Source organism: Bubalus kerabau, chromosome 5 (assembly GCF_029407905.1).
Source record: "Bubalus kerabau isolate K-KA32 ecotype Philippines breed swamp buffalo chromosome 5, PCC_UOA_SB_1v2, whole genome shotgun sequence".
Taxonomy (NCBI): domain Eukaryota; kingdom Metazoa; phylum Chordata; class Mammalia; order Artiodactyla; family Bovidae; genus Bubalus; species Bubalus kerabau.
Window position 1 is genome coordinate 2,750,843 of NC_073628.1, and position 141,070 is coordinate 2,891,912.

Consider the following 141,070-nt stretch of genomic DNA (forward strand, 5'->3'; position numbering starts at 1 on the left):
ACCCTACTCACTGCGACTAGAGAGAAGCCTTCCCAGCAATGAAGACCCAGCACAGCCAAAAATAAAGAAATAATTCAAGTGCTGCACTCAACATGGGCTTCCCTGGTAGCTCAGATGGTAAAGCATCTGACTACAATGCAGGAGACCCAGGTTCGATCCCTGGGTCAGGAAGATCCCCTGGAGAAGGAAATGGCAACACACTCCAGTATCCTGGCCTGGAAAATCCCATGGACAAGGAGCCTGGCAGACTGTACAGTCCATGGGGTCACAAAGAGCTGGACACAACTGAGCGACTAACACAGACACACACATACTCAACAAGCCAGCAAATTTGGAACACTCAGCAGTGGCCACTGGACTGGAAAAGCTGTTTTCATTCCAATCCCTAAAAAAGGCAATGCCAAAGAATGTTACAACTGCCGCAAAATTACACTCATCTCACACGCCAGCAAAGCAATGCCCAACATTCTCCAAGCCAGGCTTCAGCAGTGTGTGCACTGAGAACTTCCAGATGTTCATGCTGGACTTAGAAACAGCAGAGGAACCAGAGATCAAATTGACAACATCTGATGGATCATACAAAAAGCAAGAGAATTCCAGAAAAACATCTACTTCAGCTTCATTGACTATGCCACAGCATTTGACTTTCTGGATCACAACAAAATGTGAAAAAATTCTTAAAGAGATGGGAGTATCAAACCACCTTACCTGCCTCCTGAGAAATCTGTATTCAGGTCAAGAAGCAACAATTAGAACCGGACATGGAACAATGGACTGGTTCAAAATTGGAAAAGGAGTACATCAAGGCTGTATATTGTCACCCTTCTTATTCAACTTATATGCAGAGTACATCATGTGAAATGCTGGACTGGATGAAGTACGATCTGGAATCAAGATTGCTGGGAGAAATATCAATAACTCAGATATGCAGATGACACCACCCTTATGGCAGAAAGTGAAGAGGAACTAAAGAGCCTCTTGATGAAAGTGAAAGAAGAGCATGAAAAAGCTGGCTTAAAACTCAACATTCAAAAAACGAAGATCATGGCATCTGGTCCCATCACTTCATGGGAAATAGATGGGGAAACAGTGGAAACAGTGTCAGACTTTATTTTTGGGGGCTCCAAAGTCACTGCAGATGGTGATTGCAGCCATGAAATTAAAAGACGCTTACTCCTTGGAAGGAAAGTTATGACCAACCTAGATAGCATATTCAAAAGCAGAGACATTACTTTGCCAACAAAGGTCCATCATAGTCAAGGCTATGGTTTTTCCAGTGGTCATGTATGGATGTGAGAGTTGGACTGTGAAGAAAGCTGAGCGCCGAAGAATTGATGCTTTTGAACTGTGATGTTGGAGAAGACTCTTGAGAGCCGCTTGGACTGCAAGGAGATCCAACCAGTCCATTCTGAAGGAGATCAGCCCTGGGATTTCTTTGGAAGGAATGATGCTAAAGCTGAAACTCCAGTACTTTGGCCACCTCATTCGAAGAGTTAACTCATTGGAAAAGACTCTGATGCTGGGAGGGATTGGGGGCAGGAGGAGAAGAGAACGACAGAGGATGAGATGGCTGGATGGCATCACTGACTCGATGGACGTGAGTCTGAGTGAACTCCGGGAGTTGGTGATGGACAGGGAGGCCTGGCGTGCTGCGATTCATGGGGTCGCAAAGAGTCGGAGACGACTGAGCAATTGAACTGAACTGAACTGACTCCAATACAAACTAAAAAGTTTTTTAAAAAATTTAAGAAAAGAAAGAAAAAGAAAAAAAAAGTACACTTTACCAAACTGCTGCAAGTTATAGACAGCTTAAAAGACAGGAGAAAATATATCCTCTAAATCTGGAGAACAAAACATTAAAGACTCAGCAATGCTTTAAACTGGTAAGAACAGATGCTTGATCTTAGCCAAAAGGCCAAGCTTCCCTGGTGGCCCAGATGGTAAAGAATCTGCCTGCAATGCAGCAGACCTGGGTTCAATTCCTAGGTTGGGAAGATCCCTTGGAGAAGGGAATGACGACCCACTTCCTGTATCCTTACCTGGAGAACTCTGTGGACAGAAGAGTCTGGTGGGCTACAGTCCATGGGGTCGCAAAGAGTCAGACATGACTGAGCGACCAACACTACTCTTTAAAAGCAGTCATAAAATTGCAATCATCGCCATCAGTTCGTTTAGTCCCTAGCAGTTAATTTTTGTTTGGCTTGATCTTGGGTTAGCAGGTTTGTGAATCAGTTTTCCATTAGAGTTTTAGAAATTCTTACCCAGTTCCATGTTATGATCCTAAAGTCATCAGAAACCTGCATTATGGAGTCCTTGTCAGGGTTTTTTCCATGAATCACTTGGAAGAGGAAGCATTTTTTCCTGTAGTTGAAGGTAAATTTTTTTCAGAGAAGGGTCAAGAGTAAAGCAGAAACTAACTTTTGTGATTTCTCTGAAGTTTGCAAGTAGATAACAAAACCTCAAAGTCAAGTATAAGACTGAGGTCTGATATTGTGTACACTGCAGTTTCTCCTGAAGAATAAGTTTTCAGAGCCATCCAATTCCAGCAAAGATATTTACAACATTTTCCTAACACGCAGACTCTTTCTTCTCCGGGCAGATGACATTAAAGGGAAAGAAAATCCTTTATCATGTTTTACCAAGAGTAAACTAATCACCTAAGAAATGTCCTGGCTTAAACAGAAAGAAAATTAAACCTTCATTTTGTATCAGGTCATTATTGAGCTCAGGAAAAAAAAAAAAAAAACCTTACAAACAAATCTGTACAATTTTAGCCAGCTTTGACCTCATAACATAAAATTCCTTTCCCATAAAACTTCTGAAGCTTTCTCTACTCAATTTAGACTTTGTCTTCTTTTCCCTTTCTTATTCTGGAGTGACCAGTCATTTTATTTTAGGACAAAATTACTCTCTTTTTTTCCCTTAAAACACATATTTATTGCATACTCTTTACAAAAAAAATCCCATTTTATTCTCATATTTTCTATAGAAAGCTGTTTCCCTTCCTTTTTGTTGTTCCTAACAGTGTTATCTTTACACTTGGATTATACATTTTAGCTATTAATAAACCTTAGTTTTCAGTGAAAACTAGGAAGCAGGCAACTGTCTATCATGTATTAGCAAATTTATGAATTTGTTTTTCATAGTACTATTTTTTCATGTAGCATAAGACATATATATTAATAGATCAAAATATCTTTTGTCTCTTTGTAATAAAAAGCCAGAAGTAGTCATAAAATGGGATAAAAAATTGACCCATGCTACGACATTATGCTAAGCCAGAGAAACCAGACACAGAAGGCCACGTATTGTACGGTTCCGTGGGTATGAAACGTCCAAGAGGTGAATGCATAGAAACGGAAAGCAGATGAGCAGTTGCCAGGGACTAGGGGAGGGGCCACTGGGACTGACCTTCAACGAGAATAGGGTTTCCTTTTGGGGTGATGGAGATGTTGTGGGATTGGATAGCACACGGTTGTACAGAAGAGTTGAAGGTACTAAAATCCTCTGAAGTGTATGATTTAAAATGGTGCATTTTTTGTGGTTTTGTGAATTGAATTATATAAAAAATCTAAAAACACTGTAGCTTCTATTTAATTTGTCTTACTTTTCATGTATGTATGTAAGAGTTGGGCAACAAAGAAGGTTGAGCACTGAAGAATTGATGCTTTCGAATTGTGGTGTTGGAGAACACTCTTGAGATTCCCTTGGACAGCAAGAAGATCAAACCGATTAATCCTAAAGGGAATCAACCCTGAATACTCATTGGAAGGATTACTGATGCTGAAGCTGACGTGGTAATACTTTGGCGACCTGATGCAACGAGCTGACTCATTGGAAAAGTCCTTGATGCTGGAAAAGATTGAGGGCAAAAGGAGAAGGGAGTGGCAGAGGATGAGGTGGTTGAATAGCATCGCTGACTCAGTGCACAGGAATTTGAGCAAACTCCGGGAGATAGTGAAGGACAGGGGAGACTGGCGGGCTCCAGTCCATGGGGTTGCAAAGAGTTGGACACAACTTAGTGACTGAACAGCAAAGGCAGCTGTGTTTCTACAATGTGAGCTCCTTGTGGGCAGGAGTGTTTCTTCTGCTTCTTTCTTCTGGCTGGACCTGGGAAGCAGCTATTGTCCCCACTGGCTCAGTGGAAGGCGCCTGAGCTGAGCAGAGGCTTCGGGCTCCTCTCCTGAATGAAGTGCAGTGTCCCTGCCCTGCCCAGCTGCTACCGCTGAGGGCTGGTGGACCTCGCTCTCGAGGATTTTTTCCTCCCGGGACCTTCTCTCCTCCCACTCCACGCTTGTTATAAAGACCTTAACACACCGCCTTTGTGAATGAGCGCAAAATAGACTCAAACCAAATCTCACCACGCAAACATGGATGGAATTACCTAGTTTGATTTATTCGAGATTTTATCAAGGAACCACTTGTACCACTGCAGAGGCTGAAGCTCCTGAGAGCCGTCTGTGGCCCCATGATCGTGGTCAGCCCGGCTGAGGGCCCCCAGGTAAAGTTGGGAGGACATGGTGTTGAGGGAGACGCAGGGGGTAAAGCTCAGACCCCAGAGTGAAGAGTTGGTCTCACCCTCCGTCTCCTCCAGGAGGTGAGTACTCTGGCTCAGAGGGACACTGACCACAGGCTCCAAAGAGCATTCACTGATCATCAGCCTGGGTCTGATGAACGTGTGGCCTCTTAGGACACACACACACACACACACACAGTTTCAGTAACCTGTGAAAACCAGTGTCCCTGAGATAGGGAGCCTCACCTTGCTGAAAACTTCAGCCTGAGGTCACCCAAGGAATTTATAAATGAGTTTGTCTTCTTCTGAGTGAGTGTGTTTATTCAGCCTGCTCTCCTGGTTGCCTCACGACCACTCAACTGCAGATGGGTCAGGGTGGACCGCAGGAAGCCAGGTGGGTGATTGTCACATGGACTGCATGTCCATCTCTGTGAGGCTGGGGCTGGGGTCCCTGGAGTCACCGTTGAGGTGTCTGCAGCTCTCAGCAGGACAGGCATGCGGACCCCACCTTGTGGGCTCCCACAGTCTTATCACAGGGTTTTGTTTTGTTTTGTTTCCATTTCACGCCTACGGGGAAGAACTCCCAGATTAGATTTTAGGAACTTCGATTAGGTTAGATTGAGGAACTCAAGTGAGATCTGCAGATACTGGCAGGCTTCCGCTTGCTGCTACGCAGTGTATGTGCTGCTGTTCAGCCGCTCAGTCGTGTCCGACCCCATGGACTGCAGCACGCCAGGCCTCCCTGTCCATCACCATCTCCTGGAGTCTGCTCGAACTCATGTCCATTGACTCGGCGATGCCATCCAGCCGTCTCCGTGTAGGTGTATAAGGTGTATACAACACGGTGTGTAAGATGTGGCTTTTCAAGGTCAAGCCTGGCCTAAGTGAGGCTTACAGGGGACTCAAGAGAAAATGCAATTTAGTGCTCCGTGAGGGTGTTCTCCAAATTGTGGGGGATGGCCATGAAATCAGTTAATTGGACCAAGAATAGAATTAAAAAATAATAGAGGGGATTTCCTTGGTGGTCCAGCAGTGAAGACTTTTAATCCTAAAGCAGAGGGCATGAGTTGATCCCTGCTCAGGGAGCTAAGATGCCACCTGCTGCAACTGAGGTCTGGCACAGCCAGACATGTAATGAATAAGCAAATATTTGTAAAAGTAGAAAGAAAAACAAATAAGCAAAGAGATGTAGATGGACAATAGTTAGAAAAAAACTATAATGGTGGCTTCTATAGATTCAAACCCAAGCATGCAAGGACTCCCTCTCTCTTCCAGGTTATGTCACATCGTCTGTGTGTTCCCCGGGTGAAACGTCCTGGGGGAGAGTCTCTTTTTCACTCACTGATGGCTTTAATTTCTACAGTTTTTGGTTTCAGAAATCGGAGAAGGAAAATGGCAACCCACTCCAGTTTTCTTGCCTAGAGAATTCCCTAGACAGAGGAGCCTGGCCCGCTGCAGTCCATAGGGTCGCAAAGAGCTGCACACGACTGAGCAACTCACATTTCACTGGTATCAGAAATAAGTGAGCATCTTAAAATGAGTTGATAAATCTTACATCCTTTTGATAGACTCGAGAAAAGCTTGTGACTATCGATATTATAAATGACAGTTCATTTTCCATCCTAATTTTTGTACCCTAACGTCAGGTTCTAGGTTCTGCATCAGTTGGGACATTGATCATGAGTAACAAAACCAGAGAAAACCCACAAACCAGCCAACGAAACAAACAAAAATCCTGAGAAAGATGAAGAGTGGTCTAGATTAAGAACTTACTTTGTCTGACAGGGCTACCCTTGTGGCTCGGCTGATAAAGAATCCACCTGCAGTGCGGGAGACCTGGGTTCGATCCCTGGGTTGGAAAGTCCCCCTGGAGAAGGGAAAGGCTACCCACTCCAGTATTCTGGCCTGGAGAATTCCATGGACTGTATAGTCCATGGGGTCACAAAGAATCGGACACGACTGAGCGGCTTTCACTGTAGTTTTCAGATTCCATGTATAAGTGAGATCATACAGTATTTGTCTTTCTCTGTCTGACTTATTGCACTTAGCATAATGCCCTCCAAGTCCACCCAGTTTGCAGTAAATTCCCTAACAATTTTATTGCCGTGGGTCCTGGCAGGAGCCAAGAGAGAAAGGGAGGAAGAAAGGAAATTGGCAGCCCCAGATCAGGAGACAGGCTTTTCTAGGTGCCCTGCATGGTCCCACACCTGCCTCACAGACAACTGTGGACATGCTGGCCTCAGGGGGATGGTGTGGGATTCCCTCCTCTCCTGTTGTGTTATCTGGAGCCCTTCTCCTTCAGTTGCTCATTTGTGTCTGACTCTGTGACCCATGGACTGCAGCACACCAGGCTTCCCTCTCCTTCACCATCTCCCTGAGTTTGCTCAAATTCCTGCCCATTGAGACGGTGATGCCATCCAACCACCTCATCCTCTGTCATCCCCTTCTCCTCCTGCCCTCAATCTTTCCCAGCCTCAGAGTCTTTTCCAATGAGTCAGCTCTTCCCATCAGGTGGCCAAAGTATTGGAGCTTCAGCTCCAGCATCAGTCTTTCCAATGAGTATTCAGGGTTGATTTCCTTTAGAACTGACTGGTTTGACTTCCAAGGGGCTGTCCAAGGAGCTCTTCAGGAGTCTTCTCTGGCACCACAGTTCAAAAAAATCAATTCTTCAGTACTCAGCCTCCTTCATGGTCCAACTCTCACTTCTGTACATGACTAGTGGAAATGTCAGGCATCTCATCTTCTAAACCCTTGCACAGCAGAATGAAGCATATGCCAGAATGACAGCCCCAGAGCTCCTGCCTTGCTCAGTCAGCAAGGAGTATGGCGGCCCTGCGTAGAAAGAAGTCGGATTTTGCAACATTGGGAAGGACGCGGGACTCTGAGCCAGGAAACCAGGCTTCCTGTCGGGCTCGGCCATGTATCCACTGTGGAACATTTGGAAGATCTTGGAAATCTCCTCCTCCTCCTCCACGATGCATCAGCCGTGTGACCCCAGTGGACCCAGTGCTGATTTCTATCGTTAGAAACCATAGCTTCTGGGGCTTCCCGGGTTGTCTAGTGGTTAAGACTCTTACTTGCAAAGGACCTGGTTCGATCCCTGATCAGGGAACTAAGACCCCCCTGCTACGGGGCAACTAAGCCCCTGCACCCCAGCTAGAGACCCTGAATGCTGCGGCTCAGGCCCGGCACAGCCAAATAAAGAAATGAGTATTTTAAAAAGAAGTAATAGCTGTTAACTTTATAATCGTGAATCTGAAAACACAAAGTACGAGTCTGCACACAGTACGTGCTAAAGAAATGCTCCTTTTTATCCGTCTCATTTAACACCTTCAGTAGTGATTTGGAAAAAAGATTATGACTTTTCAGTTCATGATAAACTTGATGGTGTTGCAAATTCAAGTAAGGACAGAGAAGCTAGGCAGACGGATCTAAAAGTGAAAAGAAATATGGGCAAGAAATAAAATTAGTGTCAGTTTAAAAAAATTAAACTTGATATTATACATTATCAGAAACGTAAATCATCAGCAGGAAATGTGAGGGAGAAACGTCAAGTTGAACCACTAGAATTATATAAAAATTTGAGATGATAGCAAGAGGTACCTAGTAAGAATCAAGTATAGTTTCGAATTCACAATCCTGAGTTTCTACAGAATATACTTTTTCAATAAAAATAATTTATTATGTGTGTACCAACTGCTGTTTGTCAAAATAAAGAAAGGACTGAAGTGATGAAATACCATTTTGAGGTCTGAGGTATCATAAAATTGAATTACACTTGTATACTTATATCCCCTGTATAAATTACTATATTAAAGTCTTTAAATGCTTTTTATCTCTGGGGGAAAAAAAAGAAATGCTCATTTTACTGGGCCCCAGTGCTCATATAAGAAAGTCTGACTTATAGTCAAAGCTATGGCTATATGCAGGTCAGGAAGCAACAGTTAGAACTGGACATGAAACAACAGACTGGTTCCAAATAGGAAAAGGAGTACATCAAGGCTGTATATTGTCACCTTGCTTATTTAACTTATATGCAGAGTACATCATGAGAAATGCTGGACTGGAAGAAACACAAGCTGGAATCAAGATTGCCAGGAGAAATATCAATCACCTCAGATATGCAGATGACACCACCCTTATGGCAGAAAGTGAAGAGGAACTAAAGAGCCTCTTGATGAAAGTGAAAGAGGAGAGTGAAAAAGTTGGCTTAAAGCTCAACATTCAGAAAACGAAGATCATGGCATCCGGTCCCATCACTTCATGGGAAATAGATGGGGAAACAGTGGAAACAGTGTCAGACTTTATTTTTTTGGGCTTCAAAATCACTGCAGATGGTGACTGCAGCCATGAAATTAAAAGACGATTACTCCTTGGAAGGAAAGTTATGACCAATCTAGATAGCATATTCAAAAGCAGAGACATTACTTTGCCAACAAAGGTCCGGCTAGTCAAGGCTATGGTTTTTCCTGTGGTCATGTATGGATGTGAGAGTTGGACTGTGAAGAAGGCTGAGCACCAAAGAATTGATGGTTTTCAACTGTGGTGTTGGAGAAGACTCTTGAGTCCCTTGGACTGCAAGGAGATCCAACCAGTCCATTCTGAAGGAGATCAGCCCTGGGATTTCTTTGGAAGGAATGATGCTGAAGCTGAAACTCCAGTACTTTGGCCACCTCATGCAAAGAGTTGACTCATTGGAAAAGACTGATGCTGGGAGGGATTGGGGGCAGGAGGAGAAGGGGATGGCAGAGGATGAGATGGCTGGATGGCATCACTGACTCGATGGACGTGAGTCTGAGTGAACTCCAGGAGTTGGCGATGGACAGGGAGGCCTGTGATTCATGGGGTGGCAAAGAGTCGGACACGACTGAGCGACTGAACTGAACTGAACTGAACTGATGGCTTTTCTAGTAGGCATGTACAGATGGGAGAGTTGGACCATAAAGAAGGCTGAGTGCTGAAAAATTGATGCCTTCAAGCTGTGGTACTGGAGGAGACTCTTGAGAGTCCCTTGGACTGCAAGGAGATCAAACCAGTCAGTCCTAAAGGAAATCAGTCCTGATTATTCATTGGAAGGACTGATGCTGGAGCTGAAGCTCCAATCCTTTGGCCACCTGATGCAAAGAGCTGACTCATTAGAAAAGCCCTTGATGCTGGGAAAGATTGAAGGCAGGAGGAGAAGGGGACCACAGAGGATGAGATGGTTGAATGCCATCACTGACTCAATGGACATGAGTTTGGGTAAACTCCCGGAGTTGGTGATGGACAGGGAGGCCTGGTGTGCTGCAGTCCATGGGGTCGCAAAGAGTCGGACACGACTGAGCCACTGAACTGATGCCGTTTTTACATCAGGACTACACAGCACAGGGAGACAAGTGCCTTAAACCATAGAAGTCTGCAATGGGACAGCTACTGAAGCCAGCAGTCACAGGGCTCCTGAAAGAGGAGTCTAGGACCAAAGACGAGCCCTCCACAGCGAAGACGGCCTCGTCCTGACCAGCCTTCAACCATCAAAGGCACTGCCCAGCCCAGGGGGGCAGGTTCCTTCCAAACACAGGGCCTCAGGAGATTTTGGTGAGCAAAGAAGAAGTCTTTCTTGATGACACTGATCTCCTAGTGATCAATCCTTTGTGTCATTAGAATATTGTTACTAGTGCATTACAGATCTACAGTCTAAAGCCATCTGACATATGGTAAACCCTGCCACCTGCTGATGTATTTCACTAGTTCAAACTTCCGGGACCTGCTGCTCTGCTGCCGGCCCCGTCTGCTTCTGAGCCCGGCTCTGAGCTGCCCAGCCCTCACTCCCTACTGTGTCTTCCTCCGCACTGTTCCCCAGCCCCGCCACTTTCCACCCTATGGCGTCCTCCCCTTCAGCAGCTTCAGCTCCCACTTACGATGTTTGTTAAATCTACACCTCCAGACCACAGCTCCCTTCCAAAATCTTGGCTATCCGGACGTCTTTATGTGGGTGTTCCACAAACAATCCCAAATCAACATAAGTAAAAAGGAATTATCTTCTACTTACTGACTTCCTTCTTCAAAGTCTGCTTTAAAACTTAAAAAAATTTTTTTAATTAAAGTATCATTGATTTACAATGTTGTGTTAATTTCTGATGTACAGCATAACGACTTTGTTATATGTATGCATATGTATTCTTTCTGTTTCTTTTCCATTATAGGCTATTACAAGATATTGAATACAGTTGCCTGTGCTCTACGGTAGGTCCTTGTTTATCTATTTTTTATGCAGTAGCTTGCATCTACTGTATATAGCACAACTTTTGAGCACATCATACAAGTGTTAATCGCTCAGTCGTGTCCGACTCTTTGCGACCCCACAGACTGTAGCCCGCCAGGCTCCTCCGTCCATGGGATTTTCCAGGCAAGAATACTGGAGTGGGTTGCATTTCCTCCTCCAGGGGATCTTTCCAACCCAGAGATTGAACCCGGGTCTCCTGCCTTGAGGGCAGACTTTACTGTCTAAGCCACAGGGGAAGCAAATGCACTAGTTAATTAGCGGGAGGGGTGGGAATCCAACCCAAACCCTCTGATCCCAAAGTCCCCCTGGGGCCCTCCAGTGAGCCCACATTTCAGATCTAGTGGACGGGGTCCTGCGTGGTGATGTAATTTGTAGCAATAAGAGCATGCATTGAAGAGCACACACTTGGGGGATAGTGTTAAACACGGCGTTATTCGTCAGCAATTGGATAAGCAAGTCTAGGGCTGGAGAGATGGAGGCTGACGATGTGTGTTTGGGAACTGAGTGACGAACAAGAGACCATGTGAGTGGATGAGATCAGATTCAAGGGTGTGTTTTAAAGAAAACAGGACAGAACGCTGGGGAACACAACCTGGAAAATATCAGCGTCTAGGGGATGAGGAAAGAAGAGGAGCTGAGTTAGGCCGAGTACAAAATAAGGAGAAGTTGGAAATAAGGGAGGGGAAAGGCAAGAAGCATGTAACCTGAAGGGTAGAGAGGACCTCTCAGAACCTGAGCTTGACCATGCAATGGGAGACCTCACGTAGGAGTTTCCTAAGAGCTGCCGCAGCAAATAACCACAGATTTATAACCTTACAGTTATGGAGGCCCAAGATCCAAAATATAGGTCTCACTGGGCTAAAATCGAGGTGTGAGCAGGGCTGCCTCCCTTCCAGAGGCCCCGGGGGAGAAGCTGTTCCCTGGTCTCTTTTTGTCTTCTGGAGGCACCTGCATCCTTGACTGGGGCCCTTTCCCTGCTCTTCAAAGTCAGCTATCACATCACCCCTAGCTTTGTTTCCCGCATCACAGCTCCTTCTCTGACTCTCCTACCCCACCTCCTTCTCATAAGGACCCTTGTGGTTACTTGAAGGGCCCACCTGGACGACTCAGGGTAATCTGGCTATCTTACAGTCAGCTGGTTGGCGGCCTTGATTCCATGTGTAACTTTTATCTTCTCTCTCCAAATCTAAGTCATCATGGGCCCTGGGGATTAGGACACTTCTGCGTGGCTGACCCTCTTCTCTGAGTCATTGGAATCAGGGTGGTATTGAAACAACTGGCGTTGACGAGATCCCCAGGGACCCAGGCACAGGTCTCCATATAGACCTCAGTGCATCTGAGCTGCTGAACACAGTGGACTCGGCACCTGGACCCAAGTAAGGAGCTAGACCAGATGCCTCCACCCACCTTTACATCATCCATCATGCTCTCCCTGTACCCCAAACTGCTCTTCATGGCCTAACTATACTAAGAGGCTACCCTTGGAGTAGACATGCTCCCTCAAGCCCCTGGCTCTTCCTCAAGTGGTTCCTTTGCACTGGGCACCATCCTTCTTGGTTCTTCCTCAAGTGGTTCCTTTGCATTGAGTATCATCTTTCTTGGCTCTTCCTCAAGTGGTTCCTTTGCACTGGGCACCATCCTTCTTGGTAACTCTACCACGTCTTCAAGGGCCAACTCCCACCTGGCACTAGAGCTCCTGTAGTAGTGCTACGGGACCGCCACACTGCCCTGTAAATGGTTGATCCCTTGGGTTTCTTGGGGTCAGAGACCAGATTTCCCCCGACTTCCCCCACCCTGCTTTCTGCTCAGAGCCTAAGCTGGAGGGGACACCCAGCAGATTACTTTGTTGAATGTAGAGATGAATGCCCAAGAGGCCCTGCTCATGAGAACAAAGCTGAGCTCCCCTCTCATCCTCTAGAGAGAGCCAAGGACCACAGGAAGGACCTGCACTCAGAGCATTTGTGTCCGGGCTTGGGAGGGAGCGAACAGAGGAGAGGGGGAGAGAAAAAGAGACAAGTGAGGGGAGGTGGGAGGCATGGAGGGAAAGAGTGGGGGAGAGGGAAGAGGAGACGGGGAGAGGGGGAGGAGCGAGAGCCCCCCTCACTTGCCTGAGGGTCCATACCTCCAACTCTGACTCCCCAGGAGTGCCAGGAGTCACAGGAGAGGGGGACCCAACAGTCCTGCTGAGCCCGGATCGCCTCACCATGGACAATTACTGCGAGACTCATCATTCCAACCCTGACGCTGCAGAGCAGGCTGAAGGGTCACACGATGTTGAGCATGTGGCCCTCCGGTCCCTCACTGTGGTTGTGGCCCTTTGCGGACTGGTGGGAAATGGAATCGTGATCTGGTTTGTCCATCTGTCTCACAAGAAGACCTCCTTCGTCATCTACAGCCTCAATCTGGCCATAGCGGATTTCATGAACCTTGGCTTCCAGGTCCTGTTCTCTGTCCGCCAAATCCTGAAGCCTTTCCTCAACCATTGCTTTGGTCTTCATGCCCTCTTTATGGTCCTGAGGTGGTTCTTCTACCTCACTGGTCTGGGCATCATGACTGCCATCAGCTTCCAGCGCTGTCTGTCCGCCCTCTTCCCTATCTGGTATCGGTCATTGCCCCAAGCACCTGTCGGCCATCGTGAGCACGCTCCCTTGGATTCTGACCTTTCTGTTAAATGTGCTGAGAGGTTATGCCTGTGGTCAGTTATTCACCAAAGAGGAAAAGTTCTGTGACGAATTTAAGACTGCCACCACCGTGTCGGTCTTCCTCCAGTTCTCCATCCTGGGCATTTCCAGTCTGCTGTTGCTCCAGCGAGTCCAGGCCAGCTCCCAGAAGCATCAGCCCAGAAAGTTCTATCTGGTCCTCCTGCTTTCATTCCTGGGCTTCCTCTTCGGCCTGCCCCTCAGTATCATCCGGTTCTGTACAACTGAGAAAATTCACATCTTCAATGACATCTGTGTCCTCTTGTCCTGCGTCAACAGCACGGCCAACCCTGCCATTTGCTTCTTCATCGGGGGCCTTCAGAGGCAGCGGTCGATGGAGACCCTCAAGGTGGTCCTTCAAAGAGCCCTGGGTGAGGAGACGGAGGATGCTGAGGACCAGAAAGTGACCCCAACTGGCAAGACGGAGAGCGGGGGCCTCTGATGGAATGGTGGGGGGCTCCCAGTGGGTCAGTGTCCCGACAGTCTCGTGGACGTACCCACACCTCACCACCAGCAGGAGAGAGAGCCCCAAGTCAGCACCCCCAAAGCGCTCCCTTCCCAGCCTCCCTTCTGTGTAAAAACCGAGAACAAATCACCAGAAGTAGGTGTTTATGTGTGTGTGAAACCAAATGCACACATCTGAGGCCTTTGCTTGTGCTCAGTCGCTCAGTCATGTCCAGCTCTGTGCGACCCCGTGGACTGTAGCCCGCCAGGCTCCTCTATGCATGGGATTTTCCAGGCGAGAATACTGGAGTGGGTTGCCATTCCTTTCTCCAGGGGATCTTCCTGACCCAGGGACCGAACTCAGGTCTCTTGTGTCTCCTGCACTGGCAGATGGATTCTTTACCACTGAGCCGCTGGGGAATCCCATTGAGCCTTTCAAAACCTGTCAAATTATCCTTCAGAAAGTTCATGAAGTCACACTAACCAACCTCAGAAGGTCGACTTCAACATCTGACTTATTGTGAAAGTTCTGCTTGTTTCCAGGTTGGGATGCAAAATTCCTCTCGGGTAAAGCCTGGGCGTTGGAGATGACGTGCCTTTGTCCTCTGCCCATTTTTCTGGCATGTTCTGGGGTCTGAATACAATGCTTTTGTTTTTTTCTTCCTTGACTTTAAGTGGATCTACTTTCTGGAACGTGTGTTCTCTCCCAAAGTCCTCTCCTTCTGTCTTTAGAATTCCAGCAAAATAAAGCTTTGTGACCAGTGCTATCCAGGGGACAACATCCAGGTGGGGCCGGTTTGGTTCCGCCAGTAAGTCATGCTACAGTGACTCCCGGCTGCCCATGGGGCCCCCAGCCTGCTTTGGTCATTTGAGGGAAGTGCTTCAGCCCAAGCTTGTAGGACCACCCCAGGGTGAGCAGAAGGTGCTGCTGGGTCTTACTTTTCAGGATCGACCCTGGGGACTCCAAGCTAGCTCTGGGTTTGACGTGAGGCTTGGCAGGAGATGGGGCATGGGGCTTGTCTGCGGGGCTCAGAAAAAAGGACCCTGTGTGACAGGCTGATGCTGCAGACAGGAACCCATCGCTTCTCATTAGCCAAGCTCTGGTAACTCTTATAACCGGGGACACTGCCCTAGAGCTGGGGGGACACTTCCTATAACTGGGGGACATTACCTTATAATTGGGGACACTGCCCTAGAGCTGGGGAACACTCTCTATAACTGGGGGACATTGAATTGTAACTGGGGAACACTGCCCTAGGCCTGGGGGGATACTTCCTATAACCGGGGGACACTGCCCTAGAGCTGGGGGACCCTACCTTATAAATGGGGAACACACCCTATACACCGATGACCAGTGGCCAGGGTCCTGGGGCCTTTGAGTGCAAGCGGCCCTGCAGGACAAGGCACAGGACACCGCCCCTGACCGCTGCCCCGGGGCTGACCGCCCTCCACCTCCCTGCCCCGGGGCAGAGGCCCCCACCCTGCTCCCAGCACACAGGGTGCAGGAGGTGTGGCCTCAAGGGGGCGTGCAGGGCTGCGGGGGCCAGGGCGGCAGACAGGAGGACTCTTCTCCCCGGGGAGTCAGCAAGGTGCCTGTCCTCTCAGGAACAGCGGGGGGTGTTGACACCTGCAGTGGGGGGCCTGCCCGTCACCCCCGTGACAGCCATCCCAGAAGCTGACAGCATGGTGTGAGCCGTCACCCCTCCACTGCTGAACCCCGTGGTCATGTTATCTTGAGTTTATCTGTGTCTCCACCAGCGAAGGCCCTAGGCTGGGATGAGACCCAGGTGGTCAGGGAGGACTGCCCGCATTGGACCCACCCATTGCTGGCTGGCCATGCCCCCCAAACCATCCTTGAATTAGGGGAACACTCATCAGCAGAACTGGGCCACATCACCTACCTTGGACCAGTTTTGTTTTCTTTCTAGAGTCTCCTGAAGGCGGACTGTGTTCACCTTTTACAAGGAGACTGTTGCTGTTTTAGGAAAAACGCCCTCACGGGGTCTTAGTGCACGTGGGCTGCTGTAACGCGTATCACTGACTTGGTGACTTGTGAACAAAACTTCGAGGTTCAGAGCTCTGGAGGCTGGGAGTCAAGATCAGGTCCAGCGGGGTACAGGGAGGGCCCTCCTCTGGGTCAGTCTGGTGACTTCTCACTGGAGCCGGGGCTCTCTGGGGCCTCTATAAGGACCCCGGTCTCCTTCATGGGGCTCCACACACAGGCTCTCATCACCTCCCAGAGGCCTCTCCTCCAACATCATCACATGCAGGGACAGGGTTTCCACACATGAGTTTCGGGGGGTGTGAACATTCAGCCTGTAGCCCTGGGATTTGGCTCCACAAGGCCAAGACTCTCCTAGAACAGGGGTTGAGGATGGTGGGCAGGACATGGCTTCTCATCGTTGCATAATATGCTGCCTTTATGTTGGGTGACTACATCCCAAACTTGTGGCCCTTGGTGGGGTGTGGGAGGAGTGGTCATTCTGCCCCCGTGCCTGCAGGAGGGGCTCTGGATCCCAGGGCGGGAGACACAGATGGAGGCGGCCTTCGAGGAAAGAGGGCAAGGTACCCTCTCCTCCCCTAGGCCCACACCTGCGGTGGAGACGTCTTAACACACCCCGGGTGTTGCCGTCACTGTGGGGAGGTGAGGAAAGGCCTGTGTGCCTGCTGTGCGGCCCAGGGCCTGCAGGAGCATCAGCAGGAAACGTCGACGTAGGTCCAGGGAGTCCAGAGCTGGGACCAGGCCAGGGCCTGAGGGTTCCTGTTCGGAGAACTCACCATCTATTTTTCCTAATTCTGTAACACCTCCTGGTCCTCTTTGGAGGACCCTGGGGTGGCAGCTAAATAGTTCAGAAATGGGCATATGGCCTAACTGAGCTCATCCAAGGCTTCTACTGAAGAAACCCTCGATGCACTTGCCAGTCTCCTGCTGGACTTGAACTTGGGAGTCTGTACAGCCAGAGTCAGTGTCGTGATGCAGAGAACGGAGGAAGCCCACGTTGAGAGACAGGCTGGGGGAGGAGAGAAACAAGTTCCCATGATGTGGCACAAACCCTGGGTCCAGCCAAACCTGAAGCTGTCACTCTCTGGACTCAGCACGTCAACCAAGAAATTTCTTTCTTTGTTCGCCAGGTTCTTTTCTTGGGTAGGTCTTTTGGTAACTCACGTGTAGAAACGTCATGCTGATGCAGTCTGCAAATATTCCTGGGGAGTCTCAGGAAGTCCTGGGGTTCCAGCAGAACGGGGGCTGAGCTGTATTGCTCACACCCAAGCTGGACCTTCCACAAGGCCAGCAACCAGAACCCAGCTCTCTGATCCCACCTACACCAGCCTCACCCCAGGACAGTGAGACCAAGATGGACAGAGGAGGCTGGCAAGGACAGTGGACAGCAGCTTCCCCAGAGGTCTCTCCCTAGGGCAGCATATGGCAGGGTCAGGGATGACGACCCCACAGCCTGGCCCGGGTATACGTGAAGCCTTCCCGGGTGGCACAGGACAAGCTGCAGGGGGATCTACGTCCCTGCAGGTTGAGGTCCTCAGAACGACAGTCACAACAACCAGGGCTAGTGGTAAAGAACCCCCTGCCAATGAAGGAGACATAAAAGACGCAGGGTCGGGAAGATCTCCAGGGGGAGGGCATGGCAACCCATTCCAGTATTCTTGCCCAGAGAATCCCCAAGGACAGAAGAGCCTGGCGGGCTACAGTCCATATCGTTGCAAAGAGTCAGACACGACTGAGCAACTGGGCATGCACGCAGGAAATAGAACTGAGGGAAACGGGCTGGTTTACAGTGAGAAGAACCATAAGCAAGACAGAAGAAAAGGAGAAAGGGCTGCTTTGCAAAACTATAAAGACTGCAAGGGCGGGTGACCGGTGGGCACAGTCACTCTAGAGCCACCCTCCACCCCCAGCACCTCCTCCATCCCCACCCGGAAAATTCTGCAGCTCAGGTGAGACTCAGGAGATGCCACACAAGGGCCAGAGGGGCTGGGAAGTGCTGGCTTCAAGAGGGTTTAAAACCACATCCACTGTGGGCTGCAGAGAAGGGAGCCCTCCTCCACTGTTGGTGGGAATGGAAATTGGTACAGCCACTCTGGAGGACAATATGGAGGTTCCTAAAAAAAAAGACAAAAACTAAAAATAGAGCTGCCATATGATCCAGCAATCCTACTCGTGGGCTGTTGTTCAGTCACTAAGTTGTGTCCAGCTCTTTGCAATCCCATGAACTGTAGCACACCAGGCTTCCTTGTCCTTCACATCGCCCAGAGTTTCCTCAAACTCATGTCCATTGAGTCAGTGACGCCATCCAACCATCTCACCCTCTGCTGCCTCCTTATCTGGAGGAAACGCTAATCCAAAAAGGCACGTGTACCCCACTGTTCTTTGCAGCACTATTCACAATAGCCAGGACATGGGAGCGACCCAGATATCCACCGGCAGATGAGTGGATGAAGAAGATGCAGTGCACACGCGGTGGGGTGCTACTCAGCCACAGAGAAGAACGGAATGACACCACGCGCAGCAGCGTGGACGGACCTAGAGATCGTCATGACGCCGAGTGCAGCAGCGTGGATGGACCTAGAGGTCGTCACACTAAGTGAAGTCAGACAGAGAAAGACAAACTTCACATGACGCCGCTTACACGTGGGATCTAAACCAGGACACAAAGGAGCCTCTCTGCGAAAACAGGAACAGACATAGAGAACAGACTTGCGGGAGCCAGCAGGGAGCGGCCGGGGAGGGTGCAGTGGGAGGCTGGGTCGGCAGGTGTAAACTTTCACACGTGTTCTCAGGACGGATAAACAACAAGGCCCTACGGCACAGCACAGAGAACTGTATTTGATATCCTACGACCTCCTCTAATAGAAAAGAATATTTATATAAAAAAAGATAAAAGTATGCATATATACATAAAACTGAATCACTTTGCTGTCCAGCAGTAATTAACACAACACTGTAAATCAACAGTATGTATTTCAATTAAAAATTCAAATAAAATCGCATCCTCTTTCCTTCAGCCTTTTTAAAAATGGAACTAGACCTCTCCTTGAAATACGTCAGACGGGGCTCCGCTCCCGCTCTTGGTTGCGGGCAGGCGGGGCGCCCTCCGCACAGGGTGCAGCCTCAGTCCACGCCGTCTAGCTCCTGCCGCTGTCTCCCCTCCAGCTGGAGGACCTAGAAGAGGAGATGCGGTGTCACCACGAGGGCCCGAACAGCCGCGCTGCTGAAACACACCCATCTACCCGAAAGAGCGAAACAGTCACAGGATCGAAAACGCAGGTCTGCAAACCGCACCTGCAGGGCAAGGAGACCTGGGGTTGGGGGTGGGGGGTGGGGGGCGGAGATCCCGAGTCTGGAAGGACCTGTGCTGGCCGGGGGTGGGGACAGGGGTCACTGCTGGGCTAGAAGGTCACAGCAAGCCCATCTTCACCGAGCTGTGTTTTCCTACATGTGCGGATCTTCCAGCTGCGGTCTCTGAACCCCATGCCTGAGCGCGTCTTGGCCGGAGCCAAGCCCCGCCCCTTACGAGTTCTTTGTGGGGAGGGGGCGTCCACGGCACTGTAGGGTGTTCAGCAGCATCTCTGGACTCTGTCTGCTAGATGTGGGGGTACAGACCTCACCCCGGGCGGGATAACCGTCTCTGGACATGGCCTGACGCGCCCTGGAGGAGGGTCGCGGCCGCGCAGGGTCGCTTGGCTCCCATCACCTCCTCATGGATGCTCCCTTCTGCCCCACCCCGAGGTCCTCCAGCTCAACGCGGCTCTTATTGTAAGAGGAAAGAACCTTTGGGATTTATTACAATTTATCACTAAAGCAGGGGTCCCCAACCCCCGGGCCATAGACGGGCACCAGTCCACGGCCTGTTGGGAACCAGGCTGCACAGCAGGAGCTGAGCGGTGGGTGGGCAAGCGAGCGAAGCTTCGTCTAATCCCCCTTACTCACGTTACAGCCTGAGCCATCTCCCCCGCCCCTCATCCCTGGGAAAACTGTCTTTCGTGAAACTGGTCCCTGGTGCTGAAAAGGTTGGGGACCACTGCCCTAAAGAGATGTTGCCCATTATACATAAGGGTCATCTCTGGGAACCCTGCCTCCCAGGTAAGGAGCACCAAGCTGAAATACCTTTGTTTAGTTCACAGGAAACACTGAGCAGACCCACCTGTGAGTGGCTGCAAGGGAGGAGGAAACAAGCTGTCCTCCCCCCACAAGCCGACGGGAGCCAGCAAGTGTTTGACTTTGCTCCCTCCTCTCTTAGTATAAAAGGAGCCTGGATTCTAACTCAGGCAAGATGGTTCTTTGGGACATGAGTCCTCCACCTTCTTGGTCTACTGGCTTTCCCAATAAAGTCGCTATTCCTTGTCTCAGCAACTCATCTCTCGATTTACTGTCATGCATCAAGCAGGACGAGCTTGGACTTGGCAACATTATCACCATTTATCACTTTCACGGATCCCGTGTTCACTCATCAGCCGTCTTTCTCCTCCCATCACCTTCACTGGGGAGGGGCTGCCTCGAACTTGCCTCCATCACAGAAAAGGGAAGGATCTAGACTTGCCTATTAAATTGATTTTTTTCTGCTTCCTTTATTCTACTATTAATCAATAAGGAAAAACAGATGGTTCAGACAATGCAAAGCCAGTTGGACGCCCCAGTAGTCTAGAAATCACAGTGGTTGGGCTCACACTGACCGTGGGATGGAGCCGCTAATTTTAGCATCCTCAGTATAGCCCAAAACAGCACATGCCAAGCTCTGATGGACCTGAAACATCCTGGACACTTGGCAGAAAGCAGGACAATAAAAAAAATGCCACCATATACATTAACCATGTACAGGGAAGCCTGGCGTGCTGCAGTCCATGGGGTCACAAAGAGTTGGACACGACGGAGTGACTGAACATTAAAAAGCTTTTCAGTCCTCCATGGAGACGAGCAGGTGGAGGAGACGAGCTGGTATTCCCTCGACAGATGTTTAAGAGGGAGAGAAAACATTCCCCCTGGCTCACCTGGTTTTCAATGCAGCGGAACTGCCAGGGCCAGCGGGTGTTGTACAGAAATGGCCGCAGGTCGAACCTGTTGTCGTCCGGGCTGTAGCTCTCGGCGTGGTATGCGGGGGTCAGTGTGGTCATCTTGTGTCGGTTCATGGAATACTTGGAGAAAAAGTGCTTCACTTTGTCAGCCACCTGGGAGGCGAGGGGTGCACAGGGCCTGGTGTTAGCAAAGCCGGGAAGCCCCAACACTGGCGTTCTCAGCAGCATCGTGCAGGCCAGTTAACAGCCTCCCCTCAGCAGCCGCAGAGCACTGCCTTGGGACTTCCTCAAAGCCAGGAGTGGACCGATGCTGCTGCCTGGGCTAGAGAAGCGAACTGGAGCTGTAAGGATGGGGGTTCCTGACTCTAGCATCCTGGTAACTGCATCAGGAGACCTGGGCAGGGGTCCCAGGAAGATGTATTCCTATTTCGTGAAGCTTCCAGATGGTTCTGCAGGGACCACCCTGTCTATGGGCTTCAGCCCTAATGCGCCTGACAACTAGGGGAAAAGAAGCCATATTCTGACCTCGGAGTTTGTCCTCTGCCCCCCAAAGAGGGGAGCAGCTTGCGTGTTGTGAGGGGGTCCAGCTCCACTCAGATAAGCTCAGCCAGAGCGGGGGAGGGCTGAGAACGGGGCTGTGGTTCCTTCCAGAGTGCTCTCCCCCTAAAGTCACACAGTGGCTACCTGCTCCAGAGCCAAACCCACCCGCAAGGTGACCTCACCTGCCAGCTCCCTGCGGACGCCAGGCGCCTCGCCTGCCAACTGCCCGTGGACGTCAGGTGCGCCTCACCCGCTGGGTCCCCGCAGACGCCGGGTGCCTCACCTGTCGCGGGGAGCAGGTATCCCTCCACATGTTGAGGAGTTTGCAGAACATGCTGTAGGGGCCCATCTTGGCGACCTTCCGGAGCCTCCCGTAGACGGACAGCTCCGCATATGTCATCCCCATGTCTTCCTGGGGACGAAAGAGATGCGCCTCATGAGTGACAGCAGGTCAGCGCTGGGGGGACAGCCTGAAACCTCTGCTGGAGACGGAACCAAACTCCCCGCCCCGCCTCCTCCCGGCCCCAACCTTGAGAGACCCGAATTGAACATCAGAGGTCAGCAACGGTGGCACTGAGCCCTGGACTCCCAGCCGGGGCCCCAGTGACGGAGCACGGTTGCTCGGGGGCAGACAGGAGGGCAGGCAGGAGCCCCGGAGCGTGGAGGTGGCGGAGGAAGTGCAGTGACAGAGCCACCACGGTTACCTCGTCGGTCTGGGACACCCGTCCGTGGGCCAAGGGCTCCAGCTCAGCTGTGGCCGGTGCTGCCAGGATGCTGCGGTCAGGGCACACAGAGGTCGGTTACAACAGCTGGGTGTTAGCGCAACAGACATCGCGCAAGTGCGGAGACGGGGAAGCGCCGACTTTCCAGCCTCTTGCGGGGCAGAGGGCGGCAGTGGCCGCCGGATCTGGCCACAGCCAGGGTGGCAGTGATGGGAAGGAAGCGGGTACCTGGTCTCGGGGCCCGAGTGCCCTTGGAGGCCCGACCGCTTCCATCAGGCGATGGGTGCTACGGAAGGTGGCTGAGAGGGGGCAGAGTGGCCGGGGCTGTGCTGAGAAGATGCGTACCCGGCGGCCCAGGGGCACAGCCATGGCCTCGCGGGCGCACACGCACCTCTGCAGGGCAGGAAGCTGGAAGCGCTCCGCGCAGAGCTGGACGAAGGCCCTCAGGTCCGTCTTGCTGATCCCGCCGACGGGGTTGATGTCCGCGCTGGAGCAGTCATACTTGGTCAGGTAGCCAAGGAGGCTGCAGCCGGACAAAGGACAGGGGCTTTCCAGGCAGCAGACCCGGGAGCTGCAGACTCCGAGAACCTGGGGGCCTGGCCATGCTGCCCCTGGGTGCCGGGACACGCCTTCTTCCGGGGCCCTGGAGCTAGAGCTTGGCAGACTCGAGGGTCTCGGAGAAGTCTGATGTGCTGGGGCAGACTGGGGAAGGGGCAGGTGCTGCGGATGGCCAAGGAGGGGTAGCCAGCAAGCCGGAGGGGACATAGTTTGAGGGATGACCAGTGCCAGCCCCGAGTGGGGCTGCTTCAACCAAGCCCGAGGTGGGTGTAAGGTCACTCTGTGTCCCGTTAAACAGACGGCTGATGGTACGAACAGGGTCCGGTCTGTGGGCAAGGGTCAGGATTTCCAGGCCAGAAGAGATGGCCATTTTCATCTGACCCCTGTGCCTCTTCCACTCCTTGACTGCTCCCAAAGGTGCACCCAGAGCAGCAGCAGAGTGAGGGGGGCACAGACCCACAGGAGTGGCCTCGGGTGGAGCGGGGTCTCCTCCAGGCTAGGGGCCGCACACACCTCTCATCCACATTGGCGGATCCGAGCACGAGAAGCCCGCCGGGGGCACCGCGAGACCAGAGGCTCAGCTGAGCGAAGAGGTAGGCGATGACCATCCTCACCCGCGCCTGGCCCACAGGAGGGGACGTCACCGTGCCGGCCGGGGCTGGGGGGACGCGTGCTAACACGACCTCCCCGCACCTCGGAGAGCAGGAATGCTTAAGTGATGCAGGAGCTTCTAGTCCCCAGAGAGTCCTGGAGCCCGTGGTCCATCCCCCGAGGGGCTCCTGCACTCAGCAGGGAGGGACCAGGCCCTGAGATGAGAGCTCGGCAGCGGAGAGACTGGGCTGCAAGGCCAGTGGGAGAGACCTTGACTGCTCCGGCCCGTCCCTGCACCCCTGGGGAAGGCCACCAGCAACCCCAGGAAGGGGATGGAGACAGGGTAGACCCCAGCAGAAGCAGCTCACGCCCCCTCTTTCCCTGCACGGACCACCCAGGGTCCAGCTCCCCTGTAGCCGATCCCTGAAGATGCAGAAGACACACACACTCAGACACACTCACACTTCATGCTCACAGACTCTCACGCTGATGCACACTCACACACACAGAGTCACGTGCTTGCACCCCCACATACGCACACTCTCAGATGCCCCACTCCCTTACTCTTGCACACTAACCTATTCCTGTGCACACACCTGTGCACACTCTCACCCTCGTACCCCTCCGCACCTCTCACACACACACACACACACGCAGAGCCCCATCTTCGTCCATGAGGCTGCACGCTCTGCGTCTCTAAGAGGCGGGCTGCTTGTGGACCCCCCGCCGGCCGCCCCTGGGTTTCCTGTGGTCCCTGTGTGCGGACAAGGTGTGCACCTGGACGTTCTGCAGAGCCAGGTTCTCCCGGTCGCTCCCTCCGTGAACCGCAAACCGAGGGCTCGCACCCGTCACCAGGCTGAAGAGGCCCACGAGGGCCTTGACCGCTGGGTCGATGTGGAGACCGATGTGGTGGCTGGAAGGCGAACGGGCGGGCGTGCAGACAGTGAAACAAACCCACGGGGCACGGAGCTCGCCGTCTTCGAGGGCCCCGTCCAGCGGCGCTGAGGACATTCACGACGCGCCACCACCACACCACCACCTCCAGCTCCAGAGCCTCCCATCAGCCCAGAAGGAGACCCTGTGCCCGCGAGCAGTCCCTCCCCAACCCCCTCCTCTTCCAGCCCCTGGCGACCACGGACACTCTTTCTGTGTGTATGTGTGCATGTGCACTCCGTCGTGTCTGACTCTTTGTGACCCCATGGACCGTAGCCTGGACAGGCTCCTCTGTCCACGGAATTTTCCAGGCAAAAATACTGGAGTGGGTTGCCGTTTCCTTCTCCAGGGAATCTTCCCAACCCAGGATCAAACCTGCATCCCTTTCGTCTCCCGCACTGGCAGGCGGGTTTGTCACCACTGAGCCATCAGGAAAGCCCTAAGATTGGCCTATTCTGGACATTTCGTAGAAATGGAATCACACGGTAACTGTCCTTTGGTGTCTGGCTTCTTTCACTGAATCTAAGGCTTTCAGGTTCATGCAGGCGGTAGCCTGTGTCAGCGCTTCCTTCCTTTTCAAGGCTGAGAAGCACCCCTGTGTGCGAACAGACCACATCTTTTCTCTACTCAACTGCTGATGCCATGTGAGCTGCGACTACGCTGCGTGGACACGAATGTGTGAATACTTGCTCATTTCTTTGCTTTCAATCCCTCTGGGCATCTCCCTGGGAGCAGGATTGTGGGGTGGGGGCAGCTTTTAGCTGAGCTCTGCTTACAGAATGGGCAGCTCCTTATTTTTTCTTTGGAGGCAGAACAGATGGAACGTTCTGAACGGAACCAAGTCTCCCTGAACAGAAAGACACACCCCCCCGCCTGCGTCTGGTACAGTGGCCCCCGAGGGAGGCAGAGGAGGGCGGGTGGCTGCACTCCTGGAGCGGCGAGGGGCTCTGTGCTCCCACCTGGAGTGCATCAGCCCGCTCCTGGGAAGGACTTAGGGGAAGGGGCGATCTCAGACATGGAGAAGATCTGGGGTAAAGCTGATGGGAAGCCACATCATCAGCAGTTGAGTAGAGAAACACCTCGCCTCTGGGGTGCTCAGTGACCCACAAATGGGGCCTCCGGGGGAGCTTCCCGTGGTCCCCGGCAGCCGGCCGGGCCCGACACCAGGGACCAGCTACCTTCCGATCTGCTGGGCCAGCTCTCGGGCCCTGTCGCAGGTCTCCTGGGAGGAGTTCTCGCTGGCCATGTAGCAGGTGGTCAGGACGCGGCCGCAGAGCTCCCGGGGGTCCTGGGGGGTGTAGCTGGGCTGGTTCACGATGGTTCGGACATCAGCCAGCACCTCCAGATCTGAAACCCGCGGGACAGAGGGCACGTGCTGTGTGCCAGGCGCCTGCACCACCCAGTCCCTCTCTACCGCCCGGCAGTCTCGCCAGATGGCACCACAGTGCCCGTTTCTCAGCTCCGGATGCTTTGGGAATGGCCGACGTCGCCCCTCATGGCGGCAGGGTGTGAACCCGGGCTGGCCTGACCCCAGGGCCCTGTTCTTTCATCCCGGTCAGGCTGCCGACATACAGCAGCAGCAGCAGGTACCCTGTGGGTTGACGGGCTGGGCCACGAGGGCCCGAGGCCCTGGAAGGGACCTCAGCGGCCTTGCTGTGCCCAGGCCCCAGGGCTTGGGGTGATGCTGGGACGCTGAGCATGCCCCCACCACAATGCTGGGTTAGCTGGGTTGGCCCCTCTGCTCCTCCCACAGGCTGAGCCCCCCTGGAACCTACTCGGGCCCCAGGCGTCACCTACTTCCACGCTTCACAGCCTCGCAGACCTGGCGGCACATGGAGTAGACCAGGCAGGCAGTGGCCGCGCTGTCCACCCCGCCGCTCAGGGGAAGGAAGAACCCCGCCTGGAACAGGCCAACCGGATGGTGGTATGAGCGGAGCCTCACGCCCAGCAGTGAGCCCGGCTCCCCCAGCAAAAACGAGCGCCCACAAAGTGCTGTCCCCCAGGGGAGGAGAAGGGAGCCCTGCACATTCCACAAGGTGAAGGGAGCGCCACCGTGGAGGGCCCAAGGCCGAGTCTCCACCGTGAATTACAGACGCACACAATCACACCACTAGGCAGGAAGTCTTGTAACTCGGGGTCATCAGACAGGACCCCAAAGACAGAGCCAAACCTCAGGGCGACCTTGGCCAGGGTAGCCGAGGCTCCTGACTGAGGCAGAGTCAGGAGATGTTTGCATTAAGAAACACCCATCAGGGCTTCCCGGGTGATCCAGTAGTTAAGAATCTGTCATGCAATGCAAGGGACCCTGGTTCGATTCCTGGTCTGGGCGGATTCCACCTGCCACAGAACAACTAAGCCCGTGTACCCCAACTACTGAGCTCCCACTCAAGAGCCCAAGAGCCGCTATGACCGCGGCCTGTGTGCCTCGAGAGCGGCTCCATGACAAGAGAAGCCACCACAGTGAGAAGCCCATGCTCTCAGCTGGAGAGTAGCCCCCACTCATGGCAACTAAAGAAAGCCTGTGTGCAGCAACAAAGACCCACCTCAGTCAAAAAGCAAATTAAATAAATAAATCTTAAAAAAAAAAAAAAGTCACCGGTATGCCACAGAGTCAAACGCAAACCCACTGTAGAAGGATTAAAGGGGGCTGGCTGGCCAGATTCCCCCCACATCTTACCTGTCGGCTGCGTCTTAAGAAGTCCCAGAGCCAGCACGCGGGTCCCAGGCTGGAGAATGGTGGAGAGCATGAGGTTGGCGAGCTGCTGCCCTGTTCGCAGCTCACCTGGGGGCAGGTGCCCAGGTGGACGCAGGGCCGGTGAGCAGCGCCAGCACGCTGCCCCCGGCTGCTTTCAGCCTTTCGAGGGAATGAATGCTTCTGAAGCCTCAGAGCAGCCCCAGGAGGTAGGTGGTCTCATTGGTCCCGTGGGGGAAATGGAGACAGAAAAGCAAGCACAGTGTCTCCATGCCCGAGGGCCCAGGGCAAGGCGGGCAGGGCTGGGCGTGGGGCCGGCAGTCTAGTTACAGACTGCAGACCCTGGAGACCAGGGTGCAAGGCCCCCAAGCGGCCACTTGGCGGTGCAGCAGGGGACGGAGGGAGTGTCCCGGGAAGGACAGTGTGTCGGTCGCTCAGTCGTGTCCGACTCTTTGCAACCCCGTGGACTGTAGCCCGCCAGGCTCCTCTGTCCATGAGATTCTCCAGGCAAGAAGGCATGGGTTGCCATGCCCTTCTCCAGGGGATCTTCCCGACCCCGGTCTCCCGCATTGCAGATGGATTCTTTACCATCTGCAGACCCTCCTCTACCCCCTCCCCTGCACACCAACAGCCCCACCTGATCTCCTCCGCGGGACTGTAGTATTTCCACTCGATGGGCTCAGACACAGGCTCCAGCAGGTCTTCGTGGCAGGAGAGGGCAAAATCCACCTTCACGCGGGGGTAGGGGCTCACCCTGCTGGCCTGCGAAGGACACTCCCTGAGGGCCTGAACCCATACAGGCCCCCGGGATGACTGTAGGGGGGATGCTACACAGCTCAGGGACCCTTCACAGCCACCAGCATGGCCAGGACACGGATGGATGTAGCAAACGCTGGTGGGATGTGGGGAAGTGCAGCCCTCGCACAGCGCTGGGGGGATGCAAGATGGAGCAGTGACTGAGGACGGTCTGGCAGGACATCCCACAATTAAACAGAGAATCGCCACAGGACCAGGGCAGTCCCAGGCAGATAACAGAAGACACACAAGCGTGTCCACACACACGCCTGGCACATGCCATAGCAGCACCGATCCTCACGGCCAGAGCAGAGATGGTCCAAATGTCCGCCGACAGGTGAATGGACGCACAGCGTGTGGGGTACCCGGGCAGTGAGGTATTACTCAGCCATACAGAGGGATGAAGAACTAACTCACTCCTCAGCACGGATGAACCAAAACACTATCCTCAGGGAAAGAAGGAAGTTGCAAAAGGGCACATATTACACGATCCCATTTATACAAAACGTCCAGAATTGGCAAATCCATAGAGTCAGCACAGACAGTGGTTGCCAGGGGTCCTGGGGCAGGTGGACGGGGAGTGACAACTCATGGGTCCAGGTTTCTTTCAGGTGAAAGGAACATTCTGACACTGATGCTGGTGATGCTGCTCAACTCCACAGATACAGTAGAGACCACTGCATCTCGTGCTGAGATCAGTGAATTACAGGGTATGGGAATGACATTTCAATGAAGCTATTGTTAAAAAAAATGTCTCCGTCTTTGATGAGCATCCTATGGGTGTGTTTATAATCGCTTACCGCCAGGTTTCGAGATGAAATCTCCGCCCTGTAGCTTCTGATGTCCTCCAAATCCAACGTGGCCGTGAGCACTTCCTAGAGAAGGGAGTTTCCAAGAAAAATCATGATTTCCTATTTTTTTCCCTCACGCACCTGTTTTCATAAGTATGCCACATTATATGCAATGAGTCCCGCCGTCTAAGGCAGGGACTAGGGGCCTGGGGAAAGGGGAGCACCCATGCTGTGGCCCACCCAAAGCCCTTCCCTCTTGTCATTGCCACCAGAACGTCTACTGAATTGACACACTTGCTGATAAGACACAACAAATGTCTGCTGGGAGCTTTTGAGCAAGTTTCTTAAAAAGACACAGGGAGAGCAAGGGCCCTGTTTCTGCCTTTGAATGTGGTTGTATGAAGATGGGATGGCTGGAGCTGCTGCAGCCATGCTGTGACCATGAGGCAACTGACTCTGACACCTACACAGAGGAAGGCCCAGCTGGAGAGCGAGAGAGGGATGCAGCCAGAGCCCCGGCAGCCACCACACACAGGTCCCAGCCCAGATGTGCCGCATGTGTCCTAGGACACGGCGCTTCATTGCCTTTGAGTCCAGATGAGATGGAGGTTCTGCCACATGCAACCAATAGCAGAAAATAGAAAACTTTTAATTCAGAGATACGACTCCTTTCTTTATGAAAAGAATCCTAACCAGATCATACTACGAGGCTATCGTCTCACACGTGCAGGTGCGGGACAGCAGGAACTACTTCTGAGGGGGACCCCGTGTGGCCGGGCGCCTGCTCCTGCTGCTGGCCATGGGCAGCCATCTATGCCAACACCGAGCCTAACCCAAGATAGAAACGTCTGTGAAGAGACAGAGAACAAAGAACTCCCACGTCCACTCGTTCTTCTGTCATTTCCCAAGTGCTGGTCAGCGAAGCCACCAGGCTGCTCCTGACAAAGCCACAGAAATTGGAAAGACCCCAGAGGAGTGAGTCCTTCCTGAGAGGAAGGCCCCAGTCCACTTTTCCTGGAAGTAGGTTAGCTTCACACAAAGGCAGGGTCGAGGCCATGAGAAGCATGTGCCCTCGAGAAGGTCCACAGACCAAAGAGGTGGCAGAACTGAAGGGCACTGCCCCACCCCAAGGCGGTGATGCCACCTCCATCAGGAACAGCCAAGTCAGAGAGCTCTGGCTCAAGGGCCCCCCGGGGGGTGTGGGGCAACGGCGCCCAGGTTATAGTGTGGCAAACAATCACCTGGGTGCTTGCTGAAATGGGGGCTCCTGGGGGGCCTGGAACCTGCAGCCACCTGCACACCTGCTCATCCAGGTACAGGTGGTCCCCGAAACTCACTGCCAGTCTCCTGGCACCAAGTGCCTGCGGCCCGGACGTCTGGCCGAGAGTCCTGGCCAAGCGGGCCTGCACTGAGGCATGTCCGGAGCAGATGAGCACTTGGCCGTCTGCATGGACTTTATCTTCGCCTCCAGAGGCCTTCTGTCTTAATCAAGGTTACTGCTGAACAGCAGGAGGCCTCTGGGACCCCGCCACCCGGAAGGCAAGGTCTGGGGACCATGCTCATTCGCACCGGGAAGGCAGGATCAGGGTCCCCATGGTCAGGGGACCATCTGCAGGGAGGTGGCTTCTTCCAGCTGCACACTGCCAAACCCTGGGCTTCGCTCTGAGCAAGAAATACCATGAATTCGTTCCAAGGTTCCTTTCCTCAGTCCATTCTGAAACCGAAGTTTGATTTCATAACCACCTCTTTGCCGACAACCCCAGTGAGACCGCACAAGTAGGTGAAACGGTGAAGCGACAGACATTGCATCAGAGGGCTCCGGAGAAGTTCTTATTCAGAGACACCCGCTTGTCTTGCTCTGGCAGAGAAAGCCCCAGAAACCCTTTTTTTCTCCTGCTACTACCTGCTTCTGTGAACAAGCATTTCCAACACTTGTTTCCAAAACCCCCGAAAAGACAAGATGAGAGATACCCTGAGAAGCCTGCACTGGCTGCCTGAGCCCAGTCACGGCGACTCTTTCTGGCAGAACTGAAAGTTACTTTGTGTTGCGTTTGCAGATTTGGAGTTGATTCCTATTTGGGGGCGATAGGAGTCGATTCCCATTTGGGGGCAATAACAGTCATTTTCTTTCTTGGAGGCTTAAAAAACTCTTGAGAGCCACACAATTCTCTTTGCTGTTGTTCAGTCACTAAGTTGTGTCCGACTCTTTGCGATCCCATGGACTGCAGCACGCCAGGCTTCCATGTCCTTCACCATCTCCCAGAATTTGCTCAAACTCAGGTCCATTGTGTCGGTGATGCTATCTAACCATATCATCTTCTGTAGTCCCCTTCTCCTCCTGCCCTCAATCTTTCTCAGCATCAGGGTCTTTTCCAATGAGTTGGCTCTTCACATCAGGTGGCCAAAATAGCTTCAGCTTCAGCTTCAGTCTTTCCAATGAATACTCAGGGTTGATTTCCTTTAGGATTGACTGGTTTAATCTCCTTGCTGTCCAAGGGACTCTCAAGAATCTTCTCCAGCACCACAATTTGAAAGTATCAATCCTTTGGCACTCAGCCTTCCTTATGGTCCAGCTCTCACTATGACCCATCTGTCTTGGGTGGCCCTGCATGGCATGGTTCATAGCTTCATTGAGTTATGGAAGCCCCTCCACCATGACAAGGCTGTGATCCATGAAGGGGACACAATTCTTTACAAGGACCTTTTCATCTTGTCTTATTCTCTCTGTGAAGGAAACTAACATCCGATCACATGGGAAGGCTCTACACCCAGGTTAATGTGTGTCTTTAGAAGCAGACGGCTGTGGTTTTCATACCTGTGGCCCCAGTGAAGTCATGATCCCATGGGGGGACGTGTCCCCCATCCCCCGGGCTGGTCATCAGTTCAGTGAGACCAGAGGAGCCCCCAGAATTGGGCCTCCCCACCGAGGAGGGCGGGGTAGGTCTCCAGTCCTGCTTCCAGAACCCGGGGTGGTCAGGGGAGGCAGGGCCCACAGGTAGCATGTGTTGCTTTTCGCTGCTGTTCAGTCGCTCAGTCATGTTTGACTCTTTGTGACCCCGTGGACTGCAGCACACCAGGCCTTCCTGTCCTTCACCATCTCCCAGAGCTTGCTAAAACTCATGTTCATTGAGTCAGTGATGCCATCCAACCATCTCATCCTCTGTCATCCCCTTCTCTACCTGCTTTCAATCTTTCCCAGCATCAGGGTCTTTTCTAATGAGTCGGCTCTTCACATCAGGTGGCCAAAGGATTGGAGCTTCAGCTTCAGTATCAGTCCTTCCAATGAATATTCAGGACTGATTTCCTTTAGGATAGACTGGTTGGATCTCCTTGCAGTCCAAGGGACTCTCAACAGTCTTCTCCAACACTACAGTTAGAAAGCATCGGTTCCTCGGCCCTCAACTTTCTTTATAGTCCAACTCTCACATCCATATACGACCACTGGAAAAACCATAGCTTTGACTAGATGGAACTTTGTTGGCAAAGTGATATCTCTGCTTTTTAATAAGCTGTCTAGGTTGGTCATAGCTTTTCTTCCAAGGAGCAAGCATCTTTTAATTTCATGGCTTCACTCACCATCTGCAGTGATTTTGAAGCCCCCCAAAATAAATTCTCTCACTGTTTCCATTTCTTCCCCTTCTATTTGTCATGAAGTGATGGGACCGGATGCCATGATCTTAGTTTTCTGAATATTGAGTTTTAAGCCAACCTTTTCACTCTCCTCTTTCACTTTCATCAACAGGCTCCTTAGTTCCTCTTTGTTTTCTGCCATAAGGGTGGTGTCATCTGCATATCTGAGGTTATTGATATTTCTCCCAGCAATCTTGATTCCAGGTTGTGTTGTCTTGACTTCTGGGGAAAACACTCCAAGGGCCTACCTGCAAGGCTCTTCCCTGCTCTGCTCCTCCCAAATGACCCCCTTATCGCTGGACGACGTGCAGTGTCTGCTTATTCCTGGGACCAGCTCCAGCTCCCCACGAGCCATGGGATTCTTCCCACAAGCTCATCCCATTCTCCCTGGAGCCAGGGGCCACCCACCCTTTGGTCACTACCAAGCCCCCTCCTTCCGCAGCTCCGGGCCTCTCCTTCAGCTCCTGCAGCCTCGCGGGGACCTCCAGGGCATGCAGGGGTGATAACCCGCAGTGAATCCATCCATCCGGTGCGCTGTGTGGGGGTGTCCCCATAACATTGGGGTAGGAAACCCTCACCCCACCAAGGAGGTGAAGAGGAAGCCATCAAAACCAGCAGGATCCCTCCCAGGGAAGGCACATCAGGGCTCGGGTTACGGGGAGAGCAGAGAACACAGGCTCTGAATGAGAGACCCTCCCGCCATTGCTCGGGCCGGCTCGTACCACATCATCCAGAGAGAACTGGGCGCCCTGGGCACGGATGCTGCCGTTCATGGCTATGAGGGCACAGCCGTCGTAGTGCAGCCGGTCCCCATCGCAGCCCTTCTGATTGGCCAGCAAGTAGATCCCGCCGTTCTGGAAAACACAGCGGACAGCAGTGGTCAGCTCTGATCCATCACCTACCTTCACCCTCTGCCGGCCCAAACATGAGAAGCTTCAGGCCTCCAGCCCTGCAACTCTGCTGTACTAATAATCAGTGCCCCAGCTCCAGCCAATAAAACACACGCCTCCAGGGAAGGCCCCGCAGCTATGACACCCTCGGCCTCGCGAGGCAGCAGGCGTCACACAGATCGTCTACTCTCACCCCCAACAACCACCCAAGGCAGGCGCTGCCACCTCCCCCAGAAGGGAGGAGAGACGGAACTTTGGAGAAGACAACTCCCTGGATTAGGAAGCTGAGATTCTGGCCCCCGGAAAGAGCAGACACGGCCCCTGGAGTCATGCTGCCCACAAGAGCGGCAGTCTCGTGGGCATTCCCCGTGCCCGGCTGTGGTGCCAACGGGGTCCTGATTCCCGGTCACTTGTCCCGAGACCACTGTGATGGTTGAGAGCCCCAGAGCCGCACGGCTGGGGTGTGAGGCCAGGGGCCACTTGACGGTCACATGCTGGGTGCTCTGCTCCAGAGAGCGGAGGTGGCAACAGCACCCGCCTCATAGGGTGCTTCCCACCATTAAATGAGGTCATGGACGTGGGGCCTGGGAGAGGGCACCACAGGGGCCGGTCAGCCATGGCCGGACCCAGGAGGAGCGCCAAGCAGCCTCATGCTCAGGCCTTGCCCTGCGCTGGGTGCCGGGGTCCCACGTGCATGAGACAGACACACACCAGCGTCCCCGCCGCCGCCTACCTTGGTGGTAGCCATGGTCACCAGGTCCACCCGGGCGTGGGCTTTGCGCAGCACGTGATGGCTACCCGAGGCATTGGTGAAGATCTCCACGCCGTCCAGGCCCATGTCCACGTGTGGGCTGTGGGCGGAGGGGTCGGAGAGAAGAGACTCGTGTCCCCAGCCCGTCCACCCAGCCCCACAGCTCCTGGGGTGTCTTCCCTGCCCTGGGCTGAGACGCCAGGGGGCCAAGAGAAGAGATCCGTGTCCCCAGCCCGCCCGCCCAGCCCCGCAGCTCCTGGGGTGTCTTCCCTGCACCGGGCTGAGACGCAAGATAGCTGCAAACCCCCAGCCCCCCAGGGCCCGCAAGGATGGGGATCAGGGGGCAGGGCTGACCTGTGGGGCGTCCAGAGCTCCTCACAGACCTCACTCCCGATACAGGTGTCCCATGTGGAGAGGACGGCATCCCCGAAGGGCACAGTTTCCTGGGGGGCAGTAACCAGAGCTCGTGAGGCCCCCTGGCTGTCCTGTCTGGGCCACGTGCTGAGCCAGGACTCCACAGGCCACACGCGGGACTCGCAGGAAGGCTGCCATTTTGTTTCAAGCCCTAATGAATACCCACCTCCCCCCGCCGGGAGCACTCCCAGCCCAGGGCCAGCGGGTGTCTCCTCTGCGGACCGAAGAGCCCCGGCCACACCCTTCACCCGCCCAAGAACCCAGCTCTGAGCTGCCATGACCTTGACTGTGGCTGTAACCAACTGTGCCTCAGCTCCTGAAGCTTCTGGGGCCCAGTGGGCCGCCAGCATCCGCCACATCGGCTCCCGGATGCTCTTCCGGCATCGTCTGTGCTCTGGGGGTCCCGTGCCCACGCCAGAAACGACCCAACTGAGCCTGACAAAGTTCCCTCCAGCTGACAGGTCACCCAGCTCCCGCGCGGCAGGCCTGGGGCAGGACGCAGGCTCCTGTTTCTCCAAGAGCCTCATTCATGGCCCCTTGAGGGGTGGGGCTGCTGGGAGGCGGGTGAGTGGAGATGGAGCTGCCCCCTGAGGGCGCTGCACGGGTCTGAGGTGTCTCCAGGTTGAACGTGTGCTGAGAGGGTCATGCGGGCATGGAACCCACCTTGGCCACGTCTCTCGGGGACCAAGTTTCAGCTGTGCTCCTATTTCACTTGCTCAAGAGAACTCAACCCTGGAGGCCTGGGATCTTGTTCAGATTCCCTGATGACTGTGTGTGTGAGCTCAACTCCTTTCATCTCCGAGGGCAGGAACCGGGGGAAGCCCGCCTTTTTCTGTTCTGAGGCCTCGGCTCATGAACACAGCGCTCACCCTGGACCCCGAGCCATTTGTCCATGGAGCACCACATGCCCGTGAAGCCCTGACCACGGGGGCAGGGCTAGAATCTTGACCCCATCCTCCTGGGACAAGACCAGGGCTCAGGGCAACAAACAAAACATCCAGGATGGCACCCAGGGACGGGCCCCCGACCTGCACTGTCCAGGCTACAGCTGTTACAGGGCTGGCTTTGCTCTGTCTCTTGAAAATGGCCGTGAATTTTAATCCATGTTTGCCCAGGGCCAATTCCTGCAACTTGTTCCCAATCAAAGACAGCAAGCAGCACCCTTCCACCTGCAGATGATCCCATGTGGGCTTAGGGGGTCACCTGGTGGGACGTTTAGGATGTGAAAGGGTCCTAGAAGAGTGAAACGGAATGAGTGTTGTGGCAGGAGGATGGCTGCTGAAATGACTGCTTCACACACACACATGTTCTGGATCACCGTGACTTTACATTGTTCTCGTTGCTGCAACTCAAGGTCAGAAAAGCCCCCAGGCCACTTGGGAGACGAGCAGACCTGACCGACAGTCCCCTCCCCCAGTCTCAGCCGCACCCACCCAGACTGCCACGGTGGCAGCGACCCAAGAGGGCTGGGGACACCGTGTCCCCGGAGTTCATATCCTGAAGCCCTGACTGCCAGCATCTCAGACATGACTGTGTTTGGAGCTGAGGTCTTCAAAGAGGTGATTAAGTAAAATGAGGGCATCAGGCTGGGCCCTAATCCCACAGGACTGGGGTCCTTCTAAGAAGAGGTCAGGACACAGACACTCACAGGGACGACCCTGTGGGGACACGGGGAGGAGACGGCCATCCACACACCCAGGAGAACGGCCTCAGGAGGACCAGTCCCGCCCACACTAGGGTCTGGGATTCCAGCCTCCAGGCCTGGAGAGAATGAAATTCTGCTGTCTGAATCCCTAGGCTGTGGAATTGGTTATGGAAGCCTGAACAAGTTAATGCACCTGGCAACCAGAATGGAAACTCAGGTAGGAGCCAGAGATACCAGGGGCCCCTCAAAACATTCCCTGTGAGCCCCTAGCTCCCAAGCCCCCACTGGAAGTAGATAGCACAGGGTTCCAGCAGGTTCCAGGATGAAGGGATGGACAAGGACCCCCTGGATAAGGCTGCAAGGTCAAAGCTCTTCACACCTGGACAGCCAGGTACCAAAGACAAGACAAGACAGATTCCTGATGCTGAGTTTTCACAGAATAAACAGGAGCCAAGTAAAGTCTTCCATGAGTTTTACAATCAGAAATCCCCCAAACTCGGCTTCTTGGGCAGTCCCGCGGCTGGAGCCCCAGCCCAGCAGGGAACAGCTGGCCAGGGTGGTGCAGGAAGCCCCACCCACTGAGCTCCACTGAGCCCATCCCATGGTGTGAGCCGGAAGAGAGGAAGGACATCATGTAGGGGCAAGGAGGCACCCACTCCCCCATGCTCCTGGGACCCTCCCTATTTGTGACAGAAATCACCCCCGTCTGTGTTTTCCTTACATGGGACACAGTGATGCCGTGACTCTGTCCCCAAGGGTCCTGCCCCCACGGCCCACTCCAGAGGAACAGTCTGACAGACGAGTTTTCTTCCCCAAGACTCACCTGCTTCGTCAGGTCCTGTAACATCCGGGGGAGAAAATACTCCTCTGTTTGCCTAGAAAGGAAACCACCACAGACCTGAGTAGGACCATCTCGGGGAAAATGCAAAATGGCATCCAGAGGCAGAGTAAAGCTCAGACTGAGAATGCAGAGCCTGTGAGCTGGCAAAGGAACTGTCCAGTTTTGACACACGCTGTTGCAACCACTTTAAGGCAAAAAGGGAAGAGCAAGGCGACTGCACGAGGCTTCCGGGACATGGAACACCGAGGCACCCGGGGGCTCCCTCACTGGCCCTGCTTGCCCCACGCTTTCATTACGCCCTCTGAGAGGCACGTCAAGGGAACTGTCCTAGAAGGAGACACATTTCCCCACAGAGAAATGCGGCTGGAATTTCTGATCAAAATTCTTCAACCAGAAAGATCACACTGCATGAAGCCAGCATGCAGAGACAAGCCTGTACCATCACTGAAGCAATCAGTAACGTTCCGAATTGTGAAAGATGGCCAGAGAGTGTTAACACACAACTTCTGTACAAGCCGTCCCAGAAAGTGAAAGTGTTAGTTGCTCAGTCCTGTCCAACTCTTAGCAATTCCATGGACTGTAGCCCACCAGGCTCCTGTGTCCATGGAATTCTCCAGGCATGAATACTGGAGTGGGTAGCCATTCCCTTCTCCAGGGGATCTTCCCAACCCAGGGATCAAACCCAGGTCTCCTGCATTGGCAGGTGGATTCTTTACCATCTGAGCCCCCAGGGAAGCCCAAGCCACCCCAAGGTCTACCTTAAAAGGCAGAATTTGAATACTAGATGGTTTCCAAAGCTGACCTCAAGTGGGCTGTTACCAGATGTACCATGAAGACACTGAATTAACTAGGTTTCTTTTTGCTTTCTCAGAATTCACAAGAACCTCCTGGGAGATTTCAGTGACTTTTATTTCAGTAAATTTTTTGATAAAGATTTTTTTTTTAATGTAGACCATTTTTAAAGTCTTTACTTAATTTGTTACAATATGGCTTCTGTTTTATGGTTTGATTTTTCAGCCCTGAGGTATGTGGGATCTTAGGTCCCCAACTAAGGATAGAACCCACGTCCCCTGCACTGGGAGATGCAGTCTTAACCATTGGGCCACCAGGGAAATCCCGTAACTAAAATTCAAAAGCAGAGACATTGAGGGCATGATGCCGTCAAGTCCTCAGTAATGAAGGGAGCAGACACTGCAGACACCCTCTGACCCCTGAGCTGCCTTGGCATCCCACGATGAGCACTCAGTTCACCATCGGTAGGTTTGATCACGGTGATGTTGCTGTATCACAATCCGTTTTCAAGGGACAGCCGCCCAAGGTTTCTCCCTTTGTCGTCACCTCCCCCTTCAAGTCACACATGAAGAAGAATGTATACAGGGCCTCCCTGGTGCCTCAGTGGTAAAGAATCTGTCTGCCAATGCAGAAGACACGGGTTTGATCCCTGATCCGGGAAGATCACACATGCTGTGGAGCAGCTAGGCCCGTGCTCCACAACCACAGAGCCTGTGCTCTGGAGCCCATGTGCCGCAACTACTGAGGCCCGTGTGCCCCAGAACCCACGCTCTGCAACAGGAGAACCCGGCACAGTGAGAAGCCCCCCCACATCGCAACTCAAGAGTAGCCCCTGCTCGCCACAAACAGAGAAGAGACCACATAGCAACAAAGACCCAAGAATAAATACACACAATTTTTGAAAAAGAATGTATCTAGACGCATAACTGAATCATTTGCTGCTCAGAAGAAATTAACACAACATTGTAAATCAACTGCATGTCAATAAAACGTTTAAAAATCACGTTAAAGATTCCATTGGCAACGGCAGCGACAGTGAAAAGAAACAGCGATGACTGTAAGAAGAACACAGGGCGGGCAAACAGGGACGATTCTGTCCCAGGGGACACCAGGCAACGTCTGGGGACATTGTAGACTGACAGGGGTGCAGACATATCCGCCAGCGGAGGCCAGGGATGCTACTGCACGCTCTTCCACGCACAGGACACCCCCACGACAAGACCGAGCTGGCCCCAAGGCAACAGGGCTGGAGTAGAGAAACCTGATCTGTAGGATCACGTGTAGAAAGACGGATGACGGGTGATTGATGACTGAGCGTTTGATGTGGTGTCTGATAAACTAGCTACAAATTAATCAGCAGCATCAGGCAGCCGTCACTAGACGACAGGCCCCGTGTGGGCAGGGACGCTGGCCCAAGTCTCTGTCTGTCTCCCCCACGCATCCTAGGAGCGGCCACCATTTGGGCTCCTGGACCACGGCGCGGGCGGTGACTCACCGGCTCCTGGACCACGGCGTGAACCAGCGCAGCTCGTGGTAGTTGCCCTCATTCGCCAAGGCCATCTTGGGTCTGATGAGCAGGATCTTCCTGCAGACAGGGGAACAAGGCCGCTCCTGAGATGAACATGCCCCACGTGACATGGAGCAGCCACCAGCCCGTCCACCCTGACTGTCGATGGGGACAAAGCAGCTAAGACCTGGAGGGTGGGCACTTGCCAGCAACTGATGCCCAGGGTCTGCGAGGGGACATTATTACAAGGTTGCCCTCCCAGGACTGACCTCCTGACCACAGAGTTGTGTGTCCCTAAACTGCACCCATAGTCCCTGTTCCTGATGTCTGAAGGTGTATGTGGTGACAGAGCCCAGGAGAAGCAGGGCCACCCAAGACACCTGCCTGCCTGGTACCCCACCGCCATGAAGGCAGTTCCAGAAGAAGCCATGGCCCCTGGGGACCAAGCCCCGAGCCTGGGGGAAAAGGGAGTCACGCTGCTCCCAGCGGTCACCCACCTGTTGAGGAATATCACCCTGCAGTTATAGCGGACGTTTCGGTGCATCACGGGCCTGCAGAGAGAGGGCACACACGTCTGCAAAGAGCAGAGCCCCATGTCTGCTTTAACATGAAGTTTCTCCGGGTCCTCTATGGGAATCAGAAGGCTCCTCTGTGGTTTCTCAAATGAAAGTGAACAACAAACCCGAGTGTTTCTGCCACGGCACAGACTCTAAATGGCAGAGTCTTCTAAATCCAGCAAAAGTCCCTCCCACTCAGGGCTTGTCCTCTCCTTCCAGAAGGTTCTCAGACCATTGAGTGGCCACCTCCCTCCCTCTGCTCCTATCTCTGCTGCCATGTCACCTGTCCATCCCCTGCTGGCCTCAAGGACTTACCCCTGCACGTCCCCAATTCTCTGCCACAGCATCTCTCCTGACTGAGCTCCCCCATCAAGAAGGCAGGGCAGGGGGACTGGCCCGGGGGGCCAGGGCAGGGGCAGGGGGTGGAGGGCGCTGGACAGATCTGGTCGCCTCTCTGTCTGGACACCTCAGGACAAACACCCTCCCCGATCACCTGGAACCTTCCTCCTCTGCAGCGGAGGGGCCAGTGCTCCAGAGGCCAGGGCACTCTGCTGGCCTCCGGCTGGGGCAGCACCAGGTGGGGATGGCAGAGTCCAGCTCGGGGCAAGAGTGCAGGAGCTCAGGGCAGAAGGCATCAGGCACCCGAGGAGGAGGGCCTTAAGGATTGATCATGAAATAAAAAACAATAAGGCCCAGGCCCAGGAACAAGAGTAAAGAGGGCCGGTGTGCGAGAGATGACCGCATCCGTAAGCAGTGCAGGCTGTCGAGTCAGGCGGCCGGGCTCCAATCCTGCTTCGCACTGGCTGAGCCGAGCGGCCCCGGTTCCTCCTCTCGGAGCATTTTAAGGGGCAGGATGCAGGCAGGCTGCCTGGGCCAGGGCTTGGCACACGGATGCCGCCAGCCAGCACTCCCACGTTACGGTTTCCATTCCTCCTGGGCCAAACCAAAACCTCACTGCCTTCACATTCATACAGAAACGTGTTCAGGGCAGGAGGTGAACATCTTTTAAACAAAAAAGAAACCTTCGGTGAATATCTGACTTCCAGCGGGAGTAAGCGTCTCAGACAAAAACAAACAAAAAGCATGACAAGAAAGATTTTAAGCTCAAAACGTAAAATTAAATAGCAAACAACAGACAAGGAAATGTATTTTTATCATATATGGGGACAGCTTGATATCTTTCATGTATAAAGAACTCTTAATAAATCAGACACAAACACTTCAATTGCTGGCAAAAGAACAAGCAAGAGTGTGTTACAGATGCCGAAAAAACAAATAGAAAAGTTCTATTTCATAAATCATGACAACAAAGAAATATGATAGCTTTGTTAAAAAAAGTTATTGCTCACTTTAAGATTTTCTCTATCTTGTTTTTTTAAGGTTTCTTGATTGTGAGCTGGCCCTCTGTGAGCAGTGCTAAGGGTAACAAGCCTCTAGCCACAGAAAGCTGGGAGGAGACGCAGCATCTTTCTCTTGAATAAGACAATTCTAGATGGTGAGTATCAGTGGCATCATGGTATAGCCATTATTTTGTTCAGTGGTACTTATGCTGCAACCCCAAGGACCGCAGCCCGCCAGGCTTCTCTGTCCATGCACTTCTCCAGGCAGGAATACTGGAGTGCGTTGTCATGCGAATTCTTAGTTTCAGTATGAGGGATCTAGTTTCCTCACCAGGAATGAAACTTGGCCCCCCCTGTATTGGGAGTGCAGAATCTTAGCCACTGGACCACTAGGAAAATCCCAGAAAAACATTTTAAAATATGATTGTTAATATTTTAAGGGCAAAAAAGTAAAAAAATTAAAGTCAGATTACAAATTCAAGGCCAGAAGAGGAAAATAGGCAAAGAGAACAAACAAAAAGACAAGGGGAAAACAAGAAAGAAAGAAAACACGGTGACCAGAGCACTTAATAAAGTGGCAGGAATCCGTCCACGTGGTGGGCTGAGTGAAGACCCCCACTGATGTCCCCGTCCTGATTCCCGGGACCCGAGGACATGTCACCTCACGTGGCAAAAGGGACCCTGCTGACATCATTAAGCTACAGATTCTGAGACAAGAGATCACCCCAGACTCCCCAGGGCCCTCGTCGGAACCACAGGGGTCCTTACACGAGGGAGAAGGGCGCTCGGAGGACATGTGACAACAGGGGCAGGGGCTGCAGTGACGTGACCTCTGGCTGTGAGGATGGAGGGAGCGGCCTGAGCTGAGGACCGCGCACGAGCCTGGATGCTGGACTTTAACAGGAAAACTGATTCTCCTCCAAGAGCCTCCAGAAGCAACCAGCCGCACTGAGCCATTTAGACTCGTGAGCTCCAGAACCACAGGGCAGCACAGTCGTGTGGTTCTGTGTTTTGCGTTTGTGGTAAGCTGCCACAACGACACAATAGGAAACAAACACGGCCCACATATCAGGAATTATCATAAATGTGAGCAAACTGGGCTAAAAGTCCCTCTATCCACTGCTTAAAAGAGATCCTGCTACACAGATGTCAGAGCAGGTGGGAGTGTGGAATACACGCAAGGCTGAGGAAAAAGAAGCAAACCCGCTACATTCACACCACATAACACAGAACAGAGACGCAAACAGAGGCAACAAGCCCGTCAGTGGCCTTGGTTACACAAAGCTGGTCACAGACACACTCTGGAGTAGGATACTCCTAGGCCAGAGTCCTACCCATGGGACCTGCGCTCACGGAATCTACACCACAGGGACCTACAGGCAGACCTCATTTTATTGCAGCTTGCTTTATTGTGCTTCGCAGATATTGTATTTTTTACAAATTGAAGGTCTGTGGCAACCCTGCGCTGAACATGTCTATTGACGCCATTTTCCCAACAGCTGTTGCTCACTTCCGGTTTCTCGGTCACATTTTGATAATTCTCATGATATTTCAAGCCCTCCACCAGCAAAAAGAGGATAGCTCATTGGAGGCTGAGAGGATAGGATTTGTTAGCAATAAAATTTTTTTAAAGTAAGGTATGTATGCATATTTTTAGATAGAACGGTAAAATGTAAACATAACTTTTATATGTACAGGAAACCTCCTCCCTCAAATTGGTGTGACTTGCTTTATTTCTATATTTGGCTTTGCTGCAGTGGTTTCTCAGAGGTCTGCCTGTAGGCCTTGGCCCTACATATGGAACCTGCAGCATATGGAGCTATACTGTATACACCTGCTGAGCCTGCACTCATGTATCCACACCCTCTGGAACCAGATGGCTTGCATGTCAATATGGAATGACAGGCGTGCATGCGTGCTCACTCACTCAGTCGTGTCCAACTCTTTGTGAACCCATGGACTGTAGCTCATAGGCTCCTCTGTCCATGGGGATTTTCCAGGCAGGAACGCTGGAATGGGTTGCCATGCCCTCCTCCAGGGGATCTTCCCAACCCAGGGATCGAACCCATGTCTCTTATGTCTCCTGCACTGGCAGCTGGTTCTTTCCCACGAGCGCCACCTGGGAAGCCCAGAGTGACAGGGAACCATCCCCAAACTTACTACTAAGTAAGGAAAATGCTATACATGAGGCTGGGGGACCCTGAGCTCCAACTTGTGCAAAGCGTGTTCCCACGTGCACAGTAGTGCTTGGAAAAACATAAAAAATCTCCCCAAAGCTGCCTTCACCTGGGGAGTTAGTGGTCTGCAGGGCCAGGCAGGGAGCAGACGCCACATCCCCGATGTAGGGATGGCTTCTGACACAGCAGGCCCTGGAACGGGCCCTTCTCCCACGCCCACGCCGCACTTACATCCCCACGTCGCAGATGATATCCTGAGTGACCGGAGACTCCAAAAGGGCCGCCAGGACCTGGAGTGAATGCAGGAGGGTGTCCGACTCGTAATAATGATCCCAACAGCCGTAGCCACTGCAGAGGGAGGGCGAGAACAGTGAGTGCCCGGGACACAGCAGGTGGGCGTGGGGTAGGGATGGGGCAGGGGCCTGGGGCCAGGCCAGGGTGACCGCGCGAGGGTGCACCTCTGGCACCCGTATCTTTATAAAGCCTCCTAGGAGTGTCTATTGTACAACCAGAGTTAGACTCACTGCTACAAAAAAGAAGAAAAGAGATGTATTGTATTGGAAATTAATGGACTGGGCCCTATCTGTCGCTCCTAGTTCTCAGTTACTATGAGAAATTCTCTGTCGTGTCAAAAACTGTCTGCTCTCGGATTCTTTTTAACCTTCAACATGGCCCAAATTACACTAATCTACAAGAAAAGGATGCAAAAGAAACAAAGCTGGATCCAGAGAAGAACATTCTTTGGGCAAAGGGGCCGTGAATAACCATTCAAATGCCACTTACACGGCTACATGACTTCCTTGCGATTTACTTGAGCTTACACCAGGCTGACTGGTGTCCCCAAAAGAGACGTGTCTATGTCGTAACCTCCAGAACTTATGGCGTGTGTGTGCATGCTTGGTCGTGTCAAACTCTTTGCAACCCCATGGACTGTCGCCCACCAGGCTCCTCTATCCATGGGATTCTCCAAGCAAGAATACTGGAACAGGTTGCAATTTCCTTCTCCAGGTGATCTTCCCGACCCAGGGACTGAACTTGCGTCTCCTGCACTGGCAGGCAGATTCTTTACCAATGAGCCACCTGGGAAGCCCTTAGAACCTGTGGATGTGACCTCATTTGGAAAAAGTGTCTTTAGAGATGTGAGTAAGTGAAAGATCTGGAGATGAGATGATCCTGGCCTATCTGAGTGGGACCTAAATCCAACGAGAAGCGTCCTTACATGAAGGAAAGCAGCGGAGAAGAGGGAGCGGTGGCTGGAGGGGTGCAGTCATGAGACGAGGAGTGGGGAGTCAGGAGCTGGAAGAGGCACGAAGGACCCTCCCCTGGAGCCTCGGAGGAAGCAGGATCCTACCCACACCTTGATTTTGGACTTCAGGCCTCCTGAACTGTGAGAGAATGAATTTCTGCTGTTTTAAATCATCCAGTTTGTGAAACCATAGTATAACAGCCCCTGAAAAAAACTAATACAATTCTCAGTGAGGTCCCAACATGGGCAGACTGGGTTGAGAGTAATTTTTCAGTGCAGGGGTCCCAGTAATGATATGTAGAGTATTTGTAAACTACTTTTTTTTTAAAAAATATTTATCTATTTATATATTTGACTGTGTAGGGTCTTAGTTGCGGTTATGTGCGATCTTTCTTTGCAGCTTGCAGGCTCTAGAGCAAGTGGGCTCAGTAGCTGTGCCACAGGCTTAGTTGCCCTGAGGTATGTGGGATCTTCGTTCCCCAACCAAGGATCGAACCCACATTCCCTGCCTTGGAGGGCAGATTCTTAACCACTGGACCACCAGGGAAGTCCCTGTAAACTACTTTTAAATCTTTAAAAAGTCCTTCGCACTCATTACATAGCAGAAGTGATGTTAAAATGCCAAGCAAACTTTGCTGCCACAAACACTAACCTTTGCCATTCTTAATGCCTAGAGGAGTATTCCTCTGGGCCTCTGGTTCTGATAAGGAAGAGAGCCTGGTTCTTAGATGAAAATGAGGTCAGGGAGATGCCCTGTGTGGGATCCAGACCTGGGATGTCCTTTCCTCTCCAAGGATAAACTCCTGCTCAGAGGTTGTCACTCCCTCAGCTCCTAGGCCACATGTGAGACCAAACACCAGTGCACTAGAAACCCAGCCAGCTTTGACATCGGCCTGGACTGGGAAAAATCAGCCTCTCACGAGCTCCCGTGTTACTCAGTGTAGGAATCCAGGGTCACCCAGGCCGGCTGGCCTGCCCTTGCTGAAGGGCATCAAGCAGCCCCACTCACGGGGCTTCTGTCTCCTAGGTGGGCCTGCGTGTCCAGTTCTCAACCCTGGCCTCTCCTTCCTTGCCCTTTCAGCTGAGGGGAGCTGAATTAGAGGCCTCTGCCTGCCCACCCTAGGGTGACTATGTGCTCTGCTCTCACCAGATTTCCAGTTCTGGTCCAAGCCTGTATCTTGCTCCTCTGTGTTTGGCAATTTCAATACCTACATGCACAGAGAGAGAGAGAAAGAGAGGCAATTTCAGCACCTACAGCTGGTCCAAAGGAGGCAGATTCAACCTTCTGCGGCCACTGGTGTCATAAAAAGCCAAAGGGCATCTCCCAGCCCCGCTGACACCCGCAGGAAATGAGACAGAGGCGGGGCCTGCAGGGTTGACCCTTAGCACCAAGGAGGGCAGGGGTGGGGCTGGGGGAGTCACACACTGGTAGCTCATTAACAATCAGACACAGAGGACCCTGTGCCCGGAGAAGGCAGGACCCGAAGGCACCGGTGACAGGTACCATCTGCCTCTGGCTTTGAGCAGCAGCTTCCAGATGCAGCCCGGGGAGGAGAGGCCAGCCGAGTGGACACACAATTCTGGCCACCCGAGATGACCTCTCATCAACTAGATTTGCTCTGAGCTCTGACGAGGTAAGAGCAGGTTGACAATGAAAAAAATAAAAGGAAGAAGGTCCGAGGCACATGGCTGATATGACGCCCTCACCTGAATCACCCTGTTTATACTGTGGTTGGTGGCCCTGCCGCAGGACGCGGCTGAGGACGGCCAGCCTGCAGACCGCCCAGGGCAGCCCACTGCAGCTGTAGAGGTCAACGGTGCAAACTTCCACTCTCAAAGGTGAGCTGGTGCAGGTGATACCTGTTCACGGACCCCGTCACACACACACAACGACCACACTGGTCTCTCAGCTGGTGGCCTCACCCCTGTTCCACTTCCCTCTCTGGACCGGGTTCAGCTCTATAAATGCCACACAGGACCCCAAAGGTACCTGAGGACCGGCTCACCAGCCTGCTCATCTCCACCTCCAGGGCCAGACTTCTCTTACCACGTGTACGTACCACATGCCCCAGGCACTGTAACCCACCCACACCCGACCTCACTCAGGATCCCTATATCCATGGCCGCAAGTTTCTCCAGAGCAAGGCTGCGTATGCGTCACAGCAAACCTGGGCGACCAGAGCTGACCTTCGCCTGTCCACCCCACGCCGACCCTAGACTCACTTTTTAAAATCCTTTGCAAATTGCCCTCAAAGTCCAGGGCCCACTGGTTGAGCGCACAGGTGGCCACAGTCACCTTCCGCCCCATCCTGGCTGCAGACGCCTGGGCAAAAAGGCCGGCCGGATAGTGGGGCTTTGTTGTCCTAGGGAGAGAGGTGGCCGCGGCTCGGGTCCTTCCGGGTTGTCCCGTTGCGTCAGTCCAGTCCCTACAGGGACAGGACCGCAAAGATGCAGCGTCTCGCCCCGCCCCCTGATGGCCCCGCCCCTCGGGGCTGGACTTCAGAGGCGACGGCGACAGGCCCCACCCCTTGATCGCCCCGCCCCGTCCTGAGTCGCCCGGCCCCGCTGGCGAAGCGAGGCGGGAACAGGACCTCCGAGCAGGGGACAACAGGCCACGCCCCCGATCGCCCCGGCCCCGCGGCGTCCCGCCCCGCCCGCGAAGCTCCTCGCCGCGCCTGCGCGGGTGGAGGCCCGCCGAGCGAGAGGATCCACCGGCGGTACCTTTGCTGGCGCTCCCGCGCCGACCCAGACCCAAGGTGGGACCGTCTCCGGGTTCTGGAGCGCAGGTGGAGGGGCCAGCCGGCCCGCGTGCCCCCATCCCTCCATTTAAATCCACACCTCCCCGCAAACTGCATCTTAACAGGCCTGTACGAGTCCCCCGCCCCACATCACGTTACGTTCCTTTCGTTATTGCTGCGCTCCGGCACTGCACAAGCACACTCTATCGGTTCATCACGACGGGCATTTAAGTCAACAGCCCCGTGCCAGAGCACACGCGCTTGTTTCCGTTCCTGTGCTCATCTCCTTGGATGGCACCTGTGGTTTCTTTGCACCTACGGTTGCCAGTTTCCCCTGGGGCTGAAGCTACCTGCTCTCCCCAGACGCCTGACCTGGGTTATGCATATGTGCAACTTTACTAAATGTTGCCCAATTTCCTCTCTGTGGCGTTTGAACCTGTTCACTTCTAGTAGTTTTTCAGGTTTTGTTTCCACATTTCACCCTTTAGTCCCCCTAGGGTAGGAGGAATTCATTTTCCCCCTGTATGGCTGGCCTTCTTTGATAGAACAGGCACCCTTTACTCCCGGTTTGCAATGCTGCCTCTCCTATACATACACATTTTTACATTTGAAACAAACTTGTTTCCTATTTATAAAGTAAGACTTGTTCATGATAGATAATTGGGAAATTTCAGAAAAGAACGAAAATGTTTATATGTTCATTCATTTAATTCTAACTTTGACCCTTTGGGGGATAGTTTTCTTTGCCAGAAACACCTCAATCCTTTTCAGTTAACTCAAGTCTCTCCTGCCAACCATGGCTGCAGATGGTGACTGCAGCCATGAAATGGAAAGACACTTACTCCTTGGAAGAAAAGCTATGACCAACCTAGACAGCATATTAAAAAGCAGAGACGTTACTTTGCCAACAAAGTTCCATCTAGTCAAATCTATGTTTTTTCCAGTAGTCAGGTATGGATGTGAGAGTTGGAGTATAAAGAAAACTGAGGGCTGAAGAACTGATGCTTTTGAACTGTGGTGTTGGAGAAGACTCTTTAGAGTCCCTTGGACTGCAAGATCAAACCAGTCGATCCTAAAGGAAATCAGTCCTGAATATTCATTGGAAGGACTGATGCTGAAATTGAAACTCCAATACTTTGGCCACCTGATGTGAAGAACTGACTCATTAGAAAAGACCCTGATGCTGGGAAAGATTGAAGGCAGGAGGAGAAGGGGATGATGGAGGATGAGATAGTTGGATGGCATCACCAAGTTCAGTGGACATGAGTTTGAGCAAGCTCTGAGAATTGGTGATGGACAGGGAAGCCTGACGTGCTACAGTCCATGAGGTCGCAAGGAGTTGGACATGACTGAGCAACTGAACTGAACCATGGCCGACCCTTTTGCATCAAAAAGTTTGATTCGGGCAAGAGTCATCATTAAATGCTAGATAATTGGACCGAAGGTTATTTGGGAGCAGTGTATTTACACAGTCTCAAAGTATCACTCCACAGCTTACTCATTAATCATGAAAGGAAAGTGGAGACTTTTGGCAGAAACCACATGAACCACAGGATCAAACTCACCATCGACAGAGGGACAAAGTGACATCATGTTGCCCCCTGCTATGATGTATGACATCTATGTAGTATATTATCCTGCCCCACAATGGACTTCCCTGGTGGTTCAGTGGTTCAGACCCTGCAGGGAGCACAGATTCCATTCCTAGTTGGGGAGCTAAGATCCCACATGCTACTCAACATGGCTGGGAAAAAAAAAAAAAAAAACAAGGACAAGGAAAACAGCCAAACCAAATCAAGAGACTTGCTGTGAAGAAAAGCCAGCCTTGACTCTTCAAAATGGTCAAGGACCAAGAAGATACAATAAAACAAGACAGAAAGCAGTGCTGGGGCAGAGGTCTAGATTAAGGGAGGCTGAGGAACCAAGAAAACTTAATGCACAGTGTGGTTCCCCAATTGGATCATGGATTTTTTAATGAGCTATAAAGGATATATGGGCTTCCCTGATAGCTCAGTTGGTGAAGAATCTGCCTGCAATACAGGAGACTCTGGTTTGATTCCTAGGTCAGGAAGATCCGCTGGAGAAGGGATAGGCTACCCACTCCAGTATTCTTTAGCTTCCCTTGTGGCTCAGCTGGTAAAGAATCTGCCTGCAATGTGGGAGACCTGGGTTCCATCTCTGGGTTGGGAAGATCCCCTGGAGAAGGGAAAGGCTACTCACTCCAGTATTCTGGCCTAAAGAATTCCATGCACTGTACAGTTCATGGGCTCGCAAAGAGTTGGACACGACTGAGCAACTTTCACTTTTTCATAAAGGATATGATTTGGACAATTGGAGGAAACTGAATGTGAGTAGTATATCAGACAATAGCATTGAATGAATGTGAAATTCCCAGAGTATGGCCACTTTATTTTGATAATGTGGGAGAATGTCCTTGTTATTAGGAGATAAAATATTCAGCAAAGAGGTATCATCTATAGCTAATTAGTGTTTCAGGAAAAATACACACAGCTACAGGAAGGCAGAGAGAAATTGAATGTGGCAAAGTGTTGACAGCTGCTGAATCTAGGTATGTGGATGTTCCCTTTACTATTCATTCAACGAGTTTGCATGTTTGACATCCTCAAAATAAAAAACTGCAGAGGGAACAAATGTTTCCATGAGGTGCACAGAAACGCCCATGCAGACCCCTCCGACAGAAAGGCTGATGCCTAGATGTTGCAAGTGGAGCTGCCCCTCGCCACCAGATGCTGCCTGGGTTCCACAGCCACCCAGGTCAAGGTCATGCCCTTGCAAAAGTAGCCTGTGTACCATGATTGAGGGAGGCAGCGGTATATGAGAGAGGGATGGCCATTCCCGCTGTCAACAGAAATAATAAACCAATCTATAATAGGAAAAGAAGAGTTTTATTTGAGCCAAACTGAGGATTATAGCCCAGGAGACTCTGATTCGAGAAGCAATTAAAACTACAAAGTGAGGGATGCTTAAAAAGGCAGAAACACACAAAATGATGAAAGTTTTTTGTCAAGAATTGTAATTGCAATTGGCAAGAGCTAAGTAAGTATGCTTGTTAAGCAAGGATTAGTTGGAGTCTAAAATGGTTGCCTAATAACCAGAGGAGACCTTGAGGCTTTGAAGGTTGCTGCTGGCAGCTAGCAGATTGTTGTTCTGGGACTAGCTGGTGGTCCTTGAGGGTGATAAAGTTCAGAAAACTCAAGTTCTCGGTGACGCAGGAACATGTCTGAAACCCTGTCCACAGTGGTCATCCAGATCCATTTCAAATGCCTGAATCGTAGTTCCCCCGTTTCGATTTTTTTAAACGGCCTTCTTTGTTTTGAATGGTTAAAGCAGATGTAGAACGCCCGGTGTAATAGGCCACAGACGGGTTGTTCTGGTGAGCCTACAGTTCGGGTTGACTCAGCCCTTGACATGTGAACCAGGGGACCACTCTGAGGGCCTCTCTTATTAGGGGGCTTCCCCACGTGGTTGACCTAAGCTGCAGCGCCCCCCCCCATCCCCCATTCAAATTCTCCCTCTGGCCAACTGTGCTACTTCCTGTCCTCGAGGTTCTGCACAGCTGATCGGTACCCTGAACTCCATCTCTGGCCCCCTTCCAGGCGAGCCCTCACCCGTGATGGCCTTCCAGCCGAGAGCTCTCCCTGACGCCCCGAATAAAACTGCAGCCTGCACCGTCCTGCTTCTGTCTCCACACCGGTTTTCACCATATTCCTCATTGACTGTTTACTGATCCCGCTTCCCCGGCACCGCCACCCCTCCCCCTCCACCCCCACCTCCGTGCACCCCAAGGGCAGCGATCTTGTCTGTTTCGTGGGTTGATGTGGATCCGGCAGTCTGTACACGATTGGCTCAGTGTGTGCTGAGCGTCTTTGAAGCCCCATTGGCAGAAGAGGAAACAGGTTGGGGAGCTCAGCGGCCCGCCCACGACCGCGGCTGGGGACGCGCCCCCCAGCCTGGGGCGCGCTCCCGGGGCCCCTGGGTGCCGCGCTCCCGGGGCACCTGGGTTCCGCCCCCGCCGGCAGGAGGCGCGCTGGGAAGGTCCTCCGCTGTCAGTCTCGCGCCCTGCGGCTGCCGAGTGGAGCGCGCGGTGGCCCGGAATCAGCCCACTGGGTGGGGCGAGGCGCCGCGGCCAATCGCCGGGCCCGAGGGGCGCCGGGTCGCACGGGGCCCGTCTGCAATTGGCCGCCTGTCTCTACACCTCATCATGGGGACTGGGAGGCGATCGGCTCAGACCGCGCAGGTCAGAGCTGGCGCGGAGCCGGGTTCGCAGGTGAGCAGGCCCGCGGCGCCGGTGTGGGCCGCGCGCAGGTGGGTCCGAGCAGGGGGCGGGTGGACAGATCCGGGGGCGCGCGCAGGCCGGGGGTGGGCTGGGCGTGGAGGGCGGCGGCTGCTCCGCGTAGGAGCAGACGCATGGGCAGGGGGGCGCGTGCGTGCGGGCGAGCAAAGTCTGGAAGTCCGGGGCCCCGGGTTGGCCACCCGAAGACTGCCCTTCCGGGATGCTCGTCCCTCGGCGGTGGTCGGGAGCTCCCTGGGCGAGCCGAGACGGGGCGAAGCCAGGTGAGTGCCTCTTGGGCCGGGGGGACCGCTTCCTTCCTCGGGTGCCCCGCGCGAGTGGGTGCAGTTTCCTGTTGAGGAAACATGGACCATCTGTCTGCTCACTGAGAAGGGGGGAGCCCGGAGCAGCGGACTCTGAATTGCTAGGAATAGACTAATTGCAGGGGGGCTGGGGGGTGGGGGTCGGGGCCCCGGCCGGCAGTGCAGGAAGTTGCTCACAAAAGACCAAACGCGCCCTCCTTCTCTTCCAGCGTTCCCCACTAACTTAACTGATGGAGTAGTATTGCCTCTTTCTTGAACATTTTATAATTTTACGGAAAAGGTTTTTAAGGGTAGGAATTGCTCTGGTGAGATTTCAGACAAGAAGAGAGAGGAGGGAGGAAAACTGAAAATGTGGAGATCGTGTTTATCAAAAGTGGTGTTTCCTGAATGTCCGGCGCTGTGCTGAATGTCCGTTGCTCTGAACTAAATTCTCTGAACACTCTGCTTTCTGGACATCACCCCATCTCACAGAGGAGAAGACTGAGGCTCCCCAGAGGTGCAGTGACATGTGGAGAGTCGTGTACTTAGCGACACAGCCAGGGTTCAAACCCAGAGATACTGGCGACAGACTGGTTTGGAGGGAGGAGTCCTCAGGGCAATGGCTACATTTACTGGCGGCGTGGGGGGTGGGTGGGCGGGCAGGTGAACAATCCCAGGTGCCTTGAAGGCCCCCAGGAAGACTGGCAGGAACAGGCCTGAGGGGGTGGAGTTACTCCACCAGCAGGACACTCTCCACTGAAAAACCAGGATGGTTTCCCAGGTGAAAACCCAGAAACAAACATGCAGTTACTTCTTATAATAATTTTCATAAAAATCCTTCTGTATACCTACTGCTTAAAAAAAAAGTTACGGATTAATGTAGTAGATTAAGAAAGTAGATTAAGACTAAGATTAGAAAAAGCCAAGAAGTGAAGTCGCAAAAGAATTTGGAGGCAAACTAATTTGGGGGGAAAAAAGGAGGGAGGTTGGGTGTGTATTTAGTGACAAGTAGCTTGGTGACAATCTGGAGAATAAGCAGCCAAGTTCAGGGACTCCTGGGGCTGGACTGAGGGGATTTGCACTTTTTTAAGAAATAGTTTTATTTGTTTCTGGCTCTGCTGGGTCTGTGCGGCTTTGAGGGCTCTCTCTGGTGGCAGCGAGCGGCGGCTGCTCTCTAGTTGCAGTGCGCAGTCTTCTCATCGCGGCAGCTTCTCGTGTGGTGGAGCATGGGCTTGAGGGTGCTTGGGCTCAGCAGATGCACACCATCAACATCCCGACACAGGCCTAGTTGCTCCGAGGCATGCAGGATCGTCCTGGATCGGGGACTGAACCCGCATCTCCTGCCATGGCTGGCAGAGTTTTTGTTTTTACCACTGAGCCACCAGGGAAGCCCCTGGACTTGGACGTTTGACTTCTAAACGTGATTGTGTTTAGGGAGCATGTTTTTCATTGAAAAACAGAAACCCTTGCATCTGCAGTCAAAGCTTCAGTTTACCCTTTAGAATTAGAGAGGTAGAATTAGGACTTGGTGTTTCTGGAATTTCCTTCCAGGGCTCTTGCCTATTTCTGGAGGACCCAGAAGGGCCTCAGGCTTGGGTTGCTCTGCCCCAACCAGGACCTCGACCCTCTACACGGCAGCTGGGCCAGAGCTCTCCAGGGCCAAGCTCTGGGAAGGGCCAAGAGCCATCTCTGCATTCGGCAACTGAGGCTTGTGAATTGCACGTGCAGGTGAGGGCATGACCACCCCACCCAAAGTGGGTGGGAGGATGTAAAACTGCAGGTAAACTCAAGTATCACCCCCCTACCCTTGAGGACCGATGACCTCCCTGCCCCCGGAGAGAGCCACAAATGTTCCCATAACTGTGGATTTAAGGACTCCCAAGAGCTATTTCAACAGCTCTTTTTATTGTTGTTAAATTATTTTATAATAGAGGTACATGTCTACTGGAAAAATTAGGAAAAGGGGCTGGGGGACCCCACGTGGAAGGCCCACACGGTTGAGGATTTTGGTGTGTGGCTTTAAAAAAATAAGATTTAATTTGCCTGCGCCCACTGTTAGTTGCGGCAGGTGGGATCTAGTTCCCTGACCGGGGGTTGAACCTGGGCCCCCTGCCTTGGGAGTACAGAGTCTTAGCCACTGGATCAGAGTGACTTTTGAATAGCTTTTTAGTGATAGACTGTCTTGCAGCTTGCCCTCATGCTGGTACCTACCAGGGAACCTTCTTCCGTGTTCACCTCATTCTTTGTAACAGCTGCTGAGTATTCCACTGTACCAGGGCACGTTGTTCATCTCCTATTGATAGACATTTTGTCAGTTCCAATATGTTGCAAGTGCTCCAGAATGGAAGTGCATGCATCTGCCTTTTCACACAGCCATCTCTTTATGTCCCGGGATAAATTCCGACAGGTAGCAACGGAGCCAACCCAGAAGTCTACCTGGCCTCTGGAACTGTCCTCCAGTTGAAGAGCAGCTGCCCAGCCCTCACTGGACCTGAATTCTATCATCCCTTTAAGTACAAGTTAGGGCACATCTGTGTTTTTATGTGTCTCCTACTCCTTAGACAGACACATTTCTAAACCAGAACCTCTGCTGCTCCAATAATGTTGAGCTGCTTCTCTATGTGTGTTAGGATAGTACCTAGCCCAGCACTCACAAAGTGGCTGTTGTCATTGCTGCTCTGAATTTTTGATTTTATTATTATTATTTTTGTTTTGGCTGTGCTGGGTCTTCGTTCTCAGCTTGTGGCAAGCGTGGCTGTGCTCGGTTGCGGTGCGTGAGCTTCTCGTTTCGGGGCTCCTTGTCACGGAGCATGGCTTCAGTGGTTGCGTTGCAGGGGCTGTGTTCCTCTGTGGCATGTGGGCTCCTCTGGGACCGGGAATCAAACCGGTATGCCTGCATTGCGAGGTGGACTCTTAACCGCTGGACCTCCAGGGAAGCCCCACTACTCTGAATTTTACTCCTCTGCCTCCCAAGTGCGTCACAGAGGTGGCGTGCCCGCAGACCCAGCTCCGTCCCCGTAGGTCTGTGCTAGCTACTTTCTCCACTTTCCTTGCCTCAACTTCCCCATCTGTAAAACTGGGCCCAATGACGGCAATCTCCAGAGTGGGCTGGGAATTCTGTGAGTTCACAGGTGCTGGCAGCTTGGTAGCTGCTCAGCGAATAGTGGCCCCTGTGACTGCCTGCGTCACCCAGGGATGGCCCCCACAGTATCTTGTGCTCCTCTAATACCTTGCTGCTCCCCCAGCAAGAATCAGAGCCTGCTTCCCCTCCCCTGGAAAGGTGGTGGGCTTCTGACTCAGTGTAGCCAACAGAACGCTCTGGGAGTGATGTCACATGCCTTCCCAGGAAAAAGAGGCAGCTTGGGCACCTCCTCCCTCCGCCCATGCCGGGAGGAAACCCAGGCTCACCCACACCATCACATCCCAGGCTGGAGCTAAGCTAGCCAGCCTCCCCAGGTCCCCGACCCACAGGAACACTGAAAGAGGGCAAAGGATGGTTTGGTTTGGTTTGGACCACACCGCTCATGGGATCTTAGTCCCCTAATCAGGGATGGAACCCAAGCCCTCAGCAGTGAAAGTGCAGAGTCCTAACCACTGGACGGCCAGGGAATTCCCGAAAGACTATTGTTTTCAGCCTCTGCGCTGAGAAGAGATGAGTTGTGTGGAAGGCAGCAGGATGGTTCAGAGTTGGGCATTGCAGGGGCATCCGCCTCAGACCTCTGCCAGGCTGAGCTTCACCCCGACACCCTGCGTGAGCCCACCTTCCTGAGGCCTGGGTGGTGCTGACGGCGGTCCTGGCCGTGGCTGCCTCTCTGGGAAGAAGTCCGATGTGGCTTGGGAGGGGCTCTGAGCACCTGGCCCCAGGACCTCGTTTACCCCACAGAGTGGGTTACTTTGTAGATGAGGAAACTGAGGCCAGTGAGTAGAAGTAGCTGCTCATGGTCACCCACTTGGAGTTCCAAGTGGGGACGTGTTGGCAGCAGACCTGATCCTGCAGGGAACTCGCAGCCTTGCCAGTGGCATCTGGGCCGCCTGGGCGTCACCGTGCCATCCCATCTCTGCCGTGCTTCTGCACCTCTGATGCTTCTCCAAACGCCAAATCCTCAAGATGCCAAAAGGGCTGGCACAGGACTTAAGTCATCTGTTGCATGGGTCCCGGGCTGTTGATGGTGGTGTTCTCAGCCAGGAACGCTGAAGGCACTCACCTGGCCTGCTTAACTGTGAGAAGCCCCATAGACACTGTTCCCAGTGGGACCACATGGTGGCCAGACCGGCCTTGCAGTTCTCATGATTGCAGGACACCATCAGCCAAAGCCATTAGGGAAGGTTGAGGAACAAGGTTGATTACTCACAGGTCCTGTGGGTACTTGCCTGCCTGCATCCACTCAGCCAGACTGTGGGTAGAAAGAGGATGAGTGTGTGGGCCTGGAGCCCTGCCTTTATCAGGGTGTGAGAGTGGAGTGTCTAGAGTTTCATGGGCTCACTCTTTTTAAAAAAATATTTGTCTATTTTTAAATGGAAGATAAGAGCTTTACAGTAGTGTTGATTTCTGCCGCATGTCAGTATGAATCAGCCATAGGCATACATATGTCTGCTACCTCCTACCTCCATGAACCTATTTGCAGGGCAGCAATGGAAACACTAGTCATGCATGGATGTGAGGGTTGGACCATAAAGAAGGCTGAGCACCAAAGAATTGATGCTTTTGAATTGTGATGCTGGAGAAGACTCTTGAGAGTTCCTTGGACTGCAGGGAGATCAAATCACTCAATCCTAAAGGAAATCAACCCTGAATATTCATTGGAAGGACTGACACTGAAGTTGAAGCTCCAATACTTTGGCTACCCAATGCCAAGAGCCGACTCATTGGAAAAGACCCTGATGTTGGGAAAGATTGAGGGCAAAAGGAAAGGGGGTGACAGAAGATGCGATGATTGGATGGCATCATTGATTCAATGGACATGAGTTTGGACAAACTCTGGGAGATGGGGAAGGACAGGGAAGCCCGGCGGGCTGCAGTCCATGGGGTCACCTGTGGAACTCAAAATGCGGCCCGGGGAGCTGACCAGGGTGCCGAAAAGCCCCATGCACTTCCTTGGCTCCTCCCTGAGTGTCTGTGGGGGCTTTGAAGCCCCAAGACATTCAGGAAGGTCACTGGGCCCAGTAAGTCTGCAGAGAACCAGGCTCCAAGCCCAGATCATTGTCTGTGATGCCCTGCATTCACGGCACTCACTTGTTCCAGGAATGCCTAGGGAGAAGATGCATGTTCGGGGAAGGGGTGGGCGTGGGGGTGGAGTGGGCAGCGTGGGACTTGATCCAGGTCGATGGTGCAGACATTCCAGGGGCCTGTGCACTGCCCAGTATGAGTCTGCAAAGAAGCCAACTTGGGCTGTTCATCAGTCCACCATGTTAAGGCTCGTCTCCAGGGCAACTCCAGGAAGCACCCTCCATCCAGCTCTACGCATTGTTTATAAGTGCTTCTTCTTTGGTAGACATCGTGTGTGCCAGGCAGAGAAGCTACAAGATAAGATTACCTTATCGTGGAGATCCCCACACAAGAGGCCTCTTGCACTTTCAAACCCTGGGTGCTGAGCCGCACCTTTCGCTTGGTTACCAGGTGGGACTTGAGAAAATTATCATTTTTGATCCTTATCTCCCTGAGTCTTTTCGTCACCTTTGTGTGCCCTGCAGGACTCTGTTCAGTGAGTTGAAAAGGATCTCGCAGGCCTGTGGAGCACAGGAGTCTAGAAAGTTGAAAGGGGGCAGTTCAAGAAGGAAAACCTACATTCTGCAGTGGAGCTGCTTGGAAAGAGGTTGGAGGTAAGCACCTCTCAGGGCTGCTGCTTGCTTTCAAAGGCAGCTGGTCCATCAGTGCTCAGTGTCCGCTCCTGCCTGATACTTAGGAAAAAAAGTTAGTTACTTCCTGGACACCACCCTCTCCCCTATTTTCAGCCGTCTACTGCTAAGGGTGTCCCTTCCACATTTATTAAAAATTCAGTGCTTCTGACAGAGGTGCATGGATGGTTCAGTGGTAGAATCCTCACCTGCCACGTGGGAGGGACACGTTCATTTCCCGGCCCATGCAGCCACAGCGTTCCCTTTTGGGGCTTCTCTGGTAGCTCAGGCGGTAAAGAACCCACTTACAGTGCAGGAGACACAGGAGACCTGGGTTTGACCCCTGGGTCAGGTGGATCCCTTGGAGAAGGGAATGGCTGTCCACTCCGGTATTCTTGCCTGGGAAATCTACGGTCCATGGGGTGGCAGAGAGTCAGACGTGACTGAGCAGCTCACACACATGTGACAGGTGAATGAAGGCCATTATAAGCTTAAAATAATTATGTGGGCTTGTTTTAATCCTTAGAAAACGTGCTTTTGTGTCCAAAGTTAGCTCCTAGCCTATACTTTTCTGGCCCTTTTGCAGTTTTCCAGCATGTTAATCAGAGCAACTGCCACGTACCAGGCTCAGTATTCTGTGTTTTGGGCTGTAAAGATGAGTGGCCCTCTGTCCATAAAGAACTCTTTGGTCTGCCTTGTGCGCCATAAATGCTCCATAAAATAACCTGTGGAAATAAAGCGATGTGCTGCAGGTTCCATCATTGAAACTTTAAGTGAATGTACAGTTGTATTAAAGCGATTCATCGCCACATTTAGAATAAAACCAGCATTAAAAGACTTACATATAAAAAATAAACAGCTCCCTATGTCATCTTAGAGTCTCACTTCCCAGAAGCAAGTACTTTTTCATTCTCTAAGCTACTTTTGTGTTGTTTTTTTACTTGCTTATTTCTAAATGATTTCCTTTTAGCACCCTCAACTTTACACATCTTTTTTGTTCTGTCTGGCAAAATTATTATTTACTGATAAGCCACGTAATGTACTATAATGATGGTTTGGTATTTCTCCCCTTATATGGCTTTTTACTTATTTATTTATTTGGAGTTAATGGTTGCCTCCCTTTTTCCATATGCTAAGGTTTCTATGTACCTGTCACTAATTGTTTTTCCTGCATGTTATAACAGAGCCATCATAGTTATCAGTCATTTTTATATACTCTCCAACACAACAAAATGTACTGTTTTCATTCCCTGCTCCCCCCGCCCCTGGCCCAAAGCCATTCATCTTCTGCCACAGTGGGCTGGTTACTGTCTGGTCCAGTGCCCAGCTATTATCTTGGGATTTCCTCTTGTCCTTTAACTGGCCTTTTCTTTAGCAGCTTACGTTTCCCTCCAGCTTTTTAAATTTTTCCATCTTGGCTTCTAGAACCAGCTTGCTACTAGCATGATTCTTAATCCTGGATTTTTTTCCTGAAAGCATTGAAGATCATCTTTTTTTTTTTTCATGCCTGATATTCTGAAACGTCACCATTGTGAATTCACTCTGGAAGTGGGGTGTCACTAGTTCCTTCATATTATGACCACGGGTTGGCTTGTCTCTTGGTACAAGATGAATGGCTCTGGGTGGGACGGAGGAATGGAAATATTGTGCTGGAATATGTAGAGCAGTTATTAATGTGTATGACAGCTCATTAGAGCATTCAGAAAAAAAAAGTAGTGATAGATGCATAGAAATCTTAGTGAATGGAAAAAGTGAGGCAACCATTAACTCCAGGAAAAATAGAAAGTCATACTGAGGAGGGAGCATTTTATGAGACCTGAATAAGGAGACCTGTAAAGCATGTTCTAAACAGAGAAGTAGCAGGTATGGTGAATAAGATAAATCACATTCATGGAGGGATAGAGACCTCTGTGTGCCTGCAGCCGCAGGTGTGATGGGAGCGTGCCAGTGAGGGGGGGCAGGAGCATGCGGTAGGAGGCTTCTGAGCCACAGGTGTTTGGGTTTCTGTAACAAGAAGGATGTTCTGCTGTTGTTGGAAAATGAACTGAGACGGGAGCAGAAGCAGGGCCGGGCAGGAGGCTATTGCAGGTTCTGGGAGTGGGAGTCCCTGCCTGGAATCATCCATCCACGACCAGGTGGAGAGTCGGTGAATGAAGGAGTCCAGCCCCATGGGGGCCTGAGAATGACGGCAGGGAGTTGCAGTGACCATTTGTCGGGGGATGATCTAAGCATGACGTCTCTTTCCCTCAGGGCCCAATGGCTACGAAGTCCCAGCCCAGCGCACCTAAAACCAAGAGCACCAGCGGCCTCACCAACGGCAAGGCTGCAGCCCAAGGGCAGTGGGGCCGAGCCTGGTAAGCATCTCGTCTGTCTTCCCAGCTGGAAAGTAAAGAGGGCTCTCGGATTTCAGGAACCTATGAAAGCGATTCTTTATCAGTAGGACTGTCATTAGTTGCTGTTTGCCAACTTAGAAAGTTAGGAACCCGAAGAAGAATCTGCTGTAACAGCTGACATCAGGGGCAGCGGGCATCCTGGTTTTGCCCTCAGTGTGTAAGACATGGGGTCTTCGATCTCAGGCCACAGAGTGATGGGGACTTGGTGAGTGTCCCAGATGGCCCAGAACCGGAAGCCTCCGGACCCGTGGGGTGTGGAAGGCCGTCTGTGCTTGTGTCCTGGGCCCTGGGCTTTCTGGGGTGTCCATGGGCTCGTCGGCCTTCAGACTGCTCAAAGCAGAGCAGGCAAGTGGGGTGTCTTGCCTCGGCAGTGGGGGCCTTGGCCCTGCGAGCTGACAGCCTTCTCTCGGGAGGCGCCGGCTGGGGTGCCCGTGGGGCTCGGCGCCCCGCGTGCGAGGTCAGGGGGCCAGGCAGCCCCCCGTGACCTGCTGCCATCCGTCGGCCCTGCAGGGAGGTGGACTGGTTCTCCCTGGCGAGTGTCATCTTCCTGCTGCTGTTCGCGCCCTTCATCGTGTACTACTTCATCATGGCCTGCGACCAGTACGGCTGCTCCCTGACGGCGCCCGTGGTGGACCTCGCCACTGGGCGGGCTCGGCTCGCCGACATCTGGGCCAGGACGCCGCCCGTGACCGCAAAGGCGGCCCAGATCTACGCAGCGTGGGTCACGCTCCAGGTGAGCCCTCCCGGCCCCCGCGGCGGGGGCTCCCCTCCTGGGGTGGGATGGCGTCCGGCTCACACGGACATCTTGTTCCTGGGACCCAGCCGGGCCTCACCCTCCGCCTTAGCTTTGTCTTCAGCTCAAGGGCCACCTGGTGGCATCTCGGTGTCCGGCTCACTTTCCATTAAGCCTCCGTGCTGAGCAGGGAGCAGTGGCCCCTTGGGAGGGCGTGAGGGCGTGGCTCCCCCCCGGGAAGCCCTGTGCACGATGGGAAGCGTGTCCTAGGGTTGCCCAGCTCCTAAGAGCTGCTCTTGGTCTTGGCAAAACCAAGGCCATGTCCCCAGAGATGGTCACACAGGCCTGGCCAGTGGTGGGGGGTGGGGTGGGCCTTGGCTCTGCTGTGACCTCACTAGCTTCCCAACCAGGAGTTCATCAGAAGGCTGTCTGCACCATGAACTCGGTGAACAGACAGTATTTAATATCTGAACAGTGTTTAATATCTGAATATTAATAATGATGTTATCATTATCCTGGGAAATGGTGCAGGGAGACGCCCCCTGCCCCCCACCCCCACCCCCCAGGGTTTCCTGCCCTGGACGAAGGCTCTGACCTCTGCTAGCTGTTTCTCCCCACGATCTCAGCTTTTGGGCTTCAGCTTCCCTCATTTCAGGCCTCTTGGTCCTTTTGAGTAAAAGGTGACTTGGAGCCGTGGGAGTCACAGTAGCCTAAAGGCAGAAACAGCCCACATGTGCGTCAACAGACGTGGACACGCATGTAGTGTGATCCAACAACAGGGCAGTGTTCTTGTGGAAAAGAGTGAGGGTCTGACACAGGCTGAAACCCGGGTGCCTTGAGAACTTGATATTCAGTGAGAGAAGTCGGCTACAAAGGGCATGTCCTGTCTGATTCTGTTTATATGCAAAGTCCAGGACAGGCCGATCCAAAGAGACAGAAAGTGCATGGGTGGTTGTCAGAAGCTGGCGGGGAGGGGCCACTGGGAGGGACTGCCAGGGGGGTGTGGGGCTCCTTTTCCGGATGATAAGAATGTTCTGGAATTAGCCACTGGGGATGGTGGCACAAGCTTGGGAATACGCTGAACACTTCTAGTGAATACTTTTCAAGGGTGAACTGTCTGGAATGTAAGCTAGTGGGCTCTCCCAAAGGGAGTGGCTGAGCCCTGTGGGAGACGGCGTGGGTGTTCTGAGTGGTGGTGACGAGTTTCCTGTTCAGGGCTCCCTTCAAAGCCCGCCGTCAGCCTGTGGTCGGTGTTCCCTGAACCGTAAGCTCCTCTGGAAGAAGTAACCAGCCACAGTCATGGCTTCTCCCATCCGTGCGGCGCCTGCCCATTCATCGTCTCAAGTGACATGTACGGCAGTGTCGAGGCACAGCCAGGCCCCGCAGCCCCTGGGGAAACCGGCTGAAACGTCTCTGCGTTGCAGGTGCTTCTGTACATGCTGCTTCCTGACTTCTGCCACAAGTTTCTTCCGGGCTACGTGGGGGGCGTTCAGGAGGGCGCCGTGACTCCCGCAGGTAACCGGGGGTCTGCCCCCGCTCGCCCACGTGCCGCCTTTCCCTGTCCGTTCCTCTTACGGGGCCTGACCCTCCACCCACCCCGCCAACACACATACACACACAGCTTCCAGGGATGGCCGCCGGAGGTGAGGTCAGAAATCACGTTCCCAATCAGGGAATGAAATAGCCCCCGCTCCCTGCTGGTTGTGTGGCTGGGCTTACAGAGCATCTCCCCGGCAGGGACACTTGGAGTCCCCCAGGGGCACCTCAGGGTCCTAAGCTTTGACTTACAGGGCCTCAGGGCCGCCTGGTCCATTCATTCCCCGCAGTCACTGAGACCCCGGCCCAACCCACAGAGAGCTCTTGGCTACCCTCCCCCCACCCCCAGCCCCACGAGGTGCCATAGGGGACCCTCGTCCCTTCTGCTGTGGCTCCAGCTTCCAGCAAACCGCAGGCTGGTGACTCAGCCTCGGGCCAGTTATAGACGTCCTGCGCCCTCTCTCCCCCTCTGAAGGATTCAGCCAGCGTGAGCGGTTAGTCCTCAGCTCACAGTGTGAGGTATGCTGCTGGCGTGTTGACCCTGAGGGCCTGAGTGAGTGGCAGGAGCCACTGACCGGCTCTGGGGGCTGGGGTCTGGGGGCCCCAGAAAGGAGCCAGGAGCAGTCACAGCGGGCACACGGCCCCGCTCTCGCGCCCCTCCCCAGGAGCTGTCAACAAGTACGAGATCAACGGGCTGCAGGCGTGGCTCATCACGCACCTGCTGTGGGTCGCCAACGCCCGCCTCCTCGCCTGGTTCTCCCCCACCATCATTTTTGACAACTGGATCCCGCTGCTCTGGTGCGCCAACATCCTGGGCTACACCGTCTCCACCTTCGCCATGGTCAAGGGCTACCTCTTCCCCACTGACGCCCGGGAATGGTACGTCCTCAGCGGTCGCCTGAGCCCTAGGTGGCAGGTCAGAGCCTTTTTCTAGTAAGTTGGGCTAGGACTTTGCAAAAGTCTGAGGATTGAGCATCCTTGAGGAGGAACTCAAGGGACCGTGGTAGACTCTGAGGAGCATCCGTATTGAATGGGTACCTTCTCCTACTTGGGGAGGATGCAGTTGAAGGTGGCCAAGTCTATCTTCGGTGGCTGAGTTATCTCCAGCAGGGCCATAGGGAAGAAGGAGGGCAGGAGAGGCAACTCCTTCTTGCAGGCAGGGGCAGCCCGTTCCCTCTTTCTGTGAAACGTCAGTGCGGCCTGAAGCAGTCTTAGTAAGAAGTCTTGTTATCTCAGTGGCTTTAATGTAATAGCTTCCCAGGGAGAGCCCTACTGATTGGTGTCCATTCTCATGGAGCCTTGAGTGAGATAGTTAGCAACCATCCAACTACCCATCTCTTCATACATCCATATATCCAGTTCTTCATCCATTCATCCACCACCCATCCATCCATTTATCCATCCGTCCATCCAACACATCCACTCATTCACCCGTCTACCCATCCAACCACCCATCCATTCATCCACTCTCTACCCATCCAATCACTCATCCATCTATCTATCCAGCACATCCATCCAACCATCCACTCATCCACCCATTTACCCATCTACCCATCCAACCACCCATCCATCTACCTATCCAACACATCCATCCAACCATCCTCCCATCCAGCCACCATCCATCTATCCATCTATCCCACATCCCCCTTTCCTCCCTCCCCATCTCCCTGTATCCATCCATTGACCCATGTCCCCACCCAGCCATCCATTCATCTATCCATGCATCTACTTATCCTCGCATCTCTCCCTCCCCGCCTCCTTCCATGGACGCATTCATCAAGAGATGTTTGTTGGGTCCCTCCGGTAGACAAGTGTAGGCAATGGGGCTTTAGGTGTGAACAAGATTCTAGTTCTCAGATTGCATTTTAGTTTTGGTTCCAGATGAAAGCAAAGTGCTTCCTTTAACTGTTAGCCCTAAGCTCTTAGGAAGTGTGTTTGGATTCTGGCACTTTGAGCTTGTGTGATGATCGAATAATGAGGCTGGCCTTCTATGCCTCGTGGAAATCATTTTCTCTGCTTTATAGTCACACTCCCTGTTTTAGACTTTGTATATTTTGCTTCTTTCTACTTATCCTAGTTGAGGGAAATGGACATGAAAATATGTTTCCCTAGCTAACACATAAATCCCTGTTTATGTGCAGCAGGCGGTAGTGTGAGTCCCCAGCTGGGTTATCCTGGCTGATTCTCTGTCACACCTGTGGTCAGGTGATGAGGGCAAACAAAACATTTAAAGTTTGCCCAGCAAGGCATGGGTGTGGGCTGTGGAGCCGGGCACCCGGCTCTGAGACTGGCATCGTTTATAACCTCACTTGCCCACGGAGGCCTGAATGCTCTATGAGTCCTTGAGAAGAAAATCTCTGTCCAGTCGAGCCTGTTGGGCAGCTCACCTCCGGGGAAGCTGGACGTGGGAGGAGGATCCTGGGCGCCTGCCCAGGTACAGTCTCCCCACCTTCGTTAGGACAGAGCGAGCATCTCAACTCAAGGCCGGGCTGAATGCCGAGTGAAGTATCACGGCTGTTGGGGAGAGGGCCGGAGGCTCCCGCGGTCTCTGCGTGCTGGGTCCTTGCGGCTCACGGCAGGCCTCCCCCGGGTCTTCTCTCTTGGGCCTGCAGTACCCAGGCTGGGCTGCGCACCTGTGTCCAAGCCAGCCAAGGAGGCTGCTTGTGAGAGGCACTCGTTGACAGCATGCATCTCTTGTTTGTTTTTTCAAGCAAATTCACGGGCAATTTCTTTTACAACTACATGATGGGCGTTGAGTTTAACCCCCGAATTGGGAAGTGGTTTGACTTCAAGCTCTTCTTCAATGGACGCCCCGGGATCGTCGCCTGGACCCTCATCAACCTGTCCTTTGCAGCCAAGCAGCAGGAGCTGTACGGCCACGTGACCAACTCCATGGTCTTGGTCAACGTCCTGCAGGTAGCCTGTCTGTGGCCCGGGTCAGGGGTTGTGAGCTCTGACACCGACTGGGTGCTGGGGAAACCCAAAAGCCATATTGCTTTTAAAAGACAGTAAGAAATATTAGTTGCTCAATCAGGTCTGACTCTTGGAGACCCCGTGGACTGTATAGCCCACCAAGGTCCTCTATCCATGGACTTCTCCAGACAAGAATACTGGACTGGGTAGACATGCCCTCCTGCAGGGGCTCTTCCCAACCCAGGGATTGAATGAACCCTGGTCTCCTGCACTGCAGGCAGCTTCTTTACCGTCTGAGCCACCAGGGAAGTCTCTTGAAAGACTGTAGAAGGGGGTCGGCACCCTTCGCACGTGTCTGGGAGGCTGGCTGCAGAGTGGGAGGCGAGGGAGTCATGTCCTCACCTGTCAGGCACCGCACTGGTCCTGGGGACTCGTGTGGCCCATGGCAAACCCCAGTTTGCCCCTCAGGCGTGTCAGTGGTCCTGGCAGCACAGCTCTGATGGCCGTGGAAGGACCCCGTCCCAGTCCCCCACCCCCAGAGCCGTCTCTCTGCTCCCAGCTCCATGGCTCTGGGCATCGGCGTCCAGGACGTTGCCGGGCACCCCTCTTCTGGGCCACGTGTCATCTCAGACTGCAGACAGGGACTCCCTCCCCCACTTATCCCCTGATGGCCCAGGCCCGGCAGGAAGCACAGCAGCTGCCCCACGGTGCCTGTCACCAGGGGAGCTCAGGGCCACCCAGGGACCCCGTCCCGTCCTGGAGTGTGGTCTGTGCCTGTGGTCAGTATACGACCCCTCCTGTGTTGCAGGCCATCTATGTGCTGGACTTCTTCTGGAACGAAACCTGGTACCTGAAAACCATCGACATCTGCCACGACCACTTTGGGTGGTACCTGGGCTGGGGGGACTGCGTCTGGCTGCCATACCTGTACACGCTGCAGGTGAGGAATGGGCCAGGGAGCCCCCCATGATGCTTGCCCCCCCTGCCCAGCAGGACCTTCGGTGGCCAGGTCCCCAGGCATGCGCAGCACTGCCCTCAGAGCAGACAAGCTGAGCACGTGCCAAGCCTTGTCCTTGTCCAAGTGTCTGGATTTTTCAGGTGGTATGGGGGGGCACCAGAACCTGGAGAAGGGAGGCTGGTGCCCTTTTAGGGAAAAGAGAAGGCTTAGTGTATGAGTCAGCACAGACTGCTGTAAAAAATATCTCAGACCCGGCAACTTGAACAACAGGATTCACTGGGATTCCTGGAGGGTGGACTCACAGGCCCGGGTGTGGGCAGGGCTGGTCCTCCTGAGGCCCCCTCCTGGGAGTGCAGACGGCCATCCCCTCCCCGTGTCCTCACAGGGTCATTCCTCTGTGTGTGTCTGTGTCCTGACCTCCCCTTCTTATAAGGACACCAGTCCTGTGGGTCTAGGGCCCCACCCTTGTGACCTCATTTTACCGTAATCACCTCTTTAAAGGCCCGGCTCTAAATACCGCCACCTGCTGAGGTCCTGGGCTCAGGACTGCAACATATGAATGTGGGGGACACAACTCAGCCCCTAAGACTCTGAGAAGAGGATGATTCAGGGTAGACTGTGGGTCTAAAAAAGATCAGGGTGGATGTGAGATCAGGGTGGATGAAGGTAGCTATTGATATTCATATTTATGCTGATCTTAACACTGAAAGGATAAGAGGCCTGCTCTCCTGTCATTTTTTCCCTTAAAGGCTCTGAGTGTTCACACACGTGAGTGGAGGACACGCTGCGGGGCCCTGCCCTCTCGGAGCTCATGGCTGGGCAGGGAAAGGTCCTGACGCAGGCAGCCCAGGGTGGGGAGGGGGTGCTTGACAGGAAGTGGGGTGCTGACAGCTGAGAGAGGGCCAAGGAGGCGCCCGCAGCCTGGGCATGGGGATCAGCGAGAGCGTCTTGGGGGAGCCACAGCCAAACCAAGAGCAGAATGAAGGAGTCTGGGGGTAAGAACGCTGCCAGACTAGAGGCTGTGGGTGACCAGTCTAGAGGCTGGGCTCTGATGAGTCCAGTGCCAGGCGGGAGTCCTGGAAGAGGGGAGCATTCCAGGGGTGAGGAGGGTGGAGGCCAGCCTGGACCACAGGCTCCGGGAGAGGTTCCCTCGCATGCATCACAAGAGTCAAGCATAGAAACCTGCCTGGGGAGCCAGAGGGACCTGGCTTTGCACCTCTGTTGGGCCACCAGCCAGGGGACAGGGCCTCGAGCATCTCTGGAAAATCAGGGCAGACTCACCTTGGTTAGGGCTGGGCAGCCCTGCCTGGTACCTGCCGTGTCCTCTGTGCCACAGGGGCCACCTTGCAGAGGAGGGTGGGTGGTTCTGAGGCTGTTGCGTGCCTGCTAAGTCACTTCAGTCATGTCTCTTTGTGACCTCACGGACTGTAGCCCACCAGGCTCCTCTGTCCGTGAGATTCTCCAGGCAAGAAGGCTGGAGTGGGTTGCCGTTTCCTTTTCCAGGGGATCTTCCCGACCCAGGGAATGACCTGCATCTTTTACGTTTCCTGCATTGGTAGGCGAGTTCACCACCACTGAGCCACCCGGGAAGCTCTCTGAGGCTGTTGGGGGATGTCCAGCCCTCCACACCATTCCCAGCTCACAGAGAGGAGCCCTCCTTTTCTCTGCATGGTGTGCAGGCTCCTGTGTAGGGAGGCTGTGTGAAGAGCCTGGCCACATGCCGCCTGCTCGTGGCGTGAGCCCAAGTGAGGAGGTGTTGGGTGGAAGAGAACAGGTTCCTGGGCATGTGCGTGGTTCGCGGCAGCCCAGATGGCCTGCTTTAACAGGCTGTGCGAGAGCAGAGGGAACCAAGGTGGACAGACCCTGTAGGCCGGCCAGGATGAGCACGTGCGAGGTGGTGGGCGGTCAGCGGGTCCTGCCATGACGGCGGGGCTGCTGTTACCTGGCTGACCCCCCTGCGGCATCCCGCAGCAAGAGCGGGGATGCAGGAATGTCCCAGCAGAACTGGCAGGGTGGAGGGGAAAGAGCCCTGGGCTGGAGGCTGGAAGTCCCAGCCTCCGGTGCCCACTCTGGGTCCTCTGCACAGACCCTCCACTTGGTGGTTGCAGGCTCTCTGGTTCCCTCTACTGTGAGCACCATTTTCCAGGGATGCAAACCGATAGCAGTAGATCATACACACACGCACACACACACACACGCACACATGCACACACATGCATGCACACACACACACGTATGTGTCTGTTAATTTGATTGTGATTGTGGTCCTGTCAAGTCCAAACTCTTCCGGGCAGCTGGCAGCAGCCTGGAGGTCCTGGGACGAGTTGGTACTGCAGCTGGGTCTGACAGCTGTCCGCTGGTGGAATTCACTCTCGTTCCTGAGTCTTTTAGTCTTAGTGTCTTCAGCTGATTAGATGAGGCCCACCTGCCTTGTGGAGGGTGATCAGCTTCATTCAGTCTAATTGGAAACGTTAATCACGTCTTAAAAATACCTTTGCAGCAATGAGACTACTGTTTGGCTAAGTATCTGGGTCCCATGGCCTAGCCAAGGGGACACAAAAAATTAACTATGCTATTCAAATGGTACTTTTAATATTATGCTGTGTGTGTTAATTGCTCAGTTGTGTCCAGCTCTTTGCAACCCCATAGACTGTAGTCCACCAGGCTCCTCTGTCCTAGGGATTCTCCAGGCAAGAAGAATGGAGTGGGTTGCCATTTCCTTCTCCAGAGGATCTTCCCGACCCAGGGATCAAACGTGGGTCACTTTGATTGCAGGCAGATTCTTTACCATCTGAGCCATGATTGGAAGTCCCATTATGCTATATATTTTACATTTATACTATATGTGATGTGTGTGTGTGTGTGTAGATAGAGAGGCAGATAACTAGCTAGGTGTGTGTATACCAACTCGCTTTAGTCATGTCTGACTCTTGGCGACCCCATGGACTGTACCCCGCCAGCCTCTGTCGGTGGGCTTCTCCAGGCAATACTGGAATGGTTGCCAGGCCCTCCTCCAGGAGAGCTTCCCGACCCGGGGGTGGAGCCTGCGTCATTTGCACGTGTACTGGTTTGATCCCCTCCGAGGCGGGTGCTTCTCTTCACAGGAGAGGAAACCCAGGTAGGGCCGGGTGGGCAGCTGGTCAGGGGCACAGCTGGGGTGTGAAGCCAGGCCGTGCTCCTGGGCCTGTGGTCTGCCCACCGCCCAGACAGCGCCACCCCTGACCTCTCGCCTCACCCCGCAGGGCCTGTACCTGGTGTACCACCCCGTGCAGCTGCCCACCCACTATGCGCTGGGCGTCCTGCTGCTGGGCCTGCTCGGCTACTACATCTTCCGGATGACCAACCACCAGAAGGATCTCTTCCGCCGCACGGACGGGCGCTGCCTGATCTGGGGCAGGAAGCCCAAGGCCATCGAGTGCTCCTACACGTCGGCCGACGGGCAGAAACACCACAGCAAGCTGCTGGTCTCGGGCTTCTGGGGCGTGGCCCGTCACTTCAACTACACGGGCGACCTGATGGGCAGCCTGGCATACTGCCTGGCCTGCGGCGGCAGCCACCTCCTGCCCTACTTCTACATCATCTTCATGGCCATCCTGCTGACCCACCGCTGCCTGCGGGACGAGCACCGCTGTGCCAACAAGTACGGCCGCGACTGGGAGCGCTACACGGCCGCCGTGCCGTACCGCCTGCTCCCCGGCATCTTCTAGAGGGGCCCCGTGCCAGGAGGAGCCCCCGCGGGGCGGTGAAGAGCGCGGGTCCCAGCCCCGCCCTCTAGGAGCCTCCGCATCCTCACCTGTTAAATGGAGATCTTGCCCCAAGCACAATCCCCAGGGTTCACACCAGCTGCCTTCTCACCAGCAGAAACACCTGTGTGCAGCGTTCCCAGGGCAAGAGGATGACCTGGTCTGCCCGCGGATGACTCGTCTGCTGTCTGTCTGCGGTCCAGACAGTGGGTGTCTGACATCGAAGGGGACGTCCTCCAGCCCCCTGGCCAGTCCTGCCCTTAGCCCTTGCTAAATACGGCAGCAGCGGCCCCGCCAGCTCTGCGGGTTTTCGCTGTGCCGCCTTCAGCTCCAGTGCTGCCTGCATCTCCTGCTCGGCGGTGGTGAGCTGCGGCCTCAGATTTTCTCCTTTGCGCCCGCACTGCGTTAACATTTTTCTGTAGAGGGCGCTGAGGGACGCTGCACAACAAAGTGCCAGCTTCTGGTTCTGGTTCTTTACAGACTCTGCTCAGGTGACCCAGAGACCTTGGCCACCACCAAGGGGGTCTTCACCCAAGCGTTCTCCAAGGAGACCTGAACCCTGGCCTCGGGAGGGGACCCCTTTCTTAGCATGGCCGGCTCCTCAACCCACAGGTATTCTTGACTTTTAGATGTTACTGGCCTGATAGAGTTAATAATCCTTTATTCAGGTGTACTTGGGAAATACCGTGAGTTCAGTTCCTGACCACCCCGATAAAGCAAACACAGTAAGTCCCTGACATAAGAACAAGTTCTCATCTGAGAAAGTGTTTGTAAAGTCCAATTTGTTCATTAAGTCTAACAGAGTAAGTGCAGGTACCCAGCTGGCACAGTTGGCTGTTTAGTACTGTGCTGTAATAGCTTTATAGTACTTTTCCTACAAATAAAACATTTTTAATCTGACAGGACATAACTTGAAAAGTAGAGTGGTACAGTATAACAGCTGGCATACCGGGGCTGGCATCGAGCGAACAGGCAAGAAGACTTACTGACTGGAGGAGGGGAGGGGAGGTGGGAGATGGCAGAGCTGAACGATGGCCAGCAGCAGCAGACGGAGGGCCAGCTGCAGGGCCACGCCTAACGTTGACGGGACACATGTTTGCGTCTTTGAAAGTTCGCAACTTAAAGGTTCCTGTGCAGAGGACTTCCTGTGTCACAATAAAGCAAGTCTCATGAGTTTTCTGGCTTTGCAGTGCATGTAATTTATGTTTATACGATTCTGTACTCTTTAAGTATGAAATAGCATTGTCCTAAAGGACAGTGTACGTGCCTTGATTAAAAAATTCTTTATTGCTAAAAAACGCTGAAATGATGACCATAGTCATATCAAAGGCCACTGATCACAGATCACCGTTAACAAATGCACCGGAAGTTTTGAAGTACGGCCGTAGATGCCAAAACGCGACACAGGGGCAGAGTGAGCAGAAGCTGTTGGAGCAATGGCAGCAGGAGGGTTGCTGGACGCAGGGTGCCAGACATCTTTGATTTGTACAAAAGCTCCGTATAAACCTCCCCTGTTCAGAGTTCTGCGTGGTTTGTCTCCCACTGGTACCTGGCTGTAGACAAGGGCCTGGGGCCAGCATCGTAGCTTTGGGTACCCACCCTGGGATTCAGGGGGAGGGACCCCCGCTTCCGCCACCATCGGCCCTCTGCTGGGGCTGTTCTTGTGCTGGGTGTGAGAATCCATTCCATTTGCCAAAGGGAGAAACTCCATTTGGACCGCCTGCCCCCAGCAAGAGAATGGAGAAACCAGAAAGATGGTGCTAGACTTGCTTCACGTCTGGAGGAACCGAGGACTGGGGTGAGCTGGGAGCCCCACGTTCTGAGCAGGGAGGGCAGGTGCAGGACAACGTGTCCCCTGCTCAAGTTAGAATTGGTTAAGCAAAGCCAGGCAGACTCTGAAATAGCCAGGAAGGATCAGAGCTTTTCTCCTACCTGGCCTGACTTCACTGTGGTTCAGTTGCTAAGTTGTGTCTGACTCTGTGACCCCATGGACTGCAGCATGCCAGGCTTCCCTGTCCTTCACTATCTCCTGGAGTTTGCTCAAACTCATGTCCGTTGACTCAGTGGTGCCATTCAACCATCTCATCCTGTGCTATCCCCTTTTCCTGCCCTCAATCTTTCTTAGCATCAGGGCCTTTTCCAGTGAGTCAGCTCTTCACATCTGGTGGCCAAAGAATTGCAGCTTTAGCTTCAGCATCAGTCCTTCCAATGAATATTTAGGATTGATTTCTTTTAGAACTGACCGGTTTGATCTCTTTGCTGTCCAAGAGACTCTCAAGAGCCTTCTCCAGCACTGCAGCTCAAAAGCATCGATTCATCAGTGCTCAGCCATCATCACGCGAGCCGTCCAGCTCTCACATCCGCAGACAACTGCTGGAAAAACCACAGCTTTGACTATACGGACCTTTTTTGCCAAAGTGACGTCTCTGCTTTTTAATCGCTGTCTAGGTTTGTCATAGCTTTTCTTCCAAGGACCAAGCATCTTTTAACTTCATGGCTTCTGTCACCATCTGCAGTGATTTTGGAGCCCCCAAAAATAAAATCTGCCACTGTTTCTATTGTTTCCCCATCTATTTGCCATGAAGTGATGGGAGTGGATGCCACGATCTTGGTTTTTTGAGTGTTGAGTTTTAAGCCAGCTTTTCCACTCTCCTCTTTCACCCTCATCAAGAGGCTGGGCCAATGCAGAGCCATGGTTTTCCTGTGCTGGTGCCCCACCCCTGCCCACTGGCGCTCAAGGGTCAAAGGGGGTCCTGGGCATCTCATGAGCCACACGAGGCACTCGAGGACCAGCCAGAACGCTGGGCCCCCACTGGGATGGCCCTGAGTACAGTGGACCCCGCCGTTTCCTCCCAGACCTCGGGCGAATTCATTTTAAGGAGGCTGGAGGGTGGTGTCTGAGCCAGATCCTGTCTTCCCCGTTCAACAACTGTGTGACCGCCAGCAGGCGACTTGCCTGTGTGTTCTTGCTTGAAAAATAAGGGTGATGATTCTTCTGCCTTCTGAGATGGATTTTGCAGGAGAGCTCTAGGTTCAAACCTTAGATCGGCCAATGTATCACTTGGCCAAGTCTCGTGTGTTTGTGTCAGCGTCTTGGAGCTGGGCTGCAGTTCGATCTGTTTTGCCCAGCACGCTCAGCCAACACAGTGAAGCCGGGCACCTTGTGCAACAGGGCAGGTGTGTCTGCCTTTGCTCACCTCTTCTGCATGTGGATGAAACCCAGCAGCCCTCTCTGGGCAAGGAACGAGGAGCCTGGAGTGCCACCCCTGTGCATGGTGAGGCTGGTGTGGGCAGTGGGGGAAAGGGTGGTTCCCACACCAGAGACACGCCACCCACGGCGATGGGCTTGGTTTCACTACTGTTTCTGGGGAGAGTTATTCCAGGAAGGTATTGCCCTAGGTCTTGGAACTCCCTTGTCTAGATGTGGTTGTTGTTTCATTGGTGAGAAGCCAGGCCAGGCAGTGACACAGCCACCTTCTCTGGGTGAGAGGCTGAGTTGAGTAGAATGTATGAAATCAAGACATAAGTTCACACCACATGCTTCTTTTCTAGAAAGAGCAGGTCATTCTCACCTCATGGGAGAGACCGCAGCGACTGAGGGGCCAGGAGGGGATGACATTGGTTTCCAGAAATTCAGTGCCCTGCATTGGCTCGTCATCAATGATCCATGGGCAGACCTGGTCATGCCACCCAGTTCCTTGTCCCAGAATATGGGCAGCAGTTGGAGGTTTGTGCAGGACCAGTATGATCACCTGGACAAACAGGGAGGCTCAAGAAATCCCTCAGTAACCTCATCTGTCATTACTGCCAAGTCGCTTTTAGTCGTGTCTGACCCTGTGCGAGCCCATGGACCAGTCCACCAGGCTCCTCTGCCCATGGAATTCTTCAGATAAGAATACTAGAGTGGGTTGCCATGCCATTCTCCGGGGATCTTCCCAACTCAGGGATTGACCCAGGTCTCTTGCATTGCAGGTAGATTCTTTACCATCTGAGCCACCAGGGAAGCCCACTGACATAACATAAATTACCGACTTATCTTGCTTACCTGTCTCCCCCGCTGGAATACAAGCCCAGTAGAGGGTAAATTTCTGATTATTTTGTGTCCTGATGTATCCCCAGCCCCAGAACACCATCTGCCACAAGTCAGAAGCTGACTCTTACAGCTCCTACTGAGCTCCAGCCACCGTCACGAAAACCTTACACCCTGTGACACTCACAACCCTGCTGCTGACTATTGTCATCCCCATTTTACAGCTAGTGAAACTGAGGCACAGATGGGCAGTGAGACCTGCCCAGGTTGCAGGCTGATGCACGGCAGAGCTGGGGTCCAAACGCCATCTGGCGCCAGTCTGTGCCCTTTACCACCTCCCTCTGGAGCTTTCTCTCATCTTGCTCCAGGTGTTAAATAACTAGACAAGCTGTGTCACGGAGCAGGGAAGGTCCAGAGGCAAAGCTTTCCACCAGCACTTTGCAGATTATGGGTTGCAAACCGCTCTTGGGTCATAAAATCATCGCTAGGAAGAGGCAAGGTTATGTATTATCCATAGCTGTGCTGTAAGGGACTCCTACACTTAATGGCTTAAACCAGCAGTAGACATCATCTCACCCAGTTTCTGAGGCTCATGAGTTCAGAAGGAGCTTAGCCGGGTGGTTCTGGGTCAAGGTTTCTCACAGGGTGGCAGGCAAGGTGTTGGCCAGGACGGCATCGCCAGAAAGCTCAGCTGGGGCTGGAGGACTTGCTTGCAAGGCAGCTCCAAGTGTGTTTGGCAATTGGTGCTGGCTTTGGGCTTCCCTGGTAGCTCAGCTGGTAAAGAATCTGCCCACAGTGCAGGAGACCCCAGTTCGATCCCTGGGTTGGGAAGATCACCTGGACAAGGGTGTGGCAACCCACTCCAGTATTCTTGGCTGGAGAATCCCCATGGACAGAGGAGCCTGGCCGGCTACAGTTCATAGGGTCGCAAAGAATCGGACATGACTGAGTGACTAATGTACGTGTATGTGTTGGCTGGGGGCCTCAGCTTGTCACCATGTGGGCTTCTCCACAGGCTGCTCAAAGGTCCTCCCAACATAGCGACCCCCATAGTGGGTGATCCCCTTCACACAACGTCCTTTACAGCGACCTCAGAAGCCCTGCACCCCCGCCCCGTGATCTCCCACTGGTGACACAGGCAGCGGAGGGGCCAACAGAGGTGTGCCCAGCAGCCAGAGGCATTGTCTTGGAGGCAGGCTGCTATAGGTTACTTGACAATAAAGAAACTTGCAGGGGTCCCTGGAGGTCACTGACGCTGGCAGGTCTGACGGTGGCAGAGCTGAGAGCATGTCACCCTCCACCGACTGCACCTCCCGCTGGGGTCCAGGGCTCTCTGTGGCCTATAGCTGCTGCCTGGCTCTGCCTTCTGGCTTGGCACCTGGATGGTTCTCAACACCTGGCACTCAACGAACAGCACCTGAGCAACCAAGGGACGTTGAGAACTCAGGTGACGAGGCATCTGACGATCAAGGGGGAAAGGAGGGGCTTTTCAATAAAAATGGTTTTATTTTATTTTTTAAAATTTATTAGTTTACTTTTGATTTTGCTGGGTCTTCCTTTTGTGTGAGGGCTTTCTCTAACTGCAGTGAGCGGGAGGCTCCTCTTTGTTATGGTGGGCAGGCTTCTCATCGCGCTGGCTCTCTTGTTGCCAAGCGTGGGCTCTAGGCCACGTGGGCTTCAGTAAGTCTCAGCCCGCAGGCTCCGTCGTGGCTCCCAGGCTCTAGACTGTGGTCTCAGTAATTGTGGTGCGTGAGCTTAGCTGCTCCATGGCATGTGGGATCTTTCTGGACCAGGGGCTGAACCCGTGTCCCCTGCACTGGCAGGCAGATCCCTCTCCACTGAGCCACCAATGAAGCTCCTAAAAGTTGTCTTAATTAAAAAATAATAAGTGCAAGCTTGGGTCAGGTGAATACCCAAATGGAGGAAAATGAATCTGGACTCGAGCTCACATCATATTGTTGGGGGACTGTGTAATTTCCCTGGTTCTGTCTTGCCACAGCAAAAATTTGAAGTGGCGGACCAGTGTTACAGCTCAGTTAAACATTAGACCAGTGTTGGGACTTCCCTTGTAGCTCAGTCGGTAAAGAATCTGCCTGCAAGTGCAGAAGGCCCGGGTTCGATCCCTGAGTTGGGAAGCTCCCCCGGAGAAGGAAATGGCAACCCACTCCAGTATCTTTGCCTGGAAAAATCTCATGGGCAGAGGAGCCTGGTGGGCTGCAGTCCATGGGGTTGCAAAGAGTTGGGCACAACTGAGCGACTAACACAGCTCGGTGACAACTCAGTTTTATTTGGCAAACAAAGGAAAATACATCCTGTCTTATAGTTGTTTGGAGGCCTGTTCCTCTGAAGGACCTTTCTAGTAATCTTTGGAGGGCCTTTTCTCCTAAATGAGTAGTGGCATGTAAGGAGTTAATGAACTTCCATTGGAGGCTTCCAGGCAGAAAAAGGAGTCCCTCCTTTTGGAACCACCCCATATGATCTTCTTGAAAGCCCTCGATCTTAGCTTTAAGAGTCTCTCCTTCAGTATATGAAGGAGTTTCTGGCAAATTAGTCTGTGGAACTAAGGTGGCAATCCCTATTAGGTCATGGTTCTGTAATGCTGCTCTCCTAGCTGCCTGATCAGCTGCTTGGTTCCCTCGTGCCACTTCTGTGCTCCCTTTTTGGTGTCCTTTACAGTGGGAGACTGAAACCTCAGCGGGCAGGTGGACTGCCTCCAATAGCCTAAGGATTTGATCACCATCCTTGACTGGGGACCCTCGAGTGGTCAAGTGGTCTTTCTTTCCAAATAGCAGCATGTGCATGTAGCACCAGAAAGATATACTGGGAGTCAGTGTGATGGCTACTCTTCTTCAACTTTTCCCATCTCTAAAGTTCAAGTCAGGGCTATGAGCTCAGCCAATTGGGATGAAGTACCTGGTATCAAAGGTTTAGCCTCTGTGGTCTCAAAATTGGAGACTAGTGCAAATCTTGCTGTTCTTTTTCCATCCAAGGCAAAGCTGCTTCCATCAGTGTACCAGATTTCCTCAGGATTGGTCAGAGGATCTTCTGACAATTCCTCTTGGGGTTTTGTCCCGTGTGTCCCAAGGTTTCTAGGCAAGAGTGAATGGGGAGAGAGCCCTTGTGGGCAGGCAGGAGGGTGGCTGGGTTAAGAATCTCACAAGGGGATATAGTCCGCATTTTCCATCAGCACTACTTGATATCTGAGGATCCTTTGATCAGACATCCATAAATGGTCTCTCCCATTCAGGAGTTGTTTCACTTGGTGGCTGGTAAAAATACTTTGCCCCAAAAGAGAGTTTTAATGCATCTTCTGTCAGGACTGCAATAGCTGCAAGATTTTGAAGGCAGGGAGGCCAGCCTTGGGCAGTGGGATCGAGCCTCTTGGATAAGTTAGCTACAGGCTGGGGCTCAGTTCCCAACCTTTGAGCTAACACTCCCAAGGCTATTCGTTCCTTTTTGTGGACATAAAGTTGGAATTTTTTGGGGGGAGGGGTCTGGCAACCTCAAGGCAGGTGCTTGAGTTAAGGCTTGTTTTAGTGCAGCCTCTGCCTCCTTTTGAGTTCTCCACATCCATGGAGTTGAATCATCCCGTCCCTTCAAACTTTCCTAAAAAGGAAAGGGCTTTTAAAGAAAGCCCTTTAAAAGGGCTGGGCAATTAGCCCATAGTTGGGTATCCAGATTCTACAATTCCCAGTTAGCCCCAGAAAAGCTTGCAATTGTTTTTGAGTCATGGGGGAGGGTAATTGGAGGACTCCTTGTACTCGATCAGAGGACAGCCTCCTGGACCCATGAGTATTCTGAACTCCCAGGTAAGTGACCTGTGTCTCGACCATCTCTGCTAAAAAGTTTAGAACCTGAATTGCATGTTGTTAGGCATTTTTCTCACTGGGAGAGTAGATTAGTAGGTCATCTACATATTGTAATATTTTCCCATTAGGTCCCAGGTCCAGATCTAGGAGATCCTGGCTAATAGCATGCCCAAACAGTGGGACTATCTCTGAACCCCTGAGGTAATACTGTCCAAGTCATCTGTTGGTGTTTTCCTCCTGGAGCCTCCCACTCAAAGGCAAAAAGATATTGGGATTCTTTAGCTAGTGGTATGCAAAAGAATGCATCTTTGAGATCCAGGACTATAAACCACTTGACACTGGGAGGGATTTCTCCCAAGATTACATAGGGATTGGGTACTGTGGGATGGAGGGGGACTACAGATTTATGACCCAGAGATCTTGAAACATTCACCAGGTCCTGTCCTTTTTCTTTACAAGGAGGATCAGTGTGTTACATAGCAAATTTGTGGGGACCAATAGCCCATAGGCAAGGAATTTATTTATTAGAAGCTGTAGTCCTTCCAAAAGCAGAGACATTACTTTGCCAACAAAGGTCCGGCTAGTCAAGGCTATGGTTTTTCCTGTGGTCATGTATGGATGTGAGAGTTGGACTGTGAAGAAGGCTGAGCGCCGAAGAATTGATGCTTTTGAACTGTGATGTTGGAGAAGACTCTTGAGAGTCCCTTGGACTGCAAGGAGATCCAACCAGTCCATTCTGAAAGAGATGAGCCCTGGGATTTCTTTGGAAGGAATGATGCTAAAGCTGAAACTCCAGTACTTTGGCCACCTCATTCGAAGAGTTGACTCATTGGAAAAGACTCTGATGCTGGGAAGGATTGGGGGCAGGAGGAGAAGGGGACGACAGAGGATGAGATGGCTGGATGGCATCACTGACTTGATGGATGTGAGTCTGGGTGAACTCCAGGAGTTGGTGATGGACAGGGAGGCCTGGCGTGCTGCGATTCATGGGGTCGCAAAGAGTCAGACACGACTGAGCGACTGAACTGAACTGAACTGAACTGATGCCTATGTCAGAAGCTTTCTCTATCCCCTTTATACTTTAATAAAACTGTATTACACAAAAGCTCTGAGCAATCAAGCCTTGTCTCTGGCCCCAGATTGAATTCTTCTCCTCCGGAGGCCAAGAATCCTGACGTCTTTTCGTGGTTCAGCAACAACCTTTCAGGGCTCTAGGGGCTGAAGAGCTTCCCATCACAAGGATGGTCCCCAGTTTAGTGAGTATATCTCTCCCCAATAAGGGAGTAGGACACTCAGGGACCACCATTTTCCAAATATGGGAAATATTTGTCCATCCCAGCAGCAAAAAAATTCTCAAGTGAATCTTTTTGTAATTGTTTTTCCTGTAGCACCCAAAATGGTACAGGTTTGGGAAGAGAAGGCTCTGGAGTAGGAAGTCAGGACAGAGTAGGTAGCCCCTGTGTCAACCAAGAAATTCTCAGACCTACCTGCCACATGCAGTTGCACCCTTGTCTCCAGCCCCGTGATGGTTATCTGTGACAGGCGGGCTGGCTGGAGCGGGCAGCTTCAGTCCTGTTGATGTGATGGTTATCTGTGACAGGCGGGCTGGCTGGAGCGGGCAGCTTCAGTCCTGTTGAACCATCGTGAGGGAAGGCTTGGTGCTTGATCTTGAGGCTCTTGGGTCCTAAGGCAGAGTGCCGCCCAATGTCCCAACTGATGGCATTTGTGGCAAGCCATTTTAGGAGACTTGCCACAGTTTGGACACTTGTCACGGTTTGGACACTCATCACGGTTTGGATACTCTTTGGTCCAATATCCCACTTGTCTACAGATTAGGCATTTGCTGCGGGCCTTGTCCTTTAAGGACTCGGAGTTTGCCATAGGCTTCCCTGGAGGGCAGCCAGCATCTGGGAATGCCTTGTCTCTTTCCTTCTCTTCCCTTTCTAGGCCTTGGCTTCCCTCTCCCATTCTCTGTAATTAAAGGTACTGGTGGCCGTCTGGACCATCTCATTTACAGAGGCAGCGGGGCCCTGCTGCTGTAGCTGCTATAACTTTATGCTGATGTCTAATGCACATTGGAACAGGAATTTGTCCTTTAAAATCACCTGTCCCTCATAAAAGTCCAAGTCCAAATTGGTAAACTTATGGAGGGCCTCTTTTAGACTTTCCAGAAAGGCAATGGGGTTCTCATTGGATTCCTGAGTTATTGCTGAGACTGGGCACAGTCCCAAAACGAATAGACTTCCTGCTATTTTCATGGGTGGACTTCCTTAGGGGTGAATATTTCTGAAGCTTATCCTACCCAGTACTGTTGCAACCTGAGAGCCAGGTGTTCCCAGGTCAGGGTGCAGATCCCCAGGCAGGTTGAGGCATGATAACCTCCTGGAGATCGAATCTCCAGGCAGATTGAGGCATGTTGGCCTCCTGAGAATTGGGTCCCTGGGCAGGTAAAGGCATGTTGACCTCCTGGAACCCCTGGACTGGTGGATCCCTAAGCAGGTTGAGGCATGACAACTTCATGGGGACCAGATCCCTAGGCAGGTCAAGGCAGGTCGACCACCTGGGACCCCAGGCTGGTGGATCCCCACGTAGGCTGAGGCATGACAACCTCCCGGGGACTGGATAACTAGGCAGGTCAAGGCGGGTTGACCTCCCGGGACACCCAGGCTGGAGTTGAGCATCCCCAAGGTCTCCAGTGTGACTAGTGCTGGGTAGGATTAGGGGTTGTAATTTTAAGTCATTGCTGATTTGTCCACTGTGGATGGGAATAGATACCATGATTTAAAGCAATCCAAGTCTGTGCCCTGAAACTGGGAACCTGGTGAAACAGCCACAAGCCTTATCCTCTTATTGCTCCGATGGAATGTAAGTCACTGATTTCTTCCCCTAGTCCTTCATAAGAGCAGTTTAGGGACAGAGGAGCCTGGTGGGCTGCAGTCCAAGAGGTCGCTGAGAGTCAGACATGACCAAGTGACTTCCTACTTTCACTTTTCACTTTCATGCATTGGAGAAGGAAATGGCAACCCACTCCAGTGTTTTTGCCTGGAGAATTCCAGGGATGGGGGAGCCTGGTGGGCTGCCGTCTAAGGGGTCGCACAGAGTCGGACACAACTCAAGCGACTTAGTAGCAGCAGCAGCAGCAGGGTGTTTTCAATGGTAAACATTTCATTGTCATAGACCCACTTTAGGTGATAACAGAAGGAATGACAAAGGAGTGGGTTATCTGGTCCTGTTAGGGACATTCAGTTCAGTTCAGTTACTCAGCCATGTCCAATTCTTTGTGACCCCATGGACTGCAGCATGCCAGGTCTCCCTGTCCATCATCAACTCCTGGAGTTTACTCAAGCTCATGTCCATTGAGTTGGTGATGCCATCCAGCCATCTCATCCTCTGTCGTCCCCTTCTCCTCCCGCCTTCAATCTTTCCCAGCATCAGGGTCTTTTCAAATGAGTCAGTTCTTCACAGTAGGTGGCCAAAGTATTGGAGTTTCAGCTTCTGCATCAGTCCTTCCAATGAATATTCAGGACTGATTACCTTTAGGATGGACTGGTTGGATCTCCTTGCAGTCCAAGGGAGTCTCAAGAGTCTTCTCCAACACCACAGTTCAAAAGCATCAATTCTTCTGCACTCAGCTTTCTTTATAGTCCAACTCTCACATCCATACTGGAAAAACCATTTAGAGTATTTTAATAGTACTGGGTGGAGTGATGTTGCCTACAAGGGAGCAGGGTCCTGGTTGTAGGAGTTAGTAAGTAGCTTAAGAACAAAAGGATAAGAGGCAACAGACCAGTTGCTCCATAAAAGTGGAGTGGAGATTTGATCCAGGGGTATGTTTGTAGCTTTAGGAGAAAGGTGGTAAGGGTTTGGAGCCAAACGGCCTGCAGGCCTAACTCCCAGTGGCAAACATTGTCCCTGGAAGCCCAGCTGCCCTTGAAGGGATGCCACCAACAAATGGACTTCTAGCAGGCATTATGTGCCTGTCACCTACCCTAGCGGGCCTGCTGAGAATTGCTATTGTTGCACATGTAGGAAACATGGAAGATGAAGGGGCCTGAATATCTAGTGGGATTGGATTTTCCTCCCAAGGGCCAGCTATTTTATGCTTGTCCCTCCAGAAGATTGTAAAGGCAACATTGTGGGCCTGGATGGGGCTCAGGAAAAGAGCGTGAAACAGGGGCCAAGAGGGCAGGGCACAACTTGTGAAAGAAAAATGGAGCCCAAGGGCATGATATAAACCATTTAAAATCAAATGGGTCCAAGATGGCAGACAAGTAAAATTCAACTAAACCTGGATCCTCAATCTGCAGCTAAATGACACACCCAGAGGTGCCGTGACAGTTCCAAGGCACCATCGAAAGACCAAGGAGTGGGTGGCTCCCCAATTGTTGTAATGATCCTCCAACTCATTAGCATATGAAATCACCCAGCCCATGAAAAACTAACCACACTACATTTCATGGCCACTGCGCTCGCCCTCTGCTGTGGCCCACACCCTGTGCCGTGTGCTGCTCTCTGAATCTAAACAAATCAACTTCCTGCCTACCACTGTGTCTCTCACTGAATTTTTTTGCAATGAGACATCAAGAACCTGAGCTTCATTAGGTCCTGAAGACAGGCACTATGGGTTTTGGCCAGCCTCAAGTCCCACTTGGATATGACTGAGTGACTAATCATAGCATAGAGTCACTGCCACATAGGTTTGAGTCCCAATCTTAGGTAAACAGTTTCAAACACAACTTTCAGACCTGCCCAATATTTTGTAAGCAGTGGCACAGATGGAGAGAGCAGTTGAAGGACAGAAGGAAAAAGCAGGGGAAGAATGTGCCAAGGAATCCCCTTCATAATCTGCTGGAAAATGTGCTAAATACCTGACCTGTGCTCACAGTTTTCATTGGCCTGATCCTTGGCACAAAGAAGATTAAGGCCAGAAGAACCCCCAGCTGCTTGGGCAACAGCAACAAGGGCACCGTGGATAGTGCAGCCTCCAGGCCACACTGGGGAGTAGCCCCTGCCAGACTCACCTAACTGTACCCACTGCCACCTGCCTGTTTGCAGGGGGTTCAGGAAGCAATAAATGAGAGAATGTAAAGGAATTAAGATTTTGTTAGCCATATGTCCTTCCAGCCATAGGTGCGAGGACCTCCTACCTTAACCAGAGGTCTTCTGGAATCTGAGACCGAGCTGCATGAGCTTTCTTCCGAGTTTGTTTTCGCTGTCCTGGTTTCCAGCACACTGGGCTTCTTGTCACTTCCACTGTGCTGGGTTTTCTTTGCGTTCAGCTTCCACTGAGCTTTCACCAAGTCGGGCTTCTGCTGTGCTTGGCCTCTGCCTCGCGGGGGCTGAGCCGAGGTTGTTTCAGCCGGGTTAAATCCGAGTCACGGCACCAGAGATGGCGGGGGAGTGTGTAATTTCCTCGGCTCTGTCTCGCCATGGCAAAAATTTGAAGCGGCGGACCAGTGTCACAGTTTGGTTACTGCTCAGTTTTATCTGGCGAGCAAAGGAAAAGACATCCTCGAAGTGTGACGGGAGGCCGGCCCAAAAGACAAAGGGAAGAGGGAGGCTCAATTTTGGCTCCTTTTTTTAAAATATGTTTTTTCTCCTCCCCGCTGAGCCTTCCCTATGCAAACTGGGCTAGCCAATAAGCGGGTGTGTTTATTTCACCTGAAGTTCTCACTCTGGTCCGTGGACTTTCTTTTGTTCCGTTTTCAGGGGATTTTCCCTTTCTTTGTCTTTTAGCCACCACCATTTGGGACTCCTTTTTTCCTATCCTAACTACCTAACAATATACAAAAAATTGAGATGTAAAAGGTAAATCAATAAAATCTTCTTTAAAAATAAAAGAGGTGGGGGGACATCCCTGCTGGTCAATGGCTAAAATTCTATGTTCCCAATGCAGGGGGCTTGGGTTCAAACTCTGGTCAGGAAACTAGATCCCACAAGCTGCAAGTCAAATACATCCTGTGTACTGCAACTAAGATTCGGGGCAGTCAAATGAATACATATTCTTTTAAAAATAAATTAAAAAATGAAAGAGAATAGTCTTGGTTAGGCAAAGATTTCTTTAAAAAGGACAGTGAAGCAGGAAAAAGAAAAGACTGCATTTCAATGAAATTAAATTAAATGTTCCCATTTCATCAAAAGGGGACATTCAGAGAGTGAAGGGGTAATTCACAAGGAGGGAAAGGTGATGCAGTGATGCTCCCTCCACTGGAGGACTCATGGACAGAAGGTGGTTAGATGGCATCACCAGCTCAATGGCCATGAATGTGAACAAACCAGGGGGTAGTGGAGGACAGAGAGACCTGGCATACTGCAGTCCATGGGGTCACAAAGAGGGAGACAGGACTTAGCGACTGAACAGCTGCAACAACAAGCCACTAAGATAGTGACTGGCAAGCTGATTTTTGTCAAGGAGGAAGAGACTTGAGAAAAGGACCAATAACCATATGAAAATGTGCTCAGCATCCTTATTGTCAGGAAGGTGCAGGTGAAACCACCACCCTGGGTGGGGGAGTGAAGATGAAACGGCCCAGAAGCCTGCCTGTTGGTAAGGATGCGCAGTCTCAGGCAGTCTGCCCCAGATGGGGGTGCAGACTGGGACGGCCCCTTCAGGGAGGAGTCTGGCAGCATCTCAAAGCCCAGCACCTGTGTCCACTCAGAGTAACTCCCCTCGCCAGGTTGGCCTCCAGGGACCAAGCGTCTGTGCTCACAGCAGTGCTCACAGTGGCACTGCTCATAAACAGGAAGGAACCTGAAAGCCTGTGGGCAGCAGAGTGAGTGACCCAGGTAACCCCCTCCCCCAGGCTACAGTGCACGGGACACTCGTGTGCATGGTGTGGAGCGAAGGAAGCCCGACCCAGGGGGAAACACTTCCAGCAATACCAAGGTCAGGCCGGCCGTGTCATCGCACCAGGACACAGGGTGGTCACCTCGAAGGCCGGCAGGGGTGTGGCCAAAGTGGAGGGCACAGGGCGGCCCTTCTAGGGACTAGAAACACCTGAGTCTCCATCCGGTTACACAGGGACAGCGAACATCAAGGTCATCCCGGTGTGCCCATAGATGCATGCGCTCCATTACCTGGACATCATGTCTTTCCACAAAGAAAGAAAGGAGTCAGGCAGCTCCTCTGCATGGACACACAGAGGAAGGGCTGGTGCAGAGTCCGAGTGTGGAGAGCGAGGCTGTCCAGAGGCCTCCAGGAGGAAAGCGCCAGGCGGGCAGGGGGCAGCTGTGCTGTAGATTTTGGCAGAGACCCTCTGAGTGCAGAGGGAGGTGGTAGAGGGGCAGACGCCCTGAGCGGACGGACAAGAGGGAGCCACAGAGCCCCCGCGCTGAACGGCGGCCAGCATTCATCACACACGTGAATTTAGAAGTCCATCCCTTGCAGCCACTCACTCGCCCCTCACTTGACCAGGTGGGTCTGTGCATCCTCCATGAGGTGTTCATGGAGACAGCGTTAGGAGCGGATCATGGACTCAGGAAAGCAGGGCTGTTACAGCTTACCGCAGTGGGCCCCCGCGTTTGCACCCCGCATGCCAGAGGCTGCGCCGTGATCCTCTGAGCAGACTGGTTCCAAGAGTCCCGTCACCCCTTGCTTGTGGAACCCCACCCGCTGGGATGGGAGGTCTGGAGCCACCCCGCTCTCTGCCTCACTGGATATGCGCCCTTTCAGTCAAGGTGCTGGGATGTCCTGCCCCCAGAGGGGACCGTACTGCTTCTGCCCCTGCCTCGTCCAGGCCAGGACACCTGCCTCCGCTAGCCCGTTGCCTTCCTGCCCAAGGCTGAAGGCAGCTCTGCCTAACAGTCATCTCTTCTCCAGTGCCCGGAGCTCACCTCCCAGGGGCAGGCCTTGGGGGTCTGGCAAGGGCCTGCATCTCCATTCTTCTGCAGCAGGCCCGGAGCTCACCTCCCAGGGGCAGGCCTCGGGGGTCTGGCAAGGGCCTGCATCTCCATTCTTCTCCAGTGCCCGGAGCTCACCTCCCAGGGGCAGGCCTCGGGGGTCTGGCAAGGGCCTGCATCTCCATTCTTCTGCAGCAGGCCCAGAGCTCACCTCCCAGGGGCAGGCCTTGGGGGTCTGGCAAGGGCCTGCATCTCCATTCTTCTGCAGCAGGGCTGGAGCTCACATCCCAGGGGCAGGCCTCGGGGGTCTGGCAAGGGCCTGCATCTCCATTCTTCTGCAGCAGGCCCAGAGCTCACCTCCCAGGGGCAGGCCTCGGGGGTCTGGCAAGGGCCTGCATCTCCATTCTTCTCCAGTGCCCGGAGCTCACCTCCCAGGGGCAGGCCTCGGGGGTCTGGCAAGGGCCTGCATCTCCATTCTTCTGCAGCAGGGCCGATTCCTGGAGGGCCCCACATGCCAGAACAACCACAAGAGTGGATACAGGAAAAGCAGGAAGGAGGTCGTAAACACTGGACGGCAAGCCGGGACCTGGCAGGCTGGAGCTGACGTCAGGGCAGGACCTGAGGTCACAGCTGTGTCACAGGACAGTGTGATTGTTCTGCATCATGGTGGCCCCAGGCCACCAAGACAAGGCCACCCCACGGCCAGCATCCTTGGTGAAGCAGGCAGAGAGGTTTGTCATCTCCTTTAGAGGCTTGTGTGTTTTCAAATGTCATGTTCACGAAGTTTCAGTTAACCAGATAACTCAGTTTTACGGAAGGTCTGTTCTTCAGTGGACGGGGCAGGGAGGTTGTTAGTGGGCTGCACTGTGTGTGAGGGTCATTCAGCTCTTTGTTTCAGTTCCTCTGGTTTGGCCTAGATGCTTTCACTGTTTAATTAGAGGACTTTGAAATCTTTTTTCTAACAGAAAGAGAAATGTTGCTGAACGAGACTGATGGTTCAGCACTCAATAAATGAGAACCCCTCCCCTGAGAACCAGGCCTGCACCTGCCACGTGTCTTCCCTGGGAACTTGGAGGTAAGAGGGGACTGGTTGCTTTCCAAGAAGCAAGATGTGCTTGGGAATTTCAAATTTCCTGCTGACTAAGGTGTGTCTAGTTAAGGCTATGGTCTTTCCAGTAGTCATGTACTGATCTGAGAGCTGGACCATAATGAAGGAAGAACACTGAAGAAATGATGCTTTCGAACTGTGGTGTTGGAGAAGACTCATAAGAGTCCCTTGGACTGCAAGGAGATCGAACCAATCAATCCTAAAGGAAATCTACCCTGAATACTCATTAGAAGGACTGATGCTGAAGCTGAAGCTCCAATCCTTTGGCCACCTGACACCAAGAGCCAACTCATTGGAAAAGACCCTGATGCTGGGAAAGACTGAGGGCAGGGGGAGAAGAGGGCAGCAGAGGATGAGATGGTTTGATGGACATGAACTTAGTTATGCAAGCTCTGGGAGATGAGGGACTGGGAGGCCTGGTGTGTGCAGTCCATGGGGTCACAAAGAGCTGGACACGACTTGGCAACTGAACAACAACAACAAAAATGAATGGTTTCATGTTTTCTCTTTTCCAAAAAAAAAATTTTTTTTTAATTTTGTTTTTGTCTACACTAGGTCTTTGTTGTGGCGGGTGGGCTTTTCACTGCAGTGGCTTCTCTTGCTATGGAGAGCACACGTTCGCGGGCAGGTGGGCACAGTGGTTGTGGTGTGAGGGCTTAGTTGCCCCACGGCCTGTGGCATCTTCCCAGACATGGGATCGAGCCCATGTCTCCTGCATTGGCAGGCAGATTCTTAACCAATAGTCCACCAGGGAATTCCTCATCAAGCTTTCTCTTGGTGCTTCTTTTAATCTTCTTCCTCCAGATATATATATGTATACACACACACACACACACACACACACACATATATATATATATGACTTCTAAGTAGGGATTTAACCAAATTATGTCTGAGATGGTCTGGAATTCAATTCTCAAAGTCTCAGGAATTCCCCAATTTTTGTGAGTCTGGGCACCGGAGCAGACTCCCAGGCCCCGGAGTCAGGGGCTCCTGGCAGAACACACAGCAAAGCAGCCTGGGTTCCTTTTCATGTATCCAAACAGCCCCACGCAGTCACGTTTAAATTAAGATTCTATTAAGGAGAAGGGTCCATTTGGGGCTGCTTATGGCCGCTGGTAAATGAAAATACGTCGGCATTTTCTTCCAAATGTGTATTTGAAATTCACAAGGATTTGCATTTCTCATCAGTGACACAAGCCAGGGTGACAGAGGTGAAGAACTCTTTAGTGGAGGCCTAAGGACTTCAGGGAGCAGAGCCTTGACTTAACAGCAGGTGCAAAACCAGAGGCAGACTTCCTCTCCCTTCCTGTGGGACCTGACCAGGTGAGGTGGACTCTTCATTGCTGTTGTTCTCTCTGGAGGATGAATTTGGCCTCCAACACTATCGGGATACAGGTGACTGAGGAGAGGGCGCCCATGATAAATTTCAGTCTAGCGGACAGGGAAGCTGTGTTGAATGGGTGAAACTTTGGTCCAGGTGGTGGGCTTGGTGTGGAAGCTGAAAAACAGTGAGATGCCATTTTGGGTGGAAAATTGCTGGTAACTGGCATGATTATTGTCCAAACTGAAAATACAGATGCTCTCCAAGATTGAAAACATCAAGCATCTTTTCTGACCAGAAATAATGCCTGGCACACGGTAGCTCTGCAATAATTTTTGGAACGAACTGATGAAAATTCAAATCTGCAGAAGAGACTTCTTTGCAAGCTAAATAACCGTAGTCCATTCTGCAGGTGCCGCCAGGAGCCGCTGCACCCAGGAGCAGGCACATGTTTTCCAGAAAAAGCCGACTAGGAAATCCTTTGGGCTTTGTGGGTCCGGCCTCTGTCACAACCGTTCAATGCTGCTGCTTTAGTAAGAAAGGACCAGAGACAGTATGCAGACAAATGGGTGTGGCCGTGTGCCAATAAAACTTTAAGAAACAGACGGAAGCTGGAAGTGGCCCATGGGCCATGCGTGTGACCCTCTGTACAAGATGGACTCATCACCTCTACAAGATAGAGACAGCGCCCGTGTATTCGTTCAGGACCCAGAACTGGATATTTAAGTGAAGTACAAATGTGTTAAAATTTCCCCTCCCAAAGGAAGCCCTCCTACACTGCTGGAGAGAAGGTAAGCTGGTGCAACCACTATGGAAAACAGCATGCAGGTTCCCCAGAAAATTGAAAAAAAAAAAAAGAGTCACCGTGTGATCCAGCAACACATTCCTGGGCATTTCTCCAGACAAAGCTCTAGTTTGAAAGGATACAAGGCTCCCAATGTCCACAGCAGCACTATTTACAATAGCTAAGACATGGAAGCAACCTAAGTGTCCATCGACATGTGAATGGGTGAAGAAGATGTGGTGCATATACACACAATGCAATATGACTCAGCCATGAAAAAGAGCGAAACAAGGCCATTTGCAGCTACAAGGCCATTTGCAGGATGGACCTGGAGATGACCAGACTAAGTGAAGTAAGTCAGACAGAGAAAGACAGCACCATGTGATATCACTTATATGTGGAATCTAAAACACGACACAAATGAACGAGTCTGTGAAACAGAGACAGACTCACAGACACAGAGAGCAGACTTGCGGCTGCCGAGGGGCAGGAGTGGGGAGGGCTGGGGTGGAGTTTGGGGCCCAGATGCAAAGTGTGGCACTTAGAGTGGATAAACAGCACCGTCCTGCTGGGCAGCCCAGGGAGCTACAGTCACTACCCTGTGATAAGCCGCAATGGGTAAGAATGCGTAACTGATTCACGTTGCTGCACAGCAGAAATAAAACATCGTAAATCAACTACAATTTTAAAAAAAGAGAAGAAAAACTGCCTCTCCCTTTCCTTCTTGTACTTAAAATTTTTTAAATGTTGTCAAATTATTCTGCATTGTGTTAGAGGTCAGTTGAAGGGCTGAAAGCCTTTCTTGGCTCCAGAAGGAAGAATGTGTGCAATCTTTCCTAACTTGGATCTGAGAGCTGTGGTCTAGGGAGCGGCCACCAGGGGGCAGCCAGGACACACAGGAGCCGACAGCTTTGCAGGAAGAAGCAGAGTAGAGCCCAGCATCTTGGAGGGCGGCACCCGTCCCAGGTCGCATTGTGTGCACTCTTGGGCTGCAAGACCTGGGATCCAGGATGGAAAACGCTGTGCCAGAAGCCTTCTTCTGATGCCACCCTCTGCAGACAGTTTGCTGATATGCATTAACATGCATGTGTGCTGCTGCTGCTAAGTCGTGTCTGACTCTGTGAGACCCCATAGACAGCAACCCACCAGGCTCCTCTGTCCACAGGATTCTCCAGGCAAGAATACTGGAGTGGGCTGCCATTTCCTCCTCCAACTTGTGCATACAAATACTTAATTCTAAATATGTAACTGTGATGTCCTCCGGACTAGACCAAGAAGCCTGGGATCCTAGGACAGCAAGCCAATATTGCTTTGGGCCTCATTACTTAAATAATTAACCTCAACGTTTGTTTAGGGGAGAGGTCAAGTGCTGTGAGGGGCACGTGGCGGTGCTGAGCCTCCCCTGGATGTTGTGGTTGTTTAGGCGCTAAGTCATGTCTGACTCTTTTGTGACCCCATGGACTGTAGCCCCCCAGGCTCCTTTGTCCATGAAATTTTTCAGGCAGGAATACTGGAGTGGGTTGCCATTTCCTTCTCCAGGAGATCTTCCTGACCCAGGGACTGAACCCATGTCTCCTGCATTGTCAGGTGAATTCTTTACCACTGAGGCACGGATGTATATCATCATAAAATAGGACAAAGAGAAAAAGAATACTCCTCCCTCTCCTGAGTCTGAGGGTGCAGCTCCTCGTCCAAGTCCTCCCAGGCTGACTTAGAACATTGCCTCCTATGCACAGCCCTTATCACATCGGATTAAAGTGATTTTTAAATAGCTTTATTTAATTTCACTGTGCTGTTGCCGTGTGGGCTTTTTTCTAGTTGCAGTAATTGGGGGGCTACTCTCTAGCTGCGGCTCACGGGCTTCCATTGCGGTGGCATCTCTTGTCATGAAGCAGCGGGCTCTAGGGTGCATGGGCTTCCATAGTCGCACTGAGCGGGCTCAGTGGTTGCAGTTCCCGAGCTCCAGAGCACAGGCTCAATAGTTCAGTTGCTCCTCAGCACGTGGGGTCTTCCCGGATCAGGGATTGAATGTGTGTCTCCTGCACTGGCAGGCAGATTCTTTACCACTGAGCCACCAGGGAAGCCCCAGTTTCTTCTCCTAATGGTCTGAACCTTTCCCTTCCAATCTCCATGACACCCTTTGTAGATTTTTGCTTCTCTGTGTTGATACTGAATATTTAGACTCACAAGTGACTCCCGGCTCCATAAGAATTTGGGGTAAAGCAGGAGAGTGCCCCTTCGGGGACTGCTCTGTCCTGGGTTCAGCAGCCCTACCCCTCTCTCCAGTGACCAGCAGGCTCAGGGAGTCGGCCGGTTGGAGGCAAATCCCTCCGTACTCTGAACCAGTTCTAGGTTGAGATTTCCTTCTTTATTCTTCTTCTCATGTTTTCCAAACTTGCCAAAACCTGGAAGAAGCTGTCTAGAAGCCAAGTGGAGGGGAGGGATTGATTTTGACCTGGGGCCAGGAGGTGCAGGAGGCCTCCCAGGAGAGGGGTCGGGGGTCTGGCCGTGACAGCAGCATGCAGGCCACCGGGGCCACTGAACCTCCCGGGGCCCCCTGGCCAAGCCCCCTGGCTGGGCGAACTGTGAAGGGGCTGCTTCAGGAGACCCCAGTGAAGCCGGTCATGGGCCGCACCCAGCAAAAGCCACACGGCTCCAGGGCAGCCAGTGCAGGTGGTCATCTGAGAGCCCGGCCACTCCAGCAAACCGCCCAGTGCATCCAGATGCAGCTCGCCCCGCAGGCAGGCCCAGCTCTGGGTGCCCAGAGCCGAGATCCTACGTGGCACTGCAGCTGCTCCTCAGGTTGGCACCTTGCAAACAGCACAAACAGCCACACCCTCTGTCTTCCCTGCAGCTGCCTCACACGCGGCACCATGAATGTGCCCCTCATCTGTGACTACGGCTCGGGCTTCAGCAAGGTGGGCTTCGCGGGGACAGAGGCGCCCCTGGCCGTGTTCCCAACCACCCTCGGGAAACTCCGCCACGAGGTGAGTGCCAGGCGTCCTCCCTGGGGGCCGCAGCCCCTCCCCAGCTAAGATTCAAAGGGCCTTGAGCCTTGTCTTAAGACATCCCACCAAGAGGACCTGGCTCAAGATCGCTACACATTGCTTCATCTTTTGCTTTGTGTTGCTTTGCTCTAGCTGCTGGGACAAAGGCCCACAGCCGGGGCAGCTTAAACAGCAGACAATTACTCTCTCCAGGCCTGGAGGCTGGAATCCCAGACCCAGCTGTGGGCAGGGCTGGCCCTCGTGAGGCCATCTCCTGGGCGTGCAGACGGCCGTCCCCTCCCCATGTCTTCACAGGGTCGTCCCTCTGTGTGTCTGTGTCCTGACCTCCTCTTCTTATAAGGACACCAGTCCTGTGGGTCTAGGGCCCCACCCTCGTGACCTCATTTTACGGTAATCACCTCTTTAAGGGCCTGGCTCCCGATACAGCCACACCCTGAGGTCAGGGTTTCAGCACAGGGTTTGCTGGGAGGGACGCAGTTCAACTGATAACATGCTTTAAGCAGTGATGCAAGTGTGCTCTCTTGGGGCAGGGAAAGGAAGCACCAGCCTTGCCCTGTCTGAGCCCCTCCTCTCTGAGGCCATCCCCTCCCTCCTTCTGTGTCTCCTGGCTGCCCCTCCAGCTGCGTCCCCTGGAGCCAGATAGGCTCGTCCTGTGCATCCAAGAAGCAGAGCGAGGAAGGGTGGGGGGGAGGGGGCGCGGGAAGAGGCAGGGCTGCCAGAGTCAGAGGCAGGGGGACCTGTCGGGTGTGCGGGTTTCCTTGGGGCCTGAGCCACGCGACCCCCTGGAAGAGCCGCCCAAGCTCCCCACGTCTAGCCTTTGTTGCTAGCGGTGGTGGCTGGCTTCCCGTCCCGTAGGCTCTGGAGTCTGGGGCGGCGCGAACACTGGAGGTAAGAAAAGGCTGCGAGAGCCCCGCTTAATCTACTTACCATGGCTCAGCTGGGTGAGAGAGGGGTCCCGACACCCCTCCAGGCCGCCCTCCCAACGCACAGCTGCAGGCAGAGCTCCAGCCACCGTGACAGCCGCCGGTCAAGGCCAGGAAGGAGCAGACTGTCCGTCGGCCCCCGCCCTCCTTCTGCCACGTCCCCAGAAGCACCAGCTTGGCCAGGGGTCTCCCCTGGCTCCTGCCTCCCAGAGGTTTGGGGCCTTTGAGCCCCCTCTATTGTCCACTCTCTCTCGGAAACTGAACTGTCTCTGAATAATTCCCCACCAGCCTTGAAAGGATGGAAATGCATTTGCCTCCCCCCTCGCCCACCCTGCTTTGTAGGGGTTTATCTACTCAATAGTTGGGAGAGGGGAGTGGGAGTTAGCTGGGGGTGCGTGGCGGAGGGAGGCTTATACTTCATCTGTTGTAGCTGCTGCTGGGTTAGTGCCCTGGGGCGGCTGTGACGAGGGCTGCTGTCTTGGTGCCGAAACAGCGCAACTTCGGACCCTCCTGGTTCCGGAGCCCCAGGTTCAGAATCAAAGTGTTGTCGACCGAAGCAAAGAGACAAACCGGCACAGCCTGAAAGCTGAGAATTCTGTTTTGTTCGGTAGACTTGCTGAGGGACTTCGGTCCAGTAGACAGGCTCTCAGGTCGCTCTGAGGATCTGCTCTGCAGGGTAAGGGAGGAACCAGGGAATATAGGGGTTTTTGTGACGAAAACCAGGTAGTCGGTACATCACAAGATTGCTCTTAGTTAAGGAAAAGCACATATTTCAAGTCAATAAATTTAGCGGTCTTCTCTATACGGGAAGAGGCAAGAGTCTGGGCTCATTGGAATCATTCCTTTGATATGCACTTCGACCATCTGGCTCAGCTGGTGAAGAACCCGCCTGCCAATTCAGAGATGCAGGTTTGATCCCTGGGTCAGGAAGATTCACTGGAGAAGGAATAGTCTACCCACTCCAGTATTCTTGGACTTCCCTGGTGGTTCAGACAGTAAAGAATCCACAGGCAATGTAGGAGACCTGGGTTCAATCCCTGGGTTGGGAAGATCCCCTGGAGAAGGGAATGGCAACCCACTCCAGCAATCTTGTCTGGAGAATCCCATGGACAGGGAGCCTGGTGGGCTACAGTCCATGGGGTTGCAGAGTCGGACATGACTGAGTGACTAGCACTTTCAGCTGTCTGGGGCTGGCATCTGCTTTTCTCCATCCCGAGTCCCCTGTGGGTGCACAGTCGGGGGGGCTTGTTGGCCGCGACACCCTCTGTTTACTTATACAGCACGTGACAGCGTGTCGCAGGACCACACTCTCCAGGATCTGGGGGAGGGTCCTCCCGGGGTCTTCCCACTTCCGGTGATGTTCACGGCCTGAGGCTGGATCTCTGCAGCCTCTGGCTCCGTCGTCTCGTGGCTTCTCTCTCCTCCTTCCCCTTCTCCGCTCACTCTCCCCTCCCTTCCATCACGTGGCTTCTCTCTCCTCCTTCCCCTTCTCCGCTCACTCTCCCCTCCCTTCCGTCATGTGGCTTCTCTCTCCTCCTTCCCCTTCTCTGCTCACTCTCCCCTCCCTTCCGTCACGTGGCTTCTCTCTCCTCCTTCCCCTTCTCCGCTCACTCTCCCCTCCCTTCTCATAAGGACACTTGCCACTGGGTCTCCCTGCCCTAAATCCAGCCACATTCCAGAATCCCTAAATGAGTCACATCAGCAAAGACCCTGTTCCCAAGCAAGGTCGCGCTCACGTGGGTTCTGGGGCTACACGTGGACCTATCTCAGGAACCGCCATTCAGACCTCTGCTCTGCTCTGATGCTGGAGCTGGGGCTCCTCTGCCAGCCGGCCTCTGAGAGGTTCTGCAAGTAGGAGGCGCCAAAGCCGCTCGGAAGGCAGCAGGAGGGGCAGGCTGCCTGCTTTCCCACACTGTTCAGCCCCACTACCCCCCAGCAGCAGGCAGCCCTCATCCTCCCGCTCCTTCCATGGATCGCCCTGCGGCCTCAGGAGAGCCCCTCCCAGCCCTGAGGGGCCTCCTCTGAGCCTTTGCTCTGCAAACCCACCGCAGGTTCTTCCCACAGTCAGGCGGCCTCCAGGGGGTCCTACTGTCTGCCCTTCTTGCGCTTTCAGACTCCCAGCGCGGTGTAACCGCCTCCCTGTACTCAGTCCCTCTGTTTGAAACCCTCGGTGTGACATCTCTTGCCCCAACAGGTGTGATCATTTGTCCTACAAGGTCAAACTTAACACTGAACCTAAAGCGGTGGGAAAGGGGGTTCAAGAGGGAGGGGTTATGTGTATAACTAACGCTGATTCATGTTGATGTATGGCAAAAACCATCACAATATTGTAATTATCCTCTAACTAAAAGAAAGAAAGAAAGAAAGAAAGAAATAGCCTAAATCCTAAAAAAAAAAGAACAAATTAACGTTGGCCCACAAAACAACATGCTACAGCCCCAGGGAGGGCATAATACCTGTTCACTCTACAAAGAGGTTCAATGAGAAACAGTGCAGGTTACATACCTGGGGAGGCACAAGACTACTGCAAAAATGTTCAAATTCCTCACCAAAATGGCACCGTGTGACCAAGACGAATGATCAGGCAGCAACCCTCTATCGGAACCGCAGCCTACTGGGTTCTCGGTCTTCGTGTTCCGTGAGGCATCTTGGTGCCGCCTGTCCGGGCTTCGGGTGAGGCCCTGGTGAAGCTTCTGCCTCCAAGAGGGGTCGGCACATGGCAGGATGCTCCACGTGGGCTCATTTCTATCCGTGCCAACCACACCACGGTCCCTCCTGGGCCCTTCTGTGTGGCAGCAGGAGGGCAGGGAGACCCCTCGTGGGGGACCTCTGGCCATGGAGGGGCAGGACAGACCCTGCCCAGAGTCACTCAACTGCTATAACCAAAGCAGCCGTCAGACCCGAGTTCCATCCACGTCGAACCAGGACGAGGCTGCCTCTTCCTCATTCCCGCAGGCACCCCTGGTCCCTCTCCTTTCTCAGGAAAGTTGGGCTGAGCTGAAATCTGCCCCTTGTGTCAACGGATACTTTCGGTTTATAAAATGTGTTCCCAGCCACAGACTTACTAGACTTCACCCCTGGCAACACTGTGGCCAGATGCGGGGCTGTCACACCGGCCAGAGAAGGAAGCGGAGCTCAGAGAGGGCGGACTCCATGTGTGAGCCGCACGGCCTCTTCTGCCTAAAATACAAATTCCTGAGATGGAAGAGCTCTGTGCAGAGGAGCTGTGGTGCTCCCTGAGGGGCCTTTCTCTGAAATCTGCTGCAGCAGGGCAGCCTGGCACCACCAGGCCGTTGGACCACCAGCATCACTCCCGCATGCACCATCGCAGCCTGGCACCATGCAGCCTGGCCCCCGTGCACCAGCACACCACCACAGCCCCCTGCCTCCGCACCAGCGCCAGCCTGCCCCGGGACACCAGGGCCGTGCTGCCCGCAGATGACTCGTAGCCAACAACGGAGCACGGCAGGGACACCCAGGCAGACCCGCTTCTGGGAGACACGAATGAATGAATGACCCTGATGAATGACTTTGGCTCAAGGACTCCTCCAGGTCGCCCATCCAGCCTGCTGTCCTGGCCTCAGAATCGGACAACAGCCTGGTGTCTCTCCTCCTCATCTGGCGTGTTCCCAAAGAAAATCCTTGTAGTGTTCATCTCCTCTTGGTGCCTGGTTCTTGGTGGACTCAGGTTAACACGCGGCTGACTCTCAGATCGTTTCCAAATGATGGAATGCATGGTTTAATCTGCATGAAAGTAGATTTGTCTTCCCCCAAATAACGAATTATATTAAATTGGAGACTCTCCCTGCTTAGTTTCCAAGGCAAAGATAGAAGCCAGTGTGTCCGCCCCCACCCCCGCCTCCAGAGCTCCTTCCTTCCCACCCCTCTCTTTGTGGCCTTAGTCTCCTCTACAAAGCGGGCCAGAGCCTGTCCCAGCAGGGGTCCCTGGGTGCACCTTCTGCTTGCTGGTCATCTGCTGAAACCCCTTAGCAGCATTTTGACACAGTGTGGGGGTCTGAGGAGGCCACCAGCTGCAGTGCTGTGGCCCAGAGTGGTCCCCGGCATTGGGCTGGGCTCCCTGCCGTCTGCTGAGCACCCACAGACCCAAGTTGAGGGAGATGCTGCTGAGGGCAGACATGGCCTGGCCTGTGTGTTTCAGAAGCTGTTGGTGGGAATGGAAGAGGAAGACTGGTTCATCGGAAACGAGGTTCCGAAAAACCGAGGGAAACTCAACCTCTTATACCCCATCTCTCGGGCAGCCATCACCAACTGGGACGACATGGAGAAGGTAGGCTGCGGCTTCTGTTGGGTGGGCCGCGCTCAAGGGCCCCCACCAATGCCTGGGGTGGCCTGCTGCCGGCACCTCGGGAGGGACGTACGGACAACATCCAGGGCTCTCCCGGCATCTCCCGGCTCTGGGTCCCTGGAGATGCCACTTCACAGTACTCAGCATACAGGTTTTAGAACCACAGACCTGGACCTGAATCCCGTCTCCATCACACGTGACCTGCATCATTTTGGACCCCTAATTTGGCTCTCTGGTCCTCAGTTTCCTAATCTGTAGTAAAGGGATCTAACTTTTCCTACCATGTAACGCTGTTGTGAGAATTAAAGGAGACAATGGATTTTTAAAAATCGGCAACGCAGTCCACACCTATTAAGATGGCTGTTATCTTAAAAACAAATAAACACCTCACCCCTCACCCTGCACCAAATGACAAGTGTTGGTGAGAATGAGGAGTCAGAAATCTGGAATTCTCAGACACTCCTGGTGGGAATGTAAAACAGTGCATTCACTCTAGGGAACACTATGGTGATTCCCCCAAAATCATCCTAGAATCACCGGGAACATGAGCGTGCTAGTCACCCAGTCGTGTCCGACTCTTTGAGACCCTGTGGACTGTAGCCCACCTGGCTCCTCTGTCCATGGAATTCTCCAGGCAAGAATACTGGAGTGGGTTTCCATTCCCTTCTCCAGGAAACTTTCCCGACCCAAGGATCGAACCCAGGGTATCCTGTAGATCAATCAGTCTCCGGAAGATTTTTGCTGTCTGAGCGACCAGGGAAGCCATCCCCCTTCAGAGTGAATCTCCAAAAACTTGGAAGCAAGGCCAGGAAGAGATATTTGTACATGTGTGTTCATAGCAGAAAGATTCACAACAGCTAAAAGGTAGACATGACCTAAGTGTCCTTCAGTGAACGACTGGATGCACACAACGTGGCCCTTCCATACAGTGGAAGAGTATCTGGTCTCTAAAAGGAAGGAAATCCTGACACAGCTACAACGGGGGTGAACCTCGAGGACAAGATGCTCAGTGAAATGGGGCAGTCACAGAAGGACAACGGCGTATGATGCCACTTCTATGAGGACTGAGGGTCATCAAGTTCATGGAGACAGAGTGGGAGGTTGGGGACCGGGGGCTGGGGGAGGGGGTGCAGAGTTAGTGTTTACTGGGCACAGAGTGTCAGTTCGGGGAGATAGAAAGTTCTGGAGATGGATGGAGGTGATGGTTGTACGACAGTGTTCATGCACTCAGCGCCCCTGGGCTGCACAGCTGGAAAAAGCTTACAGTGGTGAAGTTTGTGCTCCATGTACTTTTCCTATTGTTGTTCAGTCGCTCAGTCGTGTCTGACTCTTGGTGACCCCATGGATTGCAGCACACCAGGTCTCCCCGTCCCTCACTATCTCCCGGAGTTTGCCCAAGTTCATGCCCATTGAGTCAGTGATGCCATCCAACCATGTCCAGTGCAGTAAGGATGGGATGGACACAGCTGACTTGAACCACTCTCTCAGTAACTGAGGGCTCCGTATGTAGTTGAACAGGGTCACATTGCCTTGGAAGATGTGTTAACTATCCAAGGCTTAAGGTCGTCCCGACATGGAGTGGCTGGAAACAGGGATGGTCACCTGTTACCTCCCCCAGTTTCCGTGGGCCAGGAACTCGGGGGCAGCTTAGCTGGGTGGTTCTGGCTTGATTCTCATGGGGTTGCAGGCAGGTGTTGGCTGGGGCTGCGGCGTCCGAAGGCTTGACTAGGGCCAGAGGACCCATTTCTGAGATGTTGCTCTGCAGGGCCAGCAAGCGGGCCCCTCTCGACATGACCTCTCTGTGGGGCTTCCCTGCCGTCCTCGCGGCCTGCCCAGCTGGCCTCCTTCTGGGTGGGCAATGGTAGGGGCCGGGGTTGGGGCCGCAGGGCGCTGACGGCCGCGCCCCCTCTCTCGTCAGATCTGGCACTATTCCTTCTACCAGATGCTCCACGTCGCCCCAGAGCAGCACCCTCTGCTGATGGCAGAACCACCCTTGAACTCCATGTCCAGTAAAGAGAGACTGTCACAGGTAAGAGGCCAGGAGGGGAGCTCGGGGGTCAGGGAGCAGGCTTGTGGAGGGCGGCAGGGGCCCCTCCCCAACCTTGGGAGAGACAGAGACGCCAGAGAGACCTGACCCTTTAGATATCAGCAAGAGTGACAGCTTCCACCAGAGGGCTCACAAATCATCAAGCTCAGGTAAGTTGTTGAAGCTGAATGGTTTCATCTGGACCTGCAGCCAGGCTACGTGCAGGGCACTTATGTGCCCCTTTGGGCAGGCAGGGAAACTGGGGCTTCCAGGAGCCAAGGCAGTCGTTGTCTGAGGTCGCACAGCGAGTGGCCTGTGGACACACCCAGCCCCCCGGGATCTGTGTTCACAATGTGTTCTCAGCGTTGATGCCTGGTGTGTCCAGCCTGCGGGTCTAAGCCTGACTTAAAAGCTCCAGGGCCTCCTCCATCTCTAGGCCTCACCCCCTGCTTGCCCCCCAACCCCAAGGAGTGGGTGATGTGTGCTGGTTGGATTGCCTCAGCTTGAACTGGGTTGAACCGGGTGACAGCCCATCAAGGCTGGTGGGGAAGGGGGTGCACCCCCAGTGCAGACGGCAGAGCCCTCCTCAGGACTGGCTTGGGGTCCAGGTGGGGCAGGGGCCGCAGCGGCTGCCTAATGAGGACATCAGCGAGCTAATTAAGCAAGCAGCCAGGTTCTACCACCTGGCTCGGACTCCCTGGAGCCCAGCGGCACTTCCCGCGGTGAGCGGTGACCCAGCAGGCATGCCCAGCAGCCGGAGGCACCACCTGCCCAAGGAGGAGGCTCCCTCAGCGGCCCAGAAACAGAGCAGCATCCACCGCAGCACAGATGTGAGCCGTGCCTCATTTAACACAGGGCTTGGGGGGGTCCCACGAGTCCTCCCCTGCACGTGGGCGCTGGGCCATGCTAGGCGGCACGTGGACTTGGCATAAGCCTCAGTCCTGCCATAGCAGACAGCAGCTTTGAGAATGCCCAGTGCCCGAAGGGGCCCATGTGAGCTGGAGAGAGAAGAGAGACACAGAAGCATCCTTCCCCCAAGGGAACGCAGTGCTCCAGACAGTCTTGTTCGGGGCTCCCCAGGGAAGCAGAACCAGGAGGAGATAGACATTCAGTGGAGGAGACCCACAGAGTCAAGGGATTTAGACCTGTCCTTCCTGAAGGAAACCAACCCTGAATATCCACTGGAAGGACTGATGCTGAAGCTGAAGCTCCAATCCTTGGCCACCTGATGTGAAGGGCCAACTCATCGGAAAAGACCCTGATGGCGGGAAAGATTGAGGGCAGGAGGAGAAGGGGGCGACAGAGGATGAGATAGTTGGATGGCATCACCAACTCAATGGACAAGATTTTGACCAAACTCTGGGAGATGGTGATGGACAGGGAAGCCTGGTGTGCTGCAGTCCCTGGGGTCGCAAAGAGTTGAACATGACTGAGCGACTGAACGACAACAAGGAGAAATACATATTATTGTAAAGAGTCAATGAGGATCATGGGAGCCGGCAAGTCCCAGCATCTGCAGCCAGCAGGATTGACCCCAGGACAGCCAGTGGTCTAAGTCAGTCGAAAACCACAAAAAAACTGGTGTCCCAGGATTTCCTGAGGGCTCAGTGGTAAAAATCTGCCTGCCAATGCGGGAAACACGGGTTCGGTCCCTGATCTGGGAAGATCCCGCATGCCTCAGGCAACGAAGCCCATGTGCTGCAACTGCTGAGCCTGTGCTCCAGAGCTCGGGAGTCGCGTTCACTGAGCCCGCAAACCCTGGAGCCCGGGCTCCACAAGAGAAGCCACAGGAGCAAGAAGCTTGAGCTGGCTGCAACTAGAAAAAGCCCAAGCAGCAACGAAGACCCAGCACAGCCAAAAATAAAATAATGATAAGGAATATATTAAAAAATAAAAAGACCCGATGTCCCAGCTCAAAGGCAGTCAGGCAGGAGGAATTCCCTCTCCTTCAGGGAAGTTCAGGTCTTCTGTTCTAGTCAGCCCTTCAGCTGATTAGATGAGAGCCACCTTCCCTGGTGGCTCAGGCGGTAAAGAATCTGACTGCAATGAAGGAGACCTGGGTTTGATCCCTGGGTTGGGAAGATCCCCTGGAGAAGGGAATGACTACCCACTCCAGTATTCTGGCCTGGAGAATCCCATGGACTGAGCATCCTGGCGGGCTATAGTCCATGGGTCACAAAGAGTCCAACGTGACTGAGTGACCAACGCTTTCACTTTTACGACACTCATTTTGGGAAAAACAATCTGCTTTGCTCAGTCTGTGGGTGGCGCTAGTGGTAAAGAGCCTGCCTGCCAATGTAGGAGACTTAAGAGACACAGGTTCAGTCCCTGGGTGGGGAAGATCCCCTGGAGAAGGAAATGGCAACCCACTCCAGTATTCTTGCTTGGAGAATCTCATGGACAGAGGAGCCTGGCGGGCCTCAGTCCATGGGGCGGCAAGAGTCGGCCACGACTGAGCGACTGAGCACAGCACTTAACACATGAACTTAATTGCCAGTCTCATCCAGAAACGCCCTCAGACACACCCAGACCCATGTTTGACCCAATGTCTGGCCCCCCTGTGCCCAGGCAAGTTGACCAGCCTCACACTAACTGCAGTGCCGGCCACAAGGCCTGGCTCGGGCATTCCCCACCACCCCCAGGCCCGCTCCCTGCCCTTCTGCCACGACTGTCTCTGAGTTCACTCCCTAATTGTATCAGGATCCCAGCAGGAAACCAAAGGACGCCCACATGGGGTAGCGTTGGTGAGAGTTTATTGAAGAGCCAACAGACATGGGTGAGCCCAAGTCTCAGAACAGGCACAGGAGAGGCTCAGGGCTCTGGGCTAGCAATGAGCTGACACACCCGCCAGGGCTGAGTGGGCAGCCAGCGGGCACCAGCAGCCAGAGGGGCCAGGAGGGAGGGCGTGGGGACGCCAGCGGCCCAGTGCCTTCTCCCACCTCCCTCGTCTCTCCTTCGGGACCCCCACGGGCAGATCCCCGTGGGTCACCCAGGGCAGGGGAACCTCGGAGCACAGCCCAGGATGGAGCAGTGCTGGAGGGCGGGGGCTCCTGCAGACAAACCAGAGGCAGCCGGCTGTGGCGGCCGCACTGAGGCCCCAGAATGCCGCCTCCCTGCGGACAGGGGACTTCACATCTGCAGCTCTGCGCCAAGCTCCCCGTCCTGCCCCAGCCTTCTGGCCGGTCCCCTCCCTGCCTTTGGCCCTCCGTCCAGAAGCTGATACAGCCGGGTCTCCTCCTGGAGACAAGCAGGCTGAGGACTGCGGGGCTGGTTCTCCTCCGAGAATAAATGTGTATCTGAAGAGGATTCTGGGGGCCAGGTCCCAGGACAGAAACCAGTGTGGGGTCAGCCCAGCACACAGGGAAGGGCGCGGGCTGGCATTGAGACCCCCAAGTGCTGGCCCCGTGACCTCGGGTGGGTGACTGGTCCTCGCGGTGCCCTGGTGCCCCCTCAGAGGATGATAGTGGTATCACCGGGGGGTGCCATGGAAATGAGACGAGTTAACTCTGTGAACCACTTGTCCCAACGCTTAGCACCATCGAGCCCTCACTAAATGCTGGTTCTTGTCCCTAGGCCTCTGTTTTCTCATCTATGAAATGGGAGCTTGACCTCAGGTTCCCTGAAGACCCTTCCAAGCTCTTGCCAGGCCAGGGGGAGTGGAGCTGGTTTTTTCTTTGTGTTTTTAAGGGGAAGGGTCTCTAGCTGAATCGTAAAAGCTGCCCTCCCACCTCCACTAGGATCCAAATTCCAGGATCCAGTTGTGGGGGGAGCCCAAGAATGGCACAGGCTCACAGGCTAATCTTCGTGTGGACATGTGTTCTCACCTCTCGTGGTAAATCATCAAGCCCCCAGACCCTGCTCTGTAATAATCCCCTTAGAGGGTAGCATGCTCTGTGAGTAACACACTCAGTGGTGTGTGTTCCATGTATAATGCTGTTTAAAAAGGCTGTCTTGACCTGGCTTGGGGTCTTGGCTAGAGGCTGGTTAATTTCCCTCTTGGGCAGTGGATTAAGCCCACACCCCAACCCCTCTGATTGTGGTCCTGTCACACACCCCAGGGCCCTATGTTGCTACGTCGCTTCAGTTGTGTCCGACTCTGTGTGACCCCATAGACGGCAGCTCACCAGGCTCCCCCGTCCCTGGGATTCTCCAGGCAAGAACACTGGAGTGGGTTGCCATTTCCTTCTCCAATGCATGAAAGTGAAAAGTGAAAGTGAAGTCGCTCAGTCGTGTCCGACTCTTAGCGACCCCATGGACTGCAGCCTACCAGGCTCCTCCATCCATGGGATTTTCCAGGCAAGAGTACTGGAGTGCTATATACCTGCCCTAATTGCTTCAGAGCCGGGTACTAGACCGTTAAGGTCTGCTTCTATGCACAGGAGCCCATGACCTTAGCCAAACGAGCTGACCCAAAGGATCCCTTGCAACCTGGCAGACCACCCCGCAGGCCACCGGTGCTCTGTCCCCGACAGCTCCCGCTCACCCTGTTCCTGGGCGTGCTCCCGTCCCACCCCCATGGCGCAGCCTGGTGGTTGTCCCTGGTTTGGAGCCGCACGTGACAAAGTCTGCCTGCCTTCCATCCGGGTGACACCACGGTGAGTCCCGCCGCCATCAGAAGAACCGATACAATTTCCCTGCTGGGCCAGTGGTTAAGAATCCTCTTGCCAACGCAACCACAGGCTCAGTGGGGACACAGCTTCGATCCCCGATCTGGGAATATTCCACACACCGTGGAGCAACTAAGCCCATTCACCACAGCTACTGAGCCCGTGTGCCTAGAGCCCGGGCTCTGCAACAGGAGAAGCCACCGCCATGAAACTAGAGAGGAGCCCCCGCACCCAGACCAAAGCCAGCGTGCAGCAAACCAGCCCAGCCAAAAAAAGAAAAAACCAAAAGTGGTTGCCTCTGGAGTGTAGGGGCAGGAATAGACTCAGGAAGGACTTGAGGGAACTTAAAAAAAAAAAGAACCCGTAGTCCCGTGGAGCCCAGTGTCAGCATCTTGCAGGGGAATCGTTCACTCACCCCACCAAGGCCACAGAGGCGGTGCCCGGCGTGCCCCGCAGCCCGTGCCCCACTCCTGCCACCTGTTCCCTCACGTTCTTGCCTGCTGGGCGCTCATGTGGATGGGGTTCGGGGGGATCCTACGTCACACCCATCAGGGGGCCGCCACCGTGGGCCATAAACACGAGGCTGTGCCTCCTCTGTGCGCTCCTTCCCCCCGTACATGGCACCCAGGAGTGATTTCTTGACCAAGCCATGTCTGGACTAAGTGCCTGGCCTGTAGTTGATGCACAATAGCCGTTAGCTTTCATTGCTCCATCGTGATGAAACAAGCGAGTTGTCCCAAGTCCAAGTGTCGGAATTTCGATGGCGTCTGGAGACGGGAGGCCCTGGGACCTGGCCTTTGCTGTGGTGCACTGGGACACACCTCTTCTCCAGCAAAGAAACTATACAACACAAAAGTAGCTGCGGGCACGTGCACTGGGGACAAATTTCGGACCGAAAGATACAAAGAGACTGAAAAACTCAACTGCCACTTCTGAAGAGCTGGCAGCAAAAAAAAAAAACAAAAAACAACCTGACAGAAAGTGGGTAGTGCTGGCAGAAGCAGGGCCCTGTGGGTGCCCCCTGCCTTCAGCACCACGGAGGGGCGGGCAAGCCACCTACACCACTCCTCTGCTCACCCCTGGACACACCCTGAGCCTCCCCCACGTAAGGACGCAGCTCATCCCCACTCAGGGGCAGCCATGCACCTGTTGCTTGTTCTTGCCACGCCCCCTTCTGCAACAGGGACCCCGATCAAGCCTTGCCTGAATGTCTTGTCTGGCCTCTGATCAATTTCTATTGATTGGGGAAGGCCAAGTACCCTGGTCGGTGTGGGTCTGCCCGCCCTCGGAGAGAGGAAAGAAGGGTGTTCTCAGTGGAGGGACCAGAAATGGCTTCTCAGAGGCTTTGGGAATCTGCGTTTTCCCCACCATGAGGAAACGGTGGCTTACAAGATGGCGTGATGCCCTCTAGTAGGTCCTGAGACAGCGCAGAAGGTGCTCACCCTTTTGGTACCTGGGAAGGGTGCAGGCCCATTCTGTAGACAGGGAGACAGGGTGTCATTCTGTAGACAGGGAGACAGGGTGTCATAGAGGTCATCAGGGCAGGGCTGGGATGAAGAGGGGCATTCCTGACCCCGCTGTCTGGATCCCTCTGGAGGAGTCATGTTCCTCTGGCCAGAGGGACTCGTGTGTGCACGGAATTTAGGCAAACCGCCCCCCTGACTGCTTCCACGCCTCTCGCGGATCCTGTTTGAGACCTTCAGCGTGCCTGCCTTATATTTAGCCAACCAAGGAGTCCTTTCTCTCTATGCTTCTGGCCACACGGCTGGTGAGTGGCCCCGAGGAAGCCCGCCCCTGGGAGCCCACGCCCACACCCAGCCCATCCCTCTGGCTGCCCACTCCCTTTCACCAAATAAGAAAAGAAAAGAAAAATGCATAAAAGCCACTTACAAGCCCTTTTCATCCCTCCTGGTTGAACTCCCCCTCACCACCTCCCACACTGAGTCACTTTTTTTCCCCGAGCATCTTTATCAAGGTATGATTGGCATGTACTAAACTGCAGAGCATACAGCTGGATACACCTTGAGGTGTGAATACACTCTGAACTCACCCGCACAGTCAAGAGGACGGACTTGCCCATCACCCCCAAATACTTCGTTCCCACCCCACACTCCGGGCGTCTGTCCCCACACGTGGGTCTGTGTCTTCTGGAGTTTCATAGAAGTGTCATTACGCAGTGGGTACCCTTTCCTGTACAGCTTTTTACACTCAACGTGATTATCTGAAGACTCACTCGTGTTGTGGTTTGTATCAACGGTTCATCCCTTGCTGCTGCTGAGTAATGCTCCTTTGGATGAGTGCCCATACTTCATCCATTCACCCAGGAATGGCCATTTGGGATGTTTCCAGTTGGGCACCCTTATCGATAAACTTTCTGTGGACACTTGTGTACAGGTGTCCATCTGTGTACTTTTGCATGGACACTTGTTTTCATTTCATTTGGGCAAATACCTAGACGGGAGGTGACTGTGTTATATGGTAGGTGGATGTTTAACTTTTTAAAAACTCGGCCAAACTAGTTGCAGAGTGGCGTTGCATGGGCTGTTTTGTGGGGTCCCACACAGCCATTGTGAGGCACCTGGTTCCTCCAAGGCCCTTGATGGGGTCAATCTTTCATTTCTGCTTTTGAACAGGTGTGCAGCGGTATCTCATTGTGGTTTTAACTGGCATTTCCCTGAAGACCAATCAGACTGAGCATTTTTCATGTGTTTATTTACCATCCGTAGATCTACTTCAGTCTGTTCAAATGTTTTGCCCAATTTTTTATTGAGTTGTTTATCTTTGAGCTTTATGAATTCTTTTTGTATTCCAGGTACAAGTCTTTTTATCAGACAGAAGTTTTGCAACTATTTATTCCCAGTTTATGGCTTGACTTTTCACCCTCTTCAATGTGTATTTTGAAGAGCAGAAGCTTTTAACTTCAAGGAAGATCAGTTTATCAATTTAGTTTTTGTGGATCTTATTTTCAGTGTCGTATCTAAGAAATACATGCTGAGCCCAAAAAGTTTTCTGCTGTTTTCTTCTAGAGACTTTGTCATTTAGTTTTCCATTTAGATCCATGTCAAATAAATTTTTGTATATGGTATGAAGCATGAGTGAGGTTTTGTGTGTATGTAGAGGTCTCATCTTCCCCACAGTATTTGTTTAAAGACCATGCTTTCTTCACTGAATTGCCTTTGCCCATTTTTTGAAAACCAGTTGTCTGTGTTGGGGGGTCTGTTTCTGTGTTCTCTATCCTACTTCATCAGTCTATTCGTGTGCGATAAGTCACTTCGGTCATGTCTGACTGTCTGTGACCCCGTGGACTGTAGCCCGCCAGGCTCCTCTGTCCATTGGGTTTCCCAGGCAAGAATACTGGAGTGGGCTGCCATTCCTCCTCCAGATCTGTTTGTGTAGCTGTAGGATAATACTACATTGTCTCTATTACTGTAGCTTTGAAAGGGTAAGTCACTCAGTCATGTCTGACTCTGTGACCCCATGCACTGTAGCCCGCCAGGCTCCTCTGTCCACAGAACTCTTCAGGCAAGAACACTGGAGCGGGTTGCCTTTTCCTAGCTTACAAAGTCTTAATATAAGAATATGCTGGTGCCATGCCCTTGCTGTCGTTCATTTGCTAAGTCATGTCCTACTCTTGTGATCCCATGAACTGCAGCACGCCAGAACTCCCTATCCTTCACTATCTCCCAGAGTTTGCTCAAAATTATGTCCATTGAGTTGGTGAGGCCATCCAACCATCTCATCCTCTGTCATCCCCTTCTATTTTCTTCTCCTCACTCTTTCGCAGCATCAGAGTCTTTTCCAGTGAGTTGGCTCTTATGATCAGGTGGCCAAAGTATTGGAGCTTCAGCTTCAGCATCAGTCCTTCCAATGAATATTCAGGACTGACTGGTTTGATCTCCCTGTAGCCCAGGGGACTGCCAACAGTCTTCTCCAACACCACAGTTCAAAAGCATCAATTCTTGGGTGCTCAGCCTTCTTTATGGTCCAGCTCTCACATCCATACATGACTACTGGAAAAACCATAGCTTTGACTATACAGACCTTTGCCAGCAAAGTAATGTCTCTGCTTTTGAATATGCTATCTAGGTTGGTCATAACTTTCCTTCCAAGGAGTAAGTGTCTTTTAATTTCATGGCTGCAGTCACCATCCACAATGATTTTGGAGCCCAGAAAATGAAATCTGTCACTGTTTCCACTTTTCCCCCATCTGTTTGTCATGAAGTGATAGAATCAGATGCCATAATCATCGTGTTTTGAATGTTGAGTTTTAAGCCAGTTTTTTTCCTCTTCGACCCTCATCAAGGGGCTTTTTAGTTCTACTTTGCTTTCTGCCTTTAGAATGGTATCATCTGCATATCTGAGGTTGTTGGTATTTCTCCCAGCATTCTTGATTCCAGCTTGCAATTTATCTAACTGGGCGTTTCACATGATGTACTCTGCAATAAGTTAATTAAGCCGGGTGACAATATACAGCCTTGACATGGTCCACTGCAGAAGGGAATGGCAAACCCCATGAACAGTTATGAAAAGACTAACACCTGAATGTCTGATTTAATTAGAAAACCTGCAGACTTCCTCTCCAGCACATTCAGCCATTGGTCTGACCCAGATCGGCACCATCCTAGCACACTCTCCTGCAGGGAAAGAAAGTTTTCTCCTCAGATCCCTTGTTTTCCCATCCAGTTATCTGCTCCTCTGCCATGTCTTCAAGCAGACTTGACAATTGATAAGCAATGCCCTGGACCTGATGATGATACCAGTGTGTTTTCTTGCCCAGGAATGACAATCGAATCTGGAGAAGGAATGACATACTTTGTGCCCATCATTGACGGCTGCCCTTTGCATCAGTCCACCTTCCACATGGACATCGCAGGCCAAGACCTAACCTTGTACTTCCTGCATCTGCTGTCAGAAAGCGGGCACTCATTTGTGAGCACAGGTGGGACATTGCTCTTCTCAGCCAGGTGAACCAGTCTTCGGGCCTTAACGGCCTCCTTAGCTTCCTGCACCTACAGCCGTCGATTTGTAAAGCAAAGGCTACTTTCTCATCATTCTAGTTCTGAAAAGCAATGCTGTCTGTGTTTAGGGACATTTAGTGCATTGATGATGGCAACAAGGATGATGCTGAAGATGAGGATATGATGTGATGGAGGCGGTCATGCGGGCGTAATGGTGATGATGCTGGTGGTCTTGATGATGATGGTGGTGAGGGTGATGGTAATGGTGGTGAGGGGGTGCTGACGCTGACGCGGATGAGCTAAGCTTTACAGAGCACTTACCCTGTGAAAGGCACCAGGCTAAGGAAACAGCCCGCATACATTCTCTCATTGCTTTATGCTTCAATACCCTGAGTAGAAACAGTTGCCTCCACTGCAAAAGGAATAGGTTTAGGAAATTTAGATGACTTCAACTTCCCATGACTCGTAGGTATAACTGCTGGGAAGGGAACCCAAGGACTCCGGACAAGGAGGTGCCTGTCCACTCTTCACCCACTTCCTGGACTAAGTCCCAGCCTGTAGACCCTACCTGACACCCTTTCCCAACAAGCCTCTAACCCTCCTTGTGGTTTCTGGTCTTCTCAGGCCAGAGGTCTATATCCAAACCGTGTAAAGTACGGAACCCAGAAGAATAGTGGCAATTAGAGGAAAGCACGGGACAGTGGTAAGCGTCGGCTGGGACAGACTCATACATGTTACTGACACCTCACACTTAGCAAAGTCACATATGCATCATTTCATCTCATCCTTACAGCAATGCTGTGAGGGATGATCAGTCCCACTCTTGAAGACAAGGAGAGGGAAGGTTAAAAGGATAATGAGCTTGAAAGTGAAGTGAAAGTTACTCAGTTGTGTCCAACTCTTTACAACCTCATGGACTATACAGCCCATGGAATTCTGGCCATGAATACTGGAGTGGGTAGCCTTTCCCTTCTCCAGGGGATCTTCCAAACCCAGTGATCGAACCCAGGTCTCCTGGATTACAGGTGGATTATTTACTAGCTGAGCTACAAGGGAAGCCCGAGAATACTGGAGTGGGTAATCTATCCCTTCTCCAGAGGATCTTCCCAATCCAGGAATCAAACTAGTCTCCTGCATTGCAGGCAGATTCTTTACCAACTGAGCTATCAGGGAAGCTTGGCACTTGGTAAATGGCAGAGGTGGAAGAGGTAATTTGAACCTATACTTGTCTCACCAAAGCCCAAACCAGGCAAAGAAGGGGAAACTATAAGGTGTTACCCAGGAGGCAAGGAAAGAGAAGGGTGTGACCAACAGCATCAGTTGTTGGAGGGAAAGAAGTCAAGAAAAAGTCTGCTTTCAACTCTCACCTCTCCCACTTCCGCCATTACCAAGTAACAGGTTCATCATCCTGGTTTAGGTGAAGTGACAAAGTAGAGGTCAGATGTCCATGGGCTGAAGGACCAGTGGGATTTCCAGGTGAGCAGGCTCAGGGAGAGCCCTCTGGCCCAATCTCAAAAGCGATGATGGATGAAAAATAGAAGTCTAACACCAGGAGATGTAGCTGAGTCTGAAACCTGTTGTCAGCAGTCCAGAAGGTGGGATGTTTCTGGAATAGGGGGCTTCCGTTGTCTTGGGCAGTTCTCCAGAGGAGGGGGCAGTTGTGAGCTGTTCGGAGGCAATATTTGTAGCAGGTAGGGATGCGAGCACCATCACCTCCCAGATTAATAGATAATAAAATTGAACTTGATTATCCAGCCCCCCAAGCACACAGCATATAAAATGAAGACACTTCTCAAACATTTGCATTTTAGTTCAGAACATCCCCAGTCCACCCTTCTCAAGCACAGACCTGGCCCCAACACATGTTACAGATCAGCAGGCACTCGAGTGTTGTTGTTTAGTCACTAAGTCGTGTCCATTTCTTTGAGCCTGCATGCACTGTAGCCCACAAGGCTCCTCTGTCCATGGGATTTCCCAGGCAAGAATACTGGAGTGGGTGGCCAGTCCCTTCTCCAAAGAATCTTCCCAACCTAGGGATAGAACCTGAGTCTCCTGCATTGCAGGAAAAATCTTTACACTGAGCTATGTGAAGTCCAGTACTAGAATATGAGATGAAAATAGAAATTGCCGCTGCAATGGTTCTGTTGCAGGAAAGTGGACCCCTTCCAGGGCCTGAAACTGGGCTCTTGTCTGACACTCGGAAATGAATTGTCCAAGGAGACACATCTGCTGGCAAAGCAAGAGATTTTATTGTGAGAGGGTGCCCGGGTGGAGAGCAGTAGAGTAAGGGAACCCAGGAGAACAGCTCTGCCACATGGCTTGCTGTCTCGGGTTTTATGGTGATGGGATTAGTTTCCGGGCTGTCTTTAGCCAATCATTCTGACTCTGAGTCCTTCCTGGTGGTGCATGCCTTGTTCAGCTGAGATGGATGCCAGAGAGAAGGATTCTGGGAGGTGGTTGGACAGGTGGTGTCTCCTTTTGACCTTTCCCGAACTCTTCTGGTTGGTGGAGGCTTATTAGTTCCCTGTTCCTTACCAGGACCTCCTGTCGTAAAACAGCTCATGCAGATGGTTAGTGTGGTAACCAGGCCTGGTAGCCTGGCCAGGGTGGGCGTTTTCAATCAGTGTGCTTCCCCTAACAGTTCTGTCTGGTTCTCACACCTGCAAGGAGCTGAAGCTTTGGAAGGAGGCTCCTGGAGAAACAAATCCTTTCATGAACTCAACTCACAGCCAGACCCTTTTTGTTTCTTCCACAGCTGATCGGGAGTGTGCACGGGACCTGAAAGAGAAAAATTGTTTTGTGGCTTTGGACTTTGAAAAAGAGAAGGCAGAAGCCAACTCTCCCTCCTACCTGCAAAAGTGTCAGCTGCCTGACGGCCAGGAGATAGACCTCGGGAGGGAGAGGTTTTTCTGCCCCGAAGCGCTTTTCCAGCCAGACCTCATAGGTGAGTCCGTGGAGGGGAACAGACAGATGAGCACGTCGCAAGGCAGGAGATGGGTTGCCAGGAGGGCATTCTATTTTGAGTAGCAAATAATAGCAAGCTGACACCTCATTTCAAAAGGTCCCCTGATATTAACCGCCACTTGTTAAGCACCAAAACACAGTAAACTATTTAAGAAATAGTCTCCAGGACTTCCTTGGTGGCTCAGCAGGTAAAGAACCCATGTGCCAATACAGGAGACGGGGTTCGATCCCTGGGTCAGGACGATCCCCTGGAGAAGGAAATGGCAACCCACTCCAGTATTCTTGCCTGGGAAATCCCACGAACAGGGGAGCCTGGTGGGCTACAGTCCATGGGGGTCACAAAAGAGTTGGACATGACTTAGCGACTAAACAGCAATTAACAACATACCTGTCACGTTGCTGACCATTTCAGCCTTCCCCAGATCTCACATTGTTTCATCTTACAGATGTGTTACATCTTACAGAAAAGTGTTAGCTTGTTCATCAGATGTGATGAGATACTGCCCTGGACAGCAAGTCTTTTTCATTATGTATTATTTATACTCTACCTACTTACAAAATACTTCAGAATATAGATATTGAGACAAAGCAAAGAAGCAAAACCCATGGAATTTGAAGGAAACTTTAAAAATCTGGCTGATCTAGAGATTTTAAATGAAGGTTGAGCTGACAAAGCTCTCTGGCAGACATGGGAGAACAGGAAAAAAAAGTGACGAGTTATAAAATGTCCTTTGATTGGGAAAATGAAGTCTGCAAAGTAGTCAAGGAAAGCCAGCTCTTGCCTGAAATCAAAACTTAAAGATAATTGGTTACATTAATAAAGGACAAAGGGGAATAACAGAGAAGTAAACCTCCCCAGAATTAGTACCTAGCAAGGACCCAGCGTTTTTATCCAGTACAGGTGAGCCGGGTTCTGTGTTCTCTGACAGGTTGTATAGGGGGTAAAGGTTTAAAACATGGCACACGCCTCCAGATATTAAGGGGAAATGAAGAAGCCGTTGGATGAAGTTTCACCTGCAGTATGAAAGTTCTCTTCCGGGTCTAGGTAGACTGCAGCTTTGCGGGCACAGCCGTGACTTTGACGGTAGCTGCTGGTGCACACGTCTGCACGGCTCCTGTGAATTCGACTTTTCGGTCCTTATCCCAGGGTCACGGGTCGGCACCGTCACAGCTGGGGCCACCGTGATAGGCACCCGCCATCCCTCCCAGCACCTCACACTCTCAGACAGACGGGACCGCAGCACACACATCCTTTAGGTCTGTTCTCATTGCATCCGAGGCCATACAGGCGAGGGAGGAGTCCGGAAAGGAAGGACCAGGGTAATTTTCCAAGGCCACCTGAGCAAAGACCCTGTGGCTACAGAAGTCCTTTCGTAAGGCAATCAATGCCGACGCACTGAAAACGGATAACTCACAGACAAAGAGAACAAACACGGACACCAAGGGGGCGGGATGGATTGGGAGACTGGGATTGACATTACACACTGTTGATGCTGTCTATAAAACAGACAACGAATGGGAACCTACGTACAGCTCAGAGAACTCAGTGCTCCTCGGTGACCTAAATGGAAAGGAAATCCAACAAAGAGGAGACGTATGTGTGCGTATAGCGGATTCACTTTGAACAGCAGAGACGGACAAACACCATCGTAGAGAAACCATACCCAATAAAAATTAATCTAAAGAATTTTTAAAAATTAAAAGTTAATAACTGTCGGTGACATTTCAATGCAAGGTTTTCTGGATGAGCAAGGAGAATTAACATGCATTTCTTCAGTCATGAGTGGTAGACCCCACGGCGCACTGGGCAGCTCATGTACTTTGCTGTGTTGAACCTGTAAGGGCCTCGCGGTCAGCGGAGCTGTTTGTCCACTGCACTCGAACTGCCTGAGACTCAGGGGCCCCTGCCTCCCTGGTCCCTGCCGGGGAAGGGAGGAGCTCAGGGGTGCAGCCGCTAGGCCTCTGGTCCCCTAAGTTTCTTCCTTGTTCCGTCCATCCTGACAGAGCGGAACAACCTGGGCATCCACATAAAGGCCTTCGAGTGCATCAGCTCCTGCAACCCCTCCCTCTGGAAGATCCTTTTTGGCCACATCATCCTGTCGGGAGGTACGGGCACCTGCTCTGGCTTGAGGTCCCGGCTGCAGAAAGAAACATCCACCCTGGTCTCCCCGAAGATTAATGTGAAGGTAGGCTCCCTCCACCCACCCCCTGGGGCTCAGCAATTTATTCCACAGATGTTCCTGGAATGCCTCTGAGGTGCCAGGCGCTTGCAGAAGCTTCAGTTAACAGAAAGCGACAAAACTCCGGGAGCTTACATTCTAGTGTGTGGGGGCAGTGATTAGGAGTAAGCAATGCAGATCATATGTAACGGAGGTAATATGCTGGGAAGGGCTATGAGCCTCGGGGTGGGGAGACAGAAAGGAAGGAGAAGGGGAGAGAGGTCAGGGCACGGGCATTCCTGGAAAGGCGGTGTTGAATGAATACTTGAAGGAGGAGAGGGGAGCAGCTGGATATGTGGGGAAGAGCATTCAGGCCCAGGGAACAGCCCACACAGTGGGCCAGAGGCTGTTCTTAAGGAAATGCTGAGAAAGGTTGGCTGGGCTGAGAGAGGGAGCGGGGTAAACAGGGTCAGAGAAGCCACGCGAGACTTTACCGTGAGGGAGACTGCAAACCAGCAGGAGCTTTGGGCAGGGCTGTGAGAACACCAGGCCAGGCTCTGGAGGGGGCCAGGCTGCCGCGCAGGGGGTGGGCTGTGTGGCTGCAGCTGGGAGGTGATGCTGGGGTACAGGCGAGCCATGCTGGTGGTTCAGGGTCGGCAGCACGGAGGGCGTGGGGAGGTGGCCAGATTTTGAGCTCACACTCAAGGCAAAGGCAGTAAGATTTTCGGGGAGACGTGAAGTAGTGGTGAGACAAAGGAACCCTGGGCGGGTCCTGAAGTTCTAGCCTGAACAACTGGGGAGACGGAGACACTGTGGCAGAGATGGTCGAGGTCACCAGAGGGGTAGTCAGGGGAAGTCTGAAGTGGTGCTTTGGACGCATCCACTTGGGGATGTCTCCTCTCTGTCGGGGAGCAGAATTCAGGAGGGATTGAGCTTAGAGGTGGGAGGAGGCTGGGCTCCAGCTCCACACTGGAGACTTCATCAGAGGTGGGGTGCCTAGAGACCAGGGGCAGGGGTGCAGACAGGGTGCTGGGCCCAGCTCCACACGCAGCCCCCTTAGTCCATCAGGAGAGGCTGGAGGAACAGGGGTGCCCCCAGGAACCGGAGCTCCAGAGTGCAGGCAGGAAGGGAGGAGAGTGGGCAGCCCTGCTGGTAGCAGAAAGCCGGACTAGAAATCCTGCCATATTGGCAGGTGGGGCAAGCTGACGACCGGCCCCTGGGGGCCTGGGATTCAGCATCTTCTGTCCGGTGAGACAGACCACCTGGAGGGACTTTAAAACCCATGTCTGGAGGGGACTTGAAAGACTTTTGCTGCAAAGAAGCACAGAAAATCCGGGCGACAGCTGGGACGCAAGATCGGGAGTTTTGCGGTTGTGGTGGCGGTGGTTTTAAGACGGGAGAGCTACCTAACTGATCTGCAAGGAGACGAAGCTGACGGTGCAGAGAGAGGCTGACGCAAAGGCTCCCCCATTTCCCCCACCCCCACCCCCACTTCCCGGGTCCAGGTCTGCAAAAAGCAGGCCGGCTTCCATGCACCTCGGGCTTTAGGAAGCCAGGGACCCTCCCCTGCCTCACCCTCCACCCCTGCCAGGGGGCTTCCTGCCATGCTCTCACCACCATGTAAATTTTACTTGTTTACTTTCAAATTCACAGCCTTTATTTTTTAAGAGCAGTCTTAGGTTTACAGGAAAACCTAAGAGAAAGCGAGTTCCCACATATTCCTCCCTGTGCACCCAATTGCCCCGTGAGCCTACCTGTTGTTTTCTTCTGGTGCGTTGGTTATAACCGATGAACCAATTGTTGTCAGCTGACGTCTGTAGTTGACGTTATGCTTCACCCCTGGTGGTGTGCATCTGATGGGCTCTGAGTAATGTAGAAAGTCGGGCACCCGCAGACGCCCTGTCCTGTAGAGGAAGTGATTCCACATTCTCGGTGGCTGTCACATGATAGTTCATGTTATAACGCCCTGGGCACTGCCCACTGCTCCCCACCTCCCCCGTCCCCGAGCAACGACAGATGATTTTAATGTCTGCGTAGATTTGCCTTTTCCAGAACACCATGTAGCTGGAATCAAGTCGTTGGAAGCTCGTGTGGTTGGAATCACAGAGCATGTAGCCTTTTCACGTGGGCTTCTTTTTGACTCCATTTTCAAACCTTTTCTTTCTTTTTTCCCCCCTGTTTATAAAAGTAGTTCTGGAAGCAATGTTTATGCACCGGGTTTTTTCTGCTTCTGTTAGGTCCATACCACTTCTGTCCTTTATTGTACCCATCTTCGCATGAAATGTTCCTTTGGTATTGAGAGGGTAACAGGCAGGAAGGCCAGGGGTCTCCAACGGAGGAAATAGGCTGCAAGTGTCAGACATTTTTAAATCTCTCTCTTAAGCTGCTGCTGCTGCTGCTAAGTCGCTTCAGTCGTGTCCGACTCTGTGCAACCCCATAGACGGCAGCCCACCAGGCTCCCCCATTCCTGGGATTCTTCAGGCAAGAATACTGGGCTGGGTTGCCATTTCCTTCTCCAATGCATGAAAGGGAAAAGTGAAAGTGAAGTCGCTCAGTCCTGTCCGACTCTTAGTGACCCCATGGACTGCAGCTCACCAGGCTCCTCCGTCCATGGGGTTTTCCAGGCAAGAGTACTGGAGTGGGGTGCCACTGCCTTCTCCGCTCTCTTAAGCAGCAGGAGGAAACGAACCAGTTTACATTTCCCCCCTTGTCTCTGCAAGTTTAAAAAGAGGTTTCTCTTAAAATTCTGTGTTGCCAGAAAGACACCTGGCTCCACCTGAACTTAACTTTTCTCAAACCTTGAGCTAACCAGTGCATTTTCCTTATGGAAATGTCTGTCTTAAGCTATGTTAATGTGCTATGTATTTACCCCAGACTCTGTCTCCAAGTAGGTTCCGCCTAAAGGCTCAGAACTGACTTGACAAACCAGTATGTTATACTCACACATTGTTCTCCTAATCTAAGTTAGTGAAACTATGTATTTGTATGGAAATCTGCCTTTCTTCAAGATTCATGTCAATCATTTTTATGGCCCAGGATGACTCACCTGGTGCCAAGGGTCTCTCAAAACGCATCTTGTGGGTGAGGGGCCCGGTGCCATTCTCTGTTTTGAGACATTTCCTTTCTTTACTTAGCAGACTGCTAGTAGCATATTCAAAAGCAGAGACATTACTTTGCCAACAAAGGTCCGTCTAGTCAAGGCTATGGTTTTCCAGTGGTCATGTATGGATGTGAGAGTCGGACTGTGAAGAAGGCTGAGCGCCGAAGAATTGATGCTTTTGAACTGTGGTGTTGGAGAAGACTCTTGAGAGTCCCTTGGACTGCAAGGAGATCCAACCAGTCCATTCTGAAGGAGATCAGCCCTGGGATTTCTTTGGAAGGAATGATGCTAAAACTGAAACTCCAGTACTTTGACCACCTCATGCGAAGAGTTGACTCATTGGAAAAGACTCTGATGCTGGGAAGGATTGGGGGCAGGAGGAGAAGGGGACGACAGAGGATGAGATGGCTGGATGGCATCACTGACTCGATGGATGTGAGTCTGAGTGAACTCTGGGAGTTGGTGATGGACAGGGAGGCCTGGCGTGCTGCAATTCATGGGGTCACAAAGAGTCAGACATGACTGAGCGACTGAACTGAACTGAACTGAGTAGCTATATAACATCCAGCTAAAGATTAGCAGGGGGTACTCTTTCTGCCCCCTTCTGATGCCTATGTCAGAAGCTTTCTCTATCTCCTTTATACTTTAATCAAATTTTATTGCACAAAAGCGCTGAGCGATCAAGCCTCATCTCTAGCCCTGGATTGAATTATTCTCTTCCAGAGGCCAAGAATCCCGGCGTCTTTCATGGTTCAGCAACAACCTTTCAGTATCTCTAATTTTCTTAAAGAGATCTCTAGTTTTTCCCATTCTATTGTTTTCCTCTATTTCTTTGCATTGATCATTGAGGAAGGCTTTCTGATCTCTACTTGCTATTCTTTGGAACTCTGCATTCAAATGGGTATATCTTTCCTTTTCTCCTTTGCCTTTAGCTTCTCTTCTTTTCTCAGCTATTTGTAAGGCCTCTTCAGACAACCATTTTGCCTTTTTGCATTTCTTTTTCTTGGAGATGGTCTTGATCACTGACCCCTGCACAATGTCACAAACCTCCGTCCACAGTTCTGAAAGAGATGGAAATACCAGACCACTTGATGTGCCTCTGGAGAAATCTGTATGCAGGTCAAGAAGCAACAGTTAGAACTGGACATGAAACAATGGACTGCTTCAAAATCGGGAAAGTATGTCAAGGCTGTATATTGTCATCTATATTTAACTTATATGCAGCGTACATCATGTGAAATGCCACGCTAGATGAAGCTCAAGCTGGAATCAAGATTGCTGGGAGAAATATCAATAATATCAAATACACAGATAACACCACCCTTATGGAAGAAAGCGAAGAACTAAAGAGCCTCTTGATGAAAGTGAAAGAGGAGAGTGAAAAAGTTGGCTTAAAACTCAACATTCAGAAAACTAAGATCATGGCATCTGATCCCATCACTTCATGGCAAATACATGGGGAAACAATGGAAACAGTGACAGACTTTATTTTGGGGGGCTCCAAAATTACTGCAGATGGTGACTGCAGCCACGAAATTAAAAGATGCTTGCTCCTTGGAAGAAAAGCTATGACCAACCTAGACAGCATATTAGAAGCAGAGACATCTCTTTGCCCACAAAGGTTCGTCTAGTCAAAGCTATGGTTTTTCCAGTAGTCATGTATGGATATGAGAGTTGGACTATAAAGAAAGCTGAGCACCAAAGAATTGTTGCTTTTGAACTATGGTGTTGGAGAAGACTCTTGCGAGTCCCTTGGACTGCAAGGATATCAAACCAGTCCATCCTAAAGGAAATCAGTACTGAATATTCATTGGAAGGACTGATGTTGAAGCTGAAACTCCAATACTTTGGCCACCTGATGCAAAGAAATGACTCATTTGAGAAGAACCTAATACTGGGAAAGATTGAAGGTGGGAGGAAGGATGACAAAGGATGAGATGGTTGGATGGCATCACCAACTCAACGGACATAAGTTTGGGTAGGCTCCGGGAGTTAGTGAAGGACAGGGAAGCCTGGAGTGCTGCAGTCCATGGGGTCACAAAGAGTCGGACACGACTGAGTGACTGAACGGAACTGAACTGATGCACTGGGTTTGGAATTTCAGTCCCAATTTGTGCCATGAAGAAGCATCTTCCTATCTCTCCCTCTAATTGTAAGGAACCAGCTCAGCGTGAGCTCAGGCTGGGTGGCTGGGGGTTGGAGGGATGGGGCCACCCACGTGCTCTTGGTTAAATAGGGGCCTTCTTCACCCCTCAGAGACTGAGGACTGAGGCTTGTCCCCCAAGCACAGCAGTGCTCCTTGCTCTGGGTGGTCTCTATGCATCCTCCTCCAGAGCTATTGGGGCAACAGGGAAGACTCAGGAATTTCGTGGAAAGGTAAATGTATCAGGTATTGTATAATCAATACAGGCCTCCCTTCCAAAGACAGCAGCCCTCTTGTATATACATTATACATAAAACTCCATTCAGTTCAGTTCAGTCGCTCAGTCATGTCCGACTCGTTGTGAGCCCGTGAATCACAGCACGCCAGGCCTCCCATGAATCTCAGCACGCCAGGCCTCCCTGTCCATCACCAACTCCCAGAGTTCACCCAAACTCATGTGCATTGAGTTGGTGATTCCACCCAGCCATCTCTTCCTCTGTTGTCCCCTTCTCCTCCTGCCCCCAATCCCTCCCAGCATCAAGGTCTTTTCCAATGAGTCAACTCTTCGCATGAGGTGGCCAAAGTATTGGAGTTTCAGCCTCAGCATCAGTCCTTCCAATGTACGCCCCGGACTGGTCTCCTTTAGGATGGACTACATTATTATTATACAAATCCATGTAATACTGGAAAATTAATCCCATCCCTTCCTTCTTAAGACTGGAACCCTCATCATAAAATAGGATCCACCAGGGCACACATTTATATTAAAGAACAGTGCCCCCGCCTTTGCGCTTCCTAAGCGTGCCGTCTTCTTTATACAGTTTCATATGATGCTACATAAATATTGGTAATGTTGGAAAATTGTTACTGACCTGCTTCCTCACCTCCCAAGGCTGCAGCCTCCTTCCACCATCTCACATGAGATGAGACATTTACATAAGTATTAGAAAGCTCTTATCCTCCACGGCTTCTCACTCTGAAGTCCTCTGCTCTCCTTGAGAATACATTTCCACTGCTCCTCCTCTTGACCCTCCGAGTTCTTACCTGTAAAAACCTTGCATTAAACCGGGAAGTGAAAGTGTTAGTAACTCAGTCATGTCCAGCTGTTTGCCACCCCATGGACTGTAGTCTGCCAGGCTCCTCTGTCCACGGGATTCTCCAGACAAGAATACTAGAGTGGGTTTTGATTCCCTCCCTGGAGAATGGGATCTCCCCGACCCAAGGATCAAACCCCGGTCTCCCACATTGCAGGCAGAGTCTGTACCATTTCCCCTGGGGAAAACCCTAAACCAGAAAGGAAGGCAAGCTTAGCCAGAATGGGAAACAAATGGAAACGTGTTACGTCTCTCTGTGTTTCTTGACCACCATTGCAAAGAGCGCCCTTTACACTGTCATGCACTGGCTTTGCCTGCCAGCCTGTGGCTGGACTGAGGTTTGAACCAAACTCTCCCATCCCCACTTCTTCTGAGCCCTCAAGTTACCCCCCCAGCCCCCCACCCCAAAAACTTCTCCATATGAAGCTTGAAGACATCACCCTTTTTCTGTAACTTTATTAAAACTTAGCTCTGTCTCTGCCCAAGTTCTCTCCCATCTAGATATCTCTGGAAGAGAAGGGCATGTGGGTTCACCTTTAGTCATCAACAGAGCTCATTATATTGCCCCCTAAAGAACAGAAGGATGCTCTCCCTAAAACAGACTCATCTCCCTTCAGAGAACAGCTGGTTTCCATGGGGCCAACGTTTAAAATAATAGCTTCTCCTGACAACCTAAATCTTGCTATAATAATGTTCGTGTGCCGTGATTTCCTCTTATTTCTTTAGAATTTTTCCCCCTTAGAATCCATTTCCAGATGGGTATTTCCTGAGCCAGAAATATATGCACTGTTAAGGCTTTTGGAACCTACGGCCAAGGTGCCCCTGAGAATAGCCGGCCTCTAGTCCTGTCAACGCCAGGGAGACAGTGTCTCACCGACGTTCCTTCAGCATCAGTTCAGTTCAGTTCCGTTCAGTCGCTCAGTCATGTCTGACTCTTTGCGACCCCATGGACTGCAGCACGCCAGGCCTCCCTGTCCATCACCAACTCCTGGGGTTCACCCAAACTCATGTCCATTGAGTTGATGATGCCATCCAGACATCTCATCCTCTGTCGTCCCCTTCTCCTCCTGCCCTCAATCTTTCCCAGCATCAGGGTCTTTTCAAATGAGTCAGCTCTTCGCATCAGGTGGCCAAAGTATTGGAGTTTCAGCCTCAACATCAGTCCTTCCAATGGGGTCCATCATTTTTAAAACTCTTTCCCAAGTGGGTAGATGAAAAATAACTGCTTTAATTTTGTTTCTTTAATGACTAATGAAGGTGAGTCTTTGGCAGGTTTCGTAGTTTTTCTCTTTTTCTTTTTTTAAATTGAAGAACAGTTGTGTTCATTTCTGCTATTCACCAAAGTGATTGTGATACACATGTATTCATTTTTTAATATTCTATCCATTATGGTTTATCTCAGAATATTGAATATAGTTCCCTGTGCTATATACCTTCTTGTCTATCTTCTTTTATATTTTTGTAATCACTTATTCCAACCTTTCTGGCCATTTTTTTCTGCTGGGGGCTTTGCTCTCTTTTGAATGAACAGACCTCATTTTGTGTACACCTTTGCCTGGTTTTGTTTGTTTGTTTAGACAGGACATAGATGGGGCCTGTGGCTCATCCAGGGTGGCAGCTTATTGATAGAAAAAAAGTCAGAACACAGGGTCCCAGGCACCTGTGACCAGCTCTTTTCTCTGCCTGAGGCCTGACCCTGAATATGCTCCTTGTTTTTCTTTCCCCTTAAAATTTTAGCAGTTTTTCTTGTCCTAACCAATAGTAGCAGATGGTTTCCAAGCCAAGCATGGTTCTATGGCAATAGAGTCAGCAAGCTTCCCCATGACTGAATCCGATAACTCATCTTCCCTCATTCCCACTTCCAGCTGGACCGTGGGTGTCTGAAATCCTCCTTATAAATCCCTTCGCCCTGCAATAGTGTTCACCTCGCTGTTTAGGAGAATAAACATGTTGTACTATAACGTATCTAAGAGCCTTAAGGAAAGTCAGTGACCATGTGAGGATGACACCATCTGACCTTGAGCAAGTGAACTGTCCTTCAGAGCCTCAGTGATGCCGCCTGGCAAGTGGGTGTGGAGACGTTTACCTGCCGAATCCAGGGGTGACGTGACTTGGATAAGAAACACCACTCTCTGCCACATGGGTGGCCAATGTCAGCATAAAAGTAAGAACAGAGCAAAAACCACAGAAAGTCTTGGTGTGATGCCTCAGGGGGTAGATGAGATCTTCTCCACGTGGTCTGATTGCTTGGATTTTTTTTTTTTTTTTGCTTAGTTGTATTTTTTCTACAAAATAATGTGTGCCTTTTGCATAGTCTTAATATACATATCAAGTGTGTCATGCATTTTAGAGTGAATCCAAGAGTCAGCTGTGAGTCCTTTGTGTTCTTATTCCTTTTATCCTATAATTTTAAGCTACAAGCAGTGGGATGAGGGCCACGAAGCATCTTTAAAGGTTGGAATAGACTGTACTTGCTGGGGGGCCAGGGGGGAATGACTGCCTGTGAAGTTCGCTTAGGGATTGGCATTTTGATCCCCAGTTTGTTAGGATTTTGATCCAGGTTTCTCTCCCTCTCTCCCCTCTGACCCTCCCTCCTGTCTCACCCTCCTCCCTTCCCTCCTCCACCCCCGTGCAGGTGTCCACCTGTCCGTATTCCATGTATGGTGCGTGGGTAGGTGGCTCCATGCTGTGCTCACTCTCCACCTTCAAGGACATGTGGGTCACCATAGAGGAATACAGGGAGATGGGCTTCTCCGTCATCGGCAGGAGGACCCTCTGATTCGTGGCTCTCTGGATCACATCACCTGTCTCACCAGCTCCAGGCTGAACTTCAGCTTGACTGAACTGATCAGAGCTCACAACAAACTCAAATGTGGGCATGGCCTTTCCTCCCCCAGACTTCGATTAAAAGGGTCAATAAAGAACAGACAGCCTCTTTAAGCAAGGCTTGCAGCATTTTGGGAAATGCTCACAGGGCTCTCTCTGCATCAGAGCAGAGTCATGAGTGGAGGGGATCTCTGGCAACTGTGTATCTGTCAGCGTGGCTAAGCTGTGCTGAAGAAACAAACATCCCCCAAGACTCAGTGCCACAGAACAAAAGTCTGTTTCTCACCCGTGTTGCACGTCCATTGAAGGTCCCAGGGACTCGCTCCTGCTTCACCCTCACCCCCGAATCAGGCTGACAGCTGACACCATCTGGAACATTGTCTTGCCCTGTGAGTGCACATACGGGTGCCCTGGAGGAACTTTCCCTGGCGGCAAAGGTACACGCTGCACATCTATCCACAGTTAATTGTCCAGAGCAAGTCACATGGCCCCAGACCACCATGGGGGCTGGGGAGGGCCACCTGACATGAACTTGACCTCCAACATGGCAGGAACAACATGGATGCTGTGGTTCCCGAAAGCACAGTTAAATTCATGAAAGCATATCCTTCATGTATTTATTCCTCACTTATTCCACATGCTGCTGCTGCTGCTAAGTCACTTCAGTCGTGTCCGACTCTTGTGCCACCCCATAGACGGCAGCTCACCAGGCTCCCCCGTCCCTGGGATTCTCCATGCAAGAACACTGGGGTGGGCTGCCGTGTCTTCCCCCAGGGAGGGGTGAGACCTGCATCTCATGTCTCCTGTGTTGGCAGGAGGGCTCTTTACCACTAGTGCCACCTGGAAAGCCAGGAATCATTTACTTCTTATTTATGTTTGTTAATCCCATCTGTATAGTAGCACCAGTCTTTGTTCTGTGTATTGTCTTATGTTCTAGAGTGTAGGATTTTTATTCCTTTAAAACTGTGTACATAGTATGTATACAGTAAATTTAAATATCTACATTTAAAAAAAGAACATGAGAAAGCTGGTGGTCATTGCTGAAGAGAGATATTGCAGACTTTGCTTTTCAAGAAATAGTCTGTGAGATTGGCTTATTTGAGCTGATTTCGTGGTGCAGGAGCCAAAGTTGAGAGAGAGGTTCACGAACTTGAGCAAGGTCATTTGACAGGGATGGGTTTAAATCGGTAAAGAACCCAAAGTAGGGGCACTGGAGATCAGGGGCAGAGAATGAGGAAAGAAAGTTAGCACGAGCATCCGGAAGTAGTTCCCACCTAGAGGCCCAAGCCCCCCTGCATCCATTAGCAGCCGTGCAGAGATACCCCACGCCCAAGGTAAGAGAAACCCAAGGAAGACGGTAGGTGTTGCAAGAGGGCATCAGAGGGCAGACACACTGAAACCATACTCACAGAAAACTAGTCAATCTAATCACACTAGGACCACAGCCTTATCTAACTCAATGAAACAAAGCCATGCCCATGGGGCAACCCAAGACGGGCGGGTCATGGTGGAGAGATCTGACAGAATGTGGCCCACTGGAGAAGGGAATGGCAAACCACTTCAGTATTCTTGCCTTGAGAACCCCATGAACAGTATGAAAAGGCAAAATGATAGGATACTGAAAGAGAAACTCCCCAGGTCAGTAGGTGCCCAATATGCTACTGGAGATCAGTGGAGAAATAACTCCAGAAAAAATGAAGGGATGGAGCCAAAGCAAAAACAATACCCAGCTGTGAATGTGACTGGTGATAGAAGCAAAGGCCAATGCTGTAAAGAGCAATATTGCATAGGAACCTGGAATGTCAGGTCCATGGATCAAGGCAAATTGGAAGTGGTCAAACAAGAGATGGCAAGAGTGAATGTCAACATTCTAGGAATCAGTGAACTGAAATGGACTGGAATGGGTGAATTTAACTCAGATGACCATTATATCTACTACTGCGGGCAGGAATCCCTCAGAAATGGAGTGGCTATCATGGTCAACAAAAGAGTCCGAAATGCAGTACTTGGATGCAATCTCAAAAACAACAGAATGATCTCTGTTCGTTTCCAAGGCAAACCACTCAATATCACAGTAATCCAAGTCTATGCCCCAACCAGTAACACTGAAGAAGCTGAAGTTGAACGGTTCTATGAAGACCTACAAGACCTTTTAGAACTAACACCCAAAAAAGATGTCCTTTTCATTATAGGGGACTGGAATGCAAAAGTAGGAAGTCAAGAAACACCTGGAGTAACAGGCAAATTTGGCCTTGGAATACAGAATGAAGCAGGGCAAAAACTAATAGAGTTTTGCCAAGAAAGTGCACTGGTCATAACAAACACCCTCTTCCAACAACACAAGAGAAGACTCTATACATGGACATCACCAGATGGTCAACACCGAAATCAGATTGATTATATTCTTTGCAGCCAAAGATGGAGAAGCTCTATACAGTCAGCAAAAACAAGACCAGGAGCTGACTGTGGCTCAGACCATGAACTCCTTATTGCCAAATTCAGACTGAAATTGAAGAAAGTAGGGAAAACCACTAGACCATTCAGGTATGACCTAAATCAAATCCCTTATGATTATACAGTGGAAGTGAGAAATAGATTTCAGGGCCTAGATCTGCTAGATAGAGTGCCTGATGAACTATGGACTGAGGTTCGTGACATTATACAGGAGACAGGGATCAAGACCATTCCCATAGAAAAGAAATGCAAAAAAGCAAAATGGCTGTCTGGGGAGGCCTTACAAATAGCTGTGAAAAGAAGAGAAGCGAAAAGCAAAGGAGCAAAGGAAAGATATAAGCATTTGAATGCAGAGTTCCAAAGAATAGCAAGAAGAGATAAGAAAGCCTTCTTCAGCGATCTGTGCAAAGAAATAGAGGAAAACGACAGAATGGGAAAGACTAGGGATCTCTTCAAGAAAATCAGAGATACCAAAGGAACATTTCATGCAAAGATGGGCTCGATAAAGGACAGAAATGGTATGGACCTAACAGAAGCAGAAGATATTAAGAAGAGATGGCAGGAATACACAGAAGAACTGTACAAAAAAGATCTTCACGACCCAGATAATCACAATGGTGTGATCACTCACCTAGAGCCAGACATCCTGGAATGTGAAGTCAAGTGGGCCTTAGAAAGCATCACTATGAACAAAGCTAGTGGAGGTGATGGAATTCCAGTTGAGCTATTCCAAATCCTGAAAGATGATGCTGTGAAAGTGCTGCACTCAATATGCCAGCAAATTTGGAAAACTCAGCAGTGGCCACAGGACTGGAAAAGGTCAGTTTTCATTCCAATCCCAAAGAAAGGCAATACCAAAGAATGCTCAAACTACCGCACAATTGCACTCATCTCACACACTAGTAAAGTAATGCTCAAAATTCTCCAAGCCAGGCTTCAGCAATATGTGAACCATGAACTTCCTGATGTTCAAGCTGGTTTTAGAAAAGGCAGAGAACCAGAGATCAAATTGCCAACATCTGCTGGATCATAGAAAAAGCAAGAGAGTTCCAGAAAAACATCTATTTCTGCTTTATTGACTATGCCAAAGCCTTTGACTGTGTGGATCACAATAAACTGTGGAAAATTCTGAAAGAGATGGGAATACCAGACCACCTGATCTGCCTCTTGAGAAATCTGTATGCAGGTCAGGAAGCAACAGTTAGAACTGGACATGAAACAACAGACTGGTTCCAAATAGGAAAAGGAGTACGTCAAGGCTGTATATTGTCACCCTGTTTATTTAACTTATATGCAGAGTACATCATGAGAAATGCTGGACTGGAAGAAACAAGCTGGAATCAAGATTGCCGGGAGAAATATCAATAACCTCAGATATGCAGATGACACCACCCTTATGGCAGAAAGTGAAGAGGAACTCAAAAGCCTCTTGATGAAAGTGAAAGTGGAGAGTGAGTAAGTTGGCTTAAAGCTCAACATTCAGAAAATGAAGATCATGGCATCCAGTCCCATCACTTCATGGGAAATAGAGGGGGAAACAGTGGAAACAGTGTCAGACTTTATTTTTCTGGGCTCCAAAATCACTACAGATGGTGACTGCAGCCATGAAATTAAAAGACGCTTACTCCTTGGAAGGAAAGTTATGACCAACCTAGATAGCATATTCAAAAGCAGAGACATTCCTTTGCCAACAAAGGTCCATCTAGTCAAGGCTATGGTTTTTCCTGTGGTCATGTATGGATATGAGAGTTGGACTGTGAAGAAGGCTGAGTGCCGAAGAATTGATGCTTTTGAACTGTGGTGTTGGAGAAGACTCTTGAGAGTCCCTTGGACTGCAAGGAGATCCAACCAGTCCGTTCTGAAGGAGATCAGCCCTGGGATTTCTTTGGAAGGAATGATGCTAAAGCTGAAACTCCAGTACTTTGGCCACCTCATGCGAAGAGTTGACTCATTGGAAAAGACTCTGATGCTGGGAAGGATTGGGGGCAGGAGGAGAAGGGGACGACAGAGGATGAGATGGCTGGATGGCATCACTGACTCGATGGACGTGAGTCTGAGTGAACTCCCGGAGTTGGTGATGGACAGGGACGCCTGGCGTCCTGTGATTCATGGGGTGGCAAAGAGTCGGACACGACTGAGCGACTGATCTGATCTGATCTGCATCCTCCTCTCCCCCGGTCCCTGGCAACCCCTCACCTGCTCTCTGTCCCTGTGGAGGCACCCTTATTCATTACATAACCATGGAGGTGCACAGTACTGGCCTTCTCTGTGTGGCTTCTTTCACGGGCTGTATCTTCAAGCCGCATCCGTGTTGCAGCCTGTGTCAGTAAATTCCTGCCTTTTCGTCGCTGAGTGACGTCCCACGGTGTGGCTGGACCACATTTTGCTTTTCCTCATCCTTTGGCTCTGACCACTTCCATGTAAACACGTAACCGCTACCCCCTCCTCCCTCCCTCTTGCCTAGATTGGAGCTGACCTTGGGAGCCCTGGGTTGAGGGAGGCTGGGTCCTGGAATCCCTGCTCAGAGAAGAGGCACTGAGACTCTTAGATAATCAATAAACAGACTCATCTTGTGTTGGGTTAAGCTGCCAAGACCAAGGGTCATCTGTTGAAGCAGCTGGTGTTTCCCTAAACGGTATGTACATGGAGGGCACAAGTAGGGGCAGAGGTTTCATCCTTTGGTGCCTGAAGCCAGCCAGCCCTCAGTTTTTCCGTTTAATGACATAATAAATCACACACCCTTTTTTGGTATAATTAAGTCTCAACTGAATCTTTCTTTATCTCTTGGGAGCCAAAAATAAGTGTGCATGATGCAATCTACAATAAACGATTAGAAAATAAGATTGAGAAAGGACAACAAATGCTATAAAATACCTAGAGAAGAAAAGTAAACGAACAAGAAATGTATGAGACTTACATTAAGAAAACCTAAGCTTCTACTGACTTACTAAAGAAGACGCCAGTACAGGGAGGAAATAACATGCTCGAGGGTAAGAAACGATATATAAAATGTCAGTTCTCCGCAGTTCACCTAGAGATCCAGTGCAATCCTAATCAAATCCCAGTGAGATTTGAGTGGAATTTGACAAGATGATCCAAGTGTCATTCAGAAGAGAAAATACCAAAAATACCAAGGACCGCCCCAACAGGCTCCCTCATGGGGTGTCCAGAGCCGCCCCCTTCACAACAGCCAGCAGCACACCCAGGCCATGGCCCAGCCGCACCTGAGTCTCGGTGCTTCTCAGAGAGCCACTGCCCAGCACCCTAGGATGTGGTCCTGGCTGGTCGAGGTCCCCAGGATACAGAGCACAGCATGTCGGGACAGGACCGCTGCATTCGTGGTGCAGCCCTCTGTCTCCCTCTGGGTCTTCCTTTGGGGTGGTTGGGATGAAGTTTACACCTACCCTCTCCTGCAAGTATGGGCATATGACCAGAGCCTGGCGGACCAGTCCCAGGGGAATGTCACCCAGGCCGGGTCAGTGAGACTCAATTCCAGGACATTAGCTGTCGGATAGCAGCTCCCACTGGGAGGGAGCTGCCCTCTTAGATAGAAGCCTAGAGCTGCCGACTACAAGCTGCCACGATGGAGAGCCCGCATGAGAACCACACCATTGCAGAAGATCTGGGGTGCGGAGAGGAGAAGGGAAGGGCGGACGAGGGAGAGAGACAGAGAGAAAGAGAAACAGAGAGAGAGATTCTGACGCCTCACAGCACGGCTTCAACCAACCAAGCCTGAAATCTATCACAGAGTCATCATTTGGGAAGCCAGTATATATTAATTTTATTTAATCTAGTCTGTAGTTAAAGATGATTCTTCAGAACAGAAGAGGTCTGGGAACCAACCTTAGGTGTTGTGGATAAATATATAAAAATAAAATCCTTTTCCTTGTCAGTGTATTTGGGATGGGATTTTGCACTGGGATTTAGACTTGAATAATCTTTTCCATGGAGAAGGCAATGGCACCCCACTCCAGTACTCTTGCCTGGAAAATCCCATGGATGGAGGAGCCTGGTAGGCTGCAGTCCATGGGGTCGCTAAGAGTCGGACACGACTGAGCAACTTCACTTTCACTTTTCACTTTCATGCATTAGAGAAGGAAATGGCAACCCACTCCAGTGTTCTTGCCTGGAGAATCCCAGGGATGGGGGAGCCTGGTGGGCTGACATCTATGGGGTCACACAGAGTCGGACACGACTGAAGTGACTTAGCAGCTTAGCAGCAGCAATCTTTTCCAAGGAGAAGAAGGTGATGACAGAGGATGAGATGGTTGGACATCACCAACCATCACCAACTCAATGGACCTGAGTTCGAGCAAGCTCCGGGAGATGGTGATGGACAGGGAAGCCTAGTGTGCTGCAATCCATGGGGGTCACAGAGTCTGACACGACTGAGCGACTGAACAACAATGATCTTTCCAAATACCTGGCTTTAGAACATACTTCCTCCTGGGGGTATATTATCTACTCACTCTCTTGTTTTCTCATTCACCCCAAAGCCCCTTTCTACCTGGAGTGGGGTGGGGGAGGGCTGAAGTCAGGAGGTCCTCTAAAGTCTCTGTTCTTCCATCTGAGAAAGGGGGTGTCACACAGCTGGCAGGTTTGGTGGGGTTTTGTTTTCCTGGGGAAAGGGCCTTGGTGCCTGCTGGTGGGGCTCTCAGTCTTGACATCGTCACCGCCAGGGCTGTGAGCCCAGGCGGACTCTCCAGCAATGCCACGTGCAGCAGCAGGCCTCCGGCAGCTCTGTCTCCAGCCCCCACGCCTCAGCCGCAGAACAGGCGCAGGCTGTGGATATGGGAGCATCCTCACCCCCTAGTCTTTCCTTCCTCTGTTCTCATCATACAGCCAGCGATTATAGCAGGTGTCAAGCTGAATGCTCAGGATAGAGAAAAGCATTGACCTTGCTCTCCAAACTCCCCAAATAGCCAAAAGAGGCTTCCAGTGCAGGTTGGAGGGGGGGGTGATGCTGGTGGGATGCTTAGAGAGAAGATTCCCATCTTGTGTTCCACGGGACAGAAGCAAAACCCTCCCTGCAGTTGTGAACAGAGGGCGTGTCTGACTGGAGAGGTGGAAAGTCCATTCAGGGAGGGTGAGCCAAGGGGAACTTATGGCTTCACACACAGAAATCCGGCTTGCCTGGGGAGTGTAGCTGTCCACATTCAGCAAGTGATTTACATGAACTACTCTAGAATGAGTTTCTCCTATTAAATACACAACAATTAGTGATCCTAATAGTCCATTACGACTTAATTGGATGCTGAAAATGGCTTTGTTAAAAGCCAATTGAGAGATTGGGGTAAATAACTGTAAACTCAGCCCCCAGATGACTCTCCTGCCCGTGGAGAGTTAGGTCTCTGCCTTTGGCTGGATTCCCAATCCGAGCCCAAGGTGTCGCGTGCTCTGGGCAGCTCTTCAGAGCTCAGATTAGGGGGCTGTTTATGCTCCAGTCTGGACAACAGCAGCGAGGGAAGACGGTTCAGCCGGGGCTGTCCCGTCACTCCCAGGGCTTCCTGACTGGCGGTCATTTCAAGCGAGCCCCTCCCAGCTCACTCAGGGTGACTCTGCCACCCTGGGAGCCGTCCCTGGGCCAGCCCAGCCTGTATCTGTGCACTTCACGCTGGATGCTCAGGGGTGAAGAGTCCAGGCTAGAGGTGACCCAAGGGCACTCCTTCTTGTTCTTTATTTTCATCCAGCTGCCCAGCCAGTCAGCCCTTCATCCATCCATCGCTCCCTCCCTCCCCTCCTCCATCTGTCCATCCATCCCCTCCTTCAACCATCCATCCATCCATTTACCCACCCACCCATCCATCCATCCCTCCCTCACTCATTTGTTAAATACTGAGGTCACACCTCATAAGTATACAAGTTTGGGTGAAACACTAGGATTTGAAGTCTGGTTCAAAGAAGCTGTATGACCTTATGCAAGTTACCTGACTTTATAGCACAGTTTCTTCTGCTGTAAAGTGGAGAAGACAATAGAATTGCAGTGGATCCAAAGAACTGACCCATATAAGGGGTTTAGAAAACTGCCTTCTGGGTAAAAAGTGCTCAGTAAATTTTTTGAGCACTTGTTTTATTTTTTTCTGTCTTTTTTTCAGCCTTTATTTTTTTTTTTTAACTAAAGTGAAATTCACATAAAGATTTGACAATTTTAAAGTATACAACTCAGTAACATTTGGTACATTCAAAATGTACAATTACCACCCATATTTAGTTCCAAAACATTTTCATCACCCCGAAAGAAAATCCTGGGCTCATTGAACAGTTGCTCCTCATTTCTTTCTCCCCCAGGTAATCACCAATCTGTGTTCTGTCTCTATTTATGTACCTATTCTGGATATTTCACACAATGGAACCATATAATATGAATGAATTCTTTCACTGAGCATGATATTTTAAGGTTTGCTTATGATATAGCATTTATTAATAGTTTGTTATATTTTATTGCCAAAGAACATTCTATGTAGAATAAAACACATTTTTTGAGGAATTACTTGGCAGTCCTGTGGTTAAGACTTTGGCCCTCAGTGCAGGGGGCATGGGTTTGATCCCTAGTCAGAGAGCTAAGATTCCCAAGATCCCACATGCCTCACATTGAGCTCTTGTTTCATTATCGTTATTATTAAATATTTACCAAGAGTTACTGTAAACCAGATTTAAAGAGAGGTTTTAAAGAGAAGTCCAGAAAAAGTTCTGGAGTTGAAAGGTTTCACAGAGCTGGTAGCATGCTAAGGAATTATATAATACTCAAGTTTGCTCAGGCTTTGGAAGACAAGGAGCTTGACTTGGGAATGTGGTAGTTAAATGCTTCCGGAGAAACCTTTTTGCTGCTTTGAAATAAACACAATACTGTGATCTTATTCTTATGTTTTATTTCTGTTCAAGTCATTGTTAAAACTCAGTGCTTTTTAAATGCAAATCATGATACTGCATTAAACTAAAAACTTCTTGAAGAGAAGACTGGTTTAACATACTGGTATTCTTAATAACCAACATTTTAGTGAGCAAAGCAACTTGCTGTTTCTGTATCTCCATAAAGAGACAGACCCAGATGATCTTCCAGATGTCTTCTAACTCTGGACAAAGTCGGGGTGCATGTTAGATTTTCCAGCACCAAAGCTCACTGATTTATAGAAAATGTTGAAATCTGTGACTAGGTGTCCCTTGAGACAAAGCCATAATGTCAGGGGAAAATGGATAATTTAAAAGCTAAGCTGTAGAGCAGTTGAGCCCACTTGGCAAGTATCAAGTTTGCTGTCTGCACCTCCCACCGGGTGGACCGACTGCCAGGCTCCACAGTCAGGGACAGGGACAGGACGGGAGTGGAGAGCTGGTCTACCTGGAGCAGGCGGCAGGCTCAGGGTGCAGTGCATCATCACAGCCAGCGTGGCTTGCAACCTCAGGCTCATAGCGCCATTTTGGCTCACCCTATGTGGGATGGAAGCCTGAACTTTGAAGGAAAAGTCTACATAATGCAAAGCAGACACCATTGGCTTCTCCTTTCACACAACTCCCTCCTTTCTGAAGGAGAATGGCATGATGGAGAAAGAGGAACTTCGCAGTCATGGCTGAGCTGTGACCTGTGACCTCAGGCAGGTCACATGATCATCCTGAACTTCCCTTGACCCAGCACCATCCTTTCTGACCATCTGCTCAGTCTCTGTTTCTGTCCTTATCTCTGTGTCTGCCTCATTCATCTCTTACACTGGGGAACGGAATGGCAGACCACTCTAGTGCTTTTGCCTCAAGAACCCTATGAACAGTATGCTGTGACATACTTAGACAGCATATTAGAAACCAGAGACATCACTTTTCCAACAAAGGTCTATCTAGTCAAACCTATGGTTTTCCCGGTAGTCATGTATGGATGTGAGAGTTGGACCATGAAGAAGGCTGAGCACCAAGGAATTGATGCTTTCAAACTGTGGGGCTGGAGAAGACTCTTCAGAGTCCCTTGGATAGCAAGGAGATCAAACCAGGCAATTCTAAAGGAAATCAACTCTGAATGTTCATTGGAAGGACTGTTGCTGAAACCAAAGCTCCAATAAACTGGCCCCCTGATGTGAAGAGCTGACTCACTGGAAAAGATCCTGATGCTAAGAAAGATTGAGGGCAGGAGGAGAAGGGGGTGACAGAGGATGAGATGGTTGGATGGCATCACCGACTCAATGAACATGAGTTTAAGCAAGCTCTGGGAGATAGAAGGACAGGGAAGCCTGGTGTGCTTCAGTCTATGGGGTTGCAAAGAGCTGGACACAGCCTAGCGACTGAACAACAACCGCATCTCTGTCTCTATGAGCAGAGTTGTTACAAGAATGAGTAAGAAATGGCATATGTACAAATGGTAAAGCTCTCTGTAAGCATAAGTCATCGGCATAAACCAGGGGTTCTCAAGCTGAAAGTGCATCGCAATCCCCTGGAGGTCTTTCTGGTGACGGCCATTCTGGCAGGTGAGAGGTGGTGTCTCGTGGTTTCGATTTGCATTTCTCCGATAAAACTCTCCTCTGGCGCTGAGCAACTTTCCATGTACCTGTTGGCCATCAGAATGTCTTCTTTGGGAAAATGTCTATTCAGGTCTTCTGCCTATTTTTTAATCGACTTTTTAAAATATTGAGCTCTATGAGCTGTGTGTATATTTTGAATATTAACCCCTTATCTGTCATATCATTTGCAGACATTGTCTCCCATTCCATAGGCTGTCTTTTGAGTTGTCGAAGGGTTTCTTTGCTGTACAAAAGCTTTTTACTTTAATTAGGTCCCATTTGTGTTATTTTTGCTTTAATTTCTTTTGCCTTAGGATATGGGACCAAAAAGATATTGTCACATTTTATGTCAAAGACTGTCCTACCTATGTTTCTAGGAGTTTTGTGGTTTTGGGTCTTATGTGTGCATGCACGCTAAGCTGCTTCAGTCGTGTCCAGCTCTTTGTGACCCCGTGGACTGTAGCCCGCCAGGCTCCTCTGTCCATGGGATTCTCCAGGCAAGGACACTGGGCTAGGTTGCCATGTCCTCCTCCAGGGGGTCTTGCAGACCCAGGGATGGAACCTGCGTCTCTGACCTTTGCTGTGTTGGCCGGGTTCTTAGCGCCACCTGGCAAGCCCTTCAGGTCTTCACTAGGCCTTTAATTCACTTTGAGTTGAGTTCTGAATATCAAAAAGGCCAAAAATAACAGATGTTGGAGTGGTGTGGAAATGGGGGAACCCCGTACACTGCTGGTAGGAATGTAAGTTGGTGCACCACTGTGGGAAATAGTATGAAGAGTCTTCAGAAAACGAAAAGCAGAACTGCCGTATGATCTCACGATTCCACTCCTGGGCATTTACCTGAAGAAAATGAAAACACCGATTTGGAAAGATATGTGACCCTCAATGTTCATAGCAGAATTATTTACAATAGCCAAGACCTGGAAGCAACCTAGGTGTCTGTCAACAGAAGAAGGGATATACAGTGGAATGCTACTTGGTTGTAAAAAGGAAAGAAATATTGCCATTTGCAACAGTGTGGTTGGACCTAGAGAATATTGTGCTTAGTGAAATAAGTCAAGAAAGACAAATACTGCATGTTATCACTTATATGTGGAATCTAGAAAGTCAATGAATGTACATAACAAAACAGAAACGCACGCACACATGTAGAGAACAAGCAAGTGGTTACATCTCTCCCCTCTCCTCCCATCCCCAGCCTGTCTCTTCCTGGGTAAACTTAGAGCAAATCTTTCTTAAATTTTTTAATTTATTTATTTTAATTGGAGGCTAATTGCTTTACAAAATTGTAGTGGTTTTTGCCATACATTGACATGAATCAGCCATGGGTGTACATCTGTTCCCCGTCCTCATTCCAAACATCTTTTCTGATCATAATGCAGTAAGATTAGGTGTCAACTACAGGAAAAAGAAACTATTAAAAATTCCAACATATGGAGGCTAAACAACACATTTCTGAATAACCAACAAATCTCAGAAGAAATAAAAAAAGAAATAAAAATATGCATAGAAACGAATGAAAATGAAAACACAACAACCCAAAAACCTATGGGACACTGTAAAAGCAGTGCTCAGGGGAAGGTTCATAGCAATACAGGCCTACCTCAGGAAACAAGAAAAAAGTCAAATAAATAACCTAACTCTACACCTAAAGCAACTAGAAAAGGAAGAAATGAAGAATCCCGAGGTTAGTAGAAAGAAAGAAATCATAAAACTTAGGGCAGAAATAAATGCAAAAGAAACAAAAGAGACCATAGCAAAAATCAACAAATCTAAAAGTTGGTTCTTTGGAAAGTAAATGAAATAGACAAACCATTAGCCAGACTCATCAAGAAACAAAGGGAGAAAAATCAAATCAACAAAATTAGAAATGAAAATGGAGAGATCACAACAGACAACACAGAAATACAAAGGATCATGAGAGACTACTATCAGCAACTATATGCCAATAGAATGGACAACTTGGAAGAAATGGACAAATTCTTAAAGAAAATCTTATATTTGCCCTCATGGACATTTTATGCCGCCTTCTTTAGGAAGGTTGTGAGCAGGAGGGTGGGCGTCCAGGAGTGGGCACTCTATGGAAAGATGCATAAACTCATTTCTCCATAGCCTCAGGGTGCTGCCTGCTTTACCCTAGGAAAGATTTCGCTCTGATTCTGAACTCGTAAGAACTATTGAAACTGTTGCACCTTAAAGTTACTGACCTGGGGTTTGTCTCCTACAGTAAATGGATGGGGAGCTGATATTGTCTGGGAAATAGATGCAGAGTGCAGAGCAAGGTCGTGAAGACCACCCTCCATCTTAACCTGCCCTAGCATCCTCCTGGTTGCACTTCCCACACTCTCTTGCAGTGAGTGGTCCAGCTGTGATGTGGGCGTGACCCACGGATACATTTCCATCCAGCTGGAAGTGCTCATAAGGCAAAGGCTCTACCACCACCGCTGGATGTCCTTGCAGGTGAGCGCAGATGTGTAGCTTTCCACTGGCAGCTTCCCAACCCAGGCGGTTTCTGGAAGTTTTCTGATGGCAGCAGTGGTGGTCTGACTCTAAAGCTCAGAGGATGTGGCAGCAGCTTCCCAGCCAAGCAGGTGGCTTCCAGTGAGCAAGGAGCCGCTTGGTTGGCCCAGTTATGTTTCCAGAGTCATTCCTGATGCCACAGCTCCGAATCTGTTTCCTCAGCATCTCCTATGACCCCAGTGTCCTGTTAATACCCCATGATGATCTCCTTTCAACTAAAATCAGCTGGAGGGAATCCCGTTCCCTGCAAGAGCCCCAGTACATACAACACAGGAGTGTGCTTTCTGGGGAGAAGGTCCATTGTTTTCCTCAGCTTCTCAGTGGGGTTATGACCCAAGGGAGGGTGGGAACATTCCCCGTTGGTGGTCCGCAGGACGTGCCCCCAGGTCAGAGCAGGTGTCTCAGAACATTGGTGGGGAGTCAAATCACCGTGAGCTTGGCATCTAAAGGACTGCTCTGAAAAGCACTACTAATTTGCATGCTGCCCATCTGGAGTTTCAGATCCTGGGTCTAATTAATATATTGCTCACCTGCAGCCATTTTCACTCTCAATTCCATTCAACAAATTCAATGGCTTGTTTAATAAACACTCACTGAGTAAGACATAAGAGACATGGATTTGATTCCTGGGTCGGGAAAATCCCCTGGAGGAGGGCATGGCAACCTGCTCCAGTATTCTTGCCTGGAAAATCCCATGGACAGCGGAGCCTGGTGGGCTACAGTCCATGGGGTCGTGTAAGAGTTGGACATGACTGCGTGACTGAGCATGCGTGTGTAAGATGCATTTCCCCAGATCCTTTGCTTGGAACTGGGCAAATGGATTGTTGTTGCTTAGTTGCTAAGTTCTGTCCAACTCTTTGTGACCCCATGGACTGCAGCACGCCAGGCTTCCCTGTCCTTCATTATCTCTTGGAGTTTGTTCAAACTCATGGGTATTACGTTGGTGATGCCATTCAACCGTCTGTCTCATCCTCTGTTGTCCTCTTCTCCCCCTGCCTTCAATCTTTACTAGCATCAGGGTCTTTTCTAATGAGTCAGTTCTTTACCTCAAGTGGCTAAAGTTACTGGAGCTTCAGCTTCAGTCCTTCCAACGAATATTGAGGGTTGATTTCCTTAAGGATCGACTGATTTGATTCCCTTGCAGGCCAAGGAACTCTCAAGAGTCTTCTCCAGCACACAGTTCGAAAGCACAGATTCTTTGGATGCACTTGCCGTAATTCCAGGGGAACTTCACCACCGTATAAAGAGGAGAAGCCCCAGAAAGCGAACCCTTGCCATTAGGGTCACAACAAGCAGGCACCCGCTGGCGAGAGAGCACCGAGGACAAGGCGACAGACACCCCACGTCCTGTGAGCACCTGCTGGGGTGGATGGCAGACCGGCCACAGACCCTTCCCCTCCCACTGGGGGAGGAGTCTGTGTGTATACCCCTTAATACAGGCTGGTCATGTGACCAATGTGGGCCAGTGAGCGGTGGGCAACAGCAAAGGGGACGCAGGCAGGAGCTTGAGAAGCACACGTGCATCGGGCTTGCCCTTAGAAATGCTGCAGCCACCACCTGGTAACTGCTGGACACACCTGGGACGATGGGCAATGCAAGGCCTAGGGACCCCCTAACTCCAGCTGACCACCAGCCAGCCAGCTGCCAACTGTCAACTACAGAGGTGAACCATCTGACCACCTGCTGGCCACAGACAGTGAGGAGTCCAGAGAGTCCAGCCCAAGTCACTGGGGCACTTGGGTGTGTGTGCTAAGTCGTTTCAGTTGTGTCCAATTCTTTGCGACCCCTTGGACTGTAGCCCACCAGGCTTCTCTGCCCATGGACTTTCTAAATGGCAAGAATACTGGAATGGGTTGCCATGCCCTTGTCCAGGGGATCTTCCCAACCCAGGGATTGAACCTGGGTCTCCCTCATTGCAGGCAGATTCTTTACCGTCTGAGTCACCAGAGAAGCCCAGAATCTGAGTATTTTTCTGCCGGGGTCCAGCCCCGGCTGATCCAGGGTATTCGAAGGAGAGACGGCTAGGCGACCTATTCAAATGTTAATTAGAGATAATAAAGAGGAATAGAATGAGGATAGCTCAGTAGGAAAATTCAGTGGAGAAAAGAAGCTGAGTGGCTTGGTTTACGCGGAAAATCAATATAACCCGTGACACCAGGTTAGCTCTGACCACGGAGGCCGCAGGCGCCCTCTCGAATAGCGGAAGGTGCCCCACCTTAGACACCTTCTCGAGTGGGTCTTAGAAGCCCAGGCAAATAAATGGTCGCAGAGGACATCCACGCTCCAGATGGACACTCAGCTGGAAGTTAAAGGGAAGAATGACATGGGGAGACCAAGCGTTGGTGAGCAAGGCCCATAGCTTTATTTTCAACAGGGGCTTTTATACCCTAAGTTACACATAGAGGACAATAGGGGATGCAAAATCAGCAGTCTTTGATGCTTATCAAAAACCAGGGCTTCTTTCCTGCAGATTTATCGTATACAAATGGTTTAGGTGATTTACATCATCTTCTGGCCAGAGGCCTATTAACATTTTATGACTCTTGACAAGGACTTATCAACAAAGACTTATTTTTCTCTAAGAGTAATTATTCTAAGGTTTGGCGCCATCTTCCGAAGATAAGATTACGTTCCTATAGGGTGGATGTGTAATGGGTTTACAAAGGAAAGAATTTACTACCTTAAGGGTCTAAAGTTACTAACACCAGGCCACTACTTATTTTTTCTACATACCAACTATATTAATTAATGCACATTCAAGGATACAATTCAGGGGATGTGAAAACTTGGCAACAAACATTGGCTCATCAATGAAATCTTTTACTAGTTTTATTCTGACAGTTTCTAATTCTCTGAGAGGCTCTAAGCTATTTGAATATCTTAAGCTTCCCGTGCCTCTGGAGGCTGGGAGACTGTAAACAATCCTATGCATAGCTGTAGGTGTCCGGGTAAACTTGTCAGGCGAGTTAGAGAGCCATCTGAGGGGTTTGGATTTAAACACTCCTAATTGCCCAGGAACTTCATTAATTGGAGCTGTAGGTTAACTCTTTGACAGAGAGAGTGAGATGGTGGTGGGGGACAGCCCCCAGTAAAGTCAGAGGTGAGAGCACAAAGCAATAAAGTAGGCAGACTCTGGTTTTTTGGGGGTAGATGCTCGAGAATATCCGGGGGCACTCCCGAGGCTCGATCCCGCCTTTGCGTATGCCGAGCCCCCTTCCTCATGACCTTTGTCACGAGTGGAATGTCTCTCGCCGGCTCCCGGCATTTTTCCAAAGACAGAGGCCACTCAGGAACATTTTCCCTTGAGGAGGGGCTGATTAGAACCAGGGCTTAGCCAGCTCCCTGAGAGACAGATTCATAAATGAGGCAGATTTCAAGAGAATTCACTGCAGGCACCAGCTCATAGTCCTCCCTGGCACCTCCCACCACTTCCTGCAAGATGGAAACCCCACCCTCCCTGCATAGAGCAGGGTGGGGGTGCTGTGTGTGGGAAGGAGGGACACACAGTTCATCCACCTTCTCCCTGGGGGACCAAGACCAGGGCGAAAACCAGCTCTCAAGGCGAGAAGGCTGGCCACCCAGAGTCGCTGTGAAGGGCACCGTGCCTGTGCTGGGGACCGAACCACGTCCCCTGCTGTCTCCCCCTCCTCGTCAACCCAAGCACGCAGCACCCCCGTCTCCTGGCCTGTGCATCAGTTCAAAGTGCTGACTCGCTCCCGGCTGGCTCACTGCCCGTCGCTGGCTGAGTTTCTGCCCAGCTCAGCAAGGTCCAGCAGCACCAGCAGGGCCCTCGGGCTTGTGGAAATGCAGATTCCCAGCCGCCCCAGCCCAGACTCGGGATTCCTGGGCAGCGGCCGGGCCTGGAGTTAGCAGCACCCGGGTCTCTGCCCAAGTCAGGGCCAGGCTGGGCTTCCCAGGTGGCTCAGTGGTAAAGAGCCCGCCTGCCAACACAGGAGACTAAAGAGACGTGGGTTCGATCCCTGGGTTGGGCAGATCCCTTGGAGAAAGAAATGGTAACCCACTCCAATATTCTGTCTGGAGAATCCTATGGACAGAGGAGCCTCTTGTGCTACGGGGCTTGGGGTCATACAGGGTTGGACATGAGTGAAGTGACAACAGGCACACAGGGCCTGGGACGCCGTTCAGAACTGACCAGCAGGTGTCGCCCTGACACCAGGCTGCAGGTTGGGCCGTCCAGCAGCTCTCGGCCAAGCTGCTGAAGATCCGTGGGCAATCACCGTTGACCAGGCCCTGACCAGGAGCAGGAGGGCGCGTGTGAGTGAGTGTGTCCATGTGTCTGTGCCTTCAGTGAGTGAAGTCGCTCAGTCGTTTCCGACTCTGTGATCCCATGGACTGTAGCCTACCAGGCTCCTCCGTCCATGGGATTTTCCAGACAAGAGTACTGGAGTGGGTTGCCATGTCCTTCTCCAGGGATCGAACCCAGGCCTCCCGCATTGCAGGCAGACGCTTTACCATCTGAGCCACCAGGGACAAGGAGGAGTGAACTCCACAAGTACGTCCCTGACAAACATCTCAAATCAGACCCGGGAGTGGGAGGTGGGGCTCAGCTCTCTGGCCTTGCCCACCCAAGTGAATGCTGGTCACCCTGGGGGAGGCCTCATGGGGAACCGCTTTCCCTGGGGGGCCGTGGCTGCCCCATCACAGCAAGAGTGCGGCCTGGCCGAGGAGGGCTCGGGGAGCCTGCAGCCTCGGTGAACGCCAGTCCCAGTCACCCTGGTGGGGCGGGGGCGCGTTTCATTTGGCAGACTCCCCGAGCGCCCATCAGGCAGCAGGCACAGGCTCATTG

At 51.8% G+C, this 141,070-nt stretch overlaps 3 protein-coding genes across 6 annotated transcripts; 2 read left to right on the plus strand and 1 right to left on the minus strand.

Annotated features, from left to right (window-relative positions):
- The first annotated feature begins 12,982 nt into the window (after positions 1–12,982).
- Positions 12,983–13,919, plus strand: LOC129653525 (mas-related G-protein coupled receptor member E-like). The gene is made up of 2 exons (XM_055583254.1): positions 12,983–13,412; positions 13,492–13,919. Exons 1-2 carry the CDS (start codon positions 12,983–12,985, stop codon positions 13,917–13,919), a joined length of 858 nt encoding a protein of 285 aa, XP_055439229.1.
- Positions 13,920–18,742: 4,823 nt separating this feature from the next.
- Positions 18,743–46,781, minus strand: NADSYN1 (NAD synthetase 1). 3 transcript variants are annotated; one of them, XM_055580554.1, is made up of 22 exons: positions 46,583–46,599; positions 45,507–45,567; positions 44,333–44,498; positions 43,345–43,461; positions 39,537–39,590; positions 39,028–39,117; positions 36,723–36,774; positions 34,195–34,283; positions 33,823–33,940; positions 32,922–33,053; positions 28,579–28,653; positions 27,621–27,745; positions 26,969–27,017; positions 26,089–26,191; positions 25,470–25,638; positions 24,136–24,271; positions 23,281–23,387; positions 22,601–22,732; positions 22,192–22,261; positions 21,771–21,899; positions 20,924–21,100; positions 18,743–19,097 (listed from the first exon to the last, which is right to left on the minus strand). In XM_055580554.1, coding segments are annotated over exons 4-22 (1,860 nt in total). In that variant the 5' UTR covers positions 43,347–43,461; positions 44,333–44,498; positions 45,507–45,567; positions 46,583–46,599; the 3' UTR covers positions 18,743–19,046. The 3 variants fall into 3 exon arrangements, 2 of the variants coding, with proteins under 2 accessions (XP_055436529.1, XP_055436528.1); XM_055580553.1 differs by lacking the exon at positions 44,333–44,498 and having other exon boundaries at positions 46,583–46,781; XR_008714493.1 differs by lacking the exons at positions 18,743–19,097; positions 44,333–44,498 and having other exon boundaries at positions 21,003–21,100; positions 21,670–21,899; positions 46,583–46,781.
- Positions 46,782–51,296: 4,515 nt separating this feature from the next.
- DHCR7 (7-dehydrocholesterol reductase) lies at positions 51,297–70,979 on the plus strand. Of its 2 annotated transcripts, none has more exons than XM_055580555.1 (9): positions 51,297–51,385; positions 57,382–57,510; positions 59,776–59,879; positions 60,429–60,651; positions 62,076–62,166; positions 62,853–63,066; positions 64,899–65,103; positions 65,909–66,040; positions 69,301–70,979. In XM_055580555.1, the coding sequence occupies exons 3-9, from the start codon at positions 59,782–59,784 to the stop codon at positions 69,763–69,765; spliced, it is 1,428 nt and encodes a 475-aa protein (XP_055436530.1). In that variant the 5' UTR covers positions 51,297–51,385; positions 57,382–57,510; positions 59,776–59,781; the 3' UTR covers positions 69,766–70,979. The 2 variants fall into 2 exon arrangements, with proteins under 2 accessions (XP_055436530.1, XP_055436531.1); XM_055580556.1 differs by having other exon boundaries at positions 51,325–51,423.
- The last annotated feature ends 70,091 nt before the right edge of the window (positions 70,980–141,070 follow it).

What these genes read in the sequence shown, in the direction of transcription:
- LOC129653525 (XM_055583254.1), top strand. Translation starts at nt 12,983, where the DNA reads ATGGACAATTACTGCGAGACTCATCATTCCAACCCTGACGCTGCAGAG. An exon ending in CCAAGCACCTGTCGGCCATC is followed by an intron (nt 13,413 to 13,491) that starts GTGAGCACGCTC and finishes TATTCACCAAAG; the next exon opens with AGGAAAAGTTCTGTGACGAA.
- NADSYN1 (XM_055580553.1), bottom strand. Translation starts at nt 46,667, where the DNA reads ATGGGGCGGAAGGTGACTGTGGCCACCTGTGCGCTCAACCAGTGGGCC. An exon ending in TACAGGACCTGACGAAGCAG is followed by an intron (nt 34,284 to 36,722) that starts GTGAGTCTTGGG and finishes ACTGCCCCCCAG; the next exon opens with GAAACTGTGCCCTTCGGGGA. An exon ending in GGGTGTCCCAGACCGACGAG is followed by an intron (nt 21,900 to 22,191) that starts GTAACCGTGGTG and finishes TTTCGTCCCCAG; the next exon opens with GAAGACATGGGGATGACATA.
- DHCR7 (XM_055580555.1), top strand. Translation starts at nt 59,782, where the DNA reads ATGGCTACGAAGTCCCAGCCCAGCGCACCTAAAACCAAGAGCACCAGC. An exon ending in CCCACTGACGCCCGGGAATG is followed by an intron (nt 63,067 to 64,898) that starts GTACGTCCTCAG and finishes TGTTTTTTCAAG; the next exon opens with CAAATTCACGGGCAATTTCT. An exon ending in CATACCTGTACACGCTGCAG is followed by an intron (nt 66,041 to 69,300) that starts GTGAGGAATGGG and finishes CTCACCCCGCAG; the next exon opens with GGCCTGTACCTGGTGTACCA.